The 144179-nt window shown below is 36.8% G+C and overlaps 4 protein-coding genes, 3 long non-coding RNA genes and 1 pseudogene across 10 annotated transcripts in view; 4 read left to right on the top strand and 4 right to left on the bottom strand.

The window, feature by feature from the left end:
* The first annotated feature begins 38851 nt into the window (after nt 1-38851).
* LOC126766245 (uncharacterized) lies at nt 38852-41849 on the top strand. Its single transcript, XR_007668768.1, has 2 exons — nt 38852-40709; nt 40767-41849. It is a non-coding gene; the product is annotated as an uncharacterized LOC126766245 (long non-coding RNA).
* LOC126766130 (uncharacterized) lies at nt 41792-44193 on the bottom strand. Its single transcript, XM_050483991.1, has 2 exons — nt 42626-44193; nt 41792-42530 (listed from the first exon to the last, which is right to left on the bottom strand). The coding sequence occupies exons 1-2, from the start codon at nt 44071-44073 to the stop codon at nt 42296-42298; spliced, it is 1683 nt and encodes a 560-aa protein (XP_050339948.1). The 5' UTR covers nt 44074-44193; the 3' UTR covers nt 41792-42295.
* Nucleotides 44194-56502: 12309 nt separating this feature from the next.
* LOC126766089 (mediator of RNA polymerase II transcription subunit 26) lies at nt 56503-95924 on the bottom strand. Of its 4 annotated transcripts, XM_050483841.1 has the most exons (7): nt 95782-95923; nt 94674-94874; nt 93499-94612; nt 93059-93441; nt 92617-93001; nt 60825-60932; nt 56503-60765 (listed from the first exon to the last, which is right to left on the bottom strand). In XM_050483841.1, the coding sequence occupies exons 2-7, from the start codon at nt 94737-94739 to the stop codon at nt 56672-56674; spliced, it is 6150 nt and encodes a 2049-aa protein (XP_050339798.1). In that variant the 5' UTR covers nt 94740-94874; nt 95782-95923; the 3' UTR covers nt 56503-56671. The 4 variants fall into 4 exon arrangements, with proteins under 4 accessions (XP_050339798.1, XP_050339795.1, XP_050339796.1 ...); XM_050483838.1 differs by having other exon boundaries at nt 92617-93441; nt 95782-95924; XM_050483839.1 differs by lacking the exon at nt 95782-95923 and adding an exon at nt 95732-95752 and having other exon boundaries at nt 92617-93441.
* Nucleotides 95925-98553: 2629 nt separating this feature from the next.
* On the top strand, nt 98554-98948 carry LOC126766266 (uncharacterized). The gene is made up of 3 exons (XR_007668796.1): nt 98554-98631; nt 98717-98748; nt 98803-98948. It is a non-coding gene; the product is annotated as an uncharacterized LOC126766266 (long non-coding RNA).
* A 2350-nt stretch (nt 98949-101298) lies between these two features.
* Nucleotides 101299-102305, bottom strand: LOC126766168 (uncharacterized; annotated as a pseudogene).
* A 10252-nt stretch (nt 102306-112557) lies between these two features.
* Nucleotides 112558-113414, top strand: LOC126766246 (uncharacterized). Its single transcript, XR_007668769.1, has 3 exons — nt 112558-112657; nt 112715-112847; nt 112922-113414. It is a non-coding gene; the product is annotated as an uncharacterized LOC126766246 (long non-coding RNA).
* An 18501-nt stretch (nt 113415-131915) lies between these two features.
* On the bottom strand, nt 131916-133131 carry LOC126766026 (uncharacterized). Its single transcript, XM_050483732.1, has 2 exons — nt 132929-133131; nt 131916-132702 (listed from the first exon to the last, which is right to left on the bottom strand). Exons 1-2 carry the CDS (start codon nt 133129-133131, stop codon nt 131916-131918), a joined length of 990 nt encoding a protein of 329 aa, XP_050339689.1.
* Nucleotides 133132-142643: 9512 nt separating this feature from the next.
* Nucleotides 142644-144179, top strand: part of LOC126766137 (uncharacterized) — a 2989-nt gene continuing 1453 nt past the window's right edge. The window contains exons 1-2 of the mRNA XM_050483997.1: nt 142644-143818; nt 144094-144179. The exon at nt 144094-144179 is cut by the window's right edge and continues 496 nt beyond it. Of these exons, the coding sequence (XP_050339954.1) occupies nt 143338-143818; nt 144094-144179 (567 nt within the window). The 5' untranslated portion in view covers nt 142644-143337. The remainder of the gene's footprint in view (nt 143819-144093) is intronic.

The raw sequence follows: 144179 nt of genomic DNA, 5'->3' as shown, positions 1-144179 counted from the left end.
TTGAATTAAATATTATTTTTCCGTCTGGAGTCACCAAATCTTCTTCTGGTGGATGAATAGGAGCGTTATCCAGGAGTAATATTGCTCGCTTTGGTAGATTTCGACTTTCAAGAAAATCTTCAACATATAATTAAAAGTATTATTAAGGAGTATTGAAGTGAAAATTGTTGTAATATACAAACCTGAAGCACGAATTTACTAAAAAAAACCAGTTTTTAAAAATTTCGATATTCATCCACGCGGATTTTGAGTGCGCAAGTGTTTTGTTTTTAAAGGAACGAGGGTTTTTTGATTTTCCTATTACAAGAGGCTTTAATTTCATTGTTCCCGTTGCATTTGAGCAGGCAAGAATTGTAACTCGTTCTTTGGATATCTTTCGGCCAGGTGCTCTGTCTTCATTAGCGTAACCTAGAGTTTGGTTCGGCAACATCTTCCAGTAAAGTCCAGTTTCATCAGCGTTGAAAACTGCATCTAAGTCTTGAAGTCATTTTTTACAATAATTTCATTTAATTTTTCTTTGAACGGTGCCACTAAATCAGATTGGGAGGACAGTTTTTCGCCAGATTCTTTTAAAATTCGGATCCCAAACCGTTTTTTTAAATTTACAAAACCAACCATTACTTGCCTTAAAATTTTCATTGGGATATTTTGTATTATGGATTTGCACAACTTTGGCTTTTAAAATATTGCTGTTAATAGGTACGTGCTTTTCACGCTGGGAGACAAACCACTTATATAAAGCCTTTTCCATCCTATGATATTCGCCTTTCTTTAACGATTGTCGTCTCAATGTGCCAGCATGTGTACCTTTAACACTTCTTATCACTTTCCGGAAATTTTTTAAAATTGTGCAAACACTCGATTTTGGAATACCATACATCAAAGAGATTTCTTTCACGGTTTTCCCTTTTTATTGTCGTCAATTATTTTTAATTTGTCTCCCAAGCAAAGCCGTTTTCGAATTGAAGTCATTTTTAAATAATTTACGCGATATCCTCACTTTACCACTTTGAACTCACAACTGATATTTCGCGCAATGAAGCGTGCAAGGTAGGTGGGAACGACGATCAAAATAAGGAAGATGACGCAGATTTCGAAGTGTCTGACAATGAAGTTGAAGAACCAGTTATCGAGGAGAATATGCAACAACAGAAAGTGAGTTTTTCGAAAGCAGTTGAATGCATGAATACCTTGATCAAGTGGTATGAAAACAAGATGCGAATCAGATATCACATCCTATTAATATGCTTACGAAAATTGTCAGAAGCTTTTACACAAAATAAAAGAAACAAATAAGTCTCGACCGCTTCTTTAAACCAGCCCATACAAATTAATATGTACATGTGTATGTATAATGTGAAAAACTAAGTCTAAGTTTCTGTTTTGTTACGAGTAAAAGAGAGTTCTGTAAATAAATTTAACGTATTATATCACCAAAATTATGCTTAATTCCGAGTTTTTTCAAATTTGAAAACCCTTTGGAAAAGTAAATATTTCGGAATAGTAAAACAATTTTGGGACATTTTGGTTAACTTTTTCGCGATTCTACTGTATATTTATCTTTATTTATTTATTTAATTTTTTATTTTTCGTCTGAAAGTTTTAAATTTAAAAAGCAAGCATTAAAATTTAACCAATTTGACGGGAAATCATGTTCTAAACCAATCAAGCTCACCAAACACCAAATTCAGCATTTAATGCAGCTGGCGTATCCAAACTAGAGTGATGTATAATGTAGTACTTTGTGATCAAAATAAAAGCTGTACGTCGAAAGTAAAGAGTGAAAAGCATTATATTAATCGTGGATCAATATCAAAACTATATTAGAGAAGCATCTGAGATCTTATAAAATGTGTATATAAATGATCAGCATGATGAGCTGAGTCCGTCTGTCTGTCTGTATGCACGCAAAATACTCCCTTAGTTTTTGAAAGACCGACCTGAATTTTTTTACATGCCTCTTTTAATATTATAATTACAATTATTAAAGTCTGGAATTATTATAAGAACAAATATTTAAAAACAAATTACTACTTTTATATTTTAAATCAAAAAAGAAATAATAATAATTCTGAAGAAAGTTTACAAAAAGGTGTAAATTTTTTTAATATCTTTGTACCATCTATATATGTATATAAAATTAAGTGGCAAAACTTCCTGTTCGCATACTCCTCCTAGACGGCTTGCCCGATTTCAATGAAATTTTCAGGGGTGATTGGGATCTGTTTGGAGGGTGCACATAAGAAATTTAATGTGTGTATCATTGCACGTTATGCAAAGAAAAAAAAAACAAAAAACGAAACAACTGGCGGATGTTTACAATTAATAAAAAACATTGACATCGCATGTTGATTGTTTTTGCCTGTCACTCGTTCTTTCTATGGATGACTGTCAAGCTAACAAGACATACAGAACGTAAGTGTTCCGAATGCACTGAGTGTATCAAAAAAAATGTTTCAACATTGTGTGTATTTTTCTCAGATTTCAACGTGATTAACATTCTGCGTACAACACAGAAAGTGAGTATTGTTGTTGTTTCATATGTGATGCCATGCGGTTCGATTGTCGCTTTAAAATGCGCGGTGTGTGTAAAAAAAAGTGTTTCAACATTGTGTGTTTTTTCCAGATTTAATTCCATCGATTTGCTACATTTATTCGAACCGATTTTGTGCTTTCTGCTGACCGTGCAACACACACAAAGCAAGTTAGTATTGTTATTGTTTCGTAAGTGCTTCCATGCGGTTCGCAAATACACTGTTGGTGGGTCTTATTGCATATGCGTGTGTGGGTAAAATACATAGTTTAAGATGTAGTTTTAGGTTAATTTTTCCATTTTTATTTATGTACTTCAAATATGAATACTCTAGCACGACCACCGGGGACAACACTAACTACCTTTTTCGAGTTGTCTGAAAACGATGAATTTGCAAGAACATTGCTATATTCCGAAATACCACAATATTTCACTTGGAATCCACCATCGAAAACATTTCATCGACGAAAGCAAGGGGAGCGTGTTGACGGTTATCCAAATGCCCGTAAAACCGATGCCATAAGACGCATTTACACCATCCATTCGAACAACGCCGAATGTTTTTATTTGCGTCTGCTATTAGTCAACGTGCGCGGACCAAGATCATTTGATGATATGAAAACTGTTGACGGTCAGTTGTGTGCAACGTATCGTGAAGCATGTCAGCGATTGCATTTGTTAGAAGATGATATGCATTGGGACACCGCACTTCATGAAGCATCACTCCCATCTCATCCAAAACAAATACGCGTACTATTCGCCATAATAATATCTACATGCCTTCCGTCAAATCCGCAATAACTGCGGAATAAGTATAAAGACTGCATGACCGAGGACTTATTAATTTTGGCGCGTAATCGAGCATCGGACGCAGACTTGCTATATACATTACAAATGTATAATTCTGCTTTGATATTGGTTGAAGATCTGTGCCTTACAATTGCGAATAAGGCATTAGCGCAACTTGGCATTACTGCGCCCAGTCATTGGCCATGAGCTTCAACGTGAACAACAATACGATTGCAATGAATTGCGTGCTTTCATACAAGCTAACATTACCAAATTGAATATTCAGCAGAAAAATGCTTATGATAAGATTATACGAGCGGTTGACAATAACGCCGGTGGATTCTACTTTCTTGATGCGCCCGGTGGTACAGGGAAAACGTTTCTGATCTCTTTGATTCTTGAAAAGCAGAAGCAGAAAATTGCGCTGGCAATTGCTTCGTCAGACATCGCTGCTACTCTACTTGATGGCGGCCGAACTGCACATTCTGCGTTGAAATTACCGTTGAACATAGAAGTCGTTGAAACAGCAACGTGTAACTTATCGAGGAATTCAACAATGGCAAAAGTTTTGCGAGGAGCTGGAATAGTTCTATGGGATGAGTGCCCAATGGCTAACAAAAAGTCATTAAAAGCATTCAATAGAACAATGCAAGATTTACGCCAAAAGTAAAAAATTTTTGGCGGAGCATTAATCTTATTATCCGGCGATTTTCGGCAAACTTTGTCAGTCATTCCTCGATCAACTCCTGCCGACGAAATAAACGTATGTTTAAAATCGTCAGTTTTGTGGAGAAATGTTCAAAGGCTGACTCCATCAACATGCGAGTCCAATTGCAAAATGATCGATCCGCAGCGGCATTTTCGAAGCAGTTGTTGGACATTGGCGAAGGCAAAATACCAATCGATGATACCGGTTTGATCACATTGCCGAACAACTTTTGTACTCATTTACAATCGAAAAAGAATTGATTGAAAGTGTATTTCCGAATATTGTTCAACACTATCAACGCCACGATTATTTAAGTGAACGCGCAATATTGGCACCGAAAAATATACACGTCAACGAAATCAATTTTGCCATTCAAGAAAAACTGCCAGGAGAAGCTACAACATATATGTACATCGATTGATAGCGTTTTAAATCAAGATGAAGTAGTCAATTATCCAAATGAATTCTTGAATTCTTTGGATCCCCCCGGTCTGCCACCGCATCGTTTGGTCCTGAAAGTCGGTTCACCCATTATACTTCTACGAAATTTGTAGCCACCGACTTTGTGTAATGGCACAAGACTTTCAGTCAAAAAATTTTGGACAAATTTGATTGAAGCAACAATACTACATGGCAAGGCAGCAGGTGAAGTTGTACTCTTACCACGCATTCCCATGATTCCAACCCTTAAGAGTTTTAATCGATTTAGGTGTAGCGAAATGCACAGGGTAACAGCTAGTATATGATATAAAAGAAAGTCGTGTTAGTTACACTACTTACAACTCAAAAATCGCTAGACCGATTTGGCTGAAAGTTGATGAAGAGGTACATAGCTTAGAATAATTTGTATATATGTGTGTTTGAAGACTATACAATTCATAGATACAAAAATTATATTTGAAATCATAAGTTGTGTTCAAAATTCACGTAAGAATCATTTAAATATTTCATTACTTCAATAAAAACTAATAATAATAATAACAACACATTGCTATTGCAAGAGTACAGTAATTTTCACGTAAACTACTATGAGCAAAAAATAGTAAGACTTACACTACTGCCAACGTTTTTTCTAATCCTCGAAACAGTTGTTAAAGGCAATAGCCTTCAACTCGAGTATCGATTTACGTTTAATGTCTTCAATTGGCTCAAAACGGCTTTTCCGGAGCGGTCGTTTTAGTTTGCTGAATAGCCAGAAGTCAAACGGAACTAAATCAGGCGACGGTTGAAAATTTGGCGAAAAACTCACGAAGAATCAATGCTCTATGCGACAGTGTATTATTGTGGTGCAAAAACCAAGAGTTGTCGGCCCATAATTCCAGACTCTTTTTACGAATTGCTTCGCGCAAACGATCCATAATACTCAAATAGTATTCCTTGTTGATAGTTTGGCCGGTCGGAAAGAGTTCGGAGTGCACCAAGCTTCGATAATCGAAAAAAACTGTCAACATAACCTTGATTTTTACCTGCTTTGACGTAGTTTTTTCAGCTTCGACTCATTTTTACCACGATATTCGGCTGATTGATCGTCTGTTTCATAGATCCGAGACTTATCACCAGTAATATAATACGTTTCATGAAAAGCATTGTTTTACAGACGTGACGCTGTTTTTCGAAAAAATTGAGTGCTTTCACTTCTCTTAATCCCAAATGATCTTTCAAAATGGTTTTCACTGATCTTTCCCATATTCCAACTGTGCCAGTAAGATCTCTGTCCGTCGATTTTCAAGCACCAATTAATTTATTTTATTGACCTGTTGGTCATCAATTAATGTTGATGGCCGTCCTGGTTCGTCATCAACGCCTTCTCGACCCTTTCTGAATAATTTGTACCAATCAAAAATACTTGCTCCCGACAAACAGTTACCGCCAAAGACCTTTTCTAACATTCTGAATGATTTGGAACCACAAATTTGTTTCCGCTCACAAAATTTAAAAGAACTTCCTTGTTGAATAATTTCGTCGTAACAATCGCCGAATGCATTTTATGCTTTTAATATCACAACAGAAAACCTCAGTGTGATTTGCTTTGCGGCTACTTTGCTAAATTAAAGGCGAACGACCCATAGAGGCTCATTACAAACCTAACGCAACATCTAACATAAATAATAGTTGAATGACTGACAATACCTGCACTTATGTTCTCGAACAAGAGAGTTATTAATTGAGAGTATTTCTGGAAAGTAAAAATTAAATTGTTGGATCATAATCGTGCTACATTATTGGCACAAAATGTGAATTTTTACGAAATCTAAGCACATTTTGAGCAGACAAAACCTTCTCTCCTTGAGGACAATGGGAAGGAAACTTAATGAGGTCAATGTTGGGTGGGGCATTTTCTGGTGATCATTTAGGCATTTAAATGACTGAAATAACATTTCATGATGCCTAAATTTCTTCGTAAGGGTTTGCTTCGCCATTTTATGTATAAAATAAAAGAAATTAGCTTAAAAATTACAGACGAAAGATCTTACCTTTTCAAAATCCAAATTTTCCCTCGAAATTACGCTTTTTTCTTCTTCTTGAAAATTTGTTTATTCGTCTTTTTCACTTTAGCATGTTAATATTACAATATGTGTGTAAAAAAATTACTGTACCCTGCCAGTAGCTGTGTGATGTTTTGTTTTTTATAAGTAAAATAAATATTCCAATGATTTTTACATGAATATTGAACACGTGCTGGTGATTTGAAATATAATTTTTATATGCAATTTGTTTTAACTTTTACCACGAAGCGATGAAAAGTAGCCAATGTCGTGTCCTGGTTCTAAGCTTTCTCCTCACCAATTTTCAACCAAATCAATTCAACCGTTCTTGAGTTCTAAATACAGTGGTACCTCGACATACGAGTTTAATTCGTTCCGCAACCTTGCTCGTATCTTGAATTACTCGTATCTCGAAGCAAATTTCCCCATACAAAACAATTGAACTACCATTAATCCGTTCCAACCTCCAAAATGTCACCCCAGTTATTTTTGTTACCTGGTTTTGAATAATAAAAACGTTTTTATAAATATTGTAACGTGGCTTTCACCACCTTACAATAATTTACTTCAACACGGTACATCATTTACCCTCACCATACATCAACATAGAGCTTTCCACCATACTAGAACTATCCTGCACGTAGTAAACTTCACCTCACCGCATTGACCAAAGCTACGCACACAACTTACCTCACCACACTGACGAAAGCTGCGCTATGCTGCTATATAAGCAAGCACTTCACACCCAACGGGTCTCTTTCTTCCAGCTCGCCAGCGAGGACGGTCGCCCAGCAATCGGCAGCAATAGGCAGCGCGAAGCCAGAAGATCATCACCGCCGTATAAATCACCGTGCCGACTTCATCAAGCGTCAACGCCTGGCGCGCCAATTTCGCTCGCTTCTATCATCACCGCCGTATAAATCACCGTGCCGACTTCATCAAGCGTCAACGCCTGGCGCGCCAATTTCGCTCGCTTCCATCATCACCGCCGTATAAATCACCGTGCCGACTTTATCAAGCGTCAACGCCTGGCGCGCCAATTTCGCTCCCTTCCATCATCACCGCCGTATAAATCACCGTGCCGACTTCATCAAGCGTCAACGCCTGGCGCGCCAATTTCGCTCGCTTCCATCATCACCGCCGTATAAACCACCGTGCCAACTTCACCAAGCGTCAACGCCTGGCGCGCCAATTTCGCTCGCTTCCATCTGACTCGCCGTACAAATACACGCTGGTCTGGCTGTCCACATAAGGGAGTGTGGATACATCGTTACGAGAGTAAACACTTTTCTTTGCTAAGGGTTCGTGGGTCCCAAGGCTGACCCTGGAGCGGCTGAGCATACCTCAGCTATGGACGAAACCCCATTAAAATATCAAATATTTATTACACAAAACCAAAAAAAAATTAAAGAAATAAATTAAATATCCTCACTGGTCTTTGGCTTTTTCGCTACATTTTTCTCGCTTTCACCTGTAGGTCGTTTAGAAAAAAATATGTCCAAGGAGGTTTGTTTCTTCCTCCCTCTCAGATTGTTCCGGAAATGAGTTAGGCAAGTGTCATTAAAAAGGTCAGATGCACGACCTGTTGCAACTTTTTCTGGGTGTTTTTTTTTCACGAACTGTGAAACTCTCTCCCACATTCCTAAGATCTCCTTTATCTCACTTGTAGATATAACCTCCTCCTCTGACTCCTCAAAACCAATTTCTTGCATAACCTCAGTATGCTGCTCTGACTGTAACTCTTGTATCTCCTCAGTCGTCAGTTCCTGGGTGTGCTCCTCGATGAGCTCGTTCACGTCTCTCTCTTCCATCTCTAGACCCATGGATTTCCTCAGAGATACAATCTCCTCCTCTACTGAAACACCGGGTTCCTATTCTTCATAGATCCTTTCAACTACAGCTTCAGGCCACAGCTTTTTCCATGCAGAGGTCAAGGTCCTCGTTGTAACTCCCAACTAGACCTGATCGATAATTTTTAGGCAAATCGCTATATTAAAGTGGTCCTTCCAGAACTCTCGAAGGGTGAGGTTTGTGTTCTTCAAAGCAGCGCCGAAACAGATGCTTGGTGTATAGTTTCTTGAAATTAGGAATCACTTAATGATCCATGGGCTGCAGGATAGGAGTGTTGTTGGGTGGTAAGTAGAGAACCTTTATGAATTTTAACTCCTCGAGGATGTCATCTTCGAGGTTTGGTGGATGAGCAGGGGCATTGTCGAGGATGAGAAGGGCTTGCACTAGTAGGTTATTTTCCTGTAGGTATTTCTTAACAGTAGGGCCGAAAACCAGGTTTACCCACTCCATAAAGAACTTCCCGGTGACCCATGCTTTCGGTTTCGACCTCCACATAACTTGCAGTTTTTCTTTCAAAATCTTATGTGATTTAAATGCTCTGCGGTTTTCCGAATGGTACACGAGCAGAGGCTTGGTCTTGCAGTCGCCACTCGCATTGGCGCACAGTGCTAGAGTAAATCTGTCCTTCATAGGTTTGTGGCCTGGCGTCATCTTCTCCTCTGCCGTTATATATGTTCTATTCGGCATCTTTTTCCAGAACAGCCCTGTCTCATCACAGTTGAAGACTTGCTGAGAGATGTATCCTTGGGATTTTATTAGAAAATGTTTTAATGTAATCCTCAGCTGCCATTTCTGACAACGGAGTGAATACCGCTCCTTTTTTTAAAATTCTCAAACCAGCCCCGGCTGACTTTAAATGACTCTTCCGATGCCTAGTCGATGGAAGTCTGCGGGGTTTGCTTCAGAAAATCTCCGTAGATCGCTCTTGCCTTCTCGCAAATGATGGTCTGCGTCAAGGTATCTCCTTGGAGCTGCTTTTCTGTCACCGACACCATCAGCAGTTTCTCCATATTTTCATGAAGGGAGGTTCGCAGCTTGGAAATTATCGTAAGGCCCTTAGCCGGCGTTACACTCTTTATCGACTCTTTCTGTTTAAGCACAGAACATATCATGGACGTACTACGGTCATACTGCCTCGACAAGTCAACAACTTGAACACCTTGGTCATGTTTTCTATAATTTCACGTTTTAATTCAATACTCATCATCATTTTCTTAGCACTTGACTTTTTACAAACTTTTTTCCGATCCATGGTTATAAAAATAAATAAACTACAACTGTAAATGTAAACGCAACACAAAACGCGAACACAACTGCGCAACTTATCACAGCGGAAGCACGCTGCTAACTGATCATGATGGCGCGACTGAGTGTTACTACCGAACCGAACCGCACCGGACTCGCATCGAATTTCTCTCGTAACTAAAAGCAAAAAATCACTTGCTCGTCGGCTCGTATCTCGAAAAACTCGTATGTTGGGGCACTCGTATGTCGAGGTACCACTGTATATACAAATTTTGCAAAATTGACGGTGTATCAATTTTCACGTCTTTCCGAAATACATTGTGACAATTGTCAAAATAGCGCAAAAATATTTAATTATTCATCAATATTTATTTTGTCGCCTTCAAAGTAATCCCCAAAATAGGAATTAATGGTAGAAGTGATAAAAAAATAGAGAAGTACCTAAACTCGACCTGCTATTGCCTTGTATTTGATCGGTAATACAACCAAGAATAAGAAGATGTTAAACTTATTCCTGTGAGAGAGCGCCTCAAAATTAGCGTTTTTTATAACATTTTCCATTGTAGCCAGATCAGAAAAAAGGCTATTTTTTGGGCATTTTAAATAAAACACCCAATTCGCATTTTCCACACCACCTATGAGGTATGCAAAAGAGCGCGTTACCGAAGTTATTTTTAAGTTCTCGGTTCCCCAGTAGGCCTATATCACCCATTAAAAATTTATTTACATAAAAAAATTAAAAAAAAAAAAACAAAACGATAACAATTCATATATAATAGTATAAAAAATAACAAAAAAAATATCACTTCATATCACAGTATCTTAATATAATACTTAAAACTATAAAAATAAACGTATATACAAATGCCAATATTTAAGCCTCAAATTCTAATTTGTAATTAAAAACTTTCTAATCCTTATCGTTCTAACTTTAGAGCCTCTTAATGCGAATCTGTTTAAAAAATCTTATTTTAGTATAAAATATTTAGCTCATTGCAACCACTAAAAAGGAAAATAAAAACTACAAATGTGAAACACAAAAAATTTTATTCTTAAAATTGGGTAAAGATAAATCTTTATTTAAAAATTTTGTCACAAAATAAATTCTAATTCTAATAAATAGAGCAATAACTACCTTTGGGTCACAGTCTTCACAACACAAGAAGGGCCTAATATCTTTTAATTTAGTAAAAATAATTTCTCCTAATCCTATTTTATGACAATTTCTGTCAAATTCCTCAACAAATTTTATTTCTAAATTATTAATAAATGCAACAAATTCTTGAGGCGGCTTCACTAAGTTGCGTTTATCGATCTGGTTTTGGTGTATGAAGATGAATTCATCAGAAGGAATTTCATCTCCTAAATAAGGTAATGGCAGGAGGCATGTGTGCATTTTAAAAATTTTCAAATAAAGGTAGCCGCAAAAATAATTAAAAGCATTTTCCTTTAACAAGTTAATTTCTAAACTACTATCTAAAGTAATGGATCTAACAATGGAGTGTTCGGGCCGTGGTAAACCCTGGAAATCCTGCCAAGAAAGGTCACTTAAAATGGAATCATTGCACACATTAAGAAGAACATTATGGCTATGTTCTGAAATAACTGTGGCTTCGGGTTCTAAAGGCAGCTCACAGTTACCTTTTGTTACGATATTTACGTAACGTAAACCCCACGACTTCCTAAATAAATTAGAGAATATGAAAGGTGTAACTCTAGTACCTTCCCTACTTCTAATCTGACCAAAAAAATGCTCTAAGCTGTCCTGACATAGTCGTCTTGTCTTTAGGTAAGGAAATCCTGAGTGTGACAGCAATCGTCACAATCGACTTTAACTATTAATATTAATTAACCACCCCTTAATAAAATTGAAATTATTTGTTGTGTTGTTTCCTAACTCATCTACGACCCGAATTGTTTTTAAAACTTTTTCTGCCTCATCTAAAAACTGATTTTGCTCGGGGGAACTTATAAAAACTTTTTTAGTGGGTACAATGGCCTCAGTGAAACTACTATTAAAAATATCGAATAATTTATTGAAAAAAGAAACGAATTCCGCGGTATTAATAAAGCTCATACTATTTCAGCTTAAGGCTCCCGAGCTGTAAAAAGAAAGCATACCTGAAGCGACCGTATAACTTAACACTTGAGACGCGAATTTAACTTTCATTTTTTGAAATGTATTGGGGTAAATATGAGCATCGGTTAATTTATGCGCACACCGATAACTCGATAAACTCGTTATTCTAGATGTGCGATTTTCATCGCCATAATCTTCCAGACCTATCAACCTATCAAATTTTCTATCATACTGCAAATGACATTTCAGTGACATTTCATCACAAGAAACTGATATGAACTTTTGTTCGAAAGAAATTCCCTTACTCCTAATTTGTAAAGACTTTATGCTGCTTTGGGTGCAACCTGGGAAACGAGGCCAATCTGCGACAAAATTATGTAAGGTAATTTCCGAGGGAAAACTAAGTTGGTGCTTTAGGTAACGGTAAGCGATTGGCGACAAAAAAATACACGACCTTGACTTTGGCGATTACTATTAACAAAACTAGTCCTAATACAAGCACCTAACTGAGGAGGAACTTTGCTGCAAACTGTCTCAAGAGGATCTGACTTTTCCCTAAATGAACTACTTCTTAACATTTCCCTACATCTTTCTAATTCAGTTGCCATTTGGACCAACTGAGCTTTTAAACTCCTATTCTCCTGATCTTTTTCATCTAATTTTATTTTTAAAATCCTGTTCTCTTCCCTCAATTTTTTTTTCTATCTGTCCCTGCTGTCAGACCCCTACCTGTTTGCGCGGTTTTTTCATTACTATTTAGTAGTTCCTCCTCAAGAAGTGGCAGAGGCTCTAAAATATTATCGCGGTCTCCCCTTTCTAGCAGCTGCCTCGATGCACCGTTTGCATTTGAGGCAGATCCTTCCATTTGGAGAAAAGAATCTTCAACGCCCATTTCAATAGGTTCATCAAAAAAAGAATTTGGGGCGTTAAACATTGGCTCAATAATTAAATTTATATCCGGAACGGCTCTCGGACGCAATTTTTTTGCGTTACGCATTTCTTCAGAAAAATGCCGCTCACACGCAAAAATATGTTTAGGTGTTTTTTCATTTTGATCTTCAAAAACACCTAAACGTTTGAGCCAACATTTACGCCTATTAAAAGAAAATACGAAATGTTATATATAATCATAAAATATGTATAATAATAATAATAATAGTGCAAAAAGTGCATATTTAATGAATATTTTAAAGTACGATTTTTTTTTTTATAAATATCATAAATATTCAAAGATAAATCGTTACTTTAAAATAATTTATTTAGTTAATTAACGGCAATGGAAACAAATTGACAATTAAGCCCTTAATACGTAGAGCGCGACAGACTGCAAGCGACATTTGTCAAATATTAAAATACACACGTTCTTAAAGACATAGTTATTGAGGCAGCTGCACGACTACATAACTGTGTCCTTAAGAACGTGTGTATTTTAATATTTGACAGATGTCGCTTGCAGTCTGTCGCGCTTTACTTGTTCAGCACATCATTTTTAAAAACACACGGAAATTCAATCCAATCCAAAATTACTATTTTCATTGCACAATCGCAACACTTATTTCATCGAAATTTTTCACAAATTCACAAACACTTTTTGCACTATTTAATGTTTTTCACTCACCGTTCGAGATCCGTTCCACTGTTTGGAAAACTAAATGTTCTTCCTCCCTCGTTGCAGCCAACAATACATTTCCTCCAACTGCTGGTTGTTTTCGGCATTTTTAGCTTATTGCAAATTTATTTAATAAAAGTTAAAATATACTCACATCTTCCAAATTACGTGCTGTTTCGCTTTCGCTATTCTTCGAAAATACAAAAAAAAAAAAAAATGAAAAATGTCTCCATTCTGGCGGGATTTTATTCTTCGCTTTCCAATTGCTAATCGTTCCTGAACTCGATCAACTGTCAAATGTTTTGACCGTTACAAATGGACATTTTTATTTTTTTTTGTCTCCGGTTTTTGAATGAAAAATGATTTAATTTTAATTTATTAACAAATTTAAATATTACAAATTTAAATATCTCTGAATACAAGTAAAATTTTACTATTAGAAAATTAATACGTCACATTTCAATGTTTGCTTAATGACTGACTAATCCTTGCTTAATAACTGCTACAGAAGGTCATCTCGATTATTTCACTTCTAACGTATAAGACGTATAAGAGCGTATTGAGATTAATTTATTGTTTGAGTGAGTGTAGCAATGTCACTCCTCCCATCTTAAAATATTGCAATGTCGACATTGCAGTTTTTGGTTTTTATTATTTACAAAATAAGTAGAATTAAAATGTTAACAGGTTCATAGAATGTTTAATAATATTAGTAAATGCTTTAACCCATTTGGTTTGTTTTTTGTTTTGTACGAAATATTTAATATTTGAAAACTAAAACTAAATTGTAAACATAAATCAGTTAGACATATTTTTTTCTTCTTTTAAATTGGCTTTTGTATTTTCTTACTTTTTTGTTTTTAAACTTTACTACATGATGTTCCCCATCAGACTCGGTTTGAACAAGTCTTACTCTTTTATAAGGGTTACTAATTTTATCTAATCTTTTCCTAGAGGCTTCGGCGCTAACAAAATTCGTATCTATTTCTTTTTCTTGTCGGTTTTGATTTATGTTATTTATTCTTTGTTCTTTAATTAATTGGGGATTTGTTTTTGGGTGTTTTCGATTAAAAAATATGTTATAGGGACTTTCACGTGTAGTGGAATGAGAAATAACATGATTGTAGGTATATAATGCTTGTTCAATTTGAAGGTATTTCAACTCTTTATCCCCAGAGCTACAAATCATTCTCAATTTTTCATTCATCGTTTTATGAAACCGCTCAATGTCACCAATACCAGTTTTCCCACTTGTGACTTCGACTGCTATGTTCAATTGTTGACACCACTGCTTTATGCTAACATTATTGATACCTTGGTCCTGATCTATTTTTAATGTTTTCGGAGGTCCCATAAAATTAAAAATCTTTAGGAGGGCTTTCTTAGTTTCTAACCAATTTAAAGCAGATACTTTTTCAGCTGCAGCAAATTTAGAAAACAAATCAATACATGTTAAATAATTTTCATCATCCCATTTCCAAAAGTCTACTACAAACTTTTCTCGAGTCTCATACACAGGAGGCGTAACTTTAAATGGTAATTTGTTCGAAATGTGGTCGTTTTTGCAATGGTTGCATAACTCACATTCATTAATTATTTTAGTTATCTCCTTAACGTAATTAGGGTGGTAATATTTTTGCTTGAAGCAATTTGCAACTTTTTCGATTCCCTGATGCAGTCCTTCGAGGTGAATTTCTATTACTTTAGATTTGAAGGCCGAATAATCTTCAATATTTTCTAATTCCTTCATGGTTCGGTAAATTTTAAATCTGTTTGAAGTGATCAGTCTATTATAAATGTTTTGAAATTGTATAAAGTCGTCGTCATCTGTCATAAGTATTGTTGTATTTTTGTTTAATAAATAAGTTTTAATTATGTCCTTTATAAACTCAGTTGTTAGTTCCGTATAAGTTATAGTAGTAAGATTGTTAGAAAATATTTTGCATGTGTTTGTACAATTTTTGTTAGATCTTATTAGTTTAAGTTGGTTTTTGAATACGTTCAATGGCCTTTCGGCAATTCTAATAAACTCACCGGAGCCTTCGTTAGCGGAATGGACTGTGGCTACATTCGAAGCAGTCACTTCATCAACGTTACATTCTTCAATTTTAACGCGAGATAGTGCATCGGCAACATGATTTTCTTTACCAGGAATGTATTTGATATCAAAATCTTATTCATTCTACCTAATCTTCCACCGTTGCAGTTTTGCATTTGGCTCTTTTAAATTATGTAACCATTGCAGAGGGCGATGATCGCTATTTATTAAGAATTTTCTGCCATATAAATACGGTCTGAAGTACTTCGTAGCCCATACCATTCCCAAGAGCTCTTTTTCTGTTGCCGAATAATTCAACTCATGTTCATTAAGTGTACGACTGGCGAAACAGATCGGATGTCCATTTTGGCTTAACACTGCTCCTAATGCTACATTAGAGGCGTCTGTCGTTAACGTAAATAACTTCTCGTAATTTGGATACGCCAAGATCGGCTCTTTTGTTATTAATAGCTTGATAGTTTCTACGGCTCTGATAAATTCTTTATCTGAATTATTCACTTTATTGCCTTTCTTTAAGCAATTTGTTAAGGGTTTTGTTATCTTTGTAAAATTTTGAATAAATTTGCGGTAAAATCCCGCCAAACCTAAAAATTGTTTTATTTCCTTTTCCGTTTTGGGAATCGGATAATTTAAAATTGCTACGACTTTATTAGGATTTGGTTTTATGCCAGAAGGGGTAATAACATGGCCAAGAAACTCGGTTTCTTGTTTTAAAAATTCACTTTTGTTCGGCTGCACTTTTAGATTCGCTTCAGCTAATCTTTGAAACACTTTATAGAGCGATTCGATGTGCTCCTGCAGAGATGTATTTAAAACTACTATATCATCTAAATAAACCATGCAATCTTTCCCAATTAGACCGTCCAAGACTGTATTCATCAGCCGTTGGAAGGTGGCTGGCGCATTTTTTAAACCGAATGGCATTCTCAAAAATTCGAAGTGGCCATTTTGTGTAGAAAAGGCTGTTTTTTGTCTATCTATTGGATCCATTTCGATTTGATGGAATCCTTGCGCCAAATCAATTGTCGTGAAGTATAAACATCTACCTAACTTGTCCAGTATCTCGTCCATGTTTGGAATGCGGTACTTGTCATCCACAGTAATATTATTTAACTTACGGTAATCTACAACGATTCTCCATTTGTCTTTACCTGAAGCATCTAGCTTTTTAGGTACCACCCAAATCGGTGCAGAATATGGAGAAGTACTGTGGCAAATTATTTTTTGTTCTAGCATATCTTTTATTTGTTTATTTACTTCCGCTTTATGTACTTCTGGGTACCTATAGGATTTAACGTAGATTGAATCTTCATGAATAGTTTTTATTTTGTGTTTAATTCTGTGAGTGAATGTAAGTTTCTCACCTTCCTTGTAAAATAAAGTTTTGTTTTTTTTCAGTAATTTCAGTAAATTTGTCATCATTGACTTTCAACTCGGTTAGTAAGTTAGTGTGTGTATAATTTTTAACTGTGTTGAAAAATTTGTATATACATATGTCCTTGTAAACTAATCGTATTATTTTTTAAATCGATCTTAGAGTTGAGCTGACGAAGTGTATTGTAGCCTAATAATCCGTCGTAATTATCGGAGAAATTGTAAACGTAAAACGTCAATTTGTGGTTATGGTAGTTGTCGAAAACTTCTTGAATTTGTTTAAGTAATACTTTTCCTGTAACTGTTTTTAATAATATTGGTTCAACTTCAACAATTCTACTACTAAGAACTTGGGGCTTAATTAAACTAACAGAAGACCCCGTATCTATCAAAAACCTTATAAATTTATGTTCAATCTTTAATTCTATTGTTGGTAATCCTCCGAGGCTTCTAATTGAAAATTTGATGACTCAAATTCCATTGGTTGAGGAGCGCCGTATCGTCTTATTCTAGATTGATTCGAATTACTTTCATTTTGCCTTCTTATTTGTTGCGAATTTATTTTAGGTACATTATTGGCATTAAGCGCACTAAAATTATTGCTGTTAGTATAAGTATTAGGACAATTCAAAGTAGCATTCATTTGTGGGTGATAAGTCCATCCATTTGGATTTTAATGATAAAAATGATTTGCGTTATTAGGTGGCAATGCATATCCTTGATAGTTAATGCCATGAGAATAGTCAAAAAATCGATTTCCATTAGACGGAGAAAAATGTTGAAACTCTTTACTATTTTCTCTATTTGAATTTATGTGAGAAAGGTTGGGAACTCTGGGAAATGGAATGTTTCTTTGATTATGATTTTGTTTGGTTTTGCTCAATCTTCTATCATCTTCAAATACATTATTTTCTTTCAAAATTTTTATTGCGGACTTAAGGTCAGTTACTAAATTTGCGTTTATTAATGCTGTTAAATAATTTGGCAATTCCCTTTTCAACGTCTTTAAACTGATCTGATCTAGCTCTTTGTACAAAAATGTTTTAGTGGATATATTTTCATTTTTTAATTTAATACAATCTTTTACTCTACATACTTCAATGTTAATTTCTTCGCACAATAATTTTACACTATTCTTAAATTTTATATTACTGATTTCCAAAATAAGAGTAGAAACAGGTAGTTCTCCAAATTCATCAATAAGCAATTGTCGTAGTGTTGTCCAATCGCATGGTTGCTCCCGTCTTACAATATCAAGAGCAGAACCTCTTAGAGTGCAGGTAACGCAGTTGAAATAAAATGCAGCCTCTTCTGAAGAGATAGTTGTGTACCGAGGTACAACGCTATCCATGCTGTCGACATACATCGCCAAGTAGTTTTTGTTGCCGTCAAACGGTTGAATCAGCTTAATGGTTTGCATAACGAGATCACGCTTATCTTTTCCTTCGGTCATTGTTGTTTCTTTATTTATACTAAGAGAGCTCAACTTTTTGTCTATAGTTTCTAACTCTTCTTCAACGCGCATTGATAAGAGCAGTGTACAGATTAAGATCAATTATTATTATTTTTTTTATAGTGCTTTTTTTATCAAATTATCTTAACAAAATTAAGTAATAGATATCGGTAAAGTTTTCATTTATTTAAGTAGTATTTGTTCTAAAACTCTTTTTTTTAGGCACGAATTCTTTATTGCCAAGAGTATTATTTTTCATACACTGTGAGTTTTTTCTCTTAGCTTGTTAATATTCGTGTAAATCACTGGAACCGTTTTTATTAATTTTTTTTTTGTATTTTAGTTCTCTTTCTTTCGTGTAAACTGTCACTGTTACTGGAACCGTTCTTATTAAATTTTTTTTTGTATTTTAGATGTCTTTCTTTTGACATTAATTTGTCCTTAAGTTACATTGACATTGGTATGATATTGAAAGACACTACACTGAACTTTACTTGACATTGAACTGCTTGACATTGAACAATATATTGACATCCAACGGCATGACATTAGAATATAATGTTTTTTTTTTTTTATTCAGCGCGTGTATTTATTTTTATTAACTTTCCTTTTATTATTATGATTATTATCAATTTTTTAATAGTAGGTTCGTTTAAGGATCTTTTTCGTAGATCCTACCGACTGCGCCAGTAAAATTTTAATATTAGCTTATTGGATTTAATTTTAATTTATTAACAAATTTAAATATTACAATACTTAGAAAATTAATACGTCACATTTCAATGTTTGCTTAATGACTGACTAATCCTTGGTTAATAACTGCTACAGAAGGTCATCTCGATTATTTCACTTCTAACGTATAAGACGTATAAGAAAGCGTATTGAGATTAATACTACAAGCTATGCACATCGCCCGATTTGAACGAATCGAACTACCGCCGTTTTGGATCCAGCATACTTAAGGAAGCATTGCTCAACCATTATGCCATTCCTCAGGAACGCCGATTCAAAATGTTGCTATCCGGCGTCGAACTACGTGATCAACGGCCGTCTGAACTGCTGGCAGAAATTCACCGCTTGGGAGGAAATCACTTAGACGCAGCATTTGTGCGCACCATTTGGTTTGACCGCCTTCCTCTACAAATACAACTAACACTTGCTGCCACTGGTGAAGAAAACAACACTATTCTCGCGCGAACAGCAGATCGCCTCATGGAAGTTCAGCGAGGACATGAAGATCCCGGTATAATGGCTGCGACCCACAAAATCGCTGTTGGTAATGACGTTAAAGAACAACTTGACGAGTTGGCACGGCAAGTCGAAAAGCTGGCTCAGAGGCTCGACAAAGCATCATTCAACGAAAGCAATCGCAATAAAAATACACAAAGTGCATCACAGGACAATGCTACAAGCTCACCATGTTATTATCATCGAAAATTTGGTCAACGTGCACACGGCCCTGTACGTTTCAGGGAAACATAAACGGCCCCCAGTAGACACGGCGTATGCTGGTGGCAACATAACACAACGCCGACTATTCGTTTACGACCGCAGATCGGGTACAAAATTCCTCGTCGACACTGGCGCGGATATTTCGGTAACTCCACTTTCTCATAAAAACAAGAAAAAGCCAACACCTTTTCGACTGCAAGCTGCAAACGGTAGCGAAGCCTACGGGGATAAGGCACTCACCCTCAACATAGGGCTACGGCATCCGATCCATTATTCTGTATAGCTAACGTACCATATCCAATCATCGGTGCAGATCTCATCCATAAATTTGGATTAGTTGTGGACCTCAAACGTGGTCGCTTGGTTGACCCTGATTCAAACTCGCACAGTGCAGGCCATTATGCAACCGCCCCCATTACAGCGGTCACGGCCCTAACCGAGAGCAATAAATTTACGGCTATCCTCAAAGATTTTCCAGAACTATTGGGAAACCCCTCGAACCGCACAGCAACCAAACACTCCGTCAAACATTTCATCCCTACCACCGGACCACCGTGCATGCAACGTGTTCGACCACAATGTCCTGAACGCCTCAAAGTGTCCAAAAAGGAGTTTGAGCTCCTAATCGATTTGGGTCATGCCAGACCGTCAAATATCCCCTGGGCTAGTATCACATGGCCAAGAAGAAAAAAATGGAGACTGGCGACCATGCGGAGACTACCGTAGACTCAACGAAAGAACTATTCCTGACCGGTACCCAATCTCGCTTCTTCATGATTATGCCACAATATTAGCAGGAAAGAACATATTTTCTACAATCGACCTCAGGCGTGCGTTTCATCACATACCGGTGGCCGAGGAAGACATACCGAAAACAGCCATAATAACCCCGCTCGGGTTATTCGAGTTCATCAGCATGTCATTCGGGCTCCGAAACGCGGCACAGTCTTTTCAGCGCTTTATCAACGAAGCACTCACGTGCCTCGATTGCGTTTATGCTTACATCGACTACCTGCTGATAGCATCATCCAGTGAACAACAACACATACAACACCTCCGGTTAGTATTTCAGCGGCTTAGCCAATACGGCCTGTGCATTAATGCGGAAAATTGTGTTTTGGGTGCTTCTGAAGTCGACTTCTTGGGATATAAAATTTCGAAACTCGGTTCCGCACCACTTCCAAGCCGAGTCCAGGCGCTACGGAGTTTCCCAAAACCTAAAACAATTTTAGAGCTAAGAAGATTCCTCGGTGCAATAAACTTCTACCGACGACACATCAGAAACGCTGCCAAGTACTTTAGGCACTGGGTTGAAGGTCGTGAGTTTGTTGTCAGGACAGATCTTAAGCCATTGACTTTTGCGTTCCATCAACAATCGGATAAATCCTCACCTCGCCAGATCAGAAAGCTAGGATTCATCAGCCAATTCACGAACAACATTGAATACATATCCGGTTCAGACAACAACGTCGCTGACACCTTTTCACGTGTTGAAACAATGCATCTACCAGCAGTTATTGACTACAATGAGCTGTCCCGAGCGCAGGCCTCGGACGAAGAGCTGCAGCAACTTCTTACAAATAACGAAACATCATTAAGGTTTCAAACGCTTACCTTTGATCCCAACGGGCAGACTATTTATTGTGACGTTTCAACAAATAACATCAGACCATTCGTGCCAGCACCGCTACGTCAGAAAATTTTCCAAACTTTACACAACCTCGCACATCCCAGCGGCAGAGTGACAGTGAAACTCATCGCTCAAAGATACGTATGGCCATCAATGAACAAAGATGTTACGCAATGGGCCCGAGAATGTGTCCCATGTCAACGTTCCAAAATAGGTCGCCATGTACACGCAGCACCCGCCACATTCCTTATTCCGGACGAGAGATTCGATCATGTTCATTTGGATCTAGTCGGACCTTTACCGGACTCTCACGGATTCAAGTACTGCATGACTATGGTCGAGCGATTTACGAAATGGCCAGAAGCGGTACCCATTAAAGACATAACGGCAAGCACGGTTGCCAACACGTTCTACTCCCATTGGATCGCCCGCTACGGATGCCCCAAGCTACTCACTACCGATCAAGGTACCCAATTCGAAAGTGCGCTTTTTACAGCTCTAGCACGGTTAGTCGGCACCACGCATACCACCCAGCAGCAAACGGTCTGGTAGAAAGGTGGCACCGCACGCTCAAAGCCGCCATTATGTGTCATCAAATCTCTCAGTGGACTCAGGTTCTACCAACAGTATTATTGGGATTGAGAACTTGTTACAACGAAGACTTAAAGACATCACCAGCCGAATATCTATATGGGACAACACTCCGGGTTCCTGGCGAATTTTTCTCAGATGGAGATCCACCGGGAGACTCCCAATTTTTCCTTTAAGGTTTTCGCTCATATATGAGGAAAATCAGACCAGTACCGTCAACCCACCCTTGCCGTCAGAAAACGTTCTGTTTCAAAGAACTGTAAACATGTACACACGTATTCCTGAGGATCGACGCAACTAAACGACCACTTGACCAGCCATATTCAGGCCCACACAAAGTGATCAAAAGACTTGATGAACGTGTTTTTGCCATCGAGATTAACGGCAAGGTTATAAATGTAAGCATCGAGCGCCTAAAACCAGCTCATTTGGCCAATGATGAAGTATTCCACAGCACGCCACATAGACGTATTCTCACCGAGCCAACGAATTCGCAACGTACATCATCCAGCCTACCCATGCACCTAAGTACCTGAAACATTTGCACCCGCGCTAGGATCTGATATTGAAACTCAATCTCAAAACGTCCAGCAAGTCTTTATTTGGGGGAGTACTGTGGGCACTCACATATGGCAACCCTGTTTGTCAGTTATTCTGTGGGCACACAGACAAGACGTATCACATCTGGCAACACTGTTTTGTCAGTTATTCATTCTAGAAGCGTCACTCTTTATATAGACGCCATCAAGAATAGAAGTGCTTTTAAATAAATAATTTGTAACATTTTAATAATTGTGGTGTTTCATTCGCCACAACCCTATAAAATGTAAACAAAAGGGTATGACCTATATGTAAACAAGGGTTGTTGACTTCGGTAAAGCTAAACTAACAGCCCTTTTCTCATGCACTAACAAAAACCACCACCCTCACTATTGTGAGGTTTTCCGTATGATGACGTGATTTCAAAGGAAAAATGCTCGAAAATACCTCACAAATTTGTGGTGTGTGAAAACAAAACTCACAGTACTAAATCGGTATGTAAACAAAAACCACTGTACCCTACCAGTAGTTGTGTGATTTTATTTTGCATTTTTGACTAAAAAAATGTTGAAATGATTCTTACATGAATATTGAACACATGCTTATGTGTTGAAATATAATTTTTTTAATTTATGAATTGTTGTGACTTTTAACATAAAACGATAGACAGTAGTTTATGCCGGTCCTGAGGTCTCAAACTACCTCATCACCAAGTTTCAGCTAAATTGGTTCAGCCATTCTTGAGTGATAAATATAGACATAAATTCCGAAATCGAAGCCTCCGTTAGGGCCTTCTCCAGGACAAAAGGAATATTCGTGCAAATTTTCACTTCTTTTCGTGCTGTGGTTCGGGCGTAATGCGTATCATTTTTATATAATTTTATATAAGACATAAGTATTTGTCTATTACAATAAATATGTAACTTCAGGTGTTTGTACATTTTACTTCCTTCTAAGTAAATTTTTATAGTAAGGGAAGTATCCAAAGCCGGATTGCGGAACTTTAAGCCCCTAAACCTAACCTCTCCCACGGAACCACCGGCTAATAGCACAACCAGTGAAAAACGTAGAATCGTGGCTCGTGTCAGCTGGCACGACCTATCTTATGGGCGCGCAATGTAACTGAACAGTGAAAAACGCTACTCGATATACTGTAGTACATATTATCAACTTTTATAATTCAATCTGTTCAATATGTTTCAATACGTTTGAAATTTTCTTAAAATATCTCAAAATCAGAGTCGAATGCTATTATTTATAAATATATAAACTATTTTTAATATTTTGTTTTCAGTTTTGATATTTTATATTATAAAAAATTGTAATTGAAAACATAAATGTGCTCAAAACTATACATGCGTATTGGGCAATGGCAACATTGTTCAAATGAAAACAAACAAAGATGGCTGATTTCTGCGTTTTTACCACGTTTTTCACTGTTCACACATTTTGCCGATGAGGAAGGAAAAGGAAGGAAGGCAGTAGCGTTTTTCCCTGGTTGTGCTATAAGTATTACTTCGTGAGCTTCGTTCCTTATAAGTATGAATAAAAATACATACATATGTATACATACAAGGTTCGTTCCAAAGTAAACAGGAATCTAGTGCCGCCTGGTGGCGCCATCTATATGTCGACTAAAGCGTTAGAATCTGCTATCTTTATCGATTATGAGTTTTTCATAAAATTTCATCGATTGGATGTGAAGTTATTGCGTTTTAAGTGTCAGTATGTTTGTGCTATCGGTGTGGAAATGAGCTTCGAACAAAGAGCCAACTCTTAAACTAAATTCTGTTTTAAAATTGGTAAAACTTTTTCCGAAACGTTTCAATTGATGAAACAAATCTATGGCGATGGTTGGCTATCCCGTAGCAGAGTGCATGAGTGGTTTCAACGGTTTCAAAGAGGTCGTGAGGACATAAATGACGATCAACAGTGGGCCAATCAAAATCCGTGATCACCGGAAATTCCATCGAAACTGTGCGTGAATTCATCAAAAATCAGCCGAAATCGTCATTGAAATTCATGGAAATGGAATTCCAAAACATCTCCAAAACATCGATTTATCGCATTTTGACCGAACAGTTGACTGTCAAAGGTGAATATAATGTTAATTTGTTTTTATGATTCCAAGGGTATTGTCCACAAAGAATTTGTTCCACCCGGTCAAAACGTTAATGCGGTATTCTACCTTGGAGTTTTGAAGCGTTTGGTGCGCCGTATTCGACATGTTCGGCCGAATATCGCGAAGATGAAAGTTGGCGTTTGTTGCACGATAATGCGCCGTCTCATCGATCGACGCTTGTGACCGATTATTTGACCAAAAATGACATTTTAACCATTAGCCACTCTCCGTATTCACATGATATGGCACCTTGTGACTTCTTCCTTTTCGGGAAAATGCATTTCCCCATGAAAGGAAAGCGGGTTGCAGACGTAGAAGCCATTCAAAAGGCTTGCACCGGTATACCGGCGGCCATACCGGCCAACGAGCTAAAAACCTCGTTCGACATGCTTTCGGACCGTGCAAAAAGCTGTATTGAAGCAGAAGGAGACTATTTTGAAAAGAATAAATTGATTTTTCCTAAAAAACCATTTGTTCTGTTTTTAACGCACCTTGTATTTATGTTTAAATAATTCAGACAAGATTTTATTTTTAAATATACATATATGTATTGAATACATGTGCGGATGAAAATGTATTTATGTTGAAATAATACCCTGTGATGCTGCAGCTGCTCCTGAGTTGTTCTTTCACATTTCGAAGTCCTAAAAAGGAATAAAACTATTACACATATGTATATGCACCACATTTAATAGATTTGCAGAATTACTCACTTTTCTTAGTTGTCCATTTTTTTATTTTGCCTTCTTTGCTTTTGTAAAATAGCTGGTTCACAGCAAAGTGCTTTTCACCTCATCTGATGAGTGTTTTGTGCTTTTTTCTATTGAGGTTTGAGCAAGAATAACCTCATAAACCAGTTGTGAGGTTTTCTCATAATAGGGTTGTAAGGTGTCATTGTCACCACAAAATGTAAACAAAACGTTTATTGGTTTGCGGGAACACAGAAAAGACGTATCACATCTGGCAGCACTGTTTGTCAGTTATTCTATTATTTCATTCTCTTTATATTCTTCTTGGAAATTTGCAGTTTCAACTGAATTCTAAGCTTTTAGTTTTAAGAAGCGTCACTTCTTGTATAGACGCCAACAAGTGAAGAAGTCTTTTGAGTTATTATAATAAATAATCTGTAGTTTTATATAATTGTGGTGTTTCATTCGCCACATAACTGGTGACCGTTACAATTGAACAACACACCGTAACTGGAACAACTACAGTGTAACAACACTACATCACCTAGCCGCCCAGTTGCACCTACGAAGCCGCGCAACTGTAACTGGCGCAAACAATCAACGCAATACGCCACCTGTACGTCTACGGCCTCAGCAGCGGACAAGATATCCAATGGGCGTCCAGCACCGATCTTACGGGCCTCTCCCCAGCCAACATCGAAGCGCCAGCCATCACCCAGGCGCCAGCCGCCGGCGATGGTACCACAACCTACTACGTTAGCGCCAGCAATTTGTATCAGCCCAAGTTGATTGCCAGCACCACCGGTATATCGGCGCATTCGGCTGCTACAGCGCAAAAACATGGCCACAACCATCAACAACAACAACAGCAAAATCAGCACGTACAAATGCAACTGTAATCGCAGGTGCAACAGCAACAGCACAGCAACAGCAACAACGGACGCTACAACTGCAGTTACCATTTCAACATCACCTATATTAAACTTAAATCACTATATTTTCATCAGGACTTGTCGCTGGAGCAGCGCACATAAGTACAGTGCCGCTTATCTACCAACAGCAATCATCATCGTTATCTTGCTAGCAACAGTTCCTCCATATCCTGATGTACGAACTACCCAACTTCTGACCTCATCATCAACCAATATCACAACCTCCGACCACATATCAATTGTCGCAGGCACTACAAGCCGTCATCATGCAACACGCACAACCAAAAATGACGCTACAAACACTGCAGCACATGTCAACGGTACATATGATCGACATCATTTAGAGTCCACAATGTATCGCTTCATCTGCAGTGAATTCGGCTCAACTTTGGCAACACTTTGCATCAGTCGCCGCCTCCACGCTACATGCAACACTATCAAGTGCACAACGCCACAATCAGCCCCCGCCCAGGTTGCCAACCGGCCGCCACGCTACGCTTCGGCACCCTACATTTCGCACTACCAACAATGGTAACCCATCGCCAACTATTCATTTACGACCGCACATCGTGTACGAATTTCCTTGTCGACAATGGCACGAATTTCGGCAACTCCGCTTTCTCGTAAACTCAAAATAGTAACTTCTTTTCGACTGCAAGCTGCAAACGGTAGCAAAGTCGGAACCTACGGAGATAAGGGGCTTAACTCAGTCTCTCACGTTTAGGCTCCTGAGCAACCGTCGTAGCCCTAACCGAGAACTGCACAAATATCCAATCGGTCGCTTGTAGACCCTAACCTAGTCTCGCACGTGTAGGCTCCTATGCAACCGTCATAGCCCTAACCGAGAACTGCCCAACAACCACTTAATCATACCAATTGACCAGTGACAACAGTACGCCGCACAGACGTACTCTCACCGAACAAATAAATTCGCAGCAACTACTTAACCATACCAATTGGCCAGTGACAACAGTACGCTGCACAGCCGTACTCTCACCAAGCAAATGAATTCGCTACATACATCAACCAGCCTAACTGCACCAAGCACCCGGACTAGGATCTAGTAAAGGAACTCAACCTTAAATAAGTCCAGCAGGACTTTATTTGAGGGGGAGTACTGTGGGCACACAGACAAGACGTATCACATCTGGCAGCACTGTTTGTCAGTTATTCTATTATTTCATTCTCTTTACATTCTTCCTGGAAATTTACAGTTTCAACTGAATTCTAAGCTTTTAGTTTTAAGAAGCGTCACTTCTTGTAGAGACGCCAACAAGTGAAGAAGTCTTTTGAGTTATTTTAATAAATAATCTGTAATTTTGTATAATTGTGGTGTTCATTCGCCACAGCTTCATAAAGGTAATTGTAGATAAAGGTTGCTTTTTATGCGACAACAAAATTCAATCATTTTAATTTTTTAATATATTTTTATTTGTATTTTTAAATGTACAAAAATTTTTTTTTCGTTTTTTACATTTTTAATGCATTTGTTTTTTAAATCTAAGTAGTCACCAACAAAAAAAAGTAGTTCACTGGTCATGGTGATAGCAACTGTTCATATTATCTGAAATAAAAAAATCGAATGGATTATTATTGAGTAGTTCTGCGGCTATCGTCCCTACCAAATATAGTCAATTTCATTAAAAAAAATGTCGAACTTCAATAAAAAGTCACGAAAATCTTTTTTTTTGTTAAAAATCGTTTACAAAAGATATGAAAATATTTTCGAAAATAAACAATTCTGGTAGGGACGATAACTATAAATGAGTAGAAGAACATATGTAAATTTTAAAGCAATCGGTTGAATACTTTTTTTTTAGGACCATGATAGTTTCAGAAAATGATGACTCGAGAAAAATGCGTTAAGAAACGTAGCAGCTGCAGACTTGTCATGGCACCTGGTAGACAGTCGCTTACGACACGTCGGCGACTATCGAGCTGTAACTTATCAAATACTATGAATTTCGGTCTGAATTTTTCACAGCATGTTTTCAATAGGTTTTACTGTCAAAATATAAAAAAATCGATTTTTCGAAGCGATTACATGAGAATACCCCCTTAATGCGATTGATTAATATCAAGATAAAGATATTTGTATTTTCTTGTATGCTATAAGAAATGCCCATGTGAGGGTATTAAAGCTTCTGTGCTGCTTAAGTTAACGCCTTTTTTAGTTTCTATCTTCCATTGTTGAAAAGAGAACCCGATATGATTTTTCTTCCGAATTCATATTATATAAAGAAAAAGAATAGATCTTATGACATGACACTTCGAAATCCCGGTTTGAATACGCCGTACCTCCGCCGATCTGGCATTGATGTTGGGGAACATTGCAGTGTTACAATCAGAGATAAAGAGATGCCCAACTAATCTCTCATTGGAAGTGAGAGAGCAATAGCTAAACGTGAAAACCTCCTGAACTTTGGCAGCTGATCGAGTTCAGGAGGCTTTGACGTTTAGCAATTGGAAACGAGAAATAGTCAGATCTTACCAAAAAGTATGTAAACGAAGTTATTTGTTGCATCGTTCAAGACCACTTATAAAAAATGTAAAACAATGAAAATTAAATAAATTTGTGAAATTTAAATGTATTTGATGAAATGTTTTGTAATGTGAACCATTTTAGTATTATTTTCAATGGAAAATTATTTAAAAATTTTATTAACTGAGAGCTAAAAAGTTTAAGTCCTTTTATTGGGTATTGAAAGTTCAAAAGTCAATTGTTTTAACATACCATAAAAATACTTAAATAGTTTCTCCATATATTAAATAGCCACTATATAGTAATTTTTTCGTAGTAAATGTTGGGTGTTTTAATTTATATACCCAAAAATTATTATTATTATTTTATTAGGAATAATGTACAAAATATTAAACCTAATGGTAAGAAAGGAGTACAAGCTACTGTGGCCATCTCCTCCGATATAATAGTATAAAGTTACAAAGTTTATATTTTATTATAAAAATTATATTCTTTTAGAAAATGGCATATGTTAACAATATTTGCGAAAAATGGTGTATTTAACAATGTTTGGTATTTACTAGAATTAAAGTGTTTTTGCCTAATACTCTCTAGTGCTGGACAGATATTGAATATATGTTCCATGGATAATGTGCTGGGGCAGAACGGGCATGATGGTACAGGATTGCCGCCAATAAGATGTTGGTGAGTGATTTGCGTGTGTCCGATCCTTAATCGAGTAAAAATTGTTGCTTGCTGTCTTGAGATGTTTTTGGGGTAGCGTACCTTTTCGCGTAGTTTGTTTAGGATTGCGTATTTGTGCTTAAATTTCTTCCAGTCTGCAACTTTCTTTTCATATGTGTGTCTGCTTAACATTTTTCTGAGATCATTTTGGTCTTGCACTTCGTTAAGAAAAGTGGGGGCAGATTCGAAGAATTTTGCCGCGTTGTCAGCATATTCGTTCCCAAGAATTCCAACGTGACCTGGCACCCAAAGAAGAGCTATTTTTCTTTTATGTTTAATCTATTCTTAGATCTTACTATGGAATTCTTTCGAATGTTGCGTATGGCGTTCAGGCAGGAGAAGTTGTCTGAGCAAATAAGGAATTTGCCTTTTTGTAAGATAGCATATTTTAACGAAATATAAATACATACGTATGTTAATTCCAATTGCCTCGGCGGTAAATACGGACGAATATGATGGAAGAATTCCGCCAGTAATAGTTGTCCCGTTAGCTGTGGTAACAGCATAGGCAGTATTAGTTAATTTGGACCCATCTGTAAAAATTTATTTAATTTTTATTCTTATAGACGTTGATTACTTCAAAGTTTTGTTGAAAAACTGTGTTATTGGTGGTGGATTTTTTGAATTTATGTAGAGATGTATTTCTTGAAACTTCACTAATCAGCCATTCAGGTTGAGTGTATAAAATTTCGATGTGAGATGAATGTTTAAAGTTTTTGCAAACTGAAGACAGTGGCGGAGGGTAGATTTGAGTTGAAAATTCATTTTGTGTTTTGCTGCAAACGTTATACATTCGAGCGCTCGAAAAAAATAACCCTGGTCGGTCCAACACCCCGGCGTTCATAATTCTTCTGTGTCCAACTTCTTCTCCTTTCTGCAATAATAATGAATTATAAATTTTTGTATTACGTATTTCTCATTTTTACCATTTCTCGTTCAGACCCGAATATTGAGAATATCTTTATGGAACATCTATCTCAACTTCTAAATGTAAATTATTACATATTTGTAATAAAAAGAAATGTTCATACCCGGATCTAATTTTCGACAATATTTTAATAACTCGTGTAAATAACTTAAAAATAATAGGATTATATTTTGATAATAAGTTTACATTTAAGTATTACTGTATCAACCTTAGAAAATCGCATTCCAGTAGACTAAACATAATTAAGTATTTATGTAGCAAACGGTTATTTATACATACAAATCCACTTTTGCGAGCGCTCGAAAAAAAATTACCCTGGTCTGTCCAACACTCCGGCGTTCAGAATTCTTCTGTGTCCAACTTCTTCTTCTTTCGGCAATAATAATGAATTATAAATTTTTCTATTATGTATTTCTCATTCTTATCAATTCTCGTTCAGACTCAAATATCGAGAGTATCGATAATTCCAAAACGATCAGTGCATGAATCAATAGATTCGAATTTACAACAGCGATGTCATAATTTCGAACATAACCTTGCCATTTTCGTTGAAGTGAAGTAATTGTGAAGTTTTATAAAAATAACAATAAAAACAATTTCTCTAATTAATTAATTAAAGAACATCAATAATTACGTGTATATAATTGATAGAAAATATATTTTTAACATCTAAAGACGTGTTAAGTGCAAAAGTGAATTTTTGATTTCGGGAAAGACGATGTTTTTCTATTAAAACAAAGAAAATATTGTTTTTAAAAGCACGCGCATATTCGTAAAGTAGAACTAAAAACGAGTATTTTAAGACATTTTCCGTGAAAATTGGTGCACGTTTTCGGAAAAGCCGCTCTGCTGAACATTTACCGAAGAAACCAAGTTCGACGGCTTATGTGGTTTGATTATTGTAATGACTGAGGCAGTTTTCCAAGCATGAGGATAGTAGCCTTTCGCAAAGATATTGTTATAGAGGGATAGTAATTTTTATTTGGCAATTACAGGTAGATTTGATAGCATCGGATAAGATATACGATCGATGCCAAGTGTTTTGCCTTTTGCAAGTACGACTGCAGATTCCAGTTCACAGTCTGTTATCGTATTGTCTAAGTGTATTGCCGGTATGGAAAGGTTTATAGAAGCGTAGTGCATTGAAAGCCAACGATGTTTTTTCTGAATTTATTTTTCAGAAAAGTTATTGTCAACTGAATATTGAGACCAATGTTGTGCAAAAGCTGCTCCGATATCTATGGAGTCGCATAGAACTGTTCCCTCGGATTGAATAACTGCTATAAGGGGGTGTGGGATAGTGGTTAGAAGTTTGATGTCATGCCAAATTTTTTTGGAAGGTGATGAAGTGGAAATATGCGAGGTGAAAGTTTCAAAATTCTCTCTCTTGGCTGCCTTGGCCGCTCTTTTAAAATGAGGATTCGAGTTTTTGAAGTTCATTATATTTGCATCGGTTATGGAATTTCTTAGAGTTTTCCAGCATTCAATTTTTTGGGTCCGAAGGTCCCACTCGATGCTGGGAGACAGTTCGGGATAAGAAAACGAGACGTCTACATTAGTGAACGTTGAATGAGTTGAGAAGTGGGTGGGAGCGCCATTATTAAGTAATGACAATTGGTGGTTTTTTATAGGGTTTTCAATTATCAAGCCCCATGGATTTGATTTGGGAGAGCCCCAAAGTGGGTTCCAAGCTTTGAAGCCGCCAACCCATAGCAAAGGTTTGGTAGGCTGATGATATATACACTAGGGTGTGTCATTCTGAGGCAAACTTTTTTTTCAACTGAAAAACAGGCTAAAAACTTTCGAAAATGTGAAAAAGAAAGTCACTCAAAAGATGAGCTCTTAATATTAATATTAAGAGGTGCCTATTTCAAATTTTCTGTTTCCCATATAAATTACATGGTAAAAAAATCATTTTTTTGGTGGTGGTTATTGTGTGGAGGTTATTATATGTGCACGCGATGGCTGCCAGTAGGGATGGTAAACTCGATTCCGATTCTACTCAAAAATCGAGTTTTCTCGTAAAATAATCGATTTTTCGAATGTCAAGAATCGATTCTTATCGACTTCGACTACTGAAGATCGATTCCGATCTCATAATGACACACCCTAATACACACCTTAACTCGGATTCGTTAAAAGTTTGCGGGGGGGGGAATGTATGTATTAACAACACAAATTGGATGCTTAATGCCCCTATTGCGGTTTTCAACCCGACTTGGTCGAATTGAAGTTAAGGCAATTCAACTTCAGATCAACCAAACCCTTTTTCGGTATTGCGAACTTCAACTGGGTTCAGTCGAAGTATGATTGGCGTTGCCAACCGAAGAAAGGAAATTTTGACAGATAGTGAAACAGCTAAAATTTTTTAAACGACATATTTAAACAATTGAATTCAGTTGTCGCTCGAGTTAATACATGACTTACACTGAACCCAACTGATAATAGCTACCACACATATACATATGTACATCTGCCTAGCAGTAAGCTGACATCACTTACTATAAGATAACACTATCCAAATAACTAAACTAATTGTCATCCACATCAGTACTTTTCCACTTCAGTACTTTTCCACAATAGAATAGAAACCACAAAACTACAACTGATAAACATATTACTTTGAAGCTAAGTTTTTTGTATAAATACAAGCACCCGCTTGTATACAACATCTTTTTTTTTTTGTTCATTAAGTGATTAAATAAAGATCGCTCTACGGAGCTAAAAATATATTTTTTATAAAATAATAAAGTGTAAACTTTAATTGGCGCCCGAGCAGGGACACACTAATAAAAAGGAATCAGAATAAATTCCTTAACAAATGAAGGATATAAAAACATATTCTAGGAAAGTGTCCCAAAACTAAAAAGGACCTGTCAACAAAAAAGGATTCGATACAAAAATCCTTCAAGGACAAGAAATAAGGTTGAATTCAGTAACTAAAATTCAAGCAAATTTTCAAAACGGTTCAAAACTTAAAAACAAAACAAGAAAAAACAAAATAAAATGGCACAACAAGCAGCAGAGATCCAAGCACTCCAAGCGATGGTACTTGATTTGCAGAGGAAATTCGCCGAAGCTCAAATAGGTAATACACCAATAATAGAAGCCCAGGATGAAATCTGTACATACACTGATCCCAAAGAAGTCGACTTAGGACTCTTCAAATCAGCAATAACAGTGTTTAGTGGAGATTGTCACGAATACAGAAATTGGAGAAAACTAGCAATAACTCTAATGAATAATGTGAAAATATTTCGTGGACAAAACATTTACACTGAAGCCCTGATCCTTCTCAGAGGAAAGATCACAGGACGAGCTGCACAAATCCTCATCAACAACAACACAAAGCTAAACTTCGATGAAATCATAGACCGCCTAGACGACTCATATGCAGATCAACGCCCACTCTATGTACTCGAGGAAGACATGATGAGAATACGACAAGGAGAAAAACCTCTCCACATATACTATGATCACCTGAACCAAGCACTCAACGGAGTATTATCCATGATAGAAATGACACACAAAAATGAATTTGTGATAGAAGCTCTATCAAAAGATGTGCAACTAAAAGCGATACGTACATTTATTGCAGGGTGAAAAAATACAGCAACAAAAAACGCACTGTACTCCAGAAATTGCTCAAACCTGATGGAAGCCTACGGTATAGCAAGGACCATGCAACATCACACTCATTACAATTAGATAAAGAAGCACTAAATGCTATAAATGAAATAAAAAATAAATTAAAAGAAAAAGTTGAACTATATCAACCAGATTTTAATAAAGGATTTGACTTATCCACAGATGCTAGTAACTACGCAATAGGAGCAGTACTAAGCCAAGGAAGAAATCCTATATCATTCATATCAAGAACATTGACGAAAACGGAACAAAATTATTCTACAAATGAAAAGGAAATGTTAGCCATAATTTGGGCATTACAGAAATTTAGAAATTATTTATACGGAATAGCAGACCTAACTATATACACAGACCATCAGTCTTTAATATTTTCCATATCAGAAAAAAACCCGAATACTAAACTAAAGAGATGGAAAAATTTGATAGAAGAATGCGGTGCCAAGCTAAAATGCAAACCAGGGCATGAAAATATTGTAGCAGACGCTTTATCACGACAAATAAACATAATGTCAGATACGTCAATGCACTCAGCTGAATCATCCGCACCAAGAAACATAAAAATGATAGCAAAACCATTAAATTCATTTCAAACCCAAATTATTTTAACACCGTCACAAACAAACGAAAAAACAGCAACAACTATATTTCCGCGACACGAACGATTCGAAATAAAATATAACACTGAAGAATATATGATTCAAACATTAAAACAAATAATGAAACCTAAAATAGTAACAGCATTCCACACTGACTTAGAGACGTGGCATAAACACATAGAAAAGATAGCAAACATATTTTCAACCTACTACAAAGTATTTACACAAAATAAACTACACGATATAATAGAACAAAAAGATAGGGAAAATATATTAGACTTTACACACAAGAGAGCACACAGAAACGCTCTAAACAACTATAAAGAAATATTAGAAACTTGTTATTGGCCAACACTAAAACGAGACACAGAAAAGATAGTGAAAAATTGTGTCAACTGCATGGAGAATAAATATGAAAGGAAACCAATTAAACAATTATTAGGAAAAAGCCCAGTACCAAATACTCCAGGCACATCAGTACAAATGGACATATTTTATATAAATGGCAAAAGTTATCTCTCTTCTAGAGATAGATTTACTAAATACGCATATTTTCGTAAATTAGGAAGTAAACTACATTTTCATGAAATAATAGAAGAAGTGTTATCACAAATTTTTCTGAACTGTACCGAACTCATGACCGATAATGAAAGCATATTCGTCGGCATAGGCACAACCGCATTATTAAATAAATTACAAATTAAACACGAAAAGACAGCAAATATTCATTCAACTTCCAACGCACAAGTAGAAAGGTTACATTCAACGATATTAGAAATCGCGAGGACTTTAGCTAACGACAGAACTACAACTACGGAAGAAGAAATATTCTCAGCAGTCAAGGAATATAACAGGACTATTCATTCGGTGATAAAGGAAAAACCAGTAGACTTATTTTTTAATCAAAAGGAAATTAACGAAAAAGTGAAAAATAATATAGAAAAAAACCAAGAACGTATGTTAGAATACCATAATAAAAAAAGAAGCCAAAAAGATTTTAAACCAGGACAAATAATTTATGAGAAAAGTAGTAGAAGACAAAAATATAACAAAAGATATATTAAACACATAGTAAAAGAAAATAAAGAAAATACGGTGCTTACAACGAAAAATAAACTAATTCACAAAGATAACATACGAAATGTACTACCCGATAATAATATTAATAATTCTAGTGAACAAATCACTACAATACCAAATAACTAATGTGGAAAATAAAAAGTTTATATTAACCGAGACATATCCGTCATACATTTATAATGAATCAGATTACTTATATCACATGATAAACTTAACAAAAATTTTAGAACATTATGACACACTCTCAACATTAGCTAAAAACTCTCCGGAATTACATAGGGACATAGCCTTAGTCAACAGAATTGAAGTGTTAAAAAATCAGTTAATAATTAGAAGAAAGAAAAGGAGCATAAATTTCTTAGGATCAGCACTTAGTTTTATAACAGGCGTACCAGATCATGATAAAAGTATATATATAGTAAAAAATAATAATAAACAGAGGTTAATCAACACTCACTTCATCAACAAGTAATGCTACAAGAAATACTCAAAGAACTTGAAGACTTAACTTTAACAATCAATTTCGCTAAAAATAAAAACTTTTACTCTGCATCGTTAAACACGGAAGATATAGAAAAAATTATTAAATTAGAGAATTCAGACATTCCTGTAATAAATATAATGGAATATTCGGATATACACACTTGTAGAATTAATAACACATTTATTATTATATATAAATACCCCATAATTAAACAAAAATGTGAAACATATGATATTACACCAATAGCATATCGACATGGGAAGTTACAATTAGACAATAAAGTATCTAAATGTAAAAACGAAATAAAAAGAATTAACAAATGTTAAAATATTTTATCAAAATTTATATGCCAAGAAACTAAAACAGATACTTGTACAATACCAATGTTATTAAACCTCAAAGCACAATGCAATGTAAAAAAAGAATCAAATGAAGAAATAATTGAAATAAATGAAGGAAATATTTTAATAAATGGTAAAAATAAAATAAATAATGAAACTATTACAGGAACATACCTAGTGCAGTTTAAAGAAAATATAAAATTAAATAATATAACATTTCACAATCAAAACGAGGAAATAAAAAAATATATCCTGTCACAAGAAGAAAATAATATTAAAATCCTAGATATATTAGAATCAAACTCAAAATATAAATTTAATAACATTGAAAAACTACATAAATTTATTATACCATACGAAGAACACCCAATACAAAGCATATTTGTAACCCTAATAATTATATGTATACTAGCTACAACAATATACTTAAGTTTTAAATTGTATTATGCCATATTGAAATGTAAAACTCTAAAACTTACAGAAAATCAACAAAAAAGATATGAACAAATACTGAAGGCTCAAGGATTGGAACATCTCATAAAGGAAGATGCAATCACAAGCGTATAAAAAGATCAGGAGATCTTTTCAATAAAGGAGGGGGGAGTTAATACATGACTTACACTGAACCCAACTGATAATAGCTACCACACATATACATATGTACATCTGCCTAGCAGTAAGCTGACATCACTTACTATAAGATAACACTATCCAAATAACTAAACTAATTGTCATCCACATCAGTACTTTTCCACTTCAGTACTTTTCCACAATAGAATAGAAACCACAAAACTACAACTGATAAACATATTACTTTGAAGCTAAGTTTTTTGTATAAATACAAGCACCCGCTTGTATACAACATCTTTTTTTTTCTGTTCATTAAGTGATTAAATAAAGATCGCTCTACGGAGCTAAAAATATATTTTTTATAAAATAATAAAGTGTAAACTTTAATTCTCGCGAAAAAGTAAATAAACATTAAAATAAATAAAAAATGGATATAAGTTTTGATTTATATTACAATGACGAAAATATTGGGGGCAAAATTGATGTGCTACGTATACGAAAAAGCCTTTGTGATCACTCAAATCCATTGGAGCTTCCAAATGCAAAGTAAACCATAGTTTTTTCACAACTGAGTGGCTTCTTAATAATATTTGTTGCAGATTCATAAGGTATTTTCGATTAAATAAAGAAGCATTTTGTTTTTTACTGAATGAGATGAAGGAACATTTCCACAAACATGTGCGAGGAGCGGCCATACCTCCTATATTAAAATTATGCGCAACTCTGCGTTTCCTTGCTGACGGTGGTTATCAAAAATGCAGTGGAAATGATTTTAACATTGGGTTGGCGCAACCTACGACATCTTTAGTAATTAAAGAGGTTCTAAATATAATTGAACAACGTATTTGTGCCCAATGGATTAAAATTCCAATGACTGAGGAGGAGCAAAACGCTTCAAAAGTTTCATTTTATTTAAAAAGTGCTTTCCCGGAAGTAGTTGGTTGCATCGACGGGACTCATGTTCGCATAATTTCACCAAGAAAAGAAGTGCAACATCTTTATCTTAACAGAAAGGGCTACTACAATTTAAACGTGATGATTGTATGTATAAAATCTGAATTATATTAGAAACCAAATGGTCTAATTTCTTAAAATTTTTAGCTTTGGGATTATAAAATGTCTATTCGGTATGTGGATGCTAGGCATGCAGGCGCAAGTCATGACTCTTTTGTTTTCAATGTTTTGAAAGTGCATTTCCAGAACAACAAACAGAATAACACTTGGATCTTGGGTAAGACTTTATCGTATTTACTGCTAAATAAGTGGAGTAATGTAATTTCTTAGGCGACGCCGGCTATCCTCTGCACAAGTTTTTAATGACGCCTTATCGCTTGGCGGAAGCTTCTTCACCCCAAGCACGCTACAATACAGTACACTCAAAGGCCCGGAATATTGTAGAGCGGACAACTGGTGTACTCAAGAGTAGATTTCGATGTCTTTTATCTGTACGAGGTTTACATTACACTTCTGAAAAGGCTACGCAAATTGTGAATGCTTGTTGCGCATTTAAATTAAATAAATTCATTAAATAACAATACCACTTCATTTTTTAATGTAAACTTAAACTATGGTACAAAAATATAAAATATCACTTCATTCCAGAATAATTAAAAATAAAATAAAAAAATATTACTTTGTGTCTTAAATAACCAAAAATAGCAATTTTGAGGCGCTGCACCTCAATTTGAATTTATTGTTTCTAAATTGTGGCTTTCCTCTTCCTACTTCTGGAAACTTCTCCATTAACTCCACCAATTTTCCGAATTGCTTTTTTGTTGTAACTTTATTTTTTCTAAAAATTTATAAAAAATATTAATTAAAATTAATTTAACATTAATTAAAATAGTTATTTTACCCGTCCTCTATTTTTCTTTAATATTTTTTTGTATTTCACTGCACGAATGTTGAACTTCAACTGCTATTAAGCAGTTGAAGTTTATTTTTATACTAGTCAACCCCACTTGTACAGAGTTGAAAACCGCAATACCAAAAAAAAGTTGAAGTTCCATCATACTTCAACTGCAATTTTTTTTGACAGATTGAGTTGATGTCGGCAATACCGAATTTTTATACTTCGACCAAAATGCAGTTGAGTTGAAAACCGCAATATGGGCATAAGTTTTAATTTGATTGATATGGTAAACAGTGTTGAAGTAATATTAAAAATGTCATGAGGTATGTCTTTTAACTAGTATACTAACTCCTTGTTTGTTGGTTCGTATGTTGTATAAATTAAAAATGTAGCCAGTGTATTGTTTGGGAAAATGTGTTTTTGGATATTGGTTATTGGAATGTGAGTTTCCTGAATACATAACACATCTGGGTTCTTTTTTTTGATAAGTAATTGCAGCTCATGGTAATTGTTCCAATATCCATTCATGTTCCACTGTATGATTTTTAATACCATTGATGTAAATGAGAGGAAAGCAGAACGTGAGAATATGTATTCATGTGAAAACCAATTAAGATTCCACTGCAGAAACTTAAGCACCATAAAGAATCAATGAGTGTTAGGTGAGAAAAAACTTCACTATTAAAGAAGTATTTAATAGTAAGAGTTTTTTATAATTCTATTTCGTCAACGGTTTCTGAGCTAAGAGAATCTTTTGGGAAAAGTAGAAGAGTATTTTGGATATAAGTTCTGTCTTCGGTGTTTTGAAGTACAGTATTATTGTTTAAGAGTTGTGTGAGAAGAGTGCGTTCGTTTAAAAGGGAGATTGGGTTATTGTTGTTGTTTGATAAAGAAGGATTGGAAAAGGATATGTTTTGTGAGTGTTTACTTGAATCAGTTGTATAGTTGGATTGTTGTGTGCATTGTTGGTAAGGAGTACCGTCACCGAAATAAGTATAGTGTACAAACTAAAAAATGGAATTATGGGAAGTATACAAGCGTTTTTTTAAACGATTGCATGTAAGCAATTGCGACCTATTTGTTCATTGTTGATCAGTACTTGTTTAATCCAAACAAATACTCCTCTGCATTACTCCCACAAATTACATAAAGTAATATAGGCGTAATGCAGAGGATTATCAACCGCCCCAACTTCACGCAACAGGCGAAGAAGGAAAAACAAAAGGAAAATAACTTTCCCGCGCCTTTTGCCTTAATGCATATTTTTTCCCGCCAACACACAGCGAAACACAAGCGAACACGAAGTGAGACGTCTCTACACAAGTGAACAAAAAAAGCGAAAGTGCACAATCCCGCGATAAAGTGAAACATTTTGAACACAACTAGTGAGACAAATTATAGTGAATACGGAAAAACGTTTTTAAACAAGGAATCCACACAACGGCTGACTTCATAAACGCAGTTTGCAATGCAACATTGCAAACAAATGCGTTTACGTAGCAAAGCAATACTTCACGGCAACACTGTTTTGTAAAATAATGCAATGACATTTTAAACGTTTATGAACGCAAAATTGGTTCGCCGAACATCGTTTGTTGTGTTTCAATAAATAATGAATGTTCAGCAATCCTGCGCTTTTGTTTTGCAAAGCGCTTTAGAATTGGCTGAAACAAAAAATACAAGCAACACCACGTTAATTAAAAATATATTAAATAAAAAAAAGCGCCGGGCTATTAGATTATTAATGAATCGCGATTCAAAAAGAAGGATTCCTAAAACCTCAAATTTTTGCAAAACCATTGAAATGATGCAAGATTACGTGTTTTACTCGCACTTTCGTATGACGAAGACCACATTTAAGGTATGTGCTACTAAATGTTATTACTTATAAAAAATATTTCATATTTTTTGATTAAAGATATTACAGAGCATGATAAATCCTTGGTGGCCTCCGCACACAACAGGACGAATTGGAATTTCATTGGAAAAATCATTACAAATAACGATTTGGAAGCTGGGCAACAATTGCTCTTTTAGAGACGTCAGCGATCGTTTTGATGTAGCAATTGGCCTAGCATATAAAATTTTTGTTAAAATAATAAAAATGATCTGCCGCTTAAAGGGAGATGTTATAAAATTTCCAAAAACTGCAGCTGAACAAAAGCAAATCAGTGAAGAATTTTCAATTCTGCGCTTCAATTCATTCCCCTTTGTTCTAGGGTGCGTTGTTGGAACACATGTTCCAATTTCACAACCAATCAAAGATGAAATCAGTTATCGTAACCGAAAGGGAACATACTCAATCCTCGCTCAAGAAAATATTTGAAGTTTTTTACCCTAACTTATAATTTTTAAGTTGAATACTTTTTTGCAAGGCTATTGTCGACAGTCGCATGAAATTCATAAATGTATTTATTGGTTGCCCTGGTGCATGCCATGACGCATCGGTATGGCAAATGAGTTCTATCAGGAAGGCCATAATTAATAAAGAAATTAATATTTATTCCAATTACCATTTTTTGGGCGATGGAGGTTATCCGTTGGAAAAGTTTATTATGGTACCTTATCGTGATAACGGATTCTTAACACCAATGCAAATAAAGATAATGTAATTCTAAGCTCAACTCAGGTTGTTGTGGAACAGGCATTTGGCATTTTAAAAAAGAAATTTAGAATACTAAAATATATTGAAGTTCAACGTCCATATATGCCAAAATTAATAACAATGGCGTGTATGATAATTCATAACATTATTATTGTAAATGAAGGCAGCAATACCGATGAAATAATAGAAGAAAAAAACATCATCGAATTTGAAACGCTCGAAGAAACCACTTTATCAGGACCGAGAGATGCAAAAGCAAAGAGAGATGCATTAGCAACTTTATTATCAGCCTAGTACGTACATATGTACCTTTATCAATTAAATTATAAGTTAAGAGCATTTTGTTTTAACATGTTTTATTGAATTCAATTAATAACAATAAATTTATTGCATTGATATTTGGTTTTAATTCAACTTAAAAAGACTTCAGCCGATTAGAGTAAACAAATTAAAATTATTGTGAATTTTCTACAAATCTCTGGAATAAGGTACGAATTTCCTTTAACTCAGCTACTTTCTCTTTTTCCACCGCAATTTTTTCTGTCTCCAGGTCCAGCAGTTTCTTCATAATTTTAGCATCTGCCTCAGATTTTTTATTCAAAAAATCCAGAACTTCGCAACGTTTTCGTTTTATTACACACCTTGGAGTTGTAATATCTGCAGGTGTCGCATCTGAGTTCATTGTCGAGTGGCTATTGGTCGGTGTCGAAGGGCCATCACTTGTTAAATCTTCTATTAAATTATGAAGTGAACTTTCGACCATTTCACTTGGCACAAGAACGCTACTGCGGCTGCCGAAGACCTCGTCTAAGGCATCTAAAAATTCCCAGTTTGTAGAACTCTCACCAGATGTGTTTCGTACGTTTCTTGATTCTTTTATACGTGCCCATTATGTTGATAAAACATCTAGTCGCTTCATCTTTAGAAAATGGAAATGTGCTTTCAACATCCCGAATCTCCCGCATTATTTGTTCCCAAATTATATTCCTTTTTTTCTTCTTTGCACTAAATTCTGGTTCATGTCGCAAACGTACTTCTATAAGGAGCTTCTTCCTCTCGTGACTCCACTTCTTTTCGCTATAAGTATAGATTTCATCACATAACTACAATCATTATAATATTATGTGAATTAAAACTTAAAAAAATATTTCTTGTATAAAAATTTAACTTACCATAATATTTCCGTCATTTCGAACGCCAAAAAAACCATAAGCATCAAAAACGAAAACGATGCACAAGTTCGACATCTGTTGCGCATTGAAAAGAGTTGCCATGCAATAATGAACTCAAGGCATTGCCATAAATAAGGCAAAGGCATTTGTGAACTCTGACATTTTTGCAATTCAAAGTCTTCTATTGTGTCTTCCGGGGACTTCCTAAATAATATCCTTTGGAACAGAGTGTGATTAGGGTCTACGAGTATTTGCCGGTACATTTTCTGAATATCCGCAATAAAAACAAATTGGAAGAGTCGCCAATTTGTGATCAGAATGACAAGGTCTTTCTGTAAAGTAGGCCCGATATGTAAGACGTCATTTAAGCTTTTGTTATTTGACGTGGGACAAGATGCATAAAATACCACACGCAATTTCGTGGTTATACGATCAGGTTTAATGACTGCGTGGTGTGGTAAGTAATATTGGGTCGCTTTAACAGAAGGGTCATATTCTATTTTCTTCATTTGTCGGAGTTCCAAATATTCCATAATTGCTTTGTCATATTCTGCTTTCACTTCGGGTTTTTTAAGTAAAGCTCGTTCATTTCTGAGGAATTGGGCCAACGCTATATGTCTAGAGTATCCGATATCAATATTGTCGGGTTCTTTGAAGGGTAGGGTTACTATATAGCGCCCATCTGGATTACGATGGTTAGTTTTTTGGAAAATTTCCTCACAAATTTGGTCCGATTTGGAAACTACGGATTCCTTTGGGATTTTCTCCACCTCCCAAAAACGTGTGAGTAGATTCTCAGGGTTCACTTTATTGTGAAACGGGATTATGGCGGAATTTTGGGAGGGTTGGGTTATGGGTCCGGACAATATCCATCCGAATTCTGTCTCTTGAGCTAAGAGTGAACCTAGTATATTTCGCTTTACTCCATTGAGTAAAATACTAGGATAGATATCACTACCGATTAGTATATCCACGGGTCTGGGTTTGTGAAATTGGGTGTCGGCTAACGTGAATCCAAGATTTTTAAGACACTGCTTTGGATCTATGGGGTATGAGGGTAAACTATCAGTTGTGTTTAAGAGTGAGCAAAGCGTGATTTCACAAATACTCGTTGTTGTTGCTGAAACTGCATTGTTTAGTCCGGTCACTTGGGCTGATACAGAGTGGGTGGGTATATCCAAACTTCTCTGAAGTCTTCGAGATATAAATGTGGCTTCCGATCTTGAATCAATAAGAGCTCTCGCAGAATATCGCTGGCCATTATGTTCTATTTGAACCATTGCAGTACCGAGTAATATCTGCTTCCTACTTGGGTTGGGTGGGTCTTGGGTTGATGATTTAGTGGACTGTATAGTTGTTGTGTAGGATTGCCGATTTGTATTTGTGCTTTGGGTGGGAAGTTCGGTACTTGAAGCGTTTTCAGGGTTCGAACTAGTGACGTTTGGCATTTCCGGAGTTGATTCAGGTCGAAAGCTGGATTCTCTGTGTATCAGAGTATTGTGTTTTTTGTAACACTTACGACACAAAAATTTACTCACGCAGTTCTTGTAGCTATGTGAAATGGCCAAACAGTTATAGAAATAACCATGTTTTTTGATTGTGGAGATACGTGTCTCTACATTCATTGCGAGAAATTTGGGACATTCTCGAATAGGGTGCTGCTTTTTGCAGAGCTTACAGCTTTCTGTATCTATATTATTTTGAGTAAAGTTGAAATTATTATTTTTTTGGGTGTTAGAGGATCTAGCAATTGACGTTTCAGCCACGTTTGCATGAAAAGTGCTATATTTCTTTTCATCTGTTCTTTTAACTGTACCGGTGTGGAATGGGGTAATTTTGCTACTGAAGCTTTGAAGTTTCCAACAGATTCGAGAGTTTTGTATTTGTGGGTTAAAAAACTGTCGAAATTTGACCACGTCGGTATATCTGAATTATCTGCTAGGGTGTATTCAAAGGTTTCGAGAGTTTGTTTAGGTAGTTTTGAACTACAAAGATATATTAATATTGGATCCCAGCTTTGTGTGTCAATCTCAAGATTGTTTAAATTGGTTAAAACGTTATTAACGGAACGTTGTAAGCTTTTCATTGCACAACCTGTTTCCTGAGTTACTTGGGGTAGGTTAAAAAGGGTCTTTAATTGGGTGTTTACCTGCAACCTCTTATTTTCGTATTGGTCGACTAAATTTTTCCAGGCAAGTATGAAACCATCATTTGTTAAGGGTGCGTTTTGAATAACCTCTCTTGCTTCTCCTCGGGTCTTCTGAGTAAGGTGAAAGAGTCTTTCAACATTTTTAATCCTTGGGTTACGGATATACAGGGCTTTACAGCCCTATATATATATATATATCCCGAAAGGTGGGCCAAGTTGTGTAATCTCCGTAAAAGATGTCGGTGTCGCATGGTGGAAGGTGAACTGCAGGAGCGAAATCCATCATCGTGGCTTCTGAAGTCCTTTCCTTAATGGGTTGGGTTGACACCTGCGTTTTACGCGTATCTACATACATCTTCGTTGATGGAAGCTAAGCAAGCAAATTTGATAACTTTTTCGGTATTTTTCTTTCACTTTAAAGAAATCGATGGTTTCATGACTTTCGCGAGAAATTCTTCTGATCACATCATATGAGCGCTTTGCTTTTTCATAGAGCGAATTTAGTTCGACCCTTTAAATTTCAAGTGTATAGACCGATTCATCTTCACTTTGGGTCTGAAGATAATCTTCCTTGGATTCAATTAAATCCGTTGTCGTAATTTTGAAATCTTCCATTTCCATTTTTGGGTAAGAGATATTTAATCTTTGGGTTGAACGAGAAAAATAAGTCGCGTAGAGTTACGAAAATGTAATAAAACAAACTTTAAAAACTTTTCGTATAGTGTTTTATTTATTTTAAAAATTTCAAATTAATTTTCTTGTTTATATCTCTTTGATGTTCGATGGTTAATATTTATATGAAATTATTGAATTTCCGATGAATCGATAAATAAAATTTTGCAGGGTGGTGGGAATTTTAACAACAACATCATCGTTGGAATTCTACAACCCTGAAGGTTTCAAAAGAGTGCACCCAACGAACAAAAACCCTATACGCTGAAGCAAAAAACACCGAACAAGTAATTAAAAACAAAAACGAACCAAACTTAATCAAAAGCGGAAAAAATTTGTAAGTGCAACCCATATTTTTTCTATATATTAATATAAAGTGCAAATCATATTTGTCAAAAAATACCCAATTGTCAAATTGTGTCCTTAAGCATAATTTATTTGATTTATTGGGTTGACAAAATTTTTTTTTGCCCTATTTAATTATATATATGTAAATACATACCTGCATATACTTACCCAAGAGAAGAAGTGCAATAATAAAATATATGCATATATTTTGCCGTCGGCTATTGCATTCTTCTCGTTAAACTGAAATTATATCTATATAAATAAAAATGAATACCAAAAATGTATGTACGCGCATAACTCAATAACGCCTGGACCAATTTTGCTAATTCTTTTTCTTAAATGTTCGTTGAAGTTCAAAGACGGTTTTTACGGCGCGAAAAATTCGAATAATTTCCGGAAAACCCCTAAAACAGCCCTTTTCTTTTCCCCCATACAAACGTTACATACATACATACATATGTACATATATAAAAATGAATGTTTGTTAGTAACACTAAGAGAACGGTTGAACCAATCTTGATGAAATTTTTAAAGGTTATTTGTTGTGGATCGGGAAAGGTTTAGAAACAAATACATACCTTATACTTTTCATGAGCAGAAGTCGGAAAATTGGACAATTCTAAAAAGTAACATTTTACATACACATTTTTTTCAATTTTTGTTTGTTTTGTTTTTCAATTTTTGATTTGTAAATTATTTGAATTGTTCAATTGCGGTCGCTTGCTTTTTTATTCCGGCTATCCAAAGGAAAAATTATTGAAAATTATTCAGTGAAAACTTTATGTGTGTTTCGCACAATATGATCAATTGCATATTGAAATTTGTTACGAAGCCACGAAGAGGTCGCGCTAATATTGGTCGGCGTTCTTTTTGCCAGCAACGTATGGCAGCCCAAGAAAAGGCAAGAAGTACTCCCAAAATGCGATGACATACGTGCGGAATTATGGATCGCGGTCAATCAGCTAGCGATCGTAACGATATCACAGCACGACTTTTTAAACAATAGCTGCGATGTTTGATGGTCTTTATCTTGAAGCAACCTATGGTATATATGGTGCTGTTAGATGCTGAATGTATTCTGTTGAGTGGCAAAAAAGAGAGTTTGCCGCACACACACATTTTTCTTTGGATGCGGATGGTGATTACACCAGATCAAATTGATGAAATCATTACAGCGGAATTTCCTGATTCAGAGATAGATCCAGAATTATACGAAGTGGTGGAAACCAATATGGTTCATAGACCTTGCGAACCTTACAATCCCACTTTGGTTTGTATGTCTGACAATAAATGCACGAAACACTACTCATGTGCTTTTCTTTCGGAAACAGAAATGGGAAATGATGGATATTCACTGTATCTCGCTCACCAGACGACAATGGCAGAACATTTAGCATTTAGAGGCGTGAATATCGACGTTAACAACACATCGAAGTTGACAACACATGGATCGTACCATATTCGCCACTTTTGTCTAATTCACATTCAAAACTCATGTCAATGTTGAATATCGCAGATTGGTGAAATCGATCAAATACGTTTGCAAGTACGTCTCCAAAGAAAGCAACATAGCGGTTATTGGCCTTGAACGATATGAGATCAGCAGTATCGAATGGGTGTGAACTGCAATAAAGCGCTTTGTAGGATATTTACTTTTGCAATTCATGAAAGTTTGTAGTCTGTTGTGCAGGACAATGCGATAGTTACTTCGCATGCTACTGAAGTTCGCATACTTTTCGCGAAGATCATTTCGACATATCAGCCTTCAAATTCGCGTTAATTATGGGATACGAAAAAATGACATTGCCGACGACATTTTACATTGTACGGATATTCGCTTAGAATTGGAAATAGGCAAATTTCGGTTGATACTTCCAGTGGTTTGATATCAATTTCACCTCCCTTTTGTCAATTCACTTCAACGGAAGAGGAATTCATCACGAATGTTTATCGGAGCATTGGTCAAAGCATCGTAACTGCAATTGCTTGAGTGCATCTTTTGCGTCTAAAAGTTGGATCTGTCATTATTATGTTTCACAATCTTCATGCGCCGAAACCGTGTAATGGAACCCGACTGATTATGACGCAGTTATCGAATACAAGGGACAGCCATTTCAATTACTAGGGAAAATTGCCTTTGCGTTGACAATCAACAGGACACAAGGAAACCGGGAAATGCTATGTTTTTCACACGGCCAGATATATGTGGCGTGTTGACGAGTTGGAAACCCATCTTCTCTGTATATTTACGCACCAGAACAGAAATCAAAAAATTATGTTTATTAAGTTGCGTTACATTAAAAAAATGTAGAAAAATAGAAAATAAATCATTTTCGACACAACACAATTTCAACTTTTTTTCATTTCAAAACACATAATTTCACGCAGGACAACGGCTGCGGGGTCAGCTAGTTATAAATAAATATACACCCGCAATTACTTAACTACAAACGAATAGCGCACCCATTCGCTTATATTTGTTGGTGACGAAAATTGTCCACGTCAAAAGACAAATACCCAGTAGGAAATTAAAACGGTGACCCAGTAGGAAAAAGTGCAAAACCCTGCAAAATTTTATTTATCGATTCATCGGAAATTCAATAATTTCATATAAATATTAACCATCGAACATCAAAGAGATATAAACAAGAAAATTAATTTGAAATTTTTAAAATAAATAAAACACTATACGAAAAGTTTTTAAAGTTTGTTTTATTACATTTTCGTAACTCTACGCGACTTATTTTTCTCGTTCAACCCAAAGATTAAATATCTCTTACCCAAAAATGGAAATGGAAGATTTCAAAATTACGACAACGGATTTAATTGAATCCAAGGAAGATTATCTTCAGACCCAAAGTGAAGATGAATCGGTCTATACACTTGAAATTTAAAGGGTCGAACTAAATTCGCTCTAAGAAAAAGCAAAGCGCTCATATGATGTGATCAGAAGAATTTCTCGCGAAAGTCATGAAACCATCGATTTCTTTAAAGTGAAAGAAAAATACCGAAAAAGTTATCAAATGTACCTCTCTTGCTTAGCTTCCATCAACGAAGATGTATGTAGATACGCGTAAAACGCAGGTGTCAACCCAACCCATTAAGGAAAGGACTTCAGAAGCCACGATGATGGATTTCGCTCCTGCAGTTCACCTTCCACCATGCGACACCGACATCTTTTACGGAGATTACACAACTTGGCCCACCTTTCGGGATATATATATATATATAGGGCTGTAAAGCCCTGTATATCCGTAACCCAAGGATTAGTAATGTTGAAAGACTCTTTCACCTTACTCAGAAGACCCGAGGAGAAGCAAGAGAGGTTATTCAAAACGCACCCTTAACAAATGATGGTTTCATACTTGCCTGGAAAAATTTAGTCGACCAATACGAAAATAAGAGGTTGCAGGTAAACACCCAATTAAAGACCCTTTTTAACCTACCCCAAGTAACTCAGGAAACAGGTTGCGCTATAACAAGCTTACAACGTTCCGTTAATAACGTTTTAACCAATTTAAACAATCTTGAGATTGACACACAAAGCTGGGATCCAATATTAATATATCTTTGTAGTTCAAAACTACCTAAACAAACTCTCGAAACCTTTGAATACACCCTAGCAGATAATTCAGATATACCGACGTGGTCAAATTTCGACAGTTTTTTAACCCACAAATACAAAACTCTCGAATCTGTTGGAAACTTCAAAGCTTCAGTAGCAAAATTACCCCCATTCCACACCGGTACAGTTAAAAGAACAGATGAAAAGAAATATAGCACTTTTCATGCAAACGTGGCTGAAACGTCAATTGCTAGATCCTCTAACACCCAAAAAAATAATAATTTCAACTTTACTCAAAATAATATAGATACAGAAAGCTGTAATCTCTGCAAAAAGCAGCACCCTATTCGAGAATGTCCCAAATTTCTCGCAATGAATGTAGAGACACGTATCTCCACAATCAAAAAACATGGTTATTTCTATAACTGTTTGGCCATTTCACATAGCTACAAGAACTGCGTGAGTAAATTTTCGTGTCGTAAGTGTTACAAAAAACACAATACTCTGATACACAGAGAATCCAGCTTTCGACCTGAATCAACTCCGGAAATGCCAAACGTCACTAGTTCGAACCCTGAAAACGCTTCAAGTACCGCACTTCCCACCCAAAGCACAAATACAAATCGGCAATCCTACACAACAACTATACAGTCCACTAAATCATCAACCCAAGACCCACCCAACCCAAGTAGGAAGCAGATATTACTCGGTACTGCAATGGTTCAAATAGAACATAATGGCCAGCGATATTCTGCGAGAGCTCTTATTGATTCAAGATTGGAAGCCACATTTATATCTCGAAGACTTCAGAGAAGTTTGGATATACCCACCCACTCTGTATCAGCCCAAGTGACCGGACTAAACAATGCAGTTTCAGCAACAGCAACGAGTATTTGTGAAATCACGCTTTGCTCACTCTTAAACACAACTGATAGTTTACCCTCATACCCCATAGATCCAAAGCAGTGTCTTAAAAATCTTGGATTCACGTTAGCCGACACCCAATTTCACAAACCCAGACCCGTGGATATACTAATCGGTAGTGATATCTATCCAAGTATTTTACTCAATGGAGTAAAGCGAAATATACTAGGTTCACTCTTAGCTCAAGAGACAGAATTCGGATGGATATTGTCCGGACCCATAACCCAACCCTCCCAAAATTCCGCCATAATCCCGTTTCACAATAAAGTGAACCCTGAGAATCTACTCACACGTTTTTGGGAGGTGGAGAAAATCCCAAAGGAATCCGTAGTTTCCAAATCGGACCAAATTTGTGAGGAAATTTTCCAAAAAACTAACCATCGTAATCCAGATGGGCGCTATATAGTAACCCTACCCTTCAAAGAACCCGACAATATTGATATCGGATACTCTAGACATATAGCGTTGGCCCAATTCCTCAGAAATGAACGAGCTTTACTTAAAAAACCCGAAGTGAAAGCAGAATATGACAAAGCAATTATGGAATATTTGGAACTCGGACAAATGAAGAAAATAGAATATGACCCTTCTGTTAAAGCGACCCAATATTACTTACCACACCACGCAGTCATTAAACCTGATCGTATAACCACGAAATTGCGTGTGGTATTTAATGCATCTTGTCCCACGTCAAATAACAAAAGCTTAAATGACGTCTTACATATCGGGCCTACTTTACAGAAAGACCTTGTCATTCTGATCACAAATTGGCGACTCTTCCAATTTGTTTTTAATGCGGATATTCAGAAAATGTACCGGCAAATACTCGTAGACCCTAATCACACTCTGTTCCAAAGGATATTATTTAGGAAGTCCCCGGAAGACACAATAGAAGACTTTGAATTGCAAACAGTCACGTTCGGCATAAATTGTGCGCCGTATCTAGCGATCCGTACCCTCATGAAGCTAGCTGATGATATAGAAGAAACCCACCCATTAGCAGCCAAAATACTTCGCCAGGAAATGTATGTAGACGATGTTTTAACTGGAACACATGACCTGACCACGGCAAAGTCAGCACGAGATGAACTCATTTCCGCTCTGAAGTCCCCAGGATTCGCCCTGCGAAAATGGACTCCAATGACCCACGCATTCTGAAAGGACTTCCACAGGATCATCTTTTAGAGAAGGAAACACTCAACCTTTCGGAACCCGAGAACACCAAAACCCTGGGCATTCGATGGAACTCTAAAAAGGATTAATTTTTCTTCCTCGTCAACCCAATGGAGAAAAAACCCGCACACACCAAACGTGAAGTTTTATCAGCTATAGCAAAATTGTTTGACCCAGCCGGTTGGCTTAGTCCAATAATAATCACGGCAAAAATAATTATGCAGCAAATATGGCTAGATAAAACTGACTGGGATGAAAGCCTGAAGCCCCTCACCCTTCATCGATGGAACAGTTTCGTAAAGGATTATGAAAACATAAATAAAATTGAAATACCCAGATGGACCCATTTCAACCCAACAGCCACCATTGAATTCCACGGTTTCTCTGATGCTTCAGAAAAAGCATATTCCGCGACACTTTATATAAGAGTTTCAGTTGGACACAAAATATGGACAACTCTCTTAGTCTCAAAAACAAGAGTTGCTCCCATTAAAACCGTATCCCTACCCAGATTGGAACTCTGCGGAGCGGTTCTACTAGCTAACCGTGTTAGACCTACCCTATCCCAACTACACTTAACCCAATACAAAAATTATTTTTGGACTGACTCAACCATAGTTCTTGCTTGGTTAAACAAACCACCCTGTTCATGGACCACTTTCGTTTCTCATCGAGTAGCTGCAATCACCGAGAAAGTAGGAGTCGAAAATTGGAACCATGAGGAAAGCCAAGACAATCCCGCAGACTTATCAAGCCGAGGATGTACATCCACCGATCTATTTAATTGCAACCTCTGGTGACATGGACCCCAATGGCTACAACATGAAAAGGAGCATTTTCCAGCATCGGAGAAAACATACGACACTACCGTGGAATTCAAACCCGTTAAGACGTTTGCGATAACCACCCAAGAGGATATACTCGAAAGGTTTTCCTCATTCCCCAGAGCTATTCGCGTTATCGCTTACCTATTCAGGTTTGCGCAAATGCCTCACCAAGGAGGCGAGAAATTGAATACTCAAACCACGAAATAACCCCGGAAGAGTTCAAAACAACCCGAATGAAGTTAATTATTCACACCCAAAAAACACATTTCCGAGAAAAATATGATGCATTGACCCGTAAAATGGAAATACATAAGAAAAGTTCATTATTGACTTTAAATCCATTCATTTATCCTAAAGGAGTTATGCGAAGTGACGGAAGATTAACCAATTCCGCAGCGCTATCATATAATGAGCGCCACCCTATCTTATTACCCTATAATAGTCGTATAACAAAATTACTAACTCAATTTACCCATTTAGCAACGTTACACGGCGGAAATCAGCTAGTTCTCCGACTCCTAAGGACAGAATTCTCGATACCCAAAGCAAAGATGCTGATTAAAACAATAATTCATCAATGCAAAACGTGCATCATACACAACAAGGCTCAACAAACCCAAATAATGGCAGCTCTTCCAACTGAACGAACCATCCTAACCCGGCCGTTTGCTGCCACTGGTATCGACTTTGCTGGACCCTATGACATCAAAAACTACACTGGGAGAGCATGTCTAATCACTAAAGGATATATATGTGTATTTGTATGCTTCTCAACTAAAGCAATACATCTCGAACCCGTTAGCGATCTCACTACGCAAGCCTTCCTAGCAGCATTCTCCCGTTTCTTCTCGAGGCGTGGATGTCCCGCCAATCTTTATTCCGACAACGGAACAAACTTTATAGGAGCTTCACAGTTGCTAATGAAAGATCGGCGTGAATTATTACAGACACTTCGAACTCAAATTACATCTCTCCATAGCCATCAAAATATCTCATGGCACTTCAACCCACCAGGAGCTCCACATATGGGTGGATTATGGGAAGCAGGCGTAAAAAATCTAAAAACCCACCTAAAAAAGATCGCAAAACTACAAAAATTCACGTTTGAAGACCCGCATTGAAAGTTGTTTAAACTCTCGGCCAATAAGCCCCATAAGCTACGACTCATCAAACTTGGAACCTCTAACTCCAGGACACTTCCTTATAGGTACCCCATTGTTAACCCCTGCCGAACCCAATTTAGAGGATGCAAACTTAAGCATCGCTAACAGATGGCAGAAACTAAAAATACTCTACCAGCAGATTTGCAAGAGATGGAAGGAAGAGTACCTTAAGGAGCTACACAAACGATACAAATGGAAACATCCACAACGTAATATTGAAGTTAACGACTTAGAAATATTTCACCCAACGAATGGAAGCTCGGTCGAATACAAAAGGCCTTCCCCGGCTTAGAAAATAAAATACGAGTGGTTGAAATCCGAACTGCTCAAGGCACAATAACCCGCCCCATCACAATAATTGTGATATTAAATACAGAATAACATGCAAGTTTTCTCTTCTTTTTTAGTGAAATGGCCCCAACAAACACCAACTCACCCAAACCTCGTTCTATGAGCCCAACAATCACCAACTCACCCAAACCTCGTCGCATGGGCTCAACAATTACCATCCGGTCCCGTAGCGCAACCCGTAGCATTACACCGATTTCGGAAGACGAAACGATGTCACGACGCATTCAACGTTTCAAGTCGACCCTTCCCACTATTCGTGAAGAAAAGGAATGTGATGACCGCACAACACAAAAAACGATCTCACATCGTAGAAAGCATACATCATCCCGTCATGTCGCTTGCGGAATATGCAAAAAAGACCACCGTCTAGTGACTTGCGCTACGTACTCGGCATACAACATAAACAAAAAATATGAAGCAGTCATAAAACACCATTATTGCGTTAATTGCTTAGCCAGGTCGCACAAGACAGAAGGATGTACAAGCAAAAATAGATGTTCCGTTTGTCATGGGAAACATCATTCATCCCTACACGGACATCCGAGGCTATACCCGACCAACGATGCCAATGTTGTTGAGAAACATCCACTTGCGATAGAGACCCGACTACCATCCTTACTGGCTAAGCAGACCCTAGTACCCACATTGAAGATCCGATTAAGATGCGATGGTGAATGGCATAAAGTTCGAGCCATTTTAAACCCTACCCTCAAAATCACGAATATAGCAGCCGAACTCGTCAAACAATTAAAACTGCCAATTACATACCTCAACACTTATCGTATTTGTAGCATACAAATTAGCTCAAATAATGACACAAAGTTTTGTCTGGAATGTAACGCAATTATCACCCACAAGTTACCCAAACCACCCTATGAGCGAGATCTAAGTGACGATGTGCAAATGCGCTATGAACACTTAGTTCTCGTATTATTTGGGTTTGTTGTTTATTTTTTCAGTTGCTTCTTTGTAACTACATTTATTTAGTGTTTTGTATGTTAGAATGTCTTTCCTTTTAAGTAGGGTGGGACATTGTTTGTGGTCCGATCTATGTTGCGGTCTCTAGTTAATGCATTCTACTTTACTACATGGAGCAGCAGCAGGGGTTATCTTTTAAGTATTCGCAATCGGCCCCAGACGTCGACATACCCCGACAGTACTTATTAGTGACACCGTTACTTTTGTGAACTTTCTGTTTAATTTGGGAGCAAACGTTACAATTCGGATCGGATTTGCAATGTTTGGCTGTATAGCCCAAAACAAAGCAGTTTTTACACTGTATTGGGGATGGGATATAAGGTTCAACTTTAACTTTAAGCCGAGTGGAAATTGGTTTTTTTTTGGTGATGAAAAAAATTAATTTAGATGGCCCCGAAGTGACATTAACGTTTCTTTATGGTAAATATAGCATAATGCGTTAAAGGAAACTATGACAATTTGAAGAGGAGTGTTAACAGCTCTCTAATTTTACCATCTATGGTTTTTCCAATTTTTAAACACTCGAATAAGCTGTTTACTAATGTGACAAAACTTGCAAATGAGTACATTTGGAAACAATCCTATTAAAGTTTTTAATGACTTCCGTATTATAGAAGGATATTAAGAGATACCATTTATCGAATGAATAAAGACGCATTTGGGTGTTAAATTACGTTTTGTAAATCTAATATCATTAAATATCCGGATTTTTTTTCCAAAAGCTCAATAATTAAGACATTTCGTATTTTGTACTCATGTTTTCCCCATTAGAAATAAAGATAAATTAATTCGAAATAATAAAATAACTTGATTTCTTAACTTACATTTCAAATCTGTGAGCGACTATCTTCTTGCTTTGTTTCTGATAACAAAACCGATAAAATTGGTTTCCGTGACACCCAAACCTGATGCAAATTCTGTTTCGAATATCAAACCAATAATATCTGAATTTATGACGCCTACTACTTTTTTTTGATCGGTTTCAATTCTGATTCCGACAACTATCAGATTCCAATCACCCCTGCTTATTTAGTAGTTAATTTTATTATAAATTTTAATATGTTCCAGAAAAAGTGTGCACAATGCCATCAAAACCCAAACTGTTATCTCAAAACACAATTCGTAAGGCGACGCAAAACTTCCCACCTTGAGGATAAAACAATTAGAAAATGTAAAGCTAATCCATCAAATCCTCACGTGCAATAATGGTCAAGGTCAATGCAGAATTGGGCTAAAACTTGTCAAATAGACTAGTGCGAAGAAATTTAAAAGTTTGGGGGTCGTTTTCAAGGCGTGGAGTTGAACCACTACTAAAAATAGAAAAGAATATTGGGTGTATTTGCATACTTGTCCAAGTTATTTTTGACTTGAGGATGTAAACTGAACCAAGCATTGTATATCTAAGTATTATATTTCACAAAAAGAAACTGAGTTAAATCTTTGTACATAGCTGCAATTACTTCCAAATATATGCATTTGCAACTTGTGTCACATTAGCACACAACTGATTCAGATATTGGTTTCGCGTATGTTCGAAAAGGCGAAAATCCAATCAGATCCTGTGACGCCTTTAAAAATCAGAATTTGTTTAAATTTCTGGCAATTTAGCACATCTGTATTGAATTCTACAACACCCCTCAATTTAAAGTATGCAAACGTTAAACACACAAGAACTGTACCACAACCCGGTAGAGGACCCGTAAACAAAAGATGAAAATGCAACGGTATTATTTTTTGCATACAAGTGCAAAGCTAATTATTTCATATTCATTACAAATATAATTTTTTAAATTCAAGTTATTTTATCATAGTTTATTATATTATCATATCTATTATTTATATTTAACAAACGCAGGCCGAAAAACATATACATAAAAGAGTGAAAATCCGTTAAACTCAATCGAGGACTACGTACGGTAGTACAGTAAGCAATTCATCATTGTAGGAACGCAATTGTAGAACTTGATGCCACTCTTTAAATTGTTGAATCCGGGCACAATTATTGCCATCTTCCTGATCTGTATCCTCGTCCACAACACGCAGACCGGTGCAACCAACATTGCTGACACCGTCAACAAATTGTTGTTTTGTATTAATATTTAAAGCAGCATCAGTATTAACATTGGAATCGCCATGAATGTTTATATAATTTTGCTCTTTAAATTCATTACCATTACCGGTTTGTTTACTAAGATTAATTTGAGTTTTTAAACAAGGATCTTTAATATAGTTACTAATAAAATTAATGTTATTACTGTTTTTATTATAAATGTTATTATAATCATCACAATTTTTATTTGCGAGCATTTGCTCTTGTTTTTCTGCATCAACAGTAGCACGGCCATCGTAATAAATATTGTTAAAAGAGTACAATAGTCCGTTGTTTTCTAAAGGCAATTCTTCGTTGACATTATCTTCTATATTACTACCAGTAGAATCAGCAAGCGCAGGATTACTTTTCGCCTTCGAGATAGCAGTATTTACAGACAGCATAGATTCATCGTTGTCTGCACCGTGCTCTTCATCTACAATTTTAACTCCATCAATATTGCCTCCTTTAATACCACTATTATTTTTGAGATCCAGGGCATCACCCGAGACATTATCGGAGCCATTTACGCCACAGACTTCACTTATAACTCTATTTTCTGTTGACAAATCACATGAGGAGCAACTGGAATAAATTGTAAAAGGTGATGCCGACAAACTACATTTTCGCTGATGTTCGTATGATTCCCTTTTAAGTGATTCTAATTGAATGTCAATTTCAGAATTAGCAGTGCCACTAGACTTTACATCGGCATCAAAACTTATGTTGCCTTCTAAGTCGTTACAATGATCATAGTCGCTATCATTGGCACAGCTTGAGCTACAGCTGCTGAAATTTAGAATACTTTGCTTAATTCCTGCTGCATCAGATATAATAACCTCATGAGAGAAAAATAGCTCACGATGAAGTTTTACATCCCGCAAACAATCTAAATGTTCCTTTGTATTCTTCTTAATTTTACGTCTTCTGTGTTGTTTCCGTTTTTTTACACATATACTCTTAGTAATTGGTGCAGATGGGCTATTTTCTGGGTCTTCAAACCTCTTAATACCACCGCATTGTTGTATAATCGACGTTGTAATAGTTGGATGTGTGTCTATCTGAACATCGGATTGAAGTTGTGGACGAATTTCTTCAATTGACGGTAGATTAGTTGTTTCTAAAACTTCTGATGTTAATTGATTATTTATATCTTCGCAAACCTCTAGCTCTTTTACAATAAGCGCATGCATGTCTAAACCTTTATTATCATTTTTAGTTTGTACAAAAGTTGTATTGGATATAATGGGTGATATTGTTATTGCTGATGCGTGAGAACCGTACGTATTACTGCTTGCGATAGTTGGAGATATGGCAGAAAGAGAATTTGAGGAAGAATTAGTTTTACTAGGAGTTTTTTTAATAGTTAGTACTATATGGTTATTGCCAGTTGAAGGCGCCGATATATCTCGTGTGACAACTTCGTGAAAATCACCACTATAATCATCAATGTCTTCATATTCATCGAACTCTACATCACCATCAACATCTATCTCTTCATAACAATCGTACTCCATTTCTTGTTCATCATTATAGTTGTTTTCAACTGAATTCGCAATAATCTCGTCATCGCCACTTTCTAAATTACACTGATTGTATGTCGAAATGTGGCTGCCTGGACTATTTATTGACACAAATTCTTCATTTTCGGCAGTTACCTTATGTACACTTTTATTTCGATCCTCAATGGGAGTTCCTTCATTTCCATCGCCGTTACCTTCTATAGGTGGTTTCTCATTGTTTTCATCACTGCTATTATTGCTGCTCCCACCTGAAAATTGCATTTGAGTTGCTACTTTACCGTTTATTGCAATTTTTATCCGTTTGATTCTTGGTCGTTTATTTTTCTGACTAGCGCTGCCAACGTGAACATTATCAGCTACTGATCTTGGTATAACTTTTCTGCGTTTACTTCTCCTTTCGGTGTTTACGTCCAAAATCGTTTGATCCTTAAACTGACGTTTCCATTTGAAGCTAATCGACGGTTGGGTTTGTTTCAAAGTTGAGTTACTACAGCTGCTGCTTTGTCGAATATATGCATTTTTATCATTGTTTACTGAAAAGGTTGCATTTTTTGCTTTTTCTGTAGTGTCCATAGGCAGCATCGCGTTAGGAAATAAACTGCCTTCTGATTTGCAACTAGAATCACTAATTGTTACAACTGTGGAGTCGATCTCATTACATTCCCGTAGTTCTTTTGAAACTTCTACGTTACTGTACACATTCAACGGCGTTTTCGTTCCTATGTTTGAGCTATAATCTAAATGATCAGCAATAGCAAGTAGATTTTGTCCATTCCGATCACTCCCATTTGACTCATTTGAATCTGCCAGAAATGGGTCAGTGCCGTGACTGACTACATCAATAGTTATGTCTTTAAGCATGACATTGTTATTGTTATTTTTGCTTACCATAGCACCAGCTGCTACGTCGAAACTTTTTGTCAAACTAAGCACTGCATCATTTAACTGGTCGCAAATATCTGTTAAACCTTTAGATTCGTTTAACTTAGCGTCATATGTCAGATTATAATTTCCCGATGCCGTTTGATTGTTTTCTGTCTTGATGCTGATACAAATTCTTTGTTCATCAGTCTTGTACTCTTCAATTCTATTATTGGCCTCAAACTGTTCCACTGCACTGCCATCATTTCGAGACGCACGTTTGGTTGATTCAGTGCCATTTGCTTTATGGCATGTTTTACATTTGTCGGATTTAAGTTTAAATTTATTTAATAACACTGAACGAGCTACACCTAAAAATGGTATAGTAAACATTTTTGGAGTCGCTGCTGCCTTTTTAGGCCTGGAGGTTTCAAAAAAATGTAAATGGCTTAAATCTTTAGGTATGCGTTCCGTTGCAAGAACACCGTACTTTGGTACAACATTGCTACCATCTGTTACTACATAACGATGTTCGACGTCGACTGCTGTGGTAACATCATTCAGTGCCATGTTCAGCGCAAAAGTATAATTAGCATCATCCCAATTACCATTAACATTCGGTATGAAGCAATTATGTAAGGCATCAATGTGAAATTTTGTAATTCTTTGGGTTTGTAAGTCAAAACGTTGCATTGCCACACACTTGGGATCCTCTACTACTTCATACGTAGAAAGGATAGGCATAGGTATTTCGTCATTCAGTTGAGTGTGTTCAACAACGGACGCTTTAAAATTGACTAATTGGGACTGTTGGAAATCGCTAGCAGTTGTTTCAATCGTTTCTGGTTCTGGTTCGGCTTCTACAATGCTTTCCCGTTCTTTTTTCAAACAAGCAGCAGCGGCTTCCGCTTTTATTTTAGGCAGTGGATCCTCATCTTCATCAAAATCAAGATCAAATATTGATTTCTTAGGTTTCGGTTTGGAAACAGTTGGTGGCAATGGAGAATTCGGTGATATCGGCTTTAAAACGATTTCATCGGATTTAGAAGTATTTCCGGCATTAGCTTCAATCTTAATAGCAAATTTATCCACGTCCCCGCTTAGAAAGCTTTCATGATAGTTCGGTGTCTGTTCATTTTGTTTTGTGGGCTCTCCTTCTTTTACCTTATTTTTAGCGGACTCGTCAGAGTCGTTATTAGTTTGAGATATTTCAATTACTTTACATGTACATGGTACTAACTCTGCAGTGCACTTTAATTCAATGGCATTAGAAAGTGATGCAGGTGGCAATTTCTTTAAGATCTCAATCAACTGTTTTTCAATTACAACAATTTGGTTTCCGGTATCACTATATTTATTGCTCTCAATCAGAGGATTTGTATTAATTTTCTCTTCAGGCTGTTGTTGAATATTACTATTACTGTCGAAGGATAGTGAGCGCTTTAGATGCTTAGGGACTGCAGAGCTATCCCCAGAGGGTTCTGAAGTGCCTGTATCGCTAGTAGTCTCACATTCACCTTAAAAAAATATAAATTTGGAGTATTATGGAATAGGAATTACTCATTCTTGAACTCACCTGCATGTATATTAGTCATGTTTTCTGGTGTAGAACGTGTAGCCATTGTGGACATGGTGGCATTGGTGGAGCAGGCATCAAAAGTATGCGGTGATTGTAAGGAGGGTTCTACAATATAATGAGATGTTAACTTGTGCAAAAGCAAGCATGTTTTGTGAATTTAAATGTCTTTAACATGGTACATAAAGTATTGAATTCGGGTAATGTTGAATACAATTTACACGAGAAAGAATTAAAAAGTACGCAAATGGCAGACATTATTCGGACATGTCTAAAAACAAAAAGTAGAATTCCGCCGCCTCTGACAACTTGAATCATCCGAAATGACAAAATACTGCTTTATTCGTAGAAAATACTTTTGATCAGGTTTATTATCTCAATGGTTATTTTTGTTTTTTTTTTATTTTGCGAAAGTATCGACTACTTTCTTTCGTGTTCCAAATTGCAAAAGGATCGATGCAGTAATTTTGATATTATGAAGGTCTGAATTTGAAAACGTGAATTGTAGCGAAAACCCTTTAAAAGGTTAGCTGTAGTGCTTTCTGCGATTGGCAGACACCTTGTCGTGGTGCAAGTGTTTACGTAGGAAGGCATAATCGGCACTTACCAACCGTTAAGTGGTGCTGCATGGCCCTGCTCATGCAGATTGTCAGAAGCCTCGTGCTTTCGGCAAAGAAAAGCTCCTACCGCCTAATCCAGCGCGTTATGCGACTACCCATTACATTATTTGCTGCCAGGCGATAAATACGGTTGTGTTCTTACTGTGGCTTGCCAACACCGAGCCGTGTTGAAAAGTAAAAGTAGCTGTATAGCCTTTTTGCACAGCCAAATCAATTTTATACATTAAAATTAAAGGAAGATCCACTTCGAGGTTGCTTACTTTTTTTAAAGAAAACACACAGAAACTTAAAATTTAATGGGGAATGTTTATTTTCTATTCGAAAGAACATTTTTTGGTTTTTATTTTTTGAAGATTATCTTATCTTTACAGACCGTGAATTTTCATAATAAAGTTGAAGAATTTGTAAACGTTGTTCAGGCGAAATTCCAAACAATACTGAACAAACATAACATGACAGCTTGAATATCACCAACTACGACAAGACAACAACCACGGCAAACGACAAAGGACGATATAGCACCGGTGCAGAAAAGGAAGTACTATCACCGGAGGAGCGTCCGTTGTTTGAGGTGCATGCCGGGGACGATAACGACGACAGGCACCAATGCAGCGACGCTCACCAGGCGACATCCAATGCGGCCGCTACTGTTGAAGCGAACACCACCAAAACTCCCAAGGTTCAGCTGCTCGGATTCGAGACAAACGTAACGGGCCTGTAGAGCGGTGCGAATATATGAACGGTGCTAGCCTAAAGTGTTACCTGAGCACCTCCAGAAGGGAAAAACTCTTGAAGAGTTTGCGCACAACAGGGTCAGAGGCAACAGTGCCTTCCCAGGAGCTGATGTGCGGTTAGCGCAACCCTGACCGTTAGTCGTGCAAGCGAAAAGGCAGGGCTTCCGACCACTCAAACCGCAAAACGGGCAGATAACGCCACAGGAACTCCAAAAGCCAAAAGGACAATTATACACAGATGGCTGGAAGCTAACTTTCCACAACGAATTCCTTTCGTGTAATGCTCTAAAAGGCATACTTTTCAACTACCCTTCGGAGACTTTAGGGTCGGAGGAGCTTACTGCTTTTCAATATATATGCTTACAGAAAAGGTATATAAAGTAAGGGTACCCAGTATCCTTCGATGGGGTGTATTTTAAGGAAGATCACTCCCAAGCTGGTAGGCTGGAAGGGTCCCGTCCTATGAGCCATACAAACTTATCCGGAAGGAGGGTATGCGCCTGAACTCCAGGTTCAGCTCAGTGGTCATAAGTGGTCTTTTGATAGCGGAACTAGTGAAATAATGCTGGCGGATGTGGAATTTACTAACTCCGGCGCCAGTACGGCCAAGCAGGCTGCCACTGCTGAGACATGAGTGGTATGAGTCCCTTGGGAGGAGCTGGGCGTACAAAGAAGAGCAGGAGCTTCAGAAGGGAAAAACCTGGATGACAACGCGTAGGACGGCGAAGATGAGGACCAGACCTGATTTTAGGTTAACCAGTTCTAAACTTAGAAGTTGCGCAGATTCACATCGGATAACCTGGACATCTTGCTGAAACAATAATACAGGATACAACAGAGACTAGCATAGAAGTTAGGAACAATATTAATTACTTTTGTATTTCACAGTTCCGTCTGGAGCATAACGGTTCAACTTTATTTCATCGAAAAAAAATACCTAAGAAAACGTTTGAAAAGCTACGCTACTCCCGTAGCATTTCATTTTGTTATTGCTACCGCTCTCACTTTGACGGGAGCCGTAGCAGAGCCATAGCAGAACAATGTAAAAGTATGTGCTCCACTCTGCTCGGAGTTTTGTTACGCAAAAAACTATAGCTGTAGAATTAGTCAATGAAGTGCTGTAGTCTGCTCTGGCGTAGCGGTAGCAAAAAATTGGGAGCGGTATGAAAGCAGAGCTAATTAAAATTTTTTCCACAGCTCTCGCATGTGTTTGTTCTTTTTTCTATTTTCTGCCATAGTATTTAAATTGAAAGATAAAAATTTAATAATAATATTTTATTTAGAAACAAAAAATGTAAATCAAAAACTTATTTTATTCAGTCAGTGTTTAAGTTAAATAAAAATTACAAACCTACGTTATTCAGTTACAGCAGAGGTGGGCATATTAGCCCTAAGTGGCATTTTGCACCGTTCGGGCACGCACAGGGGGCAAACATGAAGAGGGAATTGGGAGCAACGTATTTTCCCCACTCCTTATTTACAAATGAGAGCGCGTGTATATATGGGTAGTTGGACTGTGGGTAACAATTCTAAAAGTGCCTAACAATTTTAAGTTTCTTCATAACTACCATAAATTTATAAAATGTACAACAAATAATAAAAAGTATAATAAATATTTCGGAATATGTTCTTTGGTTAAAGTTCCAGATGCTTCCAAAATGCATTCTCTAATGAGATCTCCATAGAAAAATGAGTCGTTGCCTAAAACCATTTTAAGTGCAATCGCATAGCTAACATGGATTGCACCGTTACTATCAACAGAACACTCCTAAAAGTACAATATTCCAAATAATACTATATTTAGAACAACTTAATATCTTACAAACCTCTGCTTTAATGTTGTCATAAGCTCATAAAATAATCGGTACGGGATTCACCTATGTATATATAGATCATATTCTTCGTGTTGCGCTTCATAATGCCTTTGAATATTGTATTTATTCATCTGAACATGTTTTTTACATAGCAGACATTGTATGCTGCCAGAGCTTTCCTGACATAAATGCTTTTCTTCCCATTCCACATTATATGAATTAATTTTTCTTTTTAAATTTTGGACACTATTTTCACGCACTGATAACATTTCTGCACATTTAAATTATAAAATTTAGTAGTTAAAATTTCAGTTTATGAACCAAAACACATTTGCACAAATGCGTGCTCAGCACACACCTATTAGCGTTTGAATTCTATTTGTGTGCTTAGCCACTCTCAATTAATAATGCCATACCGCGCAAATATATTTTTACTTGATGATTTTTTTATTTTTTTTAAATATCTATTTCCTTTCTAAAGTGTGTAATACTATTTTAATACATTTTCAGAGACAACTTAGACCTTAAAAATTTAATAAAACAATTATAGAAAAAAACCTCAATTCTTTGAATATTTCGGTAAAATAACCAAACTGAAAAATGTCACAAATCATATATTTATATAAGCATTTTCATTAAATGGAACTGCAATATGTTTAAAGAAAATATATATTATGGTCACAAGTATTATTTTTTATACATGTAGATATATATTTTTTTTTTTTTTTATTTATAAAAGCTTATACAATGTAAATGACATATGTACAACCTAAAACATCCAGCGCTAGCTTCAGAGGCTATCAGCTGTCCGTTGAATAAATGTGTTAACTTAAATTCTCCTCAATAGATCACATTCTTTAAGAAAACGATAGATGGTTTTTATATTTTCTTCCGCAGCGTTGGAAAGGAGGGAAATCGGGTCTGTGTTGAAGTGGCTATCTCTCTTATCTTTCAGTGATGGACAAAATTCTAATATATGATGCACAGTTGTTGTTGAGTTACAAAACGGACAGCAGTTGGTACTGTTTCTTCCGAGGAGGTGAGCATGCGTCAGTATAGTATGTCTAATCCGTAGGCGAATGTATGGTGTTATAAAATTAGTTGCAACAGTTGATGGGTATAGCGGTTTGATTCTGGCTGTGTTAACTATTGAATAATGGTGGTTATATGAGACCCAATCAAGTGTCAATTTAGAGAGCCTATTTTGGTGTATGAATATATCAGATTCATAAAGAAACTGAATGTATAATTGTGGGCGTGTTGGATGCATTCTTTGCCAAAACATCAGCGAAATTATTTCCGGTTAACCCAGTGTGGCTAGGAACCCACATTATCTTAATTTTATTTTCATATATAATAAGATATTCTCTAATTGAAATGATGATGTTAGTGTGGTTGTTGCAATTTTGAATGGCTTAGAAACATGATAAGCGGTCGGTGCATATTACATATTTTCCCGGGCTTTTTGAGGCATGTAGAACAGCATGGAAAATCGCAGTAGCGTCAGCCATGAATATAGAACAAAAGGGGAAAAGCAGTCCATAAGAAATTGGCTTTCCTTTCTCGCTAACGATCGCAAAAGAGGTTTGGATTTTTTTTAACCGTCCGTGAATATAAATCTTCAACTGTCATGTTTCAGAGTATTCGCAATTTCATAAAATTCTGATACATAAATCGCATTAAGTGTGGTGGATTTAGGCAAACGAACTAGTTTATCTACAAACGTGTTTTTTGGAATCAACCATTGTGGATGACGACGTTTAGGAAGTTTAGCAGGTTTTAATGGCAAGCTGTTTGTTTTGGCGAAAAAGGTGCATTTATATATAGCTGACTCAATTTTTGGAGGTCGGATACGTGATGATGATGAAGAAAAAGCATCTTGAAGCACATGGTTAGAACCGAGGATGATCTTGGGGTATAATTTGTATGTGGTGTCTTCCATATTGTCTATCAGAGAGGGAAGACCCGACTCTGCTAATATATTTTTGATTGGTGACGTGGGGAATGCTCGAAGCGATCTTCTAACAGCGGAGTGATACGGTGCAGCCAACAATTTTAGGTGATTTTTTGAATGATGCCCATATATTTCAAGAGCGTAATTGATGACGGAGAGTCTGAGTGCCTTGACAACATTAATTAGCAAAGATGGGCCAATGAGCGAACGCTTGCATGCTAGGTACTTAACAATATTTGAGTTTTTAGTAATTATATTTCTAATATATTGACAATGTTGTTTGAATGCATATTTACTATCTAGAATTAATCCAAGAAACTTAAGTGTAGGAGAACATGAAATATTTACATTGTTGAATGAAATCGGTGGAAAATGACAATTATGTTTTTTACAAATGTGGAGTAAACTGGATTTAAGTACGATATTGAAGCGCCTGCGGAAAGGGACCATAGGGATAGTTTAGAAAGGATTTCTTCAAAGGTAGAGGATATAGAACTAAGGTCAGAAGATTTTGAAAATAGAAGGAGATCGTCAGCATATAATTGATGCTGAATATTAGGGAAGGAAGAAAGGATAGAGATGATTTCATCAAAATCTATGGTGAACAGAATAACTGATAGCGGTGATTCCTGAGGAGTGCCGTTATCCGTGCCAGAAATAAGAACTTTGATTTTACGTTTAGAGAGAAAGGGTTTAACAGAACTATATATACGGGAGCCAACCTTCCATTTGATTAATTGTCTTAAAACTACATGAATGCCCACGCGATCAGACGCTTTTTCAAAATCAAGCGAAAGAAGTGAAACATGACTTTTTTTTGATAAAGCGTCACATATGAAGTGGTCAAGGTGTGAAAGAGCGTCCATAGTGCTTTGTCCTTTTTTGAATGCAACCTGATTTGAAAGAATGAGTTTATTGAAATGGAGAAACCAAGAGAGTCTAGTAGCAACAATTTTTTCGAAAAGTTTCCTAGACAGGGTAGAAGGGAAATAGGACGATAGCTGGTAACTTCGCAAGGAGGTTTGTCAGGTTTTAGAATAGGAATGATAGCACTGGTTTTCCAGATTTGGGGTATGGTGGCAGTTCTATAAATATTGTTGTAAGGTTGATAAGTCGCTTGAGGAGATGAGAAGGAATATGTTCGATGATGGGATAGGAAACTTTATCTAACCCAGGCGTTTTACCTTTAACCGCAGAAAGAGCTATATTGAGTTCTATTAAAGATATATCTGAGTCGAGATATTCGGCTGAAGGGGATAAAGCGGATGAAACGTAATTATAGGCAAGTAAAGAGTGCTTATTAGATGAGTATTCAGAGGAGAAATTATAATCAGAAGAGTTTGACGAGAAAAATTTGGCGAATTCTAAAGCTATATCGTGTGGATATAGTATGTTGCCTTGAGAGGAGTTGAGTGAGAGATTAGGAGAGAAAGAAATATTGCGAGGTAGTCTTCTTATATTTGACCAAATCATTTTAGGGTCAGAAGAGGAATTAATGTTGCTGGTAAATGTCTGGAAAGATTTAACTTTTGCTTGCTTCGCTTTTCTTCTGAAAATGGCATTAGCTTTTTTATAAGCAACAAGGTTTAATGACGAACGATTTTGTTTGAAATGAAGCCATGTTTGTTGCTTATGCAGTCTAAGAGAAGATAGCTCACTATCCTACCAAGGAGGGTTATGATTACGAGGTTTCGGAGAGGTTTGTGATATAGATTGATTGGCAGCAGATCATATAATCTTCCTTGAATCCTAGAAGTTTCCTGGTTAATAATAGAAGGGAGGGGTGTCTGAGTAACGTAAACAAAATTCTTGAAATTTGGGCCAATCAGCTGAATCAGTGTTAAAAAATATTCTGGGTTTGAAGAAATTGGAATTATGGGAGGAGATTTTGGCTATGATAAGAAAATGATCGCTACCATGCAAATAATCTATACAATGCCAAACAACTTTGGGAGAGAGGGAAGTGGAACAAATTGTAAGATCTATGTGGGTGAAGGTAGAATGAGTGGAGAAATGGGTAGGGGAACCATCATTATGGACAACACAGTCCGAACAGAGGACTGCATCCTCAATAATGCGGCCCTGGAGTTAGTTGAAGAAGAACTCCAAAGAGGGCACCAGGCATTGAAGACACCAACCAGTAAAAAAGGAGTCGAGGCAGAAAAGGTTAAAGAAGTCTGCTGAAGTAAAAGTTTGGTGAGGTGATTTTTTGGGGGGAGGAAATTTCGATGGCAACGGAAGAGATATTCGAAGGAGATATTGGGAGAATATTATGCGGTATACTTCTCTTAATCAGGATTGCAATACCTTGTTTGCTTGATGTGACGGAAGGAAGGTTATAAAAGTGACCAGCATAGGCTTTTGGAGTATGAGCTGATATATTGTTTGCAATATGTGTTTCGTTTAATAATATTACAGAGGGGTTATATTTTTTAATTAAAATTTCAAGTTCAAAGCAGTTATTAATGTATCCGTTAATATTCCATTGAAGAAAAGTTAACATAGAAAGAAAAAATTAAAGTATATATGTATGAAAAACGTAAGTTTTAATTGGAATTTAATATCTAGAATTATGTATCTATGGAGACTTGGGTATGTGAATGTGGATGGCAGGAGGGTACAGGTGAAGTTGTGGAACGGGTTATAGTGGTAGGAGAAGTAGTTATGGAAAGGGGTGAGAAGGATGGGGAAGGAGAATTGTATAGGGAAGAAACGGAGGGAGAAGGGGTTTCGGGGCAATCATTGTGGATTGGGTGTATGTTGGTAGGGGGTGAAGAATTATTGTTTGAGGTTGTAGCTTCAATGTTGTCATTAGAATCATTAGTGTTTGAAGTCTTTTCGATGTTGATGTATTTTTTTGAGATAGTATTGTTGTTGGAAGCTGTTACATTAGCATAAGAGGATCGTGAGGGAGTAGAAGGCATTAGAGATTTGTAGAAGTTGATGGCTTCACGCATCGAACACTTGTGGATAGTTTTAATTTTAAGTATCTCTTTAGACTGGATATATTTTTTACAGGCGTTAAAGGAAGAAGGGTGTTCACCAGCGTAGTTTACACATTTGACTCTAGAGCACTCAGTGGGAGAGGTATGATTTGGGGGTAGGTTGCAGATAGGACAAGATGGGGTCTTATTACAACGTTTAGCAGTATGACCCAGCAACTGGCAATTCTTGCAGCGCATGGGGTTAGGATAGTAGGGACAGATATCGAGGGTACACCAGGCAACTTCAATACGTCTAGGTAAAGTATATTTGTCAAAAGTTAATAATAAAGCACCAGTAGGTACACGATCACCATTGTTTATCTTGGTAAATTTATAAACATCGGATACACCTTGATCTTTTAGACCATCAATTATTTCGTCATCGGGAAGCTGACAGATAAATGGAGCGTAAATTGTACCCTTTAGTGAGTTCAGAGAGTTGTGAAGAGATAAGTAAAAATTTGTCATCGATTTTTTGGTACTTGACCAAACGAAGTAGGCTGCCGTCACGAAGCGATGTGATTTTGTTAATGTCTTTGCTTATGGCCTGAATTCCTTTATAAGTATACTGCAAAGCAAGAAGTGGATGCAATAGCTTTTCTGGCGTCCTGTAATTTGATTACGAGGTACTTGGGATCATCCTTTTTAGTAATAGTTAATTCCGGGAAGAATTCCAGCGTTGAATTTTCTGGCTTTTTCCTCTTGTTTTTTGGATTCGGGGATAATAGAGCAAACCTATTATCCCCCAGCCTGTTGGCCCCAGGGGGCATTGCGAAAGAATTTACGTTCTTACCCGATTAAATTGTGGGTTTAACTTTATAATGAAAAGTATAAAAAAAAACACGTGGAAAGTGTAACGAATAGAAGCTCAGAATGTAAAAGCTAGGTTAAATTGCGCGTACACCAAGTAACGAGAAGTTATGCAGCGAGTACGTATATGTGCGCCCGATATGAAAAAATCAACCGTACACAAGCATGAACAACGACAGTTTTATCACATATATATACATTGGTGTGAACAAAATAAGAGCAACAATACGATATTGTGAAGTTTTACAATGTGCTGTTTTCTTATTAAATAAAATCGTTTTTAGATACAAGTATAACTTATATAATTTTTTCCTAACAGTCATTGCAATTTCCCACCATACAATCCCACCAAGAGCTGAAGCACATGAAAATTTTAATTAGCAATGCTCGCATACCGCTCCCACCCGTGGTATGCACCTTGTCGTGGTGCAGGGGCTTAACTGCAATGCATTTTCGGCATCTCCCAACCTTCATGAGCGATGCTGCTTGGCTTCTCACCAAGCGACCAAGAGCTACCACCTCTTAATTTAGGGTGTTACGCGACTCCCGTGCCCATTGGATGATTTGCAGCCAGGAGGTTAATTTGGCTGTATTCGAACGGAGCCTTCCGAACACTGGGCCGCATTGGGAAGTAACTGCGGCCTTAACGGGTCAAGAGGCTCTGGCGTGGCGGACCTTGAGTTCCCCTTAAGTAAAGTATACCCGACATCTCACCCCGTTGAGCCAAGAGTCGTAAGAAAATATGTGCGACAGTAAAATCCCAAAAATTACTACAAACACAACAAGGGCAACGAGATAACGGAATCAGCGCAGCTGCAGGTAAGGGGGGTCAAGGAGCTAAGCGGAAGTTCAGCGGGGCTCGTAGCCGCTGCCCTGTTAACGCAACCCCGACCGCAAAGGCGAGGTTGCGGAAGGGCAGCGCCTTCGGCCACCCATGCACAAACCGCAGGAGCCCTTCAGCTTTAAAAGGCTGAAGGGCAACAGCACGAGGACAGTCGGAGGCCAACCCTCCGCACCGGATCCCCCCGGATGGAGGAGAGACGGTGCAGATATGCGGATGCTGTGAAAGACATCTGCATGGCTGCACTGCCTCTTAACTACCCGACGAAGTCGGAGAAGCTTGTGCTCCAGGATCTCCTCATGGAAGAGGTATTCAGAGGCAGTGAATACGCAGCGTCCTTCCTTGGGATGAATTTAAAGCAGGCATGTTGCAGGTGGACTGCAAGGACGACCCGTCCGCCAACTGGCTACGGGAGTCCGCTCCCAAGTTGGAAATCTGGAAGGGTCTCATCCTCTGCGAAAGAAGGGCGGGGAACATACTGATCATGCACAATATGACAAATCAGAACCTGGGCCTCAGCATCTCGGCCTGCCGCGTAGTTAGCAGCATATCGAGAAAAAGGGTTGCAGACTAAAGCCTTTTCCAGGATAGACTGGTAAGGTACTGCAGGAGACACAGGCTGCCCCACATGGAATCTTTCCAGAGCATGATCTACTGTCATACCTTATTCGGCTGATGAGGAATAGCCTCGCAATGGCGTACATCCCTAAATTAGGGAGGACCGCGAAGGGGATCTTCATACCCAAAATAGGAAGGAAGGACCATTCACTGGACAATAAGTCTAACTTCTTTCCTACTAAAAACTATGGAAAAGATCGTAGATCATGAAATAAGGTGGAAGGCGCTGAAAAGTGCACCCCTGCATGCATACAGAGCAGGCAGACCAACCAATACTGCTCTCTACCAGTTAACCTCTGAGATAGAGATTCGCTGGAGAGAGGGGAAGTGATGATTTGCGACTTCCTAGACATCGAAGGTGCTTTTGACAACACGTCTCACAGGAGTGTAACCAGGGCACTGGAGAAAAGGAATGTGGCAGCACTGGAGCGCAGATGGATATATGCCGATTTGCGCACCAGAATTGCTGAAACCACACTAGGAGATACAAGGATTCGTCTTGGCACAACAAGGGGCTGCCTACAGGAGGGCGTGCCATCCCCCCTGCTATGGAGTCTTGTCGTGTCTGCTAACCGACTATGGGATCCGCTGCCAAGGGTACGCGGACGAGATTATAGCCAGAGGCAAATTTGAGAACACTCTGTGAGTTGAACATCAACCCCTCCAAGGCTACCATCGTCCCGTTCACGAGACGTAGGTCCCTACCCGGTCTCAGGAACTTTACACTTGGGGGCAGAGAGACGACCAACGAGATCAAATATCTTGGTCTCACGCTGGATTCCACTTTGCGGTAGAAGCAGCATGTTGACCTGACCTTGGTTAAGGCGGCAGAAGCACTAAAGCTGTGCAATCGGCTGCAGGAAAATTTTGGGGCTGCAAGCCAAAGATTGTTAGGTGGTTGTACACCATGATTGTGCCTCAAAAGCTTCGCAGACTTCGGTAGGGCTCCAACTATCGAAACTGCAACGACTAGCTTGTGTCTGTATGTCGGGTGCAATGCGTACTTGTCCGACGGCAGCACTTGAAGTCACGCTTGAACTCACACCGCTTCATTTAGTGACCGGTCAAGTAGCCAAGCACACATTTCTGCAATAACGGCAGAGGGGTGTGACAAAGGAATGGAAATCTCATCCCAAAGGATGAAAGAAATAAGTGGCAATATACCATTAGCCCTCCTCCCGAGGGACAGCATTACCAAAAAGGTTAACTTCACGAAGGAGTTCAAGGTTACCCTTCGCAGCAAGGATGAGTGGATCGATTCCACTCTCGAGCTGCTGCTGAGGAATAATACGATCAAGTGGTACACTGACGGCTTGAAAACATCGGAGGGAATCAGTGCAGGGATCGCAGGTACACGCACTAACCTCTCCATACCTAGGGTAAGGTTTCCGAGCATTTTCCAGGCAGAAGTCTTTGTCATAAGTCGGTGCATAGAAATAAACCTTCAACGCAACTATCGCAACAAGCGGATAACCATACTTAGCGATAGTCAAGCGGCACTAAGAGCGATCTCCTCCTACGATATCAAGTGCAAGTACAGTGCAGAGAACGGTTGAATAGCCTACCGGAACGTAACTAGGTGCACCTCATCTGTGTGCCTGGTCACAGCTTCCACCAATATGGAAAGAAAACGGCATTGGCAACAAATGCATAGCATGCGACATGCCAAGTCGCTAATAGGGGGTAGAGCCACAGCAGGCTTAAATAAAAAACTTCCCTAGGGACAAACTCACGCTGCTGGTTACATTTTACACCGGCCACTGCAAGCTGAATAAGCGTTTACATAACATGGGCCTATCCTCTTGCGTAAACTTCCGGTTCTGCGATTTGGTTTTTGTTCTCTTTTCTCTTTCCGTTTTAACGTCGTTTTATTTGCTGTCAACAAATTTCTCTTTCCTGTCGCGTGTAAATATTTTTTTTCGACCAGAGTAAGTTCTCTGGTAATTATACATCATTGTTACCGATCCGAGCAATGGCGTAATTGGTCAAACCCTCACCATTCAAAGCGTCTACAGCTCCTTTCTCTTTATCGTTAAGTATATTTTTGCGCGGTATTCTCCGAAATATAAAGTCCTTATAGCAATGAAACAAAGTATGAGATATTATATAAACTCAACCGATGAAGCTAAATTTACCGAGCGATTCTGTACTGTGATACAGTCACAAGTCTCTAAAATTGAGATTTTAAATTAGAGACAATTTTTGTGAATTGAGACGATTTTGCAATTCTGTAAGTGACAGTCACAAAAATCTATTACATTTCTTTATTCAGAGATGTATTTACGGTTGAATGAAAATAAATATGTTGATAACAAATAATAAACTTTCTATATCACAGTCAAAAAGCATAATTACCAATAAAAATTAAAATATATATTGACTTTGTTTCATAATATTTACGAAATTTATGTAAAATTGATTTATTTTTAACCTTTTCGCATTTAATTTTTTTTAGGTATTCAATATTTTGACAAGGGTACGACGGAAATTGTTATAGGCTATATTGGCGGCAAAGAAAGTGATTTGCTGGTAATGCAGTCCAAAATTAGACGCCCAGTTAATTTTACTACGGCATCTGACATATTTTGACTGTATATCAGTCCAAGCGAAACAAAAAAAACCGCAGCGAGTGCTTTTTTGAAAATCCATTTCAAAAGGTACTTTTTATTCCCCAAAATCCTTTTGACGAAAACTCAGTGCGATGTTTTTTTGAAGAAATTCGTAAAACTAGCGAACCAGAGAAAAAGATGTTTTCCGGAAAGAAAAGATGTATTAACTAAAGAGACGACCGTGAGTCGACTCTGTACATTTTGATGATTTTACACATATATTTGTGAAATGTCACGCAACTACTCGTACTATTTATATAAAGTGTAAAATACTTTAAAAATAAATTAAGGAGATTATTAGAAGTTTCAGCGGACACTTTTCATTCTAAACACCAAAATAAACTGAGTCCGGCTCTTCTTTATTTTGCTAGGTGTAAATAATAAGATTGAAAATGTTATATTTGGTATATGGGAGATATTGCTCGACCCGATTTTATCTAGTTTCGTCAATACAACATACTATTGACAAATAAATTGCTCCCTGAGTTTCATTAATGTACTACTGTGAGCAAATAATAGTAAGACTTTTTAATTTAAATTTCGCGTTTGTATGACTGTCAGTGACATCTGTACCAAATATTATATTAAAATAATTATTAATGTTTAGTTGTTGTTGTTTTAACGGAGTTGCTAATCCCCGTTAGGATGGTAAGGGTCATTTGTGTTGTCGTCGACGTTATCTAGCGGGAGGCCCAAGAAACGAGCTGTTTCGACGGGATCGGACCAGAGGGACAAGGGTGTTAGATGAATAGGGTTCGTAGGGCATGCAAAGAGGTGGTCAGTATCATGCGGAGACTCGTTGCACGCAGGACATACATTTGGTATGTCAAGGTCTATTCTGGATAAGTAGGAGTTTAACCTGCTAAAATATCCAGAACGAAGTTGCGCTAGGGTCACTCACGCTTCTCGCGGCAGCTGGAGCTCTTCGTCTGCTACGAGTATGGGTGGAGATTTGACTCCAAGAACGCTATTTACGGGAAGGGAGTCGGTGAAGGTGTTGATGGCTTCACTGTGAATGGCGGTCAGTACCTGTCGAAAGTTAGTTGCGTCCGAAGTCCGATCGGCGTATTGTACGACGTCGTCGACGTAGTCGAGGAAAGACCTTTTGATGCTCTTGGGAGGCGGTTCCGCTCCAAGCATATGGCTGCAGGGGTGATTTCTACGAAAGCATCCCAGCAGGAACTGCCTGGAGAGGAGTTAATTATGTTCCTTAACTGGGAGCATAAGCGTCTCGCTGTGGAGGTGTTCAATGGGAGACATCAGAAGGCATCCCGTCGTGGTCCGGAGTGCAGTGTTCTGGCAGGTCTAAAGTTTCCTCATCTGCGTGCCACTGCATCCAGACGACCATATGGGTGCTGCGTAATTAAGGACCGGCCGGCCGATTGCCTTGTATGTTGCCAACAACGTTTCTTTGTCTTTTCCCCATGCGCTGCCGGCTAGCGACTTGAGGATTTTGTTGCGGCTCTGTACCTTGGCGATAATCGCGGTCGTATGGGGGAGAGAGAATCTATGCTAGACTGTCGAAAGTTACACCTAAAATCTTAGGATTATTGACAGTCGGAAGGAATTTTGACGCCGTTGACTGCAATATTAAGTTCAAGTCTATACTCCTTTGTCCAGTTCGTAAAAATGTTCGCTGTGGATTTGGTGGGGGAAAGTGTGAGGTTCCGTGCAGTGAGGAAACGAGAAAGGTCGGAGAGGTAGCTGTTTACCTTCGAACACATGCCATCGATTCCATTGCCCGACGCCAATATCGTGCAGTCATCAGCGTACGAGGTTATGGAAACCCCCTCTGGTGGTTGTGGGAGTTTCGAGACGTAAAAGTTAAACAGGAGCGGGGAGAGGACACCACCCTGCGGAACCCCCTGTTTAATTCTTCTCAATTTAGATGTTTCGCCTCGAAATAGTATGGATGACTGACGACCGTTCAGATAGTTCATGGTCCACCTCTTTAGCCCTGGAGGGAGCGTAGTTTTTTCGATGTCCTGCGGTAGCGTTGTGTGGTTGAGCGTGTCAAAAGCTTTTGACAAGTCCAACGCTACGAAGATCGTTCTTTCGCAGGGTGGTTTCTGGTTGAGACCACGAACTATCTGAGCGTTTATGACGCTAAGTGCTGTAGTGGTGCTGTGCACTTTTCGGAAACCATGCTGGTGGCTGGCTAGGCTCCGGTGGTGAGTGAAGGTCGGAAGTAACAAGGCCTCAAGTGTCTTCACTACTGGGGAGAGGATAGTTATAGGCCGATAAGATTCCCCTTTGTTGGCGGGTTTCCCAGGTTTCAGTAGTGGGACCACTCTTTCGACTTTCCACACATCGGGTATTTGAAGAGTGGTCAGCGACAAGTTGAGGACCTTGGTGAGATATTTTACTAACGTCGAGCCTAGAGGCTTTAGTATTAGCATGTTGATTCCATCAGGGCCAATGGATTTGAAGGATTTCGCCTTGTTGATGACACCCTGAACCTCCTCATCGGTAAAAGTAAGTGGCGCGCCTTCGTTTGGCATTTTGCGCAGCCGTCGGTTAACACATCGTTTAGCTTTGTCTACCGGAGGGTGCAGTGTGAACTGCCGGCTAAAATAGCTCGCGCACTTCTTCGGGTCCGAAGAGGCATGACCATTGAGTTGAACTTCAACACGGTCGTCATGTCTCTTCGGGTTAGACAAAGCTTTCACAGAAGCCCAAAGCTTACTCACACCGGTGGAGAGGTTGCAGGACTTGAGGTGCTCTATCCATTTGGTCCGCTTATGATGGTTTACCATACGCCGAATCTCCAAATTGAGATCCCTTATTCGTGGATCCCCGGGATCGGCATGGCGTAAGGTGTCGCGCTCGTTAGCTAAAACAGCTGTTTCGGCTGGGAAATTGGGGCGGATTTCCGCTATTCTTCCAGCCGGGACGAAACGAGCGGTAGCTGCTGCGATCACCTTGCGGAATTGACGTTCGCCAAAGCAAACGTCCGTAGGAATAGGTAGAGCGTTGAAGGTGCTCTCGGTAAATTCTGTGAAGCCGACCCAATTAGCTTTGTTAAAGTTAATGAAGGTGCGGTTGTCCACAAAAACAAAATCAGGAGGCTTCTCGATCGAGATTATTATGGGCAGATGATCTGATGCGTGAGTTAGCATAGGTCGCCAGGTTATGCTGTTTATCAGACCACCGCTCTCAATGGTAATATCCGGCGAGCTATTACAGGTGCCCCTAACTCTGGTGGGGGCTTCGTCATTCATTGTGCAGAATGTCGAATCGTCAATCTGTTCCGCCAGCTCCATCCCCCTACGATCATTTGACAGGCAGTAACGCCAAAGATCGTGGTGGAGGTGGAAGAGGGTAGCTATGCTGCCTGATTGAGCTCCTAGGGACCGTGGAGGTCCTCTGTTGGCCACTCGGATTGAGTGGCGGCGCGGCGCGCGAACTATGTGCAGATTGCACAGCCGTGGAGACTTGTGTCGCAGTATTGCGCAAGCAACATGGGGCCGCGTAACGCGTGGTCCACTCCCTATGAGTCTTAAGGCCAGATCAGGATGGGATGGATGGAGCCGTTTTGCGCACACGCAGCAGAAAAATTCCTCCGGGCCCGGGTAGGACTCGATGCCAGCACGAGTCAGGAGGATACGGAGCAACCCTGCTGCAAGGCATTGCTCCAATGACGACAAACACAAATTAGTACTCACCGGTCCAAACGGTGTTAGATCGCCGAAAAAACAGCCCTTGGTCGGATAAAATCCTAGTCAATTCCGGTGCGTAGAACCGGCTGTCGTGGGAATTGTATTAATATTTAGTATACACTTATTTTATTGAAGTACGTAAAGTGCACCAGCTATTTTTACGATGAGTGAAATAACCGCAACCACCGTATTCGCCTGTGAATAGCTACGCCCATTGAAGGCTATTCCGGAAATGGACTTTAACAACTTTTTAAAAGGTTGAAAAAAAAAAAACGTTGGCACAAGTGTATTGGGGCCAAGGGGGATTAATAATTTAATTTAAAAATGAAGATGTTGAATTAAGTAAAATAGAAACAATTGTTCGCATATACAACCACAAAACTAGGCATGACATCACTGGAAAAACATCGGCTAACATATTTCTTTATGCTAGATAGCCAATATTAGATATTCAAAAAAATAAGGAATGGTAAATAGCCGAAATGAATAATTATAAGGAATTCACTAGATACGGAAAAGATCCACTCCAGAAAGGAAAATTGGAAAAACCATTTAAAGCAATCAAGAATATAAAATAAACAAGCTCAGTCCACCCACTATTGAAGAAAAAAAACCAGTTTAAGAAAGAAAAAATTAAATATGTCCAAATTTAACAAGAACCGTATTTTCAATGCCCGTGTCAAGAATATAATTTTGCGACACTATACTTAAACTTTATACTTAATCTTAACACGGGATTACTCAATTAAAATTATTCAATTCTAAAAAAAATTAAATATAAGGAAATAAAATGATGAGAGTAAAACAACGCAGAATCGCAATTGAAAACATTATAAGGTAAACATTATTCAATACTAATAAGGTATTTAATAAGCTATACCTTTAGTACCGTCAAAAAATGTAATTTTTTCCAATTTTATTATGGAAGAATAAAAACAGATCACATCCGATTTTTTTGCATAGATATTATATAAAGAGGTATTATTGAACTACAAAGTAAAAATTATTTTATGTAAAAAAAACAAAATGGCGGAAATATCAATGATCTAGTTTATTGACATTTTTTTGCGGCCGTCAACTTCCTGGTTAGGCTTCTTATCGGAGACGAAAAAGGTATGTTTTTTTTTAATCTGGAAGCTTTTATCAAGTGCATAGTAGAGGGGTTTTGAGAATTTCGAAAAATCGGAACGTAGGCCAGGATTTTGTAAAAAGTGCAGTTTTCAAACTTTCAAAATGCAATTTTTTTCGGAAAAGCGCTCTATCACGCACTTGAGTATAAAATTGTCAATAAAATACGCTTTAGTTCAAGCAAATCGTTTGAATAATTTGCTTGCAATTTTGACAGCCGGACGAAAAAAAGTTATTTTCAAGGAAACAAGCCTCAAAGTTATCCGGTTGTATAGACCGCAGCATGAAGTGCAATAGTTCTAGGGCCTATTTCTTCAAAAATATTCGGAGAAAACCACTGAAACTTCGGGACTACATTTTTGAATAGCTTTTCAATTGATTAGAACGAAATTTTTTTTTTTTAATTTTTTGAAAATTCTAAAGGTATCTCCCCCTTAAGGGAGGGAAAGTGACGTACTTACGACTTCACCTTAACCCACTTATACTTGCATTAGACAGATAGCACATAGCATTTAAACAATATTTTCAGATAAAATTTCTTTGTAACATTTACTTTAATCTTAAGCTCATATTCAATAAAGAACGAGGTACAACTTGTTCTTTCATTTAAAAGATATTAGCGTTGATCTTAGCCTACAAGACGAATCATTAGTTCGATTCATGACATAAACATACTTAACTATAATCGAGATAGATAGGGGGTTCTATGTCGATTAGTTTTAGGTGATACCTACAACCGTTAGGTGAACAAAATTGTTATACTCTATAGCAACATATTGCAAGACACACGCATTTTTAAGTAAATCCTACAGATACTCTTCGCGTTATTCGATTACAATGGTAGACACATAATTACGGACATGAAATTTTTTAGTTGTTTTTAATGCAGTTTGATACCCTAAAGTCAAATCTGAAAACATAATTTTTCTATCACCCACAGATATTCTGTAACCTGCGGCTTTAGATTTTACAATACATAAAATTTCATTATATTGCATCATATCATATTTCCATACGATCAGGGATTTATCCGGTTCTGCCTGCTCGTTTGAAGTAAACAGCGTATTTTACGATCATTTTATTTTACAAAATTTATCAGTAGACTAACGGTGTCCGAATCGGCTACGTGTTCTATGTTTGGATAGCAAAACGTTTTTGAGTTTCTTTTACGTTTTTGAAATTACTGTGTTTAAGATTTTTAGGTACAATTCCTAGGCAGTGCGTAAATAGTGAAAACAGTTTTTATCTGTGCGGAGAACTAACTTTCAAATCGCAAAAACGCACTTTTACTCCGCTTGTACTAAAAGCTTACGCTCTGTATTTTGGTGTTGAAGTTGGGGAGCAAGACAAAGCATGGGCTCCTCATATCTGTTGTAAAACTTGTGTAACATTGTTAACAGCTTGGTTAAAAGGTTCAAATCGTAAAATGCCCTTTGCAGTGCCAATGGTTTGGAGAGAACCAAAATATAATGTTACAGACTGCTATTTTTGCCTAAACATACGGTTAAGTACTGTAATTTACCATCAGCTTCCGATTCCAAAAGCACCAGTCTCGATGAAAAACTAGAATAGAATAGCTCAACAAGAGATGTTACAGAAACCGTAAAGGAAATGACAACCGATCCTTTATTTGATTTACGAGGATGTTCAACAGTGCCGCATTTAGTTTCACAGGGTGCAATCAAATCAGTCGTCGCCGTGTACAGACGTATTTTTTTCTGCTCCGCGTTCTATTATTTTATCTTTATTAATGCCGTGTGTTTGCGCGCATAGAGTTGACCGTGCTCAGCACAAGATTAGTTGCCATAAATGTAATCAAATCTTTCACTTGTGTGTGAATTTATCACAGGCTGATGTGGATTTCTTGCTCAAATCTAAAAATGCTTTTTACTGTAAAGTGTGCGCGGTAGTTCGGAGAAATTCCATTCGTTCGCCGCCTGCGTCGCCATCAGTGCGCAATGCTGAGTGCACTCATATTTTAAGTTCGCAACAACAAAATGCTGAACAATCGAACAGTGAAGTAACTGAACCTTTGTTGGAGCATAACAATCATAATAAAGAAAATGTAGTGCTTAATTCTTTTGTATTGGAAGTAAGTTCACTGAGAAGTGAACAAGCGAAGGCGCTCGTGTTAATACAGCAATTATGATCGTAATTCGTTAATCGCTAAGCTTAACGAACTCAAATCAGAGATCTGCACTGTGCATAAGAAATTGTCCGATAATGGCACCAGGCATGGCTCTGCACCAGCTTCGAATGCTATCTCTGCTGTCAACCCCTCTCTCACTGCTGCGACTGCTGTTGGTACAAGTGACTCTACAATCGCTGCTGTTGCTGTTGATGTGTGTGGGAAGTATCTAGCTCCCGCTACACCGAAGGCACTCTCTGCAGCTTCAACTACTGCTAACTCTATCTTTACTTCTACGACTAATGTGGGTACAAATGCTCCGTCACCTAACGTTGTTGTTTCTGCTCCCATCGATAATGTGAGTATGAATTATCTCGCTCCCGCTAATTCGAAAGCACTCTCGGCTACTCCGTCTGCTGCTTCCTCCACTCACTCTACTACTGCTGATAATAATAATGCCAATAGATATGCAAACGCTGTTGGTAGGAACATCAACACTCACTCGAAAGCCAATAACAATCCAACAGTTGCTGCTAAACCAGATCGTCCCTCTGTCGCTGTCAATGCTGCTCAATCAGTTGCTGTTGATGATTCTTTTAATCTAAACTATTCTACTTCAATTACTGCTAATGGAAATGTGAAGTTAAAAGTGAGTACTAGGAACAAAAAATCCCCAGCTGCTTCAACTGTTGTTGGTGTTAATGCCAATTGTGATCTCGATGTCGTCATACCCAAGAAATGGATTAATTTGTCTGCTTTTAAAAACTCAGTCACTGAAGAAGATATTATATCTTTTGTCGTTAAACATGCTAATGTTGATAGAGAGCAACTTTTATGTTATAAATTAATTAAGATTATAAAATATTAATAATCTTAAGAGGATAAACTTTAAGTTAGGTGTGTCCCCATCTTTTTTTAATGCCGTTTTCTCCTCTTCAGTGTGGCCTTCTGGCATTAAGTTGCGTCCCTTTAAGTTTTTCCAAAGGGAGGGGAAAACAGGGCTGCAGATTAGTGGATGCACCTGTTAGTCACGACTTTTTTCATGCGTTTTCTGCACCTTCTTCAACTGGCTCCTGTCTTAAGGTGTACTACCAAAATTATCGGGTATTAGGTGTAAATCAAATATTATTCGCAACTTTTCTTCACATTTGGATTTCGATATTATCGTTATTGTTGAGACTTGGCTGAATTCCAGTTGCTTTGATAGTGAATATTTTGACTCAAATCTCTATTATGTCTTCCGCAAGGACAGAGATCACGAAAAAACTGGCTTGAACTTGGCTGAATTCCAGTTGCTTTGATAGTGAATATTTTGACTCAAATCTCTATTATGTCTTCCGCAAGGACAGAGATCACGAAAAAACTGGATGTCTAAGAGGGGTGGAGTTCTCTTAGCAGTTCATCGCAAATATCATCCTCGCTCAATTATGCTTGAGAATGAAGATTCTATTCTGGACCAACTATGTATTTGAGAAATGACGCTCTGTTCATTGCAGTCTCATACATCCCTCCTAATAGTCCGCTTGAGTTGCACGCTGGTATTAAACAAGGTGAAAGAGAATAATATTTGTGTTCTGGATGACTTTAATTAAAGCAATATCGTATGGTCTGGTTGTTCCTATAGTCCTGCTCTTATTCCTTCCTATTTTTCGTCTTCTCAGGAGTTATTTCTCATTGATAGCTTGCTTGGTCTCAATCTGATTCAAATCAACTCATATTCAAATAGTCTCGATCGATTTCTTGACTTAGTCTTTCTCAGTGATAATTTAAAATTTAGGTTTCTTGATGGATTCTCTTCAATTACTCCAGCCACCATCCATCATTCTCCGCTAGCGTTTGAGGTGGATACTTATCTTTTCGCTCCTGTTAAACCTATTGATGGGCTTGGTTTTAATTTTACATTTTGTGATTTTAAACGACTCAATAATCTGCTCTCTGACATTAAATGGGATAATTTACTTTCGGGACTAGATTCAGCTAATAGTTTCTCCATTTTTAAGAAATCAATTCAGGAATTTCGTCATTATAATATCCCGCTCAAGCACATACAGCCATATAAGTTGCCTTGGTACACTAATGACCTCAAACGTTTAAAAAATCTTAGAAGTAAATACTACAGAAAATTCTCTTCAACTAAATCTCATGTTTTCTTTGTTCAATATCAGCACTACACAAAACTGTTTAATGAATTGGATAAGTTCCTCTACAAAAGGTTTATTAATAATAAGGAGTCTACAATTAAGTCGAACCCTAAGTTATTTTGGAACTTTGTAAAATCTAAAAGAGCGTGTTCGGCCATTCCCTCTGCTTTACGCTGGGGTGATACGTCGGCATGCACTCCGGTCGAAATCTCCAATTTGTTCGGTGAATTTTTCAAATCGAACTATGTTCAAGATGATCCTGGTACTAGTTCCACTTTTTCAGCTAATAACTTCCCATCTATAAATTTTGGCTCACTGTGTCTTTCACAGTACGATATTGCCAAGGCTATTTGTGATATTAAGTCTTCTTCCAAATTGGATTTGGACGGGCTTCCGCCGTACTTATTAAGAATTGTAACGCCTTAGTATATCCTCTCATGCTCTTCTCTCTTCAATAAGTCTCTCGCCACCGGTGATTTTATTTCTGACTGTAAATTGACATGCATTACCCCTATTCATAAAGGTGGTAGAAAGGCTGATGTCTCCAATTACAATCCTATTTCTAAACTTTCTACTATTTCGAAAATTTTTGAGTGTTCTGTTAAAAATAAATAATTTTTTGCAGTAAAATCAATAATTAATGTCAATCAGCATGGATTTGTCTCTGGGCGCTCCACTGTGTCAAACTTAGCAGTTTTTAGCGATTATTGTATGTTTGCATTCTCCCCTGGATTTCAGGTAGATTGTGTCTACACAGATTTCTCTAAAGCCTTTGATAAATTATCACACAATATTCTAATTAAAAAATTATCATCTCTAGGGTTTCACTCGGTCTTCTTGAAGTGGATTAAATCATATCTGCAAAACAGACGATGCGTTGTCAGTGTCGATGGAGTGTCATCTGATCCATTCATTGCGTCTTCGGGAGTCCCACAAGGAAGCGTCTTGTGTCCACTTCTCTTTGTGCTGTTTATCAATGACATTTCCTGTTGCTTTTCTTTCGCCAACTTTTTGTTATATGCAGATGACTTAAAAATTTTTGCATTAATCAATAACACACAAGATGTACTCAAACTTCAATGTGATATTGATACTTTTCATAATTGGTGCCGAATCGAAGCTTTTTCTGAATCTAGATAAATGCTCACAGATCTCTTATGGTAAGGGACGCAACATCTTATCTTCTAGCTACAGTTTTTCTAATTGCGTCCTTAAATGCGTTACTGAAATCAAAGATATTTGGGGTAATCTTTGACAGCAGATTTTCTTTTAGAAATCACATCAACTATATCACTTTAAAATCTTTTTCTGGACTCGGCTTTGTCCGTCGAAATTCTACAAATTTTTCCGACCCCTGCACGTTAAAATTACTGTACACATGTTTTGTGCGGTCCATTTTGGAGTATGCAGTGTTTATTTGGAGACCATATTGCATATCGTCAATTAACAGGATCGAGCGTGTTCAAAAGATCTTTCTTAAATATGCTCTCCGCTCCATAGAGTTTGTTGACCCAACACCATCGTATACATCGCGTTTATTGCTTTTACATCTTAAATCACCTTAAAAATCGAAGGTCCGTTCTCTCCCTTTCATTTGTCTTCAATGTAATTAACGGTGGTATTGACTGTCCCTATTTATTAGGTAGGGAAACTTAACTTCAATACTCCCCAGCGTTGTCTCAGATCCATTTCCCCCTTTTATTACAAAAAGGAAAGTACTAATTTTGCTGAATATGCTCCCCTCAAGAGGGCTATGCGGAAGTTTAACTCGATTTCCGAGAAAGTTCTTCTTGATTTTTCTCACTCTAGGGCATCCTTCATTAATACCCTCAATTCTGTTTTTTAATTTAAGTTATCTATTTATATAACTGTTATTTAATTCTCCATGAGTCTGTAAGAATTAATTTTCATAGACTTAACGAATTAAGAGCGAATATTTCATTGGCCTTGTTATCGTACGGAGAGTGTTGCCAAATGTACTGCGTATTGTAACTAAACTGTGGCCGCAAGCCGATTTTCACCTTGCGCTGTGGTGCGCCGCATTTTCGCTCGTATCTCGGGAACGATTCGTCCTACGGCCATGATCACATATACCATTTCGGTAGCAAATGACGTGACAAATAACTTTTGTTTTATACATTTTGCCATGAGATGCGTATTTCAGGCGCTAGGTAGACAATTTCACGATTTTAGGCGAATTTGCGAAATTTCAAGGCCGGAGTTGGGGTTGAAGATGCAATCCGATTTCAAAACAAAAAGTTGCATTGGAATCAGGAAGTACTAAGGCAACTTTTCCGCACTATTAGAAATCCCGAATCGAAAAACGTCCGGTATCAACCCACCCTACTCTATCCTTCATTAATACCCTCAATTCTGTTTTTTAGTTATCTACTCATGTTATAGTAATTTAATTATTTTAGAATTCTAATATGTATCCTAATTTTTCATTAGTCTGTAAGAATCAATGTTCCTAGACTTTACTAAATAAATAAATAAATAATGACTTAGTTCGAGATCTAAGCCTTTCAAAATCGCAGTCCGAACTTTTAGCATCCAGACTAAATGGTTGGAGCCGTCTCCAATAAAATATTACTTTTTACAGAAAAAGGCAGAAAGACTTCACAAATTGCTTTCTTAAAATAGGAGATATAGTATGCTGTTCAGAAGTTAACCTTTTGTTTAACGGACTAGGACAGAAATATGAGCCACGCGATTGGCGTCTATTCATTGATTCCAAACTTAGTTTAACGGCGGTATTGGTTCATAACGGTAACAAATATCCATCTATGCCCTTGGCTCATGCGGTTCATTTGAAAGAATCATATGAGAATATGAGAGTTCTTTTAGAGCACATCCATGAGTATGGTTGGGGAATATGTGGAGACCTAAAAGTAATAATACTTCTTCTCGGAATGCAACTAGAATATACGAAATATTGTTGCTTCCTTTGCGAATGGGACAACCGTGCGAAAGACTGTCGTTATGTACAGAAGCAGCGGCCAGTAAGTCATGCACTCACTCCGGGTTAAAAAAAAAACGTTACCAGTGAACCTCTAGTTGATCGCAAAAAGGTATTACTACCACCTTTGCATATTAAATTGGGTTTAATGAAGAATTGTGTTAAGGCAATGGACAGAAATGGAAGAGGGTTCTTGTATCTGAAACTAAAATTTCCAAGTCAGTGTAGCAAAAATTAAGGAAGGCATATTTGTGGGTCCGCAAATAAGAGAACTAATGAAAGACAAAACATTTGAGGAAATGCTCAATGAAACTGAAATACGAGCCTGGAGTGCCTTTAAGGGGGTAGTAAGGTTAATTCGAGCGAAAAAAAACATATTTTCAATAATTTTTTTTTAAAGATACAATCAATATTTATTTATTTGTATAATTACAGCATAATTATATGATATTTAAAGAATATTCTGTGAAAGTTTCATAGAAAAATATTAAAAAATGAGCCGGTGACAGAAAGTCTTCGCAGACCTTCCAAAAAAAAAATTGATTCGCGGTGAACCGCATAACTCATGACTGGATCATTTGAAATTAAAAAACCAAATTGATTTGATTAGTTAATAAGCTTACTCAGGTAATGCTGTCGAGTTTTTTTTTTTAATGATTTTTCAATTTTTTACAACGCTCGGAACTCAAAATACTGATTTTTCACCAAAATATTCAGAAATTTTGTTGTTTAAAATTAAGTTGAAATTAAAAAAAACTCGACAGCGTTACCTCACAATTTATGTAAAGAAATTTCAAAAGGATCTGTTCAGTAGATTTTAAGCTACAGAGTTCACCGGCTTCGAAAAAGTGAAGTATGAGAAAAACACCTTTAAAGTTTAACAGCCGCTCACAATCAAATCGGAGGGCGGAGACTTTCAAGTGTATATCACCGTCAATTTAGCTTTAATTGCTCTCAAATTTTCAGAGAATAATCTTAAGATATTGTACATTTATATAAAATAAAAAAAAATTAAAAAGCAAAAAAAAAATACCTTACTACCCCCTTAAAAACGTTGTTAAACCTTTTTTTGGAAATGTGAAAGCTGAAAATTACAAAGATCTTGTGACTGAACTGCAACCTGTACCTTAAAATTCACTTTCTGGACTCCCATCTGGATTTTTTTCCGAAAATTTAGGTGCCGTAAATGACGAACATGGAAACGGTTCCACCAAGACATTTCTGTTATGGAGAAACAGTACCAAGGCAATTGGGATGCCAGCTGGCTTGCCGATTACTGCTGGACATTGTTGAGGGATACTCCAAAAACAAAATATCGCCGAAAAACAGCGACAGGTACTCTTTGGTTAGTAAACTAATATAATAATATATCTATCGCTGTTTTTTAAGGGGTCAGTAGGGTAATCTGGCCTGTTTTCTTTTTGACATTTTTTTCATAGAAATTTTTATTCTACAATAAACTTTTTTCACAAATATCATGAGGTATATCGTGGAGTGTATAAACAATGAAATTGCTGGGTGAACGAGATGCGTTTTTTCACTGGCGGACACGATTTATAATGTTTGGATCATCTGATACACAAAAACCTAATTTATTCTTAAAAAGTACGTGAATGGTTATCGTCCCTACTAGAATCATAAAAAAATTTTGAAAAATAAAAATGTAATTAACGTTTTTTTTGTTTAATTTTACCCCATGTTTTTACATAAATTTTGTCAGAACATTATCAATAAATTATAAAAAATATAGGGACGATAGCCAGGCGTTTTGTGAAAAAAAAAATTAAGCAAATCGGTTGAGTAGTTGAACTGGAATCATGTCCGCCAGTTTAAAAAAGTGTCTGTTTGAGAAAAACGCGTTTAAAGTTTGAGGTACACCTAATTATTATTTTTGGGCCTTTTTCAAAACCTTCCAATGGTAAAGTGGGTTTCTACATTAATTCTAAGAGTATAAGGGAACAGAAAATGCAAACAATCAAAAAAAAGTCTGAAAAAAGATTACCCTACTTCATGCCCGATGTTGCCTGTAGGTAAAATTGTACTTATGTATAGTATATGCTTCTAAGTCCCATTATTTAAATTTTTTTGATGGTGTATTGTGTAAGCTTACAGTGAATTGTTCTATTGTACGCTATGCAAGGGTTTATTCAGTAGGTAAAAAAGTGGATTTTTGTTTACCAGTGTGACGTGACGCGAGACTCTTATTTGCCAAATTATTCAATTGATTATGTTGTTAGATGAAGACGGGAATTTCGAATAGCTTATATCAAATGTATGCTATAAGTAGCTGACAAAATCAGTGTGAAGCGAAATTTAAAGAACGACTGTTATTTCTTAGTTTTGATACAATTTTTTCAGCTATTTTTTGTAATAAATTCAAAATGTCTGTACATTTCTCATAAAATCGTTATATTTTGTTATGAGTTGCATTGTCTCTTTGATACAGTTTTTTTACAGTCAAATCTGGGTAAGTGAGAACTGGATTAGTGAGAAAACTCTACAAGTGAGAGTAATAGCCAGAACCCGTCATTTTAAGCTCCCAAAACTTCTATTATCGAGAAACAGAAACCTCTGTAAGAGAGTCGTTTTTCCCTTATGGACATCTGTGAGACTGCTACTTATTTATACCTCTATAAGCGACAGTCGAGCTTTATTTATTTATGTAACTCCAATAAAACTACATACTTACATAAAGGATACACACTTACAGTAACAAATGACAAAACAAATTACAAATTTAACATCTGCTACTTTATGACTCATTCTTACCTTTCGTGGAAATTCCTACCATTGTTTTTGTTTTGTTTTCTTAAGCATTTTGATATCTACCCTTATAAAGTACTTATATGTCGCAATCTCATGAACGTAAAATATACACACTATTAAAAATATATATGTACATAATATATGTTGTGCATATTACGTATATAATTTCATCATATTACATATTATCTATGTACATTCGTTCTTGCTGTGACTTGTTATTGCTGCGTACCTCTATAAGAGAGAAACGCTATATGCATTAGCGAGAAACTTGGGTTAGTGAGAAACCTCAATAAACGAGAATGAGATTGTGCTCCCTTGAACTCTCGCTTATCCAGGTTAGATATTACTAGCTTTTAAATTTATTTTACAAAGATAAATTGATTTTCAATTTGAATTGAAATTTATTTCATCGAATGTAATGGCAACATCGACAGTGATTTTGGAAAAGCAAAAAAAAGGTCTCCATTAATCCAATAATAACTATGCAAATTTTCACGTCTTTCCCTACTGTCGTTCGGTACATAACGAGTTAGCGTTTCATTTTTATACTCCTGCAACCAGTTGCTACGGAGTATTATAGTTTTGTTCATCTAACGGTTGCACGTATCATAATTGGTTGTCAAAAAAGTCTTGCGGTATTGTCGTTTCTTTTAAGTCGTTCTTGAGTTATACCGTCGCATGGAGCAAAATAAAGAGAAAATACGGCATATTTTACAGTACTACTACGATAAAGTCAAAAATGCATCTCAAGCCGCCAATAAAATTTGTGCAGTTTATGGACCCGATACAGTTTACATTTCCACCGCACAACGATGGTTTAAACGTTTTCGTTCTGGTGTAGAGGTGGTCGAAGATGCGCCACGCTCCGGAAGGCCTGTCGTCGAAAATTGCGATAAAATCGCTGAATTGGTCGAAAGAGACCGGCACAGTAGCAGCCGTAGCATTGGTCAAGAGCTGGGCATGAGTCATCAAAAATTCATTTCAATTTCAATAAAAAAAAAAATCGATAAAAAAATACCGCAAAACTTTTTTGACAACCCATTATATACACATAGCCCATAAAGTCTGCGTTCACCGGACACATTTTTTTAAGAGAAGTAGAAACTCAATACATATTAATAAATAATTCAGTTTAAATTGTTTACATGTATTTCTTCCTTATATTCTTAGGTTCCAAATGCAAAAACAAAAATATGTATTCCTATTTTCATTTTTGTGATAACGGGATTTTAGTGTAACAACAAGTAAACATAGGCCCCACAAAGTCTGCGTTCAGTTTGCTTAAATTGGAAATACCGTTAATTTTCACGAATTTGTTTCTTCTTTTTGCGTAGGTTCTATTGTGTTTTAATATAATTAATCGTTTAAAGAGCTCGTGACGCGTTTTAATAATATTAAAAAAAAAGGAAAGCAAAGGAAAAGAAATTAGTCTGTCGGAAAGAAAAATTATCATTAAGTTGTGGAAAGATGGTGAAAGTTTCAGAAAAATTGGACAAACTATTGGAAGAACGTATTCCTCGGTCCAGCGTGTAGTAAACAATTTCAAAAAAACCGGAATTTTAACGTCAAAGCCGCGATCTGGCCGTCCAAAAATATTATCAGTCCGGGAAGAACGCAAAATAATAAATATGGTGAAAGTTAACCCTCGAATTACGTCCACAAATATTATTGAAAACGTAAATATAAACTTTAAGAAAACAATTTGTGCCGAAACTGCTAGAAAAGTTTTGCGCAAAGCTGGATATCATGGCAGAGTCGCTCGAAAAAAACCATATTTTTCACTTGTTAACAGGCGAAAGCGCATTGAATTTGCTCATAATCATATAAATAAGTCTCCGGAATTCTGGAATCAAGTGATATTTTCGGATGAAAGTAAATTTTGTATTTTTGGCATAAAAGGTCGACAAATTGTGTGGCGTAAATCAGGAACTGCCCTTGAAAAACAAAATCTTGTTGGTACAGTGAAACACGGTGGTGGTGGTATTATGGTGTGGGGTTGCATGGCGGCTGGTGGTGTGGGTCAGCTTGAATTTATTGAATCTACAATGGATAAATGGGGTTATTTGACCATTCTAAAAAATAATTTGAAACAAAGTGCAGAGAATCTTGGATTATCTTCGACGTTTTGGTTCCAACAAGATAATGATCCAAAACATACTGCTGAAATTGTCAGACTTTGGCTCTTATACAATGCTCCTAGACAGCTTAAAACGCCCCCTCAATCACCTGACCTCAATCCTATTGAGCATCTATGGGATCTGTTAGAAAAAAGAATTCGTCAGCATACGATAACAAGTAAAGAGGCTTTACGAAGTGTTATGCAGGCAGAATGGTCCCGGATTACAGCTGAGGAAACAGATAAGTTGGTAAGATCAATGCCAAATCGATTGCGAGAGGTTTTAAAACAACGTGGCTATCCAACAAAATATTGAACTTAATTTTTTTTATAATTCTTAATGCTTTTGTAACTAATTTTAAAACTGAACGCAGACTTTATGGTGCCTATATTTACTTGTTGTTACACTAAAATCCCGTTATCTCAAAAATGAAAATAGGAATATACATTTTTGTTTTTGTATTTTGAACTGAAGAATATAAAGAAGAAATACATGTAAAAAATTTAAACAGAATTATTTATTAATATTGAGTTTTTACTTCTCTTAAAAAAATGTGTCCGGTGAACGCAGACTTTATGGGCTATGTGTATATATATAGATGATCAGGGTGGTGAGAAAATTTTGTTGGTCCTTTCATGGGTGTAAGCTGTAAATTGAGGTCTGTTTTTTCGACGATCTAAAACCGTTTGGATCGGTAAGTGTTAATCTGTGTTAAAATGCCATAACTAAGCACTAAATTAAGGCATAAAGCTTTAATTTCGTACAGAGGATCCCAGTAGCAAGGAGTATCCGTGCACAATTTTTTTTTAAATATGGGCGAGTCCCCGCCCTCTAACAAGTTTAACGTACATACCTTCTAAACGCCTTAAGCTACAACAACCAAAATCTGAGTACAAATCTCATAAAAACTTCTACCGACAGTGTGCAAATAGATATGTAAAATCAGAGAATAACCCCGCTCACTTCCCATATAACGCTACAGTTAAAAACTACTAAAAGTACATTAAATTAATAACTAAATACGCCAGAGACATTAAATTTTACCTCCGCGATGGTATGAGAGAGCTTTATGGGAGCCGGTGTGAAAATTGGACAATGGGCGTGGCACCGAACATTTTTTGGTGAAATTCCATATCTCGGAACCCGACCAACCTATTCCGACAAAATTTAGTACGTGGAACTCTTCTTACATTCTTATGTCACGTTATGAAAATGGACAAAATCAAACAACCACGCTTACTTCCTATATACCACAATTTCATTCGTTCAGTTTCCAGTACATAAGTCAAGAAACAATTAATATAACGGGATGAAACTTTGCGCGAATAATACCTTTAGTGTATGTGACCTTATGAACAAAAATTGTTCAAGTCCAATCAAAACTCTCAAGCCCCTAGGTACCGAATATTTGGACGCCAGTACCTATAGTTGCCTTTTGATCGAAAATATCGGTCAATATCTGAGATATATAATTAAAATTCAGGGATAACCCTTCTCTCATAATGGTATGTCAAATATCGGATCAATACAGCCCTTTGCCCCCATATACTTAATATACAGATTTTCGAACTTCTTGGTGAATTCGTACCGCATATATCGGCCATACTTGTGGTATATATGTAATTATATTATGTTATATGAATTTTGAAGTTTTTTTTTCGTATCTACGTACTGATCACGTGTTTGTTTCTAATATGAATATACGTATTTAGGGCTGTATAATTGTGACTCAGACCTCCTCGGGAAATGGGTACCTGCAAATAATAACGAAATGCAAAATTCCAAAAAAAGCGCTCGCGTTAAGACAGCTTTGCACGATTGTGTTATGAAATGTCGGCTAATGATTTGATGACGGGTCTGTATTCAGATATATGTTTCAATAAACAATCTAATTATATATTTATACATGCCTGAACAAGATGATGTTGGACGTGATGTTTGCTGCTGTGATATTTGCCACCCAGTTGAAGACGGTGAAGGCGAAGAAGTCGTTATGCCCAACTTTCGATTTTGCATTTCAGTATAGAGCTCTTTCGTAGTTTTAACTTTTTTACTACCCATACCCAGTGATGATTTCAGCATTTGGGATGAAAGACTAGATTCTTTTGCAATAACAGAATCAACCCCTTTTGAGCCTTTTTTGCGACCACGCTTTCTTGGTACTTTCTTCTCTGGCGAAACCGGAGCGTTCGAGGCTACTTCAAAATTATTCGAAAACTGCGATTTCGATGGAGGGACATTCGATGTTGTCACCAGTTGTGGTGTTGGCACATTTATGGCTGGAACAGCTCTATTCTGTAAATTCAAATTATCGTGCGTTTGATGAGCAGGCATCATTTTATCATTACTAACCACATTGATGAGGTCTGTTTGTGAAGCTTGACTATAGGAGTTGCTGTCATTTGAATTAAAACCAATATCTCGAAATGGTGCAAATTTCGACGTCGTGCGTCCAGAGTGCAAAGAAAAGTTGTTGACATGTGTAATTTTTGGTGAGACAGTCCGACGAAGAGTATTATGTAAAACAGTATCGGTACTCGATGTTGTTGGAAGCAATGCGCTACATGGCTTAAATTTACCAGCAAATGTTAAGTCAGATGTTGACAAGTTAAAGGATGTACGACTACTTTTACTTGCAGAACAATTAACTTTATTTTGTTCATCAATTGGATGCGTAGAATTTTCTGGAGGGAACATAGAGCTCATTGAACTATTGTCCAGTAGCGAAAGAATTTCTAACGAAAATATGAAAAAGATTTAGTTTTTGATCAAGTGAAGAACGTCAGTTTTACCTGGATATGCCAAACGAGACTTTTCTTCATTGGCAAAAGATGAATATTTCTCGTCGCTTTCACCACACTGACCATGATGCTGTTTATTTGATGTTTCTTCTAATAAAACAGTGGCAGCTTTTGAATCTCCGAAGGCATCAATTTCTCTTTGAATATCGTATTCACCTTTTTCTTTACGTCTCTTTTCTTTTCTTTCCTTTTTTTGTTTTAGTGGTGAAAGGGATGTCGCAGACGCTGTATTGAGTATATTATCTAAACTAACCGATTCTGCTTTAGCTTGTCCAGGTATTTGTATTTTAGTGGTGATTGGAATATTGGTAGATATGGGAGTAACTAAATTGGAACCAGAATTTGAGTCCTGTATATCAATTATAATGGGACCGAGATTTGCAGAACGATTGGTCAGAGGAAGCATCAAACTCATTTCAGAATTTGAATTTGATGAATGGTCAATTATAAATGTTTCTGTGTCTGGCGAGATTACAATTTGTTGTTTTTTTAATTTATTACGAAAAGCCGAATTATTACTTGATATATCCACATTACTTCTATCCGTAACGCCAAAACCAACGAGAACATTCTCAAAACTTGTTGGCTGTTTTTTAACATGGATGGATGCATCCGGCGTTCTTTCGTTTTGGCTTTCGATATTTGCAAGCCTTTTATTGTTATTATAAGAAGCCGATATTACATTTGTTACCCGCGGTATGTGTTCTGTAATCGCAGAAGATACAGCAACGACTGGGATACTATTGGAATTCGATTGGTGTTGTGTCACATCGATGTGCATTGAGGATGCAGCTGGAGAAATAGATTGCGATCGCAGCCTTTGTGGTTGGTACGAAATATTGCTATGGCCAGATACAGACGGCAAAGTTGCAGATGAGGTAATTGATGTGGCGTCAATAAATTGCTGCTGCTGTTGCAGTATTCCCACCATTTCGCGCCATTTCTTTAGTAAAGACTTGGCACGGCGTGCTAAATGCTCATCCTTGGTACGACGCCTTAAATGGTTAATAAATTTTGCCAATCTGGTGGTCTCCAATTGCTCTTTTGTAATCGTTGTTCCCTCCAAGGTTGATATAACCGACATGACTGCATCCATGTTAACCACCTATACAAATAAAAAATCTTTTTATGCATCTGTACATAACAGACTACTTCATAATACTTACATCATAATTTTGGTCGAGCGCTTGACATAAACGAAGAGTTAGATCATGTATGTGCTTGGTGTTCATTTATAATGAACGAAACAAAAATAAATTATGTAATGAAAATAACCGGAACTACAACAAAACAACTATAACTGCTGAACATGGACCCTTAGAAATCGCTACTTTTTTGTTTCAACAGATTATAAATAATTCCAAAAGCTGTAAAGAGAAATTTGAACAGAACCAAACTTTAATTCCACTTATAGTTTTAACAATTGAGTAATCCGCAAAATGCCCAATGTCGACTCATTATATCAGATATATAGATTTTTTCCTGTGGTTGCTATTGTTGAAGCAGTTGGGGCGCTGCACAGAAAAAAGAAATCCGCGACATCATAAGCTTCACAGCCTTGAACAAGCATCCTTATTACTTCTTTTTATACTTCAAAATTTCGGTAAAGCTTCAACAACGCACAAAACTATACATTTAAAAATGCATATTTAGGAAACGGTTTCCAATATTTATTTTTAAGCTCATGAAAAATATGTATGACAACTTTATTGTATTTATAAACGTTTATACTATTATTATAAAAAACAAATAACAAAATACTATGCGATCAGAGAAGTGTGATATTTAGAAATTTATATGACAACACAACTGGGCGAAACCGCTTTTATATGGTATAAGTTTACCCCTATTTGAAATACATAAATTGTAAAAGAAATTTATCTCCAATTGATATAATTATATTTGGAAACGTAGTATTTGTAGGAAACACTGATTTTATGGCAATTGTAGAAAGTCAAATTTACAATAACACGAAGTACACGTACAAAAAATCTAATTAATTCAAACATTAGATGCCTTAGTTTAACTTCACACACGGCGTTTGGGAAATGTTTTATAGTATTTGGTAACTTTTGAACTAAATATCGTGAATCTTTACACATTTTATACTAAAAAAGAATTCACCAGCTTGTTGCAACCCAATCTTTTGGTGTTAAAACCGACCTACTATCAACATTGCTTGTATATTGTCATTGACACGGAAACAACTTTTGAACATCATCACCTCGCTTTGCTTAATTAACGCAATACAATTTAATTAATTCTATAACGTACGCTCTAACTTGATGTTTAGAAATTGCTTCAAGTTTTGCGTGTGATAAAACGTTCACTTTTTACAGCAAATTTAGAAAAGTTGTTACAACACGTCGAACGCATGTTACTTCCATGCAAAACAACTAATCGCGTAATGGCGGAAAGAAAGCGACATCGAGAATACCGAGAAAGGCCTCGCCATATTCATCAGAGTTGTATTGAAAAGATCTTTTCAGTGTTGCCGTTTCTCGATCTAGGTATGATTTTTATAGAAGCCATCAAAATTTCACATATTGCTGTGCATATGGCAGGTGTCAAGAACTGAAATTTAAAACAAACGCAATTTCGTCGTCTGATTGATTTCCTCATTAAATAAATTATTTAAAATATTCGTCAAATTAATTAAATTAAAGGGAAGAATTTAGTATACCGTCCCAGGATTTCAAGGATAAAAAGGATATGGTCGGATAGAGGAGATTATCCTGATCAAGGATATATATGGTTATAGCCGCAGGAAGCTTATAGTTTAGGAGATATTCGCGTTTAAAATTTAAAATTTGCAATATTTTAATAACATTTTTTCTATATTTAAAATTAATTTTGCACTTATATTTTTCAATTTTATATACACTAACACATCACTAATTCGTTTGTACACATTTATTTTATATCATATATTGCAAAAAAAGCTTTTATTATACATTTACCGTGCGATTCTGTACTGTGATACTGTCTCAAATCTCTAAATTTGAGATTTTGAGTTAGAGACAATTTTTGAGACTTGAGACGATTTTGCTATTCTGTAAGTGACAGTCAAAAAATCTATTACATTTCATTATTCAGAGAAGTTTTTAAACTTGAATGAAAATAAATATGTCGATAACAAATATTAAATTTTTTATAACACAGTCAAAAAACATAATTATCAATAAAAGTAAAAATATATGTTGACTTTGTTTCATAATATTTACGAAATTTATGTAAAATTGATTTATTTTTAACCTTTTCGTGTTTGAGTTGCTTACAAATTAGAAAATAACTACAATCGATTAATATCTGTGATGATCTCTATTCAGTATATTCAAAATGGCAGACAAGAGTTCTTTTTGGTTTTGTGACCTGCTAATTACCAGGTCTCAAGTTTGAGTCAATATTTTGAGACTAACGCTAGAGACTGTTTAGTGAATAGTAACTAGTCACAAATTGAGATTTTACCTCAAAATGTCTCAAATAGAGACTAGAGACTGGTTACAGAATTCCGCTATTAAATTCTTGTTGAATTATGACAATTTAATAATAACAAATTAATTTCAAACTGTCAAATGATAAGTGTTACCTTATCGACATTGGTCGAACAAACACCGGGGTGTATCAGATTTTTTTTTCGCGTAGAACTCCTTTTTGCGTGGGCGGTCTTCGGCCGCGCTTCAAACAAAATAACCCTGGTCGGTCCAACACCGGGGTGTACCAAATTTTTTTCGCGTACAACTCCTTTTTACGTGGGCGGCTTTCGGCCACGCTTCAAAAAAAATAACCCTTGTCGGTCCAACACCGGGTGTATACATTTTTTTACTCCCCTAGAACTCATTTTTACATTGGCGGCCTTCAGACCGTTTAAATTTTTTATTGTTTATCAACGATTATGTTTCTTTTATTTAGGGTATAATATTTCTTTTAATTTTTTTTTTGTTTTAGTTTGTAAAATATTTTAGTACGTTAACACTAATTATTTGACAAATTTATTTTTACAAATGATGTCGATAAGGTAACACTTATCATCTGACAGTTTGAAATTAATTTGTTATTATTAAATAGTCATAATTCAACAATAATTTAAATGTATAATAAAAGCTATTTTTGCAATATATGATTTAAAATAAATAAATAAATAAAACTGAAAAATATAAGTGCAAAATTAATTTTAAATATAGAAAAAATTTTATTAAAATATTGCAAATTTTAAATTTTAAACGCGAATATCTCGAAAACTATAATCTTCCTGTGGCTATAACCATATATATTCGTGATCAGTAGAATCTCCTCTATCCGACCATACCAATTTTTTTTCACGAAATCCTGGGACGGTATACTAAAGCCGACCCAATTGTTTTTACTTGAGAAATTTAGACAACTTGCTAGCAGAGATAAAGAGACGCTTAATTCGCCTGTCACTGGAATTGAGAGAACCGCTCAACCACAAAGCTTTGACAGTTCACTGGATCAGGTAGGTTTTGACGTTTTGCAATTGGAATTTCCAAATTGAAATACTTAAACGCACTTGGCTTATTTCATATATTCGCTTAAAAATGAATTGTGTTGGCAATGCGGAACAATCAGCTGATATACAATTTAGTTTGAAATTTCAAATTAATAAACGGAATATTAAAATACTATTCAAATATATTGATTTTATTTATTTGAGATCTTTAATACAAAAAACTGAAAACAAGTGTTCATATTTGTTTTAATTTTAACTAAATACTAATCCAAAAAATCTGTAATTTTGGTTTGTTTACATTTTCATCTGTCAAAATGAGGTTTCTCGCTATTGCCAACTACTTCTTTTTGGAAAACAGACCTAGCTGTTGTGAATGAAAAAACTGGAAACGCCTCTAGTTCAATATGCAAGATACCCTGCAAGACGGAGGTAACAGACTGCACAAACACATTGAAACATTTTCAGCTGTTCACTAACACTGTTACATTTTCTGGAATTTTCAATTGAATGGGAGAATACGTAAGTACGATAGAGAAAAACTATCGACATTCTAAACATATTGTAACATTAACTTGCTAGAATAGGAGAGACGAATGCCCAATTTTTCAAGAAGATGAAAATGAAAAGCGCAGTTTATTTTGTATTTTAAAGAGGTAATTTCGTTATTTCATAATTTGATATTTTATAAATAATTTCTTATATAAATAGAAGCATATGTTATTAATTTCTTTTATATAGAGTAAACGAAAAAGCTTAAGATGGAGAATAAGGTAAGCATTGTGAATTGAATGACGTGTGTGTAATTAAAATTTTTAATATTACAGAAATCATTTGGAGCAGTTGGATTCGTATAACAAAGACGCACCATTCAATTAGCCGCATCACCGGTGACTTGGAGGACGAGCATTACGTGGAGCTCGCTATTAGCTCAAGTAAATATTTGATTATTTTAATTTTATTATTAAATAAAGCGAAATAATAAAAAACACTGAATTTTATTTAAAAGAATTGAATTTGCTAGAAGTAACAAATGGGTAACAAATATTCTTGTTACTGCTTATTCCTACTAACATGTTTATATGTTATAGGCAACAAACTGCATGCTGCCTTGTTCTAACAGAATACATACATTTGTAAGCAAATCTCTTCACAGTATGTTACGGGTAACAAATACTTTTTGTTATCCATAACACATAGGTAAGCTATGCGCTAACAAAAGAATTTGTACCCAAATTTCTGTTAGTGTTATTATTTTGGTTGGCAGTTTGTTACTACAGTCTCAAGCGTTAGTCTCAAAATATTGACTCAAACTAGAGACCTGGTAACCAAAAAGAACTCTTGTCTGCCATTTTGAATATACTGAATAGAGATCATCACAGAGATTAATCGATTATAGTTATTTTCAATTTTGTAAGCAACTCAAACACGAAAAGGTTACAAATAAATCAATTTTACATAAATTTCGTAAATATTATGAAACAAAGTTAACATATATTTTTACTTTTATTGATAATGCTGTTTTTTGACTATGTTATAGAAAATCAAATATTTGTTATCGACATATTTATTTTCATTCAAGTGTAAAAACATCTCTGAATAAGGAAATGTAATAGATTTTGTGACTGTCACTTACACCGTGCGATTCTGTACTGTGATACTGTCTCCAGTCTCTAAATTTGAGATTTTGAGTAAAAGACAATTTTTGAGACTTGAGACGATTTTGCTATTCTGTAAGTGACAGTCACAAAATCTATTACATTTCATTTTTCAGAGATGTTTTTAAACTTGAATGAAAATAAATATGTCAATAACAAATATTAAATTTTCTATAACATAGTCAAAAACATTGTAGGTAATAAAAAAGCTAAAATGCCGAGAATCAGTAATAAACAATATCTTTTGAAGTTATTGGAAGTAGCAGTGTTAAATGATTTAATGATTATTGAATTCTTTTGTGAGGACAATGGTATGTATTTAAATTAAATTGGTTTTATTTTAAATGACTACATTTTTAGTTTTGCAGAAGAGAGGAAAAGTAAAGAAGATGAAATAATGGAGGACCTAATGCATTGGCTTTAGGCGAAGAATGCAGATACAGGCTACAATTTGTTCAAAATAATGTACCGAAATCCAGGGTATTTTTAAATGAAATCTTATGGGAACGATTCAAGAAGATCACACTTGTCACTTGGAAAACTTTCGATATTTATTGGATCTAATAAAGGGAGACGATCTTTTCAACAAAATTCGCTCGGGCAAAAAATTTCCAGTTCAAACGCAACTGGCAATTGTGTTGTATCGCTTAGGTTCTAGCAAGGAGCTACTCTTTCGAAGATTGCAGGTTTATTTGGAATCAGTGATGGTGGTATCATTCAGGTCAGAATTTGTCAGGTTTCCTCAAAATACATTAACATGTATTTATATTTTAGAATTTAACTGAATGCATATTTAATGCGCTGTTGAAATATAAGGATCAGTATTTATTTTGGCCAAATACGGAAGAACGCAAAAAGCTCGTTTTAGAAACTTCGAGTGAGTTACCTAACTGCATAGGATACTTTGATGGTACCGAAATTCCATTGGCGGAAAAACGGTCACAGGACCCAGAAGCGTACTTTTCACGAAAACATATTTACTCCGTTAAGGCACAAGCCGTGTGCGATCATAGATTACAAATAAGGCACTTGATGTTAGGCTTTCCAGGTAGCGTTCATGATACACGTATTTTTAATAACAGGGAATTGTCAATTGAAGCACATAAATTTTTTGGAGAAGGTGAATGGATTGCAGGTGACAGTGCATATAAATTATCGAGTACTGTTATAACGCCATTTAGAGAAAATTCTAGAAATTTAACACTAAGCCAAAGGAATTTCTTTAACAAAACATTCAGTCGATATAGAATTCGAATTGAACATTGTTTTGGAATGCTAAAGGAAAGATTTGGTAGTTTAAAAGGCTTAAGGCTCCAAATTAAAAATGAAAATGGTATGAGAAAAGTTAACAAATGTATTCTCTGTTGTGCATTGTTACACAACTTTATACTCCAACAAGACGATTATTCCGATTACCAACCTGAGGAATCGGAGCACAGTATTGACGAGTCGTCATGGGAACCAAATGCTCGTACCAATGAAGGGGAGATAAGGCGACGAGAAATCTTTGAACAAATGTTTAATCAATAAATATCTTAATTTAAAAATTCTTTTCTTATTTATTTTTTCAAATAAAATTCAACTTCTTTATATAAACAAGTAACATAAATTATTTGACTAGAAATATCTTAATACAGATAAGGTAAAAAAAAGCAAGGTGGACCATATTCACTAAGTCACTATAAGTAAAACAAACCAAAAAATGAATTAAGAAGAAAAAGTCAAGATGGAAAAAATTTTATATTGGAATACAGATGATTACATTTTGGCATTTTATGAGCTATTTAAGCTTTTCAATCGTTCGTGTTCCAATCTGACTTTTTCCATTTCTACTTCTATTTCTTTCTCCAACCGTAATTTCTGCAATTGAAAATAGTTTTCCTCTCTCCCTTTTTCAAATTCCAATTTTTTCGTTTCTAGTTCCAACTTTTTATTTTGGATTTCGAAAAGTAATGAAAATGGATTTGAACTGCTATGAGATCTTTTCATATTTCTTCTTAGTGTAGATGTGCATGCAAAATTAGCGGACGGACTAACTACCTCATCTGCAGACGGATACATAATAACGGACGGACTGGGTAACGGACTCGAAGAACTTGTGTCGGGGTCTATCTCTGGAGTAATATATTCTATATATGTATCGTTCAACTCTGACACCAACTTTGTTGATTGATAAATCCCTGGTGGCTGATCACTTATGCGACGTCCAAATATCACGTGAAGGTCTTCATAGAAAAGACATATTATTTTTATGTATTCTTCCACACTATGAGGATCATCACTTTCAAGTAAGCCTGCACCAGTCTGTTCTTTCCACTTGAGCGCAGATAAAAAAGTCGTTTTCAAATGCCTCATTTTAGTCCTCATTATGTCCCATTTAATATTCATTAAATTTGGAGCTTTTTCGCCAATTTTGTTGTAAAACCTTTGGGCTGTTGGTTTCTAAAAGCAGATCGTAAAATGTAGAATCATGAAATGAAAAAAAATATATCAATATTACCTCAAAATGGTCCGGATTGCGTCCACTGTATTTATCAAAAGGTCTTTCGTTTGGCCTTCAGACCAACGAAATGTGCCGTTTAGCCTTAATCTTTTTTTCTATTAAATAATCAATTGAATATTAATAATACAAGCCAATAATTAATTGTTATGAATTTACTTACCGCTTCCATTTCTTTTAAAACACCAAATAGACGCTTCTAGCTGATTGCGAATTGCGCAAAATGCTATGGTTGCCACTGAAAACGGTCTCGAATATTTGCAAGATTGTCGTAAAATAAAATGCATCTAAAAATTAACAGCTGTTTTACGATATTGCGAATTTGCGATGTTGCCATACGTTTACGACGTTAAATGAGTACCACTAATGACAGTAAATTATATTAAAAGCATCCGTGCTCACGTGCTCTTGACATGGGCTGTTTCGAAGCGAGCTCCACATAATGCTCGTCCTCCAAGTCACCGATGATGCGGCTAATTGAATGGTGCGTCTTAGTTTACTTTGCGCTTGCACCTCCGCCTTTCTGGCATCTAGAAAATGAAAATATAATATAATGCTCCAAATGTTTTTCTGTAATATTAATTTTTTTAATTATACACACAACATTCAAATCACAACGCTTACCGTTTTATTCTTGTCAAGCTTTCTCGTTTTCTATATATAAAAGAAATTAATTACATATATATATACATATATAATAGAAATTTATTATAAAATTATCAAGTAATACCATGTTCAGACCGAAAATTTAAAAGATTAGATTATATTTAAGCATTTCATAACCCAACAGTGTTCTCACTGCCGTTAGAAAGATCAAAAAACAGCTGATATTGTCATTCAAGAATTCACATCGCTTAATATTTATCAAAAGAAAAGATTGTCATATAGTATTTTGAAATAAAAAGACGGTTTTTTTTAATATTTTCCATATAATAGAAATAATGGATGCATTTTTTCATTTGTTAAGTCGATTTTCAGATGAAATTAGATTCATTGCTTTAAAAAAATTTGTTTGTTTGCATTTTTTTCTCTTTGTAGTGTCTAAATCAGCTGTGATAATGTAACAGATTTCCAGTGCTGACAAGTAGATTGCGCAAAATCAGAGTGGCACAGAGAGATTTAGCGTGGATCAGTTTCAAAACATTTCAATGAAGTGATTTGGAACTGTCATTTTTGTATGGCAAAATCTTGATAAATTTTTAAGATTAGTGGGATAATCCATTCAACAGCCGAAATCTTGTGATTAAGTGTCGGTCTGAACATGGTATAACGAACTTACCTCTTTAAAATCCAAAATAAGTGCTGAACACAATGAGCGCGACAGACTGCAAACGACATCTGTCAAATATTTAAATACACAAGTTCTTAGGGACACAGTTATTGAGGCAGCTGCACAACTACATAACTGTGTATATAAGAAAGTGTGTATTCTAACATTTGACAGATGTTCATTGTGTTCAGCACTTCAACTGCGCTTTTCGTTTTCTTCTTCTTGATAAATTGGGTATTCGTCTTTCCTATTCTAGGAAGTCAATATTACAATATGTTTAGAATGTCGATAGTTTTTCTCAATTCCAGAAAATGTAACAGTGTTAGTGAACAGCTGAAAATGTTTCAATGTGTTTGTGCAATCTGTTACCTCCGTGTTGCAAGGTTATTAAGCTAATTTTTATATAAATTAAAGTTGCCACTGTTACAGAGTTATCAGTTCCTAATACATATTAACACGAGAGCAAAAAAATTTATTCAAGTTACATTTATATTTGTCTTGAATAGGGGCGGAAAATTGTTACGTGGTGTAAATTTTACGTTTAGCTGTGCCAAATGGAAAATGAAATTTTGACAGTTGAAGCTCAAAACAAGCGTAAATGCGTCGTTTGAATTTTTGTTTAATTAATTAAATTACTAAATATATTCGTAAATGAAATAATTAAAAAACTCATTAATGTGAATATTTTTTAAATATTAGATATATTTATTTAAAATTGATAATTTTAGGCAACATGCAAGGTTACTACGACGCTACTCGCATTGTAATATGATTACGTATTCATGTATACATAAATACATTTCCTTTAGGTATTTAATCCCTGCATATTCATTTTAGTTGCAATATTTTGGATAATTAAAAAAACTTCAAAAGGAGTCGAGATCTTTCCTTATTTAGAGTATAATTGCTGTATTGAAAGGAGCATTTAGTATAATAAGAAAAGGAATAAGTCAAAATCGTGCTAGGTGAGTTTAACGCAAGAGTAGGCAAACAGGCATCTTTAGCTCAACGGTCGGTAAATTCAGCCTCCTTGATGAAATATCAAACGGGTTTAAGTTGACCGACTTCGCCGGGGCAGAGCTGAATAGAGAGGACACAATGTTTTCTAAGAGTTTACAGCTGCTGGCGTACGGCGATGATATTAATGTCATTAGCCGCAACACCCGCGCTGTTAGTTTTGCTTTCTCCAGACTGGACAAGGAGGCGAAGCTAATGGGTCTGGTAGTGAACGAGGGTAAGATGAAATATCTCCTGTAATCAAATATACAGTCGTCGCACTCGCTACTTGGCTCCCACGACACTGTTTAAAGTCATAACTTCGAACACGAAAACAATATAAGCCTCGAAATCCAACGCAGAATAACTCTTGGCAACAGGTGCCGTCCTGTTACAAGGTACACAGACATGTACGATAATAACATCCAATGAGTCGACGTTACGAGTTTTGAAGAGAAAGGTTCTGCGGAAGATTTATAGTGCTGTGCGCATTGGAAACGGCGAACATCGCATTCAGTAAAATGCTGCGCTGTACGAAATATACGACGACACTGACATATTTCTGCGATTTAAGAGGCAGTAGCTACACGGGCTAGGTCATATTGTCCGTATGGATGAGTACACTCGATTTCTGAAAGTATTTGACGCAGTACCCACCGGAAGATGCAGATAGAGAAAAAGGACTCCACTCTGTTGGAGAGATCACGAATTGGCGCCAAATTGCGAAAAAAAGAAACGACGCGCTATTGTTAACTCAAGTAACCGCGTAAGCAAGGTCTACGCCATTAAAAAAGAAGAAATGAATAGTTACGAATTAATAACAAAGTTTATATTATAATTGTTAGGCATGCAGCGATTATTTAACATTTTTTTATTACGGTAAGGTTTTACTATATTCCTAAAGACGTGAGTTGCTCGATATATTAAAACTATGTCACAATGCATCCCACGCTTTCCTTACAATAATACACGATTTTTTAGTTCATTAGTATTGTTAGTGCTCATACCAAATGAATGAGCATTACCCTGCTTTGCCCTCCTAACTCGTCTAAATACAAATTAGAGGACAATGCAAAAACATTCAACAGCGCCAACATAACTTAGGCGAACCCAAAAAGAAGGGACGGACAAGTAGGCGCAAATCCATCAGCAGAGGTAACAATAACAACAGCATCAGAATTTTCAGAATATCAACGCGGTAAATAAAAAATTATATCAGGTAATATTCAAAGTAATAGTTATATTTGTACTCATATTTATATTTATACTAGCTGACCCGGCAGCCGTTGTCCTGCCTGAAATTATGTGTTTTGAAATGAAAAGAAAGTTGAATTTATATTGTGTTGAAAATCATTTATTTTCGATTTTGCAAATTTTTTCAATATAACGAAGCTTGATAAACAATATTTTTTGGTTTCTGTTTCGGTGTATCTAACCGTGTGAAAAACATAGCATTTCCAGATTTATGCCACACACTATGCGACTATCCTTGTGTCCTGTTGATTGTCATCTCGAATGCAATTTTCACTCGAAACGGAATACGTTTGAAAGAATTTAGAAATTCCACTGGATAATTCACGGCGTCGTCTTCATTGTCAAGACGATCGATCGATTTGTATGAGCGCAAGTCTCCCGGAATTTGACTTTGAATCTTCTAGATTAAGTGAACAACATCGGTATTTTTGGCAGCTAACATTGCGCGTGCACTTAAGGAATCATAGTTACAATAACTTGGCCAATGTCCGAATACTCAACATTGATATGAGTTTTGAATGTGAATTACACAATAATGGCGAATATGATGCGATCCATGTGTTGTCAACTTCAATATTCATTCTTCTAAATTGAATGCTGAATGTTCTGCCATTGTCGTCTGGTGAGCGACGCCTATACAGTGGATATCAATCATTTCAAGTTTGAGTTTCCGAAAGAAAAGCACTTGGATAGTGTTTCGTGCATTTATTGTCAGACATACAACCCGAAGTGGGATTGTGGTGTCCGCAAGGTCCATGAACCATATTGGTTTTCACCACTTGGTATAATACTGTATCTTTCTCTGCATCAGGAATTTCTGCAGAAATGAGTTCATCAGTTTGCTCTGGTGTAACCACCATCCACCATCCAAAGAAGAATGTGTGCATGCGGCTAACTTTTTTTTTGCTACTCAACAGAATACAAATGTACCATATGTTGCTTCAAGATAAAGTCCATCAAACATCGCTGCTGTTGTTTGAAAAGTCGTGCTGTGACATCGTGACGATCGCTTGCTGATTGACCGCGTTCCATAATTCCACATGTATGTCATCGCATCCTGGGAGTAGTCGTTCATGTGTCTTGGGCTGCCATACGTTGATGGCAAAAGGAACGCCGACCGATATTAGCGCGACCTCTTCTTGGCTTCGTAAGAAATTTCAATCTGTAATTGATCACTTTATGTGAAACATAACGTTTTCACTGAATAATTTTCAATAATTTTTCTTTTGAATAGCCGGAATAAAAAAAGCATGCGACCGAAATTGAATGATTCAAATATTTGTCAAATAAAAATATTGAAAAACAAAACAAACAAAAATTGAAAAAAAATTTGTATGGAAAAATGTTACTTTTTGGGAATTTTCCAATTTCCAATTTCCCTTAACATTTAGGAGGATGAAAAATAGATGTTGTCCGATTCTCCACCCTAGCCGATATGCACGCTAAGATTCACGAAAATCGGTCGAGCGGTTTCAGAGGAGTTCAATAACGTACACCGGGACACGAGAATTTTATACACCCACACAATTGTATATACTAACACATCCATACTCTTGTAATGAAATTTGCCTGTTGTAATGAAATTTACAGCCCCTAGAATTGAAGAAATTCCAGCTAAGTGAAGTGAAAAAATTGCTAGATCAACTGATGCTCCTCCGTGAGCAATAACAGATGATAAGGGTGGGTAAATTGTTCAACTTGTACCAGTTCCGTTTTCTACTATATTTCTCACTAATAGTAGTGTAAGGGAAGGAGGTAATAATCAGAATCTTATATTATTTATTTGTGGGAAAGCTATATCAGGTGCATCTAACATTAAAGGAATATGTCAATTCCGAACCCACCAATTATAATGGGTATAACTATGAAGGAAATTATTACGAAAGCATGAGCTGTTACTCTTGTAGAACGCCCAAAGGTGATCTAGTGACCGATGCCCAGAGCATACTTAAATTATGGAGGGAACACTTCTCTAGCCTGTTGAATGGCAGTGAACGTATGGATTGCCGGCCGAGCTATTCAAACACGGCGGCGAAGAACTGATAAGGAGCATGCATCAGCTTCTTTGTAAAATGTTGTCGGACAAAAGCGTGCACAACGATTGGAATTTAAGTGTGCTCTGCCCAATCCACAAAAAGGGAGACCCCACAATCTGCGCCAACTACCGTGGAATAAGCCTCTTCAACATGGTGTATAAGGTTCTATCAAGCGTATTGTGTGAAAGATTAAAGACCACCGTCAGCAAACTAATTGGACCTTATCAGCGAAGCTTTAGACCTGGCAAATAAACAACCACCCAGATATTCACCATACGCCAAATTTTGGAAAAGACCCGTGAAAGGGAAACCGACACACACCACTTCAAAGCTGCTTTCGACAGCACGAAAAAGAGTTGCCTTTATGCCGCGATGTCTGAATTTGGTATCCCCGCAAAACTAATACGGCTGTGTAACCAACGTTGAGCAACACCGAAAGCTCCATCAGGATCTGGAAGGACCTCTCCGGGCCGTTCGATACCAAACGAGGTTTCAGACAAGGCAATTCCCTATCGTGCGACTTCTTCAACCTGCTGCTGGAGAAAATAATTCGAGCTGCAGAACTTAATCGATGATATTAGTATCATCGGCCTCAACACCCGCGCCGTTAGTTTTGCTTTCTCCAGACTGGATAAGGAAGCAAAGCAAATGGGTCTGGCAGTGAACGAGGGCAGACGAAATATCTCCTGTCATCAAGCAAACACTCCTCGCACTAGCGATTTGGCTATCACGTCACTGTTGATAGTCATAACTTTGAAGTCGTAGATATTTTCGTCTATCTTGGAACCAGTGTAAACACCACCAACAATGTTAGCTTCGAAATCCAGCGCAGGATAACTCTTGCCAACAGCTGCTATTTCGGTCTGAGTAGGCAATTGAGAAGTAAAGTCCTCTCTCGACGAACAAAAACAGAATTCTATAAGTCGCTCATAATTCCCGTCCTTCTATATAGCGCAGAGGCTTAGACGATGACAACAACTCATGAGTCGACATTGCGAGTTTTCGAGAGAAAGGTTCTGCGAAGCATTTATGGTCCTTTGCGCGTTGTCCAATATCGCATTCGATGGAACGATGAGCTGTATGAGATATACGACGACATTGACATAGTTCAGCGAATTAAATGACAGCGGCTACGCTGGCTGGTTTATGGGTCATTATCTTAAACTGTTTTCTTGTCGACGAACGAAGGGTGAGTTCGCAAATTTTTGTGGGTGTTGCCAAAACAGTGTTGTGCAATCCAGTCACTTGTGCATTTTTCCTGAACGTTGGTATGTTCAATTTTCTGTAAAATTTTTCTGAAATTAAGGTGGCTTCTGGCCCGGAGTCTACTAGTGCTCGAGCTGTGAATAGTTGCACTTTGTATAGAGCTTGAACTAAAGCAGTACATAACAAAATCTTCTTCCCACTTAAGTCTTGTGGGTGTTGGGTTTTATTATTAGAGAACTGTAAGAGGATTGTGCACAGGGGCGGATCCACGGGGGAACCCCCCAAAGTTAAATGTTATTCGTTATCTCCATCACACTCCGCGAAGAAAAAAATTGGAGTTGCAAGTACAAAAATATCCTGTATTTTCCACTGTCGGATTGGGTCACTGGCATGAGGTCAGTTTGTTTTCCTACTGCTTTCAAAGATTTATGTCAAAAGTTTTCCAGGAGGGGTAGTTTCACTCCACATAAGAAGATTAAGATAGGGTCCAAGTTACAAGTGTCTATGTACACGTTGTGCAGATTTGTGAGACAATTGTTTACGGTACTCTGAAGGTGTTTAATCGCGCTTTCACTTTGTTTGTTCTCGTTTGTTTTCATATTGTGATACCAGGTCCCTCCATGTCATTAGGAAACCATCATTTGCTAATGGCTCGTTTTTAACAATTGCTCTTGCTTCTCCTCAGGTTTTTTGAATTAAGTCGAACAGTCTCTCCACGTTGCTGATCTTGTGATTGTTTACATAAGTATATAAGGTCCGTATCCAGCTCTCAAGTAATTGCTGAAGAAAAAAAAATACATTATATCTTCAAGTAATTTTGACAGCTGGTTACGCATTGTGAATGATTCACATTAGAAGAGCAAGATAGAATAAACAAAGAAAATACACTTTGTGCGTAATATGTATGTATGTATGTATGGAAATTATTGCCGGTTAAATTGAAACGACTAAAAAAATTTGCATTTTGTTTGGTCAAAACGACCTTTATTGTTAATTGTTCTGCTAAGACTAAATTACAATTATCAATCATTTATAACTTAAAAATTACATGATTTGTTAACTGCTCGACAATTGTTGCAATGGTTGCATTATTGTTGGTCAGCATTACTTCCTGGCTGTAGTTTATACTGCGTGTGCCGGATGTTGATTGGTATATTGTTTATTCTGTTTATCGCAGTTAACTTTAATGTTGCTAACTCCTCCACCGTCAAAAACGAACGTCCTCGTTTGTTTAAACTACGGGTGGGCCAAAAGAAACCAAGGGGTGTAAAAGTTTAATCACTTTTTCGTTTATTATTTTTTTTTTTTTATTTTTTCTTTCAGATTATATAATATACATATATAATATTTTTACACTAAGTATGAAAAATGATGTCTCCTAAATGACCGCCGTTTTCAGCTTCGCACTGACGGGCTCTTTTTAGAGCATTTTCCATAACATCTTTCAAAACTTGTGGCTGTAGCGTTCGAATTTCTGCACCAATGTTTGCCTTGAGTTCAAGGATTGTCTCTGGCTTGTTCACATACACTCGCTTCTTCAAATAACCCCAAAAAAATAGTCGGATGCTGTCAAATCTGGAGATCGCGCTGGCCAAATAATTTCCGAATTTCTGGAAATTATTCGTCCTCCAAAAATTTTACTAAAAAGTGTCATTGTGTCTCGGGCAGTATGGGCAGTAGCTCTGTCCTGCTGAAACCACATACCAGGTCTGTTTTCAAGAGCAGGACGTAAAAAATTTTCTATCATAAACCGATGCCGCTCTCCATTTACGGTTACAGCACTTCCATCTTCATTCTCGAAGAAGTAAGGCCCAATGACATTTTCAGATGTGATCCTACAACATACTGTACACCTGATGGGGTGTAATTGGCGTTGATGAATGGCTCTTTGATTTTGAGAACCCCAGAACCTACAGTTCTGCTTATTAACAAAGCCATTCAAATGAAAATGAGCTTCATCACTCATAATCAAATTTTTAATAAAGTTGATTTCATTTCTGGCCAACTCTTGAAATTTAACTACAAAATTTAGACGTTGCCGATGATCTGCGTGTTTTAATTCTTGCACCTTATATGGGTATAACTGTAAATCTTTTTTAAAATGCGCCGTCCTAGCTTAGCAGAACGCCTTCTGGCAGATGTTTCTGGTGCTTCGTTAACACTTTGCTGTACTCGTTCAATATTTTCCGCAGTGCGACTTAAACGTGGTCTACCGGTTCGAAGCAAATCTGTTACGCTGCCGTGTTGGTGATGAGGATCAACTAAGCAACGAATCATTGCTTCAGAGGGCGAAATTCTGACGTTAAAATGTCGACGATATGCTGTTTGCGTTAAAATAATTGATCTGTGGTTTAAATAATAAAATTCTATTGTTCTGGTTCTCTGTTCAGTTGTGTACCTCTCCATTATAAATTCTCCAAGTGTTGTCTATATAATCTGAAAGAAAAAATAAAAGCAAATTAATAAACGAACAAGTAAGGAAGGGCTAAGTTCGGGTGTCACCGAACATTTTATACTCTCGCATGGTAAAGTGATAATCGAGATTTCATAATACGTCATTTACATATTTTTCAAATACCGTATTTTTGTAAAGTTTTATTCCGCTATCATCATTGGTTCCTAATGTTTATACTCGTATTATACAGAGAAGGCATCAGATGGAATTCAAAATAGCTTTATATTGGAAGAAGGCGTGGTTGTGAACCGATTTCACCCATATTTCGTACATGCCATCAGGGTGTTAAGAAAATATTATATACCGAATTTCATTGAAATCGGTCTAGTAGCTCCTGAGATATGGTTCTTGGTCCATAAGTGGGCGGCGCCACGCCCATTTTCAATTTAAAAAAAAAGCCTGGGTGCAGCTTCCTTCTGCCACTTCTTCCGTAAAATTTAGTGTTTCTGACGTTTTTTGTTAGTCGGTTATCGCACTTTTAGTGATTTTCAACATAACCTTTGTATGGGAGGTGGGCGTGGTTATTATCCGATTTCTTCCATTTTTTGCACTGTACATGGAAATGCCTGAAGGAAACGACTCTGTAGACTTTGGTTGACATAGCTATAGTAGTTTCCGAGATATGTACAAAAAACTTAGTAGGGGGCGGGGCCACGCCCACTTTTCCAAAACAATTGCGTCCAAATATGCCCCTCCCTAATGCGATCCTTTGTGCCAAATTTCACTTTAATATCTTTATTTATGGCTTAGTTATGACACTTTATAGGTTTTCGGTTTCCGCCATTTTGTGGGCGTGGCAGTTGGCCGATTTTGCCCATCTTCGAACTTAACCTTCTTATGGAGCCAAGGAATACGTGTACCAAGTTTCATCATGATATCTCAATTTTTACTCAAGTTACAGCTTGCACGGACGGACGGACAGACGGACGGACAGACAGACATCCGGATTTCGACTCTACTCGTCGCCCTGATCACTTTGGTATATATAACCCTATATCTGACTCTTTTAGTTTTAGGACTTACAAACAACCGTTATGTGAACAAAACTATAATACTCTCGTTAGCAACATTGTTGCGAGAGTATAAAAAGTTATTAAACTTGTACACCCCTTGGTTTCTTTTGGCCCACCCTGTATTTTTTGGTTATCGATTTCAATTGTGCCATTATACTGGTTTAGCAAGAATGATAGAAACAAGATTGCACAACGCGCATGTTTGCTTTCAGTCAGCTGTTCTTGCTGACGTCACGGTTGACTTATTATTCGCCCGCGCCTTTGAATGTGAAAGAAATTTGCAGTTTGAAATGGGTAATTATGGCATTTTGATTACAATAATTTTACTTTTTTAACCAAACACTCTTGCAGGTTTAAGTTCGTGGAGTCCAACGAAGTTGCTACCTAGCGCTTTTCTCACGTTTACCAGATTAACTCCTGCAGAGGCTAATGAACGGCAGAAAAGGATGGAGTCTCGTTTAAACCACTGTTTCTTATCCTAATTGTAATAATAATCTTAACTAACAATTTATTCCATTTATTTATACGCATGTATGTATGTTTATTATATTTTTGCAGGCAATATTTTTCAACGTGTGTCAGTTGATCTATTCTGACCCAATTGAAAAAAATGATGACTTGAAGATTCTCAACAACGACGAACTTGAAAATTTGGCAGGGTATATCTGCCACAAACTTGGTAAAGACAACCCGGAAATTTGTTCCAATTCAGAAAATTGTTCGTCTTATACTTGGGTGGATCACCTATCTGAAGGAGGACTCTCAAAACCAACAGATATGTTGATGGAGCATATGAGAGGCTTGCAAGCAGTATTTGACGACTTAAATGGTAGTGATTTGCATATGTATGTATGTATATGTACAAATTACGTCCAGAAGCACTTAGATTTAAGTAATTTTGTAAATTGTAGCACCAAAGTATCTAAAATAATTGTTTTTCAGAGCTAGAATGTATTTCAGGATTCGTTCCTTAAATAAAAACTTAATTGAAAATATGTACAGCAAAAAAAGAAAATTAAATAAGAAAATAAATTGAAAGTTGGTCACAAAATATTCAATATTTTTATTTGCATAAATGTGTATAGTTCAAACAAACACAGCAAAGAGACAAAATTAAATAATACAACAAAAATACCATGAAATGAATATGTAGGTAAATGTTCGCTATAAAATATTCACTTATATTGATATCTTTTATTAATATTCACTTAAATTTAAGTTAACTTTTGATGATATTCATGTTTTTGTATGCCTGCAATACAAAATTGATTCTTATTGCAAAGAAAAACAAGCAACTGAAAATCAGCTGATTGTACTTTGGTCAACCGTGACGTAGATGCGCAGAACGAACAAAATTTGAACTCGTCATTGCGCAATCTTGTTTCTATCATTCTTGCTGGTTTAGTAAGATGCCAGGGGAGATGTTTTCTATCGATGGGATGTGCTGGTTATTTATTTGAGTGCATTCTGCTGGTTCGCTTCTGAGTAGTTGCGGGACACAAGTAGTATTACTAATATCTATCATATTCTTATAGTTACAAATTCTTATATGATTATTCTCACTACATTTTGTTTTTATTCCAAATACCTTATGTTTACTACAGGTTACGATATTTTCATAGGGAATTTTATTAATATATTTTTTTTTCTTTATGGGTTTGATAACAATTGAATCGCAAATTTCTTCGTTTGTTAGTGGTATTTCTACCACATAAAATAACATTGTTTCATTTGAGGCTACTTTTATATTTGCAAGTTCTAGCGATTCTTCTACACTATTTAATGTGAAGTTATTTTTTATGAAAATGGATTTTGCTAATGCTAGTTCTTCATATGATAAAATATACGAATTGACGATGATCAATATTAATAATTTCTTCTTTTACAATCTTTAATTTATATTTTAATTCTATAGAAAAATTTCGTTGTACATCTTCATTAGATTGTACCGCTTTTAAAATCTTATTCGATACTCTCGTTATATTGTTTATCCTGTCAAAAATTATTTTATTTATTACTACTTGATTATTGTTATTGTTTACTATATTATTTATTTGATTATCTAAAATTACTAAATCGTCATGATCGGGATTTCCCGCGATCCATTTTCAGACTTTTCCTATTGTTTCTATAGATTTTTTAAATTTTTGGGTCGGAGTCTATTTAGGTAATTTTGTGTAAGGGTTAATTCATTTATCAAGATGGGTCGAAAGGGATTTTCTGATGTTATCTTGGTTTTAATAGTGTTGTCCATTTCGTCGAGTGTCATTTGAAATGCGTCTAGGTCTACTTTATGTATTATTCGGTAGGTCCTGTTTGTATTCTTGTCAATCTTGTATCAAATGTTGCTAATTGTGAATTTGTATAGTCTATTATTTTAAAGTCTGCGTACACTAGGTGCACAAAAAACCTACAAAGTAAAAGAGAAAAAAAAAATACTGTTGTCTGATGTTGCTTTTATGTACCGTTCGTCCTTTTTCAGTGATTACTACACTGGATTTGTCATCCTTAACTGTTTCCTTTCTATATTTTGCGTTCCTTTCTAAGTTTTGACCATATTCGTTTGTTTATTCTGGCATAAATTACATCTCCAGGAGTATATATTTTCATAGGTTTCAATGTTTTATTATGGTTTTCTAAATCTTTTGCCTGCCTTCTCCGAAGGGTTTCTTTATTTTCCTGTCGTGCATTTTCATGTTGCTCTGGGACTACTGTAACACGTCTGCCAAAAAATGTCTCTATAGGTCGTTTCCCTGTTGCGAAATGTATGGTGTAGTTATATTCGTATGTACATCGGTCTAAGAGTTCTTGGAATGAGCGGTGTGTGCGTTCCGTTTGAAGGCAGCGCATAATTTCAGACAGGGTAGAGTGAAATCTTTCTACTTGTCCGTTAACTGTGCTTGTGTATGGGGAAGTTTTAAAAGTTTTAATACCGAGTTGCTCTTCGACCATAAATTGTATGGAAGCTGAATTTAAAGATTTCTCGTTGCCAATAACTATTGTTTTGGGTATACCAAAAGCGAAAAGTATTTGTCGTAAAGGTTCTGTGATATCTTCTATTGATTCTGACTCTATTATTTTAACTTGAGCATATTTGGAGAATTTATCTACTGCTGTTAGAACTAATTTTTTTCCGTACTGTAAATACGAAATGCATATAGATAGCACAATTTCTTCAGGGTATTGAGGTATTGGGGTTTCTAATAGTTGCGGTTTATTAGGGTTGCGATCATACTTGTTTTTCTTGAAGACTCTACACTGTTTAATTATATTTTCTATTTTTGTTTTCATCTTTGGAAAGTAACATCTTTGTATTAGTTGTTTTTTATTTTCGTCTCTATTTTTATGTGCTCGCTTGTGTTCGTTTAGTATTTCCTCGTTTTGTGCATCCTCGCTTGTTATGTCCCTTACTTCTGTTTGGGTGTAACGAATTTTATAATTACCAAAGTGAAGTGGGTAAATTTCTTGGATTTTCCTTATTATTTCTTCAGAGGTACGAGTAAATATACCATTTATCACTGAGGGGTTAAGGTATCGTTTCAATAGTGAAGTTAAATTCTCTGTTGAAAAGTTGGGTTTGGTGATTATATGTCTATGGAAGGTCCGGGAATAGTATTTTGGTCCTTCTGCTGCTGGAATTAGATTGTGTGATAAGCTTTCGTCGGAATGTGTAGCAACTGATAGGGAGTTTACTTAAAAAGGCCTGGATAATGTATCTGCAACTACATTTGCTTTCCCAGGTTTGCATTTTAATTCATAGTTGTATTCTTCAAGTATGGCTTTCCATCGCTTTAGTTTAGAGTTATTATTTTTATTACTGGTTGGTGGTCTGTATGTATTACAACTTTTGCTGTACCGTATAGATAGTTTCTAAATGAGTTCAGTGCCCATATAATGGCAAGCATTTCTTTTTCGTTGACTGCGTAATTTTCTTCGGCCTTGTGCAATGTTCTTGATACAAAGTTTATTGGTTTGCCATTTTGCTCTGAAACGGCGCCTATGGCATACTTTGAGGCGTCAGTAGTTAGGTCAAATTCTTTCTTGTAATCAGGATATTGTAAAATTACGTCTTTAGATGTCAGTGTGGATTTAATTTTGTTGAATGCAGATTAAGCTTCCTCATTTAGATTTATTTGGATTTTCTTCGAGCTTCTTTTCGACATTCTTTCTTCCTCACCTCTAAGAAGGGATATAAATGGCTTGGCCAATTTGGCATAATCCATGATAAATCTTCTATAATATCCGGATAAGCCTAAGAATGATCGTAAGTCCTTGATCGTCTGGGGGTATGGAAAATTTGATATTGATTGTACTTTGGAAGGGTTTGTAGAAATTCCCTTGGAAGATACAACGAATCCTAGGAATTCGACCTGCTTTTTGAAGAATTCGCATTTATCGATTTGAACCTTCATGTTTGCTTTACTGAGGGTATCAAAAATTGTGTCTATGTGTTCGGAGTGTGATTTTTCGTCTCTACTAAATATAATTACTATATATCGTCTATGTATACATAGCATATTTTGGCCTATGTATTGTCTTATCGGGTGATTTTTTTAAGAGCTTGATAACTTTTTTTAAAAAAAAAACGCATAAAATTTGCAAAATCTCATCGGTTCTTTATTTGAAACGTTAGATTGGTTCATGACATTTACTTTTTGAAGATAATTTCATTTAAATGTTGACCGCGGCTGCGTCTTAGGTGGTCCATTCGGAAAGTCCAATTTTGGGCAACTTTTTCGAGCATTTCGGCCGGAATAGCCCGAATTTCTTCGGAAATGTTGTCTTCCAAAGCTGGAATAGTTGCTGGCTTATTTCTGTAGACTTTAGACTTGACGTAGCCCCACAAAATAGTCTAAAGGCGTTAAATCGCATGATCTTGGTGGCCAACTGCCCATGCATCCCGAAAAATGCACTGTTTGGTGTGGTTTGTACGCTGGTGGAATCATTGGACCGTATTTTTTCAAAGATGCTGTTGGACGCAACGTTACGGTGAATGGCGATCGCTATCGTTCGATGCTAACAAACTTTTTGTTGCCAAAAATGGAAGAACTGAACTTGGTTGACATGTGGTTTCAACAAGATGGCGCTACATGCCACACAGCTCGCGATTCTATGGCCATTTTGAGGGAATACTTCGGAGAACAATTCATCTCAAGAAATGGACCCGTAAGTTGGCCACCAAGATCATGCGATTTAACGCCTTTAGACTATTTTTTGTGGAGCTACGTCAAGTCTAAAGTCTACAGAAATAAGCCAGCAACTATTCCAGCTTTGGAAGACAACATTTCCGAAGAAATTCGGGCTATTCCGGCCGAAATGCTCGAAAAAGTTGCCCAAAATTGGACTTTCCGAATGGACCACCCAAGACGCAGCCGCGGTCAACATTTAAATGAAATTATCTTCAAAAAGTAAATGTCATGAACCAATCTAACATTTCAAATAAAGAACCGATGAGATTTTGCAAATTTTATGCGTTTTTTTTTTTTAAAAAGTTATCAAGCTCTTAAAAAATCACCCGATAGTATGTCGTCAAGTGTCCGTTGAAATATGGCTCGGGCATTTTTCAAACCAAACGGAAGTCGGGTGAACTCGTATTTCCCATTGTTCACCGAAAATTCTGTTTTTTCCACCACAGATTCCTTAAGAGGAATTTGATGGAAACAGCTTTTTAAATCAATCACAGAGAAAATTCGGTTTTCTCCTAGTTGGGAGAGAACTTCATTTATTTCAGGTATTGGTAACCTATCTGCAACTGTAACTGCGTTTAGCTTCCTGTAATCTATAACCATTCTAAATTTGTTTCTGCCAGACGCGTCCTCTTTTTTAGGCACTACCCATACAGGTGAGTTATAGGGTGATCTTGATTGTCGTATGATACCGTGGTCTAATAATTTATTTACTTACTTTTCAACAACTGTTTGTACTAGTTTCCTAATTGCATGTTTGTCTATTGTACTCATATGTTCGTCCCGGATATGTATTAAGTTAACGTCCTGTACACTATATGGTCTCAGATAGGTTGTTTTCGTATTTGCTATTACTATGTAATTTTCTTTTGTGTGTATGATTGCTGAAAGTGCTTTTAAGCTATCGTTTCCTAATATGTCAGGAAAGTGGTGAGTGTTGGCAATAGCAAAAATTTTAATTTGCAATTTTCTAATTTGAAAAGATTTAGATATGTAGATGAGCAATTTTTATTTTGCCGCCTACTGAGTTGGCTAGAAAAGGAGTATTGTTCGCTATTGCTTTTTCTACTAAGCTTGGTTGTATGTAATTTTTATTGGATCCGGTGTTTACTAATATTTGCATTATTTCGCCGCTCTTCGTCCTGTATCTGAAATAAGGTAGCGAAAAGCTATTTAGTCTAAAAAATGTACGTCAGTGAGGTCGAGTGTTTCTTCAATTGTGTCCTTGTGATTTGGCTCATGGTATGTTTGCTCATTGTAGTCGTATTGGTGATTGTAGTTGTATACGCTTTCGTTGTATTGGTCCTCTGGTAGTTCGTTAGAATTTATGTGAAAGTTTCTTTGCATTTTTGTGGGAGGTTATTTATTATTGAAGCGTTTGATGGTCTTTTACCGGATTCTTGGGGTTTTGGCCGATTTGGGTAATTAACGGCTCTTGTCCTTATACTCTCATTCACGTCCATCGGTTAAGGTGGTTTAGGGGGTCTAGGAGGAGCAATGTTTTGCTGTGGACTATATAGATTCTGGTTTTGTTGCCGATATTGTTGACTAAATTGATTTGGATTCCGATTTGAATGTTGTTGGATGTTAGAGTGATTAAGGTTTAGTTGGTTGCTATGGTAGTTTTGTGGGTTGGAATATGTCAAGGGATTTGGTAGATAAGCTAGTTCAGGATAAAATTTGGATGTGGTTTGAGGGTTTAATGGTTGATGATTTCTGGGTTGGGTGTATTGCTGTCGTGGCTGTTGCTGATTTATGAGTTGTTGACGAGAAGTTGATGGTGTGATAGAGGTTTGGTTATTAGCGTGAGAAGCTCTGAAGCTTTGGTTTTCTAATTTGAGACAAAGATGGTGGGCTTCGGGTAGGCTTTTTGGTTCTTCTTCTTCTTATATAAGTATCGAGGGCTTTAGCGCGGTAATTCTCCGTTAACAAGTGGACTGCTTCTTCTCCATCTCTATACATCCTATCTTGTTGAGAAGTAAAGAAAAGTGTCCATATACCTTTTGGTAAAATTCGTTAATTGTCATTCGTCCTTGTATGAGACATGTCATTTGGTACATTAGTCAGTCAAGCAGCGGGAGATTGCTGTCCAGTCTAGGGGGGTGTTGTAGGATTCTAAGGCTATATCTGCATTTCCAACTATCTTATTTCTGATGACATTTAAAATGCCGAAATATTTAGGTGTCCCTTTTGAGGGTTCGTAGATTCTTAAAATGCGTTCGACACTTTTTTTCCAGGAACTAAATTCTGAGGCATTTCCTGAAAATTTCCTTAGGGATCTCACAAGGTCTTATCTTATCCATTTCATTCGTGTTGTTTTGGAATTGTTCGTCTATTGGTCCGTAATGACCGGGCTTATTTTATTATTAAGAATATTATGTACTACATTAGGTACACTTGCCTCTATTGCTAAAGTTACCATGTTTTTTATCATGTTCGCCAATTCTGGCGGAATTGTGTTATTAGGGCCTGACGGTGCTGTTGATGCAGCAGGAGGATTAATCCCGAGTACGGGGGTCTAATTAGATTGTTTTGACTTGCCATTTTTAAATTTTTTATTTTTTTCAAAATTGCATACCACTATTTTAGTTTGAATATTTATATTTTTTGTTATCCCTTCTAGGAAGGGGGCTTTTTTACCCTGGAGGGTCCAGTCAACTCCTGAGTTGGCTACGGAATCGCAGAGTTAAGCAATATTATTTTCAGTTTAGTTTATGTTATTGGCTGTACAAGCCGTATTTTATTTTTTTTTTTTTTGGTTATTTATATTTACTTACACTATAGCTAAAACGAGAATTCTGTTTGGTTTTTGATTTATTAATATAAATGCATAAGGTTTTTGGTTAATTTAAAAATCTCTTTCTTTTGTTATCGCAAAACTAAGGCAATATTTACGTTCTTTTTACAATTTTTCTGTAGCTTAATAATTTATTAAAATTTTCCTTTTTTTATTAATTATATTTCTTATGCTACTTACACTATATGCAGCTTCATTATCCTCGTAACCGATGATTGTGTATTTATTCCTTTTCCTTGTTCGTACTGAGGTACACCTTCTCTCACTGATTTTGTTACCTTGGCTGTAGGCTTTCGCTGCTATTTCTTGTTGGTATCGTTCGAGCATCCAGGAAGTCTCTTTTCCTATCCATTTCACGCTCTTTTTAATGTGTTGTATTTTCTTAACACTGTCTTTTTCGCGGCGTTTTTTTTTTATATTTCTTAACGGCACTTTTAGACCTTCACGAACCGAACAAGCCTTTTTAAGCTCGGGCGCCAATTATTGCCGGTTAAATTGAAACGGCTAAAAAAATTGCATATTTTTGGTCAAGATGACCTTTATTGTTAATTGTTCTGCTAAGACTAAATTACAATTTCAATTACCAATTATTTATAACTTAAAAATTACTTATGCTAGCACTATTGATTTATTTATTTGTGTCTCGTTATTCCGCGTGTGCCGGATGTTGATTTGTTAACTGCTCGATAATTGTTGCAATGGTTGCATTATTGTTGGTCAGCATTAGTGCCTGGCTGTAGTTTATACTACGCGGATGTTGATTGGTATATTGTTTATCCAGCATTATTCTGTTTATCGCAGTTAACTTTAATGTTGCTAACTAGTATGTGTGTAGTAACATAAATATTTTTTTGTGATTTGAGGAAAGTTGTTGATGATTGGTAAGTTTTATACAACATTTCAAAATGAAATGTACTTCATAATAATGATTTTAACTAATTTAGGATGAATGTAACGATTACTTTGAATTTCCTTCAAGAAACAATTGTTGATTTCATGTTTCTTGGCAAAACTAGGTTTGCCATATTCGCATTTTATTGAAAAAATTTATTAAAAATTAGTACTAGATTTCTTTAGAGCTGCATACTAGCACAAGAAAATTTACCGCAGGAAACCGCGATGTGTATTCCTCGGAAACTCGTTCCTTTGTTAATGGGGTTGAGGTCTTAAGATCATCAATAGCTTTATTAATTGATCCTAAACATTTCAAATATAAATGGTGACTTTTTTAAATTTTTCTTGGACTTTTGCGAAGTCAATAGCCTCAACGGGATTTGTGGGGTTCAATGAAATTTTTAGGAATGCATGCAAAAGTGATAACTTTCTAGTTAAACTATGCTATTTCAAAGTAATATTTATTGACTACTGCAAATAAGACCTACTTTTTGAGTATTTCTTATGTTTGATAATATATTGTAATATACTTTCACTTATGTATATGCACATATGTACATATATATGTATGCCATGTGTGTACTATATATGTACATAACATATCGTCGTAAAATTGGTACTAATATAGATTAAGTTTATTATAACATATATGTACAGTTACGGACAATAAAATAGAATTATCCATGGTACTAATTTTCCGTTAAAAAAAATATGAATTTGATTTAAATTCAACTAAGCTATATTTTTATTATATACTTCATGTCAAGGGCTATTGGTAGCAGTAAAAATATTGGAAAAAACAATTCAAAAACCAAGGTAAGAAATATGTATATTTAAAAAATTCGAAGGACAAAAAAAAAAACAATCAAAATTAAAAAAAAAAATATGTTTTTAAGGGAACTAATAGAAATATTGGTAGTACATTGTAATGTAATCTTAATCGTCTAATACAGATGCACATCTTCTAGGCATAGACCTAATTAGGCTACCGAAAACGTTCTGTGGAACAAAATACCAGACCTTTGTACCTTCTCTCAGAATTATGCCTTATTTTTCGGTTTAATAATAATACCCAACGATTTCCCTCATCCCGTCCAACCGACGCGAGGGGTGCAATCCGCGAACGAGCGGAATTAGCCGAGTCATAAAAGGCAAGAGAGTTTTAAGCGTTGCGATCTTAAGCTGCTCACCTACAGAAACAAAAATTTCAACAGCCGAAATTAAGAATTAGATTAAAGTTTATTATTTTTAAATGTTACTTGTTAAGAGAAGATAAAATATTTTTTTTAATGGTAAAGAGTGAGTCTGTTAAATCAAATGTGCTGGAATGAGAATTGAAATCATGACATATACGGCGGAATGAGCGGGAACGTTAAAATTAATATCACATAAGAGAGATGGGCTACAGACTGACCCATTCATGAATTTTACAAGAAATATTATACCAAGCATCTCCCTACGACTAGCGAGTGTAGGGAGATTTATAAGTTTTAAACGGTTAGTGTAAGGGGGAAGACTTAAACTGGAATCCCAATGCAAATGATTTAAGGCAAAAGGTCAACATTTTTTTGAACGGACTCTAACTTATCCGAAAGGACTTGGTAACAGAGATGTAAAAAGAATTTTTGTGGTAAGCGGATCTCTAAATTCTTTAGACCAACGTTTAACAAAACTAAGAGCGCCTTTAGCTTTAAAAACCGTGGAAGATGAGTGAAGATTAAAATTGAGTTTGGTTTGAGTCCATAGTTACTCCCAGATCAACAAAACTGCATACTTGCTCCAACTTAAAGTTTTGTATTGCGTATGAAGTAGGGTCTACAGCTCTACACGAAAAGCACATCGTTTTGCATTTTCTGAGGTTCAATGGCATGTCATTTCTATCACACCAAGAAACTAGGTTGTTTAAGTCTGTTTTGCAACTGACATCTTTCGCTGTTTGAAGTATATACGTTTTAAAAAGTTTTACATCGTCAGCATATAATAAAACTTTTGAAAACTTAACATCAGATGATATGTCATTAATAAATAACAAGAACAGAATTGGACCAAGATGGCTACCTTGAGGAACGCCTGAAGGAACATTGATTATGTCAGAAAAAGTATTGTTTTACCATGTTCAGACCGACACTTAATCACACGATTCCGGCTGTTGAATGTATTATCCCACTAATCTTAAAAATTTATCAGGATTTCGCCATACAAAAATGACAGTTCCAAATCACTTCATTGAAATGATTTGAAACTGATCAACGCTAAATCTCTCTGTGCGACTCTGATTTTGCGCAATCTACTTGTCAGCACTGGAAATCTGTTACATTATCCCAGCTGATTTAGACACTACAAAGGGGAAAAAAATGTAAACAAACAAATTTTTTTTAAAGCCATGAATCTAATTTCATCTGAAAATCGACTTAACAAATGAAAAAATGCATCCATTATTTCTATTACATGGAAAATATTAAAAAAAGTCGTCTTTTTATTTCAAAATACTATATGACAATCTTTTCTTTTGATAAATATTAAGCGATGTGAATTCTAGAATGACAATAACAGCTGTTTTTGATCTTTCTAACGGCAGTGAAAACACTGTTGGGTTATGAAATGCTTAAATATAATCTAAACTTTTAAATTTTCGGTCTGAACATGGTATTAAATATGACTTGTTGAAACCTATTACCAAGATAAGAAGCAACCCATTTTAGAAATGTTGGTTGAAAACCAAGAAGATCAAGTTTATTCAAAAGAATTGAATGGTTTACTTTATTGAAAGCTTTACTAAAATCTGTGTATATAACATCAGTATTCTTATTCTCCCTAAAGCCCATTGATACATTTGATACAAATTCAAGCAAATTAGTTATTGTAGATTTCACTTTACGAAAACCGTGCTGAGAACAAGAAATTAGTGGAGAGATCCGGAAGGTTATGTCGTCTGTTATAATTGCTTCAAAAAGTTTAGGAATTGCAGACAACTTTGCTATTCTCCTATAGTTTTCAATAGATGACCTAAATCCACTCTTATGTAAAGGAATTATAAATGACTTTTTCCATGTGGATGAAAATAAGCCTTGCATAAGAGATGAATTAAATAGTTTTGTTAGGGGTTGGTATATATATTTGGCACATTTCTTAAGAAAGCGGGAAGAAAGAGGGAATCATATCTGGGCATATTTAACATTTATTTAACTTCTGCTTCGGAAATGGTAGGTGCATTAATGACAGAAATCGGAACTAACTTGTGCTGATGCCGAACATTTTTTGGAGATTTTGGAGAGTAGTTGAACCTAAAGAATTCAGCGAACATATTAGAAATGGTGTGATTGTCATTAGACATACTAGACTTATATTTCATAGCGGACGGAAAATTAGAAATCCTGCGTTTGGAGTTGACGAAACCATAGAACAATTTTGGATTTTACGTACGTATAATATTACTTTTTACTTTATTTATATAATTATTATAACCTATTTTGTTAAGTTCAGCAAATTGTCGACGCAATTTAGAATATTTTGAATAGTTAGCAACAAAACCAGTTTTTTTAAAAAGTTTAAAAGCACGAGATTTTCTATTTTTTAATTTACATAATTCTTTCGAAAACCATAAATTATAACTAATTTTTTGAGTAACAACACACTTCGGAACATATTTTTCAAATAAGTTTACAATAGTTTTATTAAAGTGGGAAGCACTAAATTCAATATTGCCACTGTAATCTGGCCAAGTTATTTTGGAAAGTTCGTAATTAATCTTCTTAAAATTAGCTTTCGCAAAGTTGAACCGAAAACAAAGGTCTTGTGTATTATTATAAGCAAAGTTGGCTATGATTTCGATGTTAATTTCCAAAGCAGGATGATACGTGTCCTCTGGCCGAACCAAAGGATCACATCGGACAAAAGAGAACATTGCAGCGTTATCGACGTAAACTAGATCTAAGAGCTTACCAAACTAGTTTGAAATTAAATTAATTTGGTTAAGACCCAACTCCGACATTTCATCTAAGAACTCGTTAAAACATGAACGAGTACTAATAGGGATGGTGTGATCATCAATAGATTTCCATGATACGCACGGTAAGTTGAAATCTCCCAAAACAATCATGGAATCAGTATCATTAACCATTTAGAAAACATTACTTATTAATGAAGCATGCTGCATATATACAGATATGTCCGAGTGAGGCAGTATATAAGACAATGTTAAGTAGATATGACCACTATTAGCGCAAATACGAATGCACTTAAATTCAATGAAGTCTGCATACGGAACATCGACTTCTTCAGATGGAATTGAAGAATGAACAGCAAACAAGACGCCACCTCCTTTTCTGTTCAGCCGGTCATATCTAAAGATTTCGAATTCGCTGTTGAATATTTCGTTATCAAAAATGTGGGGCTTTAGCTAAATTTCTGTCAAAGCAATGATTTTAAAGTTACAATGAATGTTATTTAGATACAAATCAGTAAGTTTTGTATTAAGCCCTCTAACATTTTGATAATAAATAATCAGCGAATTATTGTTAATAAGTTTTTTGTATCAACGGGACTTCTTGGCATTCTAGTGATAACTACAGGGGGCTTATCACGTTTGTGCTCGAATTCGCGCACAAAAACCCCAGATGGCCAGAATGAGTTGTCAAGTATCAATTGAAAATTGTCAGCGGATACGTCGATCTTAAACGAGAAAATATCCCTGTTGTATTTGAAACTAAATTTACGGATGTCTGTATCTACCGTTTTTAATTTCGACGAGATGTAACTGTTAATATCCCCGACTGTGGTATCCGCAGCAAGTCTCGAGATAAAAATTGCTTTTTTCCGCGGTATTACCACTAAGTTTTTATTAGCTGACTTGGAGGTATTTGGAGACGGATCTTGAGAAGTTATCCGCTTACCGTATTCAGTAACAGTTTTCTCTGTGTCCTGAGCAGACGGAACCTTCTCTCCTTGAGGACAAGGGGATGCAAGATTTATGAGGTCAATAGCGGGTGGGGGCATTCTTTTTAAGGAAGATACGAGTATTTAGGCCTTGAAATGATTGAAAGAGCGTTTCATAATGCCTAAATTTTTCAGTAAGGGTTTCAAGCTCTCGACCAATCTCCTTGAAACCATTGCGCGCCTGCTTAAAAACTTTAAACAATTCAATTTCAGTTGGTTTGCATTTCAAGCAAGACCAGCGCAAGCCCTTACTGTCAAGAATGGAATCCAAAATCCTACCTGTCAGTCCAGCACATTTAAGATGGGCAAGCCCATCACAAAGCCAACAAGAAACAAAGCGTTCCGACTCGCCTTTCACAGAGCAGTTCGGAAAGTTACAAGTCATAATGAACAAAAACAGTATTAAACAAAAATATAAAAAATGTTAAATAATAAAAGTAGAAAGAGCAATGACAAAAATATTTATAACAAATGAATGCAATAAAAATAGTTGGTTATCAAAGATAACAACCAATGTAGCGAGCAGTTTGAGATGCACTGTAACACACGAAAAGTAAGAAACTCGCAAACAGCTGTGGACAAAGATGGAAACGAATAAAAACAAGAAAGAAATTTAAGTAAGCAATATAAATTAACACTAATAATTGCACTACTTAAAATGTAGCACAAAAACAAATTGAAAATGACTCGGCGGAATAAATTAAAATTAGCCAAACACACAATTAAAGTAAATTTCAATTGCTTTAATAGAATAACATAACAGTGATACTTATCTTAACAGATCACTTAATTAAAATCTCACCTTTCAATTTCATCACAGTAGTATATCTATAAAAGAAAGTCATGTTAGTTACACTATTTATAACTCAAGAACGGCTGAACCGATTTGGCTGAGAATTGATGGGAAGGTAGCTTAGAACCAGGGAAAGGACAAAGGATACTTTTTATGTAAAAATTTAATACAATTCATTAATACAAAAATTATATTTCATGAAAATAAAAAAATTATATAATCATGAAAGAATCACTTGAAAATTTTATTACTTCAAAAAAGAAAGAAATACATAAGTAAAAAAATAACACAGAGCTAATGTGGGAGAAAAAAATTTTCATATGCGTGCATGGTTAGTATATGGGTTATACTGATTATTGCTCCTGAACCAGGCAGTGTTTTTTAGAACGAATCTGTCAGATATATTTAATATCACAAAAAATGGCATTGACATTTTCGTCGTCAAGGCATTGTGGCTACTTTACTAGATTATGGGCGAAGAACGCAAATTCATTCACAAACGCATGTCAAACAAGATATCTAACTGGAGTGTTGATAAAAGGTCTATTATAATTTGAGATATACAGAAATATTTTCGAAGCATTGCACAGAGCAGTGCAATGTTTAAACGAAAACGATGAAAAATATATGTACGTACTATTCCAAACTGATCCTTCCTAAAATATAAAAAAATTGCTAAATATTGGGAATGATAGAATAGAACTGCAACCAAATACGCAGTGCAGTAGATTAAAACTGCCTCAGTAATCATTCGATGAATATTATACCACGTGCATCCCAAAAGACTAATGCCATAACCATGCCAGCCGACTTTTTTGTCTTTCCACGCTTGAGAACCGGTTCGTAATATGCAGTCCAGTCCAGTAGACTGACTGTCAATTAGACTCGATAAACAATCGATGCACAGCCTAAATTCAACAGTATTTTCCCCCAAAAAGCAATGCCTTATTAACAAACGAAATGCTTTTTGAATCATTTTTTTTTGTAAACTAACACAAGTTGCTACACCCAAAATGCTATATCTCTTTAAATAATAGTTATAATATAGCTAATAGAAATCATATAGATAATATTAGTAGTATTATCTATACACCCTGTCAAGAAAGTATCGGGAATTCATCATTTCCCCTAGCTTGTTACAATTGTCCTTAATTATGATGCCAAAAATTAGCGTGATCTGTCGACTAGTGTGTTTACAGCAGTTGTTTATATCAGTCGACCTACCACTACATAGGAATTTTAAAATTTAAATCAACGTATTTGTGTTAAATTTTGACCAAACACTCAGCAAATATCATTGAGCAAGCACCGTATTCACCTGATATGGCCCCCTGTGAGTTTTACCTTTCTCCACACTGAAATATTCACTTCAGGGAACACGCTTCGACTCAATTGAAGACATCAAAACAAATTCGACGCGAGAGCTGAAGGCCACCTCGGAAAATTTTTTAACGATTGGAAGAAGCGTTGGCGCATGTGCATCGCTTCGAATGGATGCTACTTTGAAGGCGATAAAATAAATTTGGATGATGATTGAAAAAATTTCGTTTTATTTATAAATTACCGATACTATTCTTGTATATAGTCGTAGGTGTGTGGGGGATGTAATTATAATTGAAAGAAGAGTGAAGAAAAAATGTATATTAAATTAGATTTATTGATCGGTATTTATGCATAGAAAATAGTTCATATTTGTTCTACTAATTATTTCAATTAAAACTAAACAAAGATAAGCCTCTCTGCGCAACGGAGAGTACAATATTTTCGGCCAGTCCGTCTTTAGCGAATACAAAGTGGATGGTTTGCTCACGCGAGAACAATCCACATAAAGTTGTCCGCCTGAAACAGCCAACGTTTAGCTTTGTGAGTTCTTCATTGCTATTACGAATGTCAATCTAATTGGAACTTGACTGTTTTTAACCCTGGTCGAGACCAACGGTCTGATACACTTAGTCGAGACTAATGGTGCTTGGCTAGGCCAAGTGGTGTTTACATACATTTTAAAACACTCTAGCGTTTGACCTAGGTGGGTCAAATAAATTGCGCCGGTTAGGTAATTTCAAGAGCTTTCAGGAAATGTATAATTTGCTTCCCAAGGCCCCACCGGGAGCGTGGCAATAGGCGAAAATGGGTTTTCACCATGTCCCCCTTTTTGTTTTACTACAGTTGGGGGGGTATGGCGCCGGGGAGAATCAAAACCATTTTGCGAGTTAGTTCACCCTTGAGGCTTTCAGGAAAGCCCTCAACCTCCCCTCTATTCCTATCAGGGGCGTGGCAATAACGTTCACAAAAAATTTAACATTTTGAGAAAAATTACATTTTTCTTAACCTTTAAAACGCTCTAGCGGCTAAAGTATTTGACCTAGTAAACATACAAACCAATTTGGACATGTAACGAACATTAAAACAGATAAATCAACCGTGCGAAGTGATAGAAACATATCAAAGTTCATATATTTTCATACAAAATATATAGGGTCTAGCCAAGCACCATTGGTGCACTAAGGTGTAATATTATAATATGCTTTTTTCGTCCTTTCCGATACGATATCCTTGAATTTTTTTCTGAATTCTATAGACAATAAAATTCTAGGAAGCTACCTGTAATCGCAAGTCGTTTGCTACACTCTAAATATATTTAAATAACATTTAAAAACAAAATATGCCTGGCCAGACCCGAGGGTCTCGATGAGGATTAAATTCAATTGGCTCATTTGCCATCATAGGGATAGTAATAAATTTTTGCCTCGGAACTTGGTATGATTGGTTTGCTTCAAAAGACGAACATTTATTGGCATGGTATCCACAAATTACCAGAAAGGTGATCAAAATATGTTAAAAGGATTGGCTAGTAAAAATCATATGAATTTAATTTTAGTAGCGCCATCTAATACTATTAGACTGCTATTGCTTATAATCATCTGTATACTAAAAATATTCCTGCTACTAAAAGTGTACACAATGTGTTTAATTTTTGAATTATGGTTTAAGGTAACGGTAGACTTTCTGAAGAAATTCTTCAGATCAGACTACTATAGCATTTAGCTGTCATATGGTACAAGTTGACCGATCACAAGCGTGTGCTTGTTTGAAATATTTTTTATTTAAGAAGGGTCTTATTATAGTTTCGTCGCAAACAATATTAATGTTTTTTCTTTCTTTAATCTTAATTCGATATTTTCTAAAATATTTCTGTAACATTATGCATATTTTTTTTTGTTTACATCTATATAATTATATAAAAGAAAGTTGTTGTTAGTTACACCATTTATAACTCAAGACAGCTAAACCGATTTGGCTGAAAATTGGTAGGGAGGTAGCTTAGAACCATGGTAAGGACTGCAATGGGGTTTCGTCCATAGCTGAGGTATGCTCAGCCGCTCCAGGGTCAGCCTTGAGACCCACGAACCCTTAGCAAAAAAGAGACGAGTTTTATCCTCGTAAAGTTATATCCACACCCCCACTCCTTATGCGGACAGCCAGACCAGCGTGATGAAAACGAGCGAGATTGATGAGCCAGGCGTTGACGCTTGTTGAAGCTGGCACGGTGATGAAAACGAACGGAATTGGTGAGCCAGGCGTTGACGCTTGTTGCGACTGGCACGGTGATGAAAATAAACGGGATCGATGAGCCAGGCGTTGACGCTTGTTGCGACTGGCACGGTGATGAAAATGAACGGGCTTGATGAGTCAGGCGTTGACGCTTGTTGAACCTGGCACGATGATGAAAATAAACGGAATTTATGAGCCAGGCGTTGACGCTTGTTGCGACTGGCACGGTCATGACAATGAACGGAATTTATGAGCCAGGCGTTGACGCTTGTTGCGACTGGCACGGTGATGACAATGAACGGGCTCGATGAGTCAGGCGTTGACGCTTGTTGAACCTGGCACGATGATGAAAATGAACGGAATTTATGAGCCAGGCGTTGACGCTTGTTGTGACTGGCACGGTGATGTAAACGACGGGCTCCTCTGTGTAGGAGAGATTTTATTAATCGCCAACCGTCTTCGTTGGCCTCCAGCTATCAACTAAAACTGTACTCCACTTACGTGTCGCCTGTTAGTCACGTTAGTTTTTAATAACGCTGCCCTACGGTACGTAAGCAGTGGTACTGACGCTGTTCGAAGCAGCGCATCTGTGCCCCTCATAGTAACGGTCGAGCCTTTGCGCGTACCGATACCTGCCTAACAAAACGGCAGAGTCATTGCGAGCACTGGCATCACCGAAGTGTGATGCCTTTCTGCACAATGCCTGCGAAGAACCCCATTCTACGGCAGAGTCATTGCGAGCACTGGCGTCACCAAAGCGTGATGCCTTTTCTGCGCAATGCCTGCGAAGTACCCCATTCTATGGCAGTCATTGCGAGCACTGGCATCACACAGAAGTGTGATGCCTTTTCTGCGCAATGCCTGTGAAATATCTACTTCTACTTTCACTTACCCCTGCTTACTGCTACTTTCCTACGCGATGCTGGGCGACCGTCCGGTTCGGCGAGCTGGAGCAAATGATCGCATTTGGTGTAAAGTGCTTGCTTTTATAGCAGCATACCTAGTCAATGCGGTGAAGTTTAGTACGTATGGTGGTATGGTGAGGGTACATGATGTACTGTGGAGCGAAGTTGACGTAAATTATTGTAAGGTGGTAAAAGCCACGTTACAGTCCCCCCCTCACTTCGGACAATGATACTTCGCTGGCGGCCGGTGGGAGGAGATCTCCCACGATGGTTCGGCTGGAGGCTGGCTGGCTGTCCTAGTTGGCGTGTGCTGTGAACGGGGAGCGGGTGTGGAAACCTTTATTTAATAGTATTTCTTAACCTATAGTACAAGGCGTCTTAGGTCTTATAGCTTACAACTAGTGACACCCATTTAATGTAATCGTATAAATGCATAAATAACTATGGTAATTAAAGCTAATGACTTAATTATAACGGCTGCTCTGAGGTGTTACTCGTATAAATGAAGCACGCATCTGTCCTCGCCGTATCGCACCAGAACCCGGTCGCCTTCTAGCTTCTGTAGGGCTAGACGTCGGCCCCGGAAGAATAGCGTTCGCTTGGAGCGCTTGATAAAGTGCTGTCGTGTCATTACCAGCCCTTCCAGGAACCCTGGGATTTCGGTCACCGGTGTCACTTCTTGGTGCGATGTGTCAGGCGTGGCCGGTTGTGCGCTGATCTCGGCAGTTGGAGGCCGGGTCGTCGTCGGGGTTGGCGTCGCTTTTGGGTGAGGCGGCGTCGTCTCGACGTTGGTCTTGTCAATTGCTGGGGCAGACGCCCCATCGTCGTTCGAGCATGCGTTAACACTGGCAGTCGCTGTGTTTGCTGGTATCTCGTGCGCATTCCTTACAAGTTGCTTATTAATGCTGGCTTCGGCCGTGGCGGTACTCGCTGCAGTGCCTCGCTGGACGAGTCGGATTGAAGCTGCAGCCGTCACTTCGCTTCGATCTGCTGAGAGCGTCACCTGAGCATTTGTTCTGCCTACGGGGTGTGTCGAGGTTTGGGCGGCGCGCAGTCCTGTCGTAGCACAGGCTTCGCGATTTCCTTCACATGCAGCTGGGACTCGTCTGGTGGTTGGTATTTTACGGGCGTTCGTGCTGAGCGGCGTCTGCCGCGGCAATGCTTCTAGTTCGGCTGGTTTTATGTCCGGCCGCGGTTGCTGTTTGCTGCCGCTGTGCTCCTGGGGCTGCTTGGATGCCCTCGGGCGAGTTCGGGCGGCTGATCCGGTGACGTCTACGCTTATTGCGTGCAACGGGTGCACCTCGGTTGCATTTGTGTGCACACGAAGTCATGCTTCCGGTGGTGGTTGTGGCTTTTGAGGCTCATCTGGTGGTTGTGGTTGGCGCTTGGTATGGCGGCCCGATGCGTGTGGCATTTCGCTGACTCCGTGTTTCATTTCGTTTATCTGGAAAGAGATGAGCAAACTAGGATCGTGTTTATCATTTCGTTTATGCGTTAAGTTACCTCTCGGTTAGCATAGCAAGATGATCGGTGGGTGCCGGTGTGCTTAGGCGTGTAGCGGTTAGAGGTTGGCCATCGATGGTGATAGTCAGGTCTCGCTTCCTTAAGAAATCCATGCCTAAGATGACATGTTCCGAAAGCGTCGGTAGAGCTGATACAAGTAGTCGCGTAGACTTGTTACCCAGCTCTATTGTAACAGGATACATTTTCGTGCTAGGTATATATGTACGTCTGGTTAGCTAGCTGAATGCGACGGGTCTGGCGTCTGGCTTTAATTTGGTGTTTATCTAGATGACGTTGAAGTTCTTTACCGATATATGTGAGCGTGGCTCCGGTGTCCACCAGAGCTTCTATCTGCATGCCTGCGACAGTAATGGGCAAATAATAACGGCCATCTTGTTTCCCTTCTGGGTGCGGAATCGTTGCTTTGAGTGCTATTGTACTGGGTTTGGACGGAGTAGCTCGCATCGGTCGCATGTGTAGGACAATTGCAGTCTCGAGACATGATTCCGTCGCGTCCACAGCGAGAGCAAAATATTCGCTGCTGGTTGCGACATTGGTGCCTTCGGTGTCCCGGCTGCTTACATCGCCAACAAACTTTCTCGCAGCAATACTTAGTACTTACCGCCGTCAAACAGTGATTGGTGTTTCTTGCTTGCCTGGCCTCCTCGCTTCTTAACAATTCGTAGTCTTCCGTTAATTCGAGTAGTTCGTCTACGCTGTTGAAATCGCTCCGACGGACATATAAGCGATATTCCACCCTTAGACCGTCGTATATACGCTCGGTGTGATCTTCATCGCGAAGTTTCGGGTGTTGGCGAATAAGCGTTTGGATAGCCAGCACATAATCATTTGCCTTCTCTCTGGGAAATTGCTTGCGCTGATGGATGGTTTCTTCCAGATGTGCGAGGTGACGTTTCGGTGAAAAGAACCGTTCAGCCTCGTAACGAAAGTCGTCCCACGTGTTGATGGTGTTGCGTTTTACACGAAACCATTGCAGCGCTTTGTCCTGCAGAATTTCCGGCATCGTGGCAAGAAGCTGGTTGTTTGCTATAGAGTAGCATTCGGCTAGTTCTTCGCATCGCTCTAGAAAGTCGTGTAAATTTTCGCGACCGCTGTAGCGTATGTTCCATCGCCGCACGGAGTTCATAACCTCCAAATCTGGCAATTTTGCAGCCAGTGTGATGTCACGTGTTGCTATCGCTTAGCTGGGGATTCTCACTGTGGTGGTTGGAACGAGTATGGTGGCGTTATCTTCCTCCTTCATTTCCCTTTCCAAAGCTTTTACCAGATCCTCCGTGGATTTATTGTGGCGCTTTGCACGGATGCAGGCGCTCAGCTCGCTACGGAGATCTGCTACGGTGCGCCCTTCGACGGCGATGTGGTGTCGTCTGCACTCGGTGATTAATCGGTCCTTCTTCAGCCAGTAAATCCAACTGGTCGTGTCCGTTTCCAGCGTTAGAGCCCTATTCGCTGGAGTACTGCGATGCTTGTGATTGTGTGGGGGGCGCGGCGAACCTGATTCATGAGCGTTGGTGACTGTTTCATGTTTTTCACTGTCACTCACGAAGTCAGGTCCCTGCTCGGGCGCCATTTGTAATGGGGTTTCGTCCATAGCTGAGGTATGCTCAGCCGCTCCAGGGTCAGCCTTGGGACCCACGAACCCTTAGCAAAAAAGAGACGAGTTTTATCCTCGTAAAGTTATATCCACACCCCCACTACTTATGCGGACAGCCAGACCAGCGTGATGAAAACGAGCGAGTTTGATGAGCCAGGCGTTGACGCTTGTTGAAGCTGGCACGGTGATGAAAACGAACGGAATTGATGAGCCAGGCGTTGACGCTTGTTGCGACTGGCACGGTGATGAAAATGAACGGGATCGATGAGTCCGGCGTTAACGCTTGTTGAACCTGGCCCGATAATAGAAAATGACCGGAATTTATGAGTCAGGCGTTGACGCTTGTTGAACCTGGCACGATGATGAAAATGAACGGAATTTATGAGCCAGGCGTTGACGCTTGTTGCGACTGGCACGGTGATGACAATGAACGGGCTTGATGAGTCAGGCGTTGACGCTTGTTGAACCTGGCACGATGATGAAAATGAACGGAATTTATGAGCCAGGCGTTGACGCTTGTTGCGACTGGCACGGTGATGACAATGAACGGAATTTATGAGCCAGGCGTTGACGCTTGTTGCGACTGGCACGGTGATGACAATGAACGGGCTTGATGAGTCAGGAGTTGACGCTTGTTGAACCTGGCACGATGATGAAAATGAACGGAATTTATGAGCCAGGCGTTGACGCTTGTTGTGACTGGCACAGTGATGTATACGACGGGTTCCTCTGTGTAGGAGAGATTTTATTAATCGCCAACCGTCTTCGTTGGCCTCCAGCTATCAACTAAAACTGTACTCCACTTACGTGTCGCCTGTTAGTCACGTTAGTTTTTAATAACGGTGCCCTACGGTACGTAAGCAGTGGTACTGACGCTGTTCGAAGCAGCGCAGCTGTGCCCCTCATAGTAACGGTCGAGCCTTTTCGCGTACCGACACCTGCCTAACAAAACGGCAGAGTCATTGCGAGCACTGGCATCACCAAAGAGTGATGCCTTTTCTACGCAATGCCTGCGAAGTATCCCATTCTACGGCAGAGTCATTGCGAGCACTGGCATCACCAAAGCGTGATGCCTTTTCTGCGCAATGCCTGCGAAGTACCCCATTCTATGGCAGTCATTGCGAGCACTGGCATCACACCGAAGTGTGATGCCTTTTCTGCGCAATGCCTGCGAAGAACCCCATTCTACGGCAGAGTCATTGCGAGCACTGGCATCACCAAAGCGTGATGCCTTTTCTGCGCAATGCCTGCGAAGTACCCCATTCTATGGCAGTCATTGCGAGCACTGGCATCACACCGAAGTGTGATGCCTTTTCTGCGCAATGCCTGCGAAGAACCCTCTACGGTATGCACTACACTTCTACGGCAGAGTCATTGCGAGCACTGGCATCACACCGAAGTGTGATGCCTTTTCTGCGCAATGCCTGCGAAATATCTACTTCTACTTGCACTTACTCCTGCTTACTGCTACTTTCCTACGCGATGCTGGGCGACCGTCCGGTTCGGCGAGCTGGAGCAAATGATCGCATTTGGTGTAAAGTGCTTGCTTTTATAGCAGCATAGCGCAGCTTTCGTCACCGTAGCGAGGTAAGTTGTATGCGTATGGTGCGTTAGTACGTATGGTGGAAAGCTCTAGCAGCTTTCATCATCGTAGTGAGGTGAGTTGGGTGCGTAGTCAATGCGGTGAAGTTTAGTACGTATGGTGGTATGGTGAGGGTACATGATGTACTGTGGAGCGAAGTTGACGTAAATTATTGTAAGGTGGTAAAAGCCACGTTACAGGACATAGGATACCTTTTTATCTCTTTATGTCAAAATTTAATACAACTCGTAAATACAAAATTTATGTTTCAAATCATAAGCATTTGTTCAAAATTCATGTTTGTAGGAATCATTTGAATATATGCTTACAATTTTATACAGATTTTTCTTCAAAAATAATTCAATTGCTATGTACTTGTAATAGTAGAAAAGAACTGCAACCAAATACGCGGTGCAATGGATTATAACGGGCTCAGTAATCAGTCCTTGAGTATGTATTATACAACATGCATACGAAAAGACTGATGTCATAACCTTTCCATCCGACTTTTTCGTCTTTCCAGGCCTAAGAACCGGTTCATCATGTGCAGTTCACTAGAATGACAGTCGACACACACCGACGCAAGAATTCGGTTTTATTACAGAGGGCTCAAATACTTCTCAGAATCAGTTATTCGTTGTTTTTATTGGATTATGAACTTGCGAGGCACCCACTTTGCGCATTGCTTTCGAATCTTTGGAGCATCTTTGTCCTCGGTGCTCAATTCGCCTGTTTCCAGCTTAGCAAATATATTTTCTACGGTGCATTTCCCTGAGCCCAAATTCAACAGTATTTTCCCCCGAAAAGCAATGCTTTATTAACAACCGAAATGCTTTATGATCCATTTTTTTGTAAACTAATACAAGTTGCTTTACAAAAATGCTATATCTCATTAACTAGTAGTTATAATCCAACTAATAGAAATCATATAGATGGTAATAGTAGTATTATCTATGTATCAGCCACAGTGAAGCATGGACGGGTGCTCTAGTATTATATAAATTAAACAAATTTCTTAGAGCACGAAAGTACAGCTGTACACGAGAAAAGTTGCCAGATTGGGGGTGCTACATTTTCCTTAACAATTTTCCGTAAGTTTTTAATGAGATTCAGATCTGGTGATTACTCTGGCCAAGCCATAACACTAGCACCATGATCTGAAAACCATTTTTTGCAAGACCCGAAGTATGTTTCGGGTCGCTCTCTTGTTAGAATTGCCAAAATGCAAGGCGAAAATGGGACCCACACCACAATATGAGCAACAATCTTAATCCATTATATTGCCGCCACGGGGTTTGAAGGACCTAGTCGTGTAACGGACGTACATTTCTTTATTTTTTGGACGTCGGACTCACGCCCCAACTATCATTTCCTATCATATTAATTTTGCATTGAGACCATAAAATGTCGAACCATTTTTTTTTTAATTTTCAGCTCCATCCTAATTAATGTGTCGTTTTGCAAAATGAATACGATTGCATCTATGCAGTTTTCTCAGCATTTTCACCTTTTGGGACCATGTGCCAAAGCAATTTTTCTCCACAAGTCGTCTTCTTACTGTTCTTAAAGAAATGTTTGCACATAATTCTTACTGAATGGCAATATTTCGAACGACTTCCGCAGTCACTTTTTTCTGGTCGGCCTATTTTTTCAACCTTATTTAGGAAATTTTAAGGCATCAAATACAAATGTTTGAGCCATATTCCATATGTTTGCAATTTGCTTTTACGCGTGACCCATTCCTTGCAAATTTTGGACGCACAATCTATTCTTCTCTGAACAATGAGTTGCTCGACCCATTTTTTTAAATAAATTCATAATTGATACAATTATTCATTCCACAGATCAAATTAAGTTAATATAACTACTTATTACGCTTTTTAAATTCAATATTTTTCGTTTTTGAAACCATTTCGCTATTGATTCTATTATTTTGTCACTAAGCACGAGGCACGCTATTTACACTTTTTAAATTACTGTTAACTGTAAAACTCGACAACGCTATCTTTTCCTCTTTTTTAAAAGTACATATTATTGCCTTTGTTATTATACAGAAAAGTTACTACATAATTGAAAAATTTCAAAAAAATTTTGCCGTTGTTTCAAAGTAATACCTTTGATTTTATTTTATTGTCCGTAACTGTATATATGTACATCTTCGATCACATTGCTTATGTATTTGCTGATGTATTTGCACATGCAGATATGATTATGTATGCATTCAGAAATTCAAATAGTTATTTTATCATTTATCAATGCACTGAACATACATATTTGGATATGTGTGTACCAGAGAGCTGCAACGAGTATGATAAAATCAGAACAAACAGTCGTGCCAAAAACACAATCAAATCAATTCAGCATAGACAACATTGTTAATCAATTCGTGTAGCCGCCAGCGTCAACTGACCTGATGCAACACGAACAATCTGTTCTTCGGCAATCACGATCGTGTAAACGTATGGCTGGCTTCGGTTGCAATCGTATCATGTCAGTTCTTAGCGCTGCGTTGATTGTTTGAATTGAAATGAAACTTTGGTTAAACTATAAGTAAATCTGCGAGTAAATCTATGAGTACAGCAAAAAACAACAATGCTCTGCTGGACTAATTTGAATAATGTGTAGCAAAAAATGAAGCAAAAATTGAAAATGTGCGCATGTTACAAATTTTCGAAGCGTAAACAATGGAAATTCCATCGAGTACGTACATACATACATAAATACATACATTTGTTGTATGTATGTAGTCGATGGAATTTCCATTATACATATAGCATATGTACATACATTCATACGTACATGAAATGAGTTAGTGCAGAGTTAGTGACGTGACGTGTTTTTTTTGGTGATCCGTTTATGGCATCAAGTACGATAGGAAATAATCCTAAATTAGTTCCTAATAGAGCCCATACACGAGCACACAAGTGCGTTCGATCGGTATGTGTGCGTTTGCGGATTATCGTGTATGGGCTTGTTTGCGTACCGATCCATGTTCGCGAAAATGTTTGATTTTTTACGATCGGTGCGCGAACATGTGTATCGTGTATGGCGTTGTCTGCGCACAAAATCTCATTTCTCTAGTGTCGCCGAACAGTGAAGATCGCGGACAATGGCAAGTGTTAAGGGGAGAGCCTGCTTTCGAGGCTTCAAAAAATCGATTTTTTTGAAGATTTTTTTGGGAGGGAAAAAAATAATTGATTCAAGCGAAATTTCTAGACTTTATAGTTATATAATTGAACATCTTTCACAAATTTTTTGGATACGAAATATTTGATGTTCTGCCTTTGGGAAGCAATTGCCCGATGCTTCTAGCATGTACATTTTTCGGACGGCGGGCAGGATGCAGGCCGCAATTTCTATCGGAAACAAAAAATTCAAAGAGATTCATATTTTTTAATAATTTATCTTTTAGTTAAACTAAGATAATTCCAAAAAAAGTGTAAAATTTAAATTTTTTTTTAAATTGAATAAATAGTGGCTTTGGACCAAAAAAATTTACTTTATGCTGTTTAAAAATATGTTAAAACTTGAATTTTCTTAATATTTTTTTTAGTTTAAATAGAAGATAATTTTATGCCAATGATAATAAACTTTGCCCTAATTCCGTACGACGTTTAGTTTTTTTCTATCCTGCCCGCCAATTAAGAATAATCGTAAAAATGAAAAACCGAGAAATCACGCTTCAAAGTTTTCGCTTTTTGCCTAAGCGCTCATACATATGTATATATGCTAGAAGCTCGGCCACTATTTCCCTTCTAGCTTCGATAATATTTCAAATTCCCATCGATAACTTTGGGACATATTCTTAGATAATTTTTAAAAAATTAATAAAGATTTCCTATCAGAATTTATTGATCTTATTGGTTAAATGAGTCTCAGACCCCCCTCACAACCTTACACTACCACACCACATACATTATCATACCTTACCTACACACCACATCATCATTACATTCCACATCACACGCACACAAATACTACAACATCACCATTTCAACATACCACAAAAATAAAACAAAACGAAAAACAGTGCAGTGCGGTAAAGTCCAGTGGCGAACAAAAAAAAAACAACCAAATAAAAGTGTGCAGTACAAAAACAAAACAGTGCAGTGAACAAGCAGAACAAATAAAAAAACCAACATTATTATTTATTAGAAACAAAAAAAAAACAAGAAACAAAAGAAAGTGCAGTGCAGTACATTCAAAATATTACATACATTCGTACATACATACATACATACATACCCCCCTCACAACCTTACACTACCACACCACATACATTATATACACCACCTCATCATTCACCATCATACCTTACCTACACACCACATCATCATTACATTCCACATCACACGCACACAAATACTACAACATCACCATTTCAACATACTACAAAAATAAAACAAAACGAAAAACAGTGCAGTGCGGTAAAGTCCAGTGGCGAACAAAAAAAAAACAACCAAATAAAAGTGTGCAGTACAAAAACAAAACAGTGCAGTGAACAAGCAGAACAAATAAAAAAACCAACATTATTATTTATTAGAAACAAAAAAAAACAAGAAACAAAAGAAAGTGCAGTGCAGTACATTCAAAATATTACATACATTCGTACATACACACTAAAACAGTTCCAGCAAACAAAAAAAAAAACAAAAAAACACAAACGCGCGAAACCTAAAACCAAAACATAAATAAAGAAACAAAAATCCACACAATCGGGCGCGAAAAACTAAAGCACCAATAAAACAAACAAACGGGCGCGAACATTAACACCAATATACATACATACAACAAAACAACAGTACAAGGAGGTAGCCAGCCAGGAGGGAGCACAGGACGGGAAACAAACCAAGAAGAAGTCATTAAGGCAACATATGTACATGCATATACGGAGTACCAAGTGAGCGTATTATGTTCACCTTAATTTAATATACAATTATGCTAATATGTATGACTGATATTACAGTATATACATATGTGTATATACATAATTGCTCATAATAAGTATTAAATTGATTGCCTATATAAGTATGCTTACGTTCGTGTATTCCAAACACAATAAACAATCCATCCAAATAAATATTCAATAATTAACTTGCACTAGTATCTGGCAATACCTCTTATACTTAATCAAGTAATAAGCAGGATTGCTTAAAATTAGTAAGCAAAGGCAAAAATTAAAAGTATAACATAAAAAGCAATCAAAAAACAAAAACAGTCTTACAAACATACATACATACATATATGAAATTGCCTTTTATCTCTATGCATATTTTTAATATACAAGTATGTTATATCAACAACAAAAACAAAGTACATAATAAACATAACAAATTAACAAATAACATACAAAGTGCATTCTGGAATATACCTGCACTTTACCCACTTCGCTTTGCGCTTTTCTCTCAGAGCGAACATACATACATATATTTGTACATTTAATTATACGGCATAGAATCTGCCTACAATTTTACCCTACACTGAGTACTATTAAATTATTGAAAGTTCACATAATTTTTAAACATAAATTCGATACAAATTTGGTCATATGCACACGCATATTGCATTTTCAAAGCCAACATTAGCCCGCAATACCTCTTGTTGTTTGACAAACAAAAACAAGCAGGATTGCGTACAAAAAGCAAATTGATCTCTCTAACGAGCTCTCAATTGCTTAAGAAATACATACTCATAAACCCACAAACAATTCGTCCATGCTTATGTAAATAGCGCATTGATCTCTTCAACGAGCTCTCAGTTGCACAAAACATAAGTACCTACAAAAACAAGTGCATACAAATTTGAATATTTACACATACATTTACACATACTATACATCTATATAAAAGCCGTAAGCATAAGCGCAGACGGCAAAAATACCTGCGCTATGTTGGAAAACCAACAAATTACGCGGGTTAAATAAAATTCACCACATTACATAAATATCGCTTCAAAGTCCACATTGGCATCCATCTGGCAATACCCCTTGTTCTTTGACCGTCAAAAACAAGCAGGTTTGCATATAAAAGCATAATACATACATACATATATACATATGCATGTACAAAGTGCAGTGATCTCTGCTCGAGCTCTCACTAGCCCATAAGATAAAAAAATTTTATTTTTTTTTCTTAGTTACCATGAAAATCTCGTCCGACATGACTAAAAACAAGTTCTGGTAAAATCTTAGCTCTTAATATTAATATTAAGAGGTGCCTCATCGACATTTTCGATTTCCCATATAAATTACACAGGAAATTTTGCTTTTTTTTGTTTGGATTTTTAATGTACACAAACAAATAATCGGTAAGCGATAATCAACACTTATTCTTATAGGAAATTTAACGATCTACAAAAATGGTCTGGAACATTTTTTTGCTGAGTCAACTCATTCGAAGTTATTCGTAGTTAAAGTCCAACAAAAAATTATAAAAAATAATCTCCTCAATTTTTCATCTTATATTACAAATTGATGGCTAAGAAACATAATAAATCATATTTTTTCGATTTATCTCATTATAAAATATATATATAAATAATTCATAAAAGAAATTCATGCAATCTTTTCATGCTGAACTTAATTGTTCATTTTCATTACTATTTTTGTATTATTATTATTGTATAGTACATATCGATCTTAGCGACACCTATATGGCAATATAAGTAAATATTATTCAAGCTTACGTCAATCTCTCCAACTTTGTTTTTAGCAGGAATAGCCAAAACCGCTACTCCCCTCCTTCCTTTGCCTAGAGAAATCCGCCATATTTTTTTGTTTTCATTTGAACAATGTTGCCACTGCTCAGTACGCATATATAGTTTTGTGCACATCTAAGTTTTCAATTACAATTTTTCATAATATAAAATATCAAAACTGAAAACAAACTATTAAAAATAGTTTACATATTTATAAATAATAGCATTCGACGCTGATTTTTAGTTATTTTAAGAAAACTTCAAACATATTGAAGACAACTTTTACAATTACTACAGAATATCGAGATTGGCAACCTTGCGTCCTACGGCATTTTTCGCTGTTCACTTACATTACGCGCCCATAAGATAGGTCGTATCAGCTGACACAGGCCACGGGTCTTCGCTATTTGCGCTATTACTGTCTGATATCTTGAGCCGTTTTGATTCGTATCTGATTATTGTATTTAATAACAGTAAAGTGAAATTAATATTGCAAGTTTTTGCTGGTATCTAAAAATGAGCTGCAAACCGATTTACTTAATTGGTGCTCCCAACCCGAACGTATTTGGCCGTAAGTTGCCTACCGTTAAAGAGGTTATGTCTGTGTTTTTTTATCATCATGTTGTATTGATGGAAACAATTAACAAAAGTTTGGTGAATACCGTAATAAAAGTTGAAAAGCAATGGCATTCTGCGGGGTTACCAATTTGCAGGAGACAAAACGCTGTAAAAAAGTTGCGAAGTTTACATTCTAAGTGGAAAAGTGTACAGAAAAATCAAAATAGATATGATTCAGCAGCTCAAGTAAATAACCAGTCTCGTTTTCAAAAGAAGTTGACTGAACTCTTTGATATTAAGGATTCGAAAAGCGTTGACTCTCTAGATCGTGACAAAAAAATTTTTCTAGCGGGACAAAAAAGTTCGAATCGAAGGGGAATCATTAATTTAGATTTACAACCAAATACTCAAGTGGAAGAGATGGTTGTTGAAGAAATAAGTAAGTATTCTATATAAAATGATGCTTAATAATCAAATTTTATAATTCATTAATTGATTTTTATGAATGATAAATGTATTGTAAAATTAATTTATTACCTTATTAGAAAATATTGTCAACTATAAAATATCAATAAATAAAACTAAATGTAACCGAATTTGATTTATTTTCAATTTCGACTATTTTATTTTATTTTTCTTGAAATTGGCAATAACTTACTAACATATTAAAGCATTTTTATTTGTTCATAAATATAATCAAATTTTCAATTGCAGTACAGCCGGTAAGAGATACTGAACTTCCTATTACCAAGCAAGAATCTGATATAATAGCATCTCAATCATCAGTAAGCTTAACCTCA

This window comes from Bactrocera neohumeralis, unplaced genomic scaffold (assembly GCF_024586455.1).
Source record: "Bactrocera neohumeralis isolate Rockhampton unplaced genomic scaffold, APGP_CSIRO_Bneo_wtdbg2-racon-allhic-juicebox.fasta_v2 cluster11, whole genome shotgun sequence".
In the NCBI taxonomy this organism is placed as follows: domain Eukaryota; kingdom Metazoa; phylum Arthropoda; class Insecta; order Diptera; family Tephritidae; genus Bactrocera; species Bactrocera neohumeralis.
The sequence above is the reverse complement of the archived record's forward strand: the minus strand, read 5'-3'. Positions and strand labels throughout refer to the sequence as shown.

What these genes read in the sequence shown, in the direction of transcription:
- LOC126766130 (XM_050483991.1), bottom strand. Translation starts at nt 44,073, where the DNA reads ATGCCAAACGTCACTAGTTCGAACCCTGAAAACGCTTCAAGTACCGAA. An exon ending in GAAATGACGGAAATATTATG is followed by an intron (nt 42,531 to 42,625) that starts GTAAGTTAAATT and finishes CTATACTTATAG; the next exon opens with CGAAAAGAAGTGGAGTCACG.
- LOC126766089 (XM_050483838.1), bottom strand. Translation starts at nt 94,739, where the DNA reads ATGAACACCAAGCACATACATGATCTAACTCTTCGTTTATGTCAAGCG. An exon ending in TCCAACATCATCTTGTTCAG is followed by an intron (nt 60,933 to 92,616) that starts GCATGTATAAAT and finishes ATTATATTGTAG; the next exon opens with AACCCTCCTTACAATCACCG. An exon ending in CATGACTAATATACATGCAG is followed by an intron (nt 60,766 to 60,824) that starts GTGAGTTCAAGA and finishes TATTTTTTTAAG; the next exon opens with GTGAATGTGAGACTACTAGC.
- LOC126766026 (XM_050483732.1), bottom strand. Translation starts at nt 133,131, where the DNA reads ATGTATCCTGTTACAATAGAGCTGGGTAACAAGTCTACGCGACTACTT. An exon ending in CTTGCTATGCTAACCGAGAG is followed by an intron (nt 132,703 to 132,928) that starts GTAACTTAACGC and finishes GCACGCAATAAG; the next exon opens with CGTAGACGTCACCGGATCAG.